Source organism: Canis lupus, chromosome 11, assembly GCF_003254725.2.
Source record: "Canis lupus dingo isolate Sandy chromosome 11, ASM325472v2, whole genome shotgun sequence".
NCBI classification, from domain to species: domain Eukaryota; kingdom Metazoa; phylum Chordata; class Mammalia; order Carnivora; family Canidae; genus Canis; species Canis lupus.
This window is the reverse complement of record NC_064253.1, coordinates 2,844,506-2,976,287: the sequence shown is the minus strand read 5'-3', so window position 1 is coordinate 2,976,287 and position 131,782 is coordinate 2,844,506. Positions and strand designations below refer to the sequence as shown.

Below are 131,782 nucleotides of genomic sequence, written 5' to 3'. Positions count from 1 at the left end.
GAAATAAATTGCACATACATAGTGATTATGCTGTGTGTGTATGTGTGAAATATCCTAAAACTACCTCATGAAGTAAGGAACATCAGTCTCCATTATAATGGGAGGAGCCTGAAGCTCAGAAACAAACAGAAAGTCTGTGATCACACAGCTGGGGAAATGATGAGAGCAGGATCGAGCAGTTCTGAGAGTCCTAGATCCACCTCAGAGTAAAGGAACCTCCATGCTGGAAGCACTTTGGAGAAAACAAAGATGACAAGTCCCAAGTTACTGGGATCCCAAGCTCCCTCCCTGCCCCTTGGCCTCTGTAATTTTAGGCCCCATCCAAGCCCCAAGCACAAGGCAGAAAGGGACAAGGTTCACAGTCATGCATTTGACATTTTGTTTTCATTACATTGGTCTGGGAAAGGAAGGAGTAGAGTTGTGCTACTCCATTGTCTTTCAAATAAAATTGGGATCCAGGTTCTAATTGTCTTTCAATTTTGGATCTGGATCCATGTCAGAGGAGTCCAGCCACTGCTGCTGGGTGCTGAGGGCTGCAGGAAGAAAGGCAGAAAACAGGCAGGGACTTGACCATGAAGGTTCATGTTCCAGGGCTCCTGTCTGGTTACCTGAGGGCCTTCTATGTATCACATGTATAGGAGGGCATTAGGGGGGCATAGCATCCCCTCAGAGGGATCAGGGATGGCACAGGCTTTGAGCTGGTACTCGGAGGTGGGAAGTCCACCACATTAGCACAGAGAGAACCAGAAAGTGAGAAAGGCACATGGAGAACTTATGAGGACATCACCCACCTTCCCCCTGAATCTTTGCCTATGACCTAGGCATGCCCAGGAGCCATGAACATGCTGAACAAGTCCAGGAGAAAAGTCCTTTAGGTCATGGCTTTAGGCATGTTATTGAGGAGCAAACAGGAGAGAGAAGCAGGTGGACGCTCTGAGCATCAAGTCCTCTGTCCTGTGTCTAGAGGGAACCTACAGGCAAGAGCTGGTCCCCTCATTCTCTCCTACTCAGGAGAGTGTGACGGCTGAGCCAGCTGATGCCACTCACTAAAGGACCGTGAAGGGATCCCCAGGTGGCTCAGTGGTTTAGCACCTGCCCTTGGCCCAGGGCGTGATCCTGGAGTCCCAGGATTGAGCCTGGTGTCGGGCTCCTTGCATGGAGCCTGTTTCTCCCTCTGCCTGTGTCTCTGCCTCTCTCTCTCTCTGTAATTAATTAATTAATTAATTAATTAAAAAATAAAGGATCATGAAGATGTGTATAGAGGAGACAAACCTGCTAAGACATGGTCCTCCCTTCGGTGTCCTGGGATCCTGTGGAGGGGCCCTCCATAAGGGCAGGACAAAGATTGGCCCCGTGGACTCTGGTTGGCTCCACGAATGAACCGATACAAACCCTGCATAAATCCTTAGGAACATCTGGAGACATCATCACCAGTTCTTTTCTGAGGCCCTGTGCTTGAGACGCTGGGCAATTGCTTTCCATACAATGGGACTCTTCCTCAACTCTTCACATTCAAGGAATTCCCATTCTTATAGGAAACTCTGAGTCTCATGGTCATCTCCAGGGCCTGGAAAGGAGAGAGGAATACGGATACGCTTTGGCACAACTGGCATGTACTTCGGAGGATTTCTCAGAGACTCTCCCTCTATACTGACGGCCCAAACGTGATTCTATCCAGTTTTGGGGAGACATAAAACCCTAAATGAGAAGTTCAGGGATTCAGTATAGGCCTGCATGCTAATGCCCAAGTCATGCAATCCCGGAGTCAGGGTAGGAAGCTTCTGAGAGTCTGGATGTTGTACCCCTTCCATAAATTATATTTCAGGGACCACTGGCAGGACTTCAATGGTTTATTTACTATTTGGGAGGGCTCTGCTCATGTGAGGTTCATATCTCACCTCTTGTGGGGCCTTGTCATCCCTGGAGCTGCCCTCATCTGGAGCCTGGGGGTGAGCATCATATCAGGCTCAGGAAGATGAAGGAGGTGGGTAGGAAGTTTTCTCTATGGCCGCCTGGGTGGCTCAGTCGGTTGAGCATCTGACTATTGATTTTGACTCAGTTCATGATCTCAGGGTGATGGGATCGAGCCCCGAATTGGGCTCTGTGCTCAGCACAGAGTATGCTTATCCCTCTCCCTTTGCTCCTTCCCCCATTGTCTCTGAAATAATTTTTAAGTTTTTCTCTAAACATGAGTCAGAACATTGTAGCTGAGGGCTTTCCCACTCCCTGAGTTTCTTTTTCCTCCTTTACTTCCTGAGGTTTTCTAATAATTTCAGTCTGAAATAATTTTCTAATGAAAAAAATAAAAGATGAATATTTACATAGATGATCACTTAATGAATCACATGTGATCAATTCAATAATTAGCTGATCACAGAATTAAAAATGAAAAATTGTTCTCAACTCCTAAGAACTGACCTAGAAAAAATATATTCTACAGTACTGGAGTATCAGTTGCTAACCACTCATCAAGAACTTATTTCAAAACAAAGCAGAGTGCTTCTTTTTGTCACCCTTGCATTGAACATGTAAAAAGCCAGAGTACTGAACTGATGTTTTTTTAGACAATGGACAACAGGAGCACAGAACAGTGATCTGGAAGCAGAAAAGGAGTTCTATGACCAATGGGCTCAGAACCTGTGGGGTTTCCAGACCTTAGAGCAGGAGAGGGAATCCCAACAGGCTCTGAGTGTCCTGAGGTGAGAACTTGGCATGAAGATTGCTGGAAATCACAGTGACAAGGAGTCCGTCCAGGCAAGAGTCGGTCCCCTCATAGGGAGGGGAAAAGACAGAGTGACAGAGACCCAGACAGACCGAGAGAGAGAGAGAGAGAGAGAGAGAGAGACCCCCAGACACACAGACTCAGAAAGACAGACCCAGACAGAGACCAACCCAGACAGACACACAGACTCAGAGAGAGACCCAGAGAGAGAGAGAGAGAGAGAGAGAGAAACCGATCCAGACGGAGAGACCCAGAGACGGGGAGAGAGAGAGAGAGAGACCAACAAATTAACTTAGAGAAACAGAGACCCAGAGAGACCGACTGAGAGAGACTGACTCAGAGAGAGAAACAGACCCAGACAGAGAGACCCATCCAGACCCCGAGACACCAACATATAGACCCACAAAGGCCATGTGTGTGAGCTCTGGAGATCTACAGGGAAGCCAAGCCCCCTGCCCCCCATCCAAGTACAGATAAGCCATGTGGGTAGGGAACACCTGGGCTGAATAAGAACCAAGCAAGGGAGCAGGCTGGTAAATCCTAGGGTCGCTCAGGGCTTGGAAGAATCTGCCACCGGCAGCCAGATTGGAAAGACCCCTAGTCCCAGGGATTCAGGGTGCTCAGAAGGGTATTGCCCCAGCTATGGGGCCAAATTATCTACAGACTGAAGCTTGTTCTGGTCCCAACAAAGATTTCAGAACAATCCTTAAATGGACCAGTTTTGAAGTACCTTCACTGCATCTCAGGACAAAGCCCAACATGATGAGTAAGAAACACAGAATATCCAGCACTCAAAAATGCACAGCGCTGATCTCCTGCCTAGAGTTACCGGATGTGTGATAAAACAGAAACATAAATCACCACTGGCAGAAAATAGATCCGTAGACCCAGAAATGAGACAGATGGTTGAATTAGTATAGAAAGAGTATCTGACAGGCATAAGAAATGGAGGCCTTGTGGTTGAACGTGGAGAGGAGACAGCAGCAAAAGTAGATGATAGGAAGCCACAAATGATCTAGGTGGAAATCATAGAGATGAATTACCAAAGCAGATACACGCACGATCCCCTTAAAATCGGGAATTTGAGAGAGAAACCATCAGGCAGGGAGAGGTGGCACCGAACAGCTGTGGAGGTCAGGGACTCCAGGGCCACACTGCAGAGTTCTTACTTCCGGCTCAGAAATTGTGATTGTGGGGTCCTTCCTCAAAGTGGTTACCATGCCAGGTTACTTCTCTGTCCAATGAATAACATCTGCTATCTGGTTTGCAATGAGGATTAGATGAATTAATACTTGTAAACAGGGCACCTGGGTGGCTCAGTTGGTTGGGTGTCTGCCTTGGGTTCGGTCATGATCTCAGGGTCCTGGGATTGAGCCTCGCTTTGGGTTCCCTGCCCAGCGGGGAGCCTGCTGCTCCCCCGGCTTGTGTGCGTGCTCTCTCGCGCGCGCTCTCTCAAATACAGAAAATCTAAAAAAAAAAAAAAAGTACTTGTAGAAAGTGGAGCAGCCTACAGAGCAGGCATCGTAATGCTTGTGAAAGGAAAGGTGGTCCAACAATCCAGCCCTCCTTCCGGAAACACACAGGACCTGTGTTTGCTCCCCACATACCTCCAAGTTGTGTCACTGGAGTTCTGTGAATCGTTTTGCTATAGCCATGAGGCCTCATCCAGGGCTGGCTGACAACCAGCCCTTACTCTGTGCTGCTGGAATTCAGGAGAGCAGGAAGCCCCCAAATAGAGAAATGGGCTTGCTCCTCTAAGCTCCTGGGCAGCCTCTGAACCCCATGGAGGTCCCACCACTACTGAAGGTCCTGGATATGATCGAGTCAGATCCACCTGACACACTTTAAGAGTATCTGAAGACCTGCTTATTTAGTACCTTTATTGCATCTGCAGAAGGTCCTCATCGGATCAGCTAAATTGGAGCTTGATTAATAACTGGCACCAAGTTAACTAGAGACCACAGGGCAGCGATTCCAAGGGTCTCTGGGCACCTAAGTCCCCAAATACATGCTGAGAAGCTGAGACATTCCTACAGATGAGCCACCCTCCCCTCCATGAGTCGGTGTTAGCAGTCAGTGAAGCCCTTTGGGTTTGGCAGGAGGACTCTTGGGTTGGACTTTGGAGGCTGTTTGAAGGGAGGGTTGAAAGGGTGAGCAGGCTTCTGCTGTTTGGGGGCTTGAGATTATGGAGATGGTGTGGGACCCACTTTGCAGGCCTTAGGTTGAAAGAAGAGTTTCTGGAGGCAAGGAGAGAGGGAGGCAGAGTTTTTTGTTTGTTTGTTTGTTTTTTAATAGGGGAGCAGACTTAAGATTTGAGCATGCCGCAGGAGGGACACAGAGTGGGAGAGAAGGCAAAAGGAGCAAACAGGTGCCCAGGGGATGGTGGGGAGGACACAAGGTGATCAAGAACCCTAGCAATAAGATCCTTGGATTGTTTGACTTCAAGAACTCAGCTGCAGGTCAAGATTCTGGACCCCACTGAGAATGAATCTCATGTCTTGGTGACCACCCACCCCAGTGTTTCAGATTTATGGCATCTATCTCCGGGTGGTATCTGAGGAGGCAGGGAAAGGGGCTTTACAGGGAGTGGTAACTTAAGTCAACCCAGGCTTAGTGTCTAACTAGTTCCAGAGGAATCCTTAAAAATATCACAGTCCTGGAGCACCTAGCTGGCTTAGTCAGAAGCATATGATTCTTGATATTGGGGTCATGTGTAGAAAGTACATGAAAATAAATAAAACTTTAAAAAACAGAACTTCACAAGCCCTTCATTTCCATAAACAGATTTTGGGCTTCCATTTCCCAATGCCCATACAACCAGGGACACTGGGCTCTCTGCTCCAGGCCGGTCCTATACACCCCACCCTGAGCACCTAAGGGACTATATTAGACAAAAACTTGACCTTGTTACCCCTGTTCCCTCCCCAAATGTTACTAAAAAAAAAAACCAAGTTTCCCTCTCCAGGTTAGCATCCTCATAGCAAAGCTAAGCTTCAGGACCCTTTCGTCTCCATGCTCAACAGGGTCCCACCCTGGGTATCCTCACCCAGCAGCCCACTCTATCTAACCCCTGTCAGGGCCTCTCCCTTTGGGTAAGTGGGGGCTTCTTCCAGGCTGTTTCCAGAGCAGAAATGCAGAAACAACTCATAGATCCTTTTGATCACCATACTGAACGGTCTTCTCAAGTGGAAATGGACATCCCACCTTCTAAATATATGGGCCGTTAACTGTTTTGTTTTCCAACATGGGAATTAAAATGGTCCAGGCACAGAGATTTCCAGGAACAGCAGGCATGACAGCTCACGGGGGATCCTGTTTATATTTGCCTCTGTGTGCAGTCAGTGTGTTCTGTGACTTTTCAGGACATTCTTCTTGTCCACTGGACAGCCTCAGGTCAAGCTCAATTTCCTCCTATTACTGGGGCTCCAGCCACACTTATCTTCTTTCAATTCCTGAACTTTTTGAGCACCATTTTGTTGCGAGGCCTTTGTTCATCAAGCTGCTTATTCCTATCCTTAGGTTCATCAACTGATGCCTTCTCAGATGGTAACGTCCTCCTCCTCTGCCACAGCTGCCACCGCCTAGACCAGTTCAACTGAACTTCTCAGTCAACTCTGGCTCTGCCCCTGATCTTATAAACTCAGCGAAATCATACATCCTAGCTGTAAGTAAATCCAGCTGTAGAACAGCTTCCCAGGCCTGACTCAACCATGGAATCAACTGGAAGGCATTCAAAGGTCAATCCCTGTGGCTAAGAGTTAATTACCCTGAGCTGGGGCCCAGGCCTTGGGTGTTTGTGGAGAGCTGTCTGGGGGGTGTCTCACCTGCAGCCTGGGTTGAGATCTGCTGCTCCCAGGAGGAACATCGTGCACTCTGCCCTGAGCTGCACCTGACCAGGGCGGTGGCAGGGGGTGGGGGTGTGGGGGTGTGCTGGGCGACCTCCTTGGGAATTGCCACCTGCGGGGGCTCCAGGCAGGGTAGAGATTCTAGAAAGTCTCAGGTGGTTCTAATGTACTCTGGGGTGGAGAAGCTGCTCTTTAAAAAGGTGGGATGGGGGCGGTAGCTCTCAGGCTCTTTGGGGGGCGGGTAGAAGATTCTCATGCCTGATCTAGGAAAGATTTTTCTGAGCTTTCAGACTTTTGAGAGGGGCTTCTGTTTTCTAAGGAACTGATTTCACACAACTTTAGGGCTGCTTCTTTCTAAGGATAGGAAAACGTGGGTGTTGCATCTTAAGCCTTGGGGGAAATCTGCTAACTTAGGGGAAAATGTTTCACTCTTTCATTATGAAATATTGGCTGATGAAGCTCCTCGGATGGATTTCTGAAATGGGAAGAGTAGTGGGGAAAAGAATAGGGAACGTGATTGCGGTTGAGGGAAGGGGGAGGCAATGGTGGGTGTAGATGTGGGGAGAAAGGCCTTCCCCAGGGAGGGCAGATCAGGGGTGGTTGTGTGGGGGGCAGTGGGAGCTTCTCAGCAGAAGGAACCACCTAACATTTTCACTTCAAGGATAAAACGGAGTCTTGTCAGGTTTCCGAGTGACAAGAAAAGTGGGGGGAAAAAAGTCACATAAGGGGCTAAAGATAGCTTCAGTGCCCTGCGGGAAGGAAGATTGAGCAGGTGAGGAAAACGCCGGAAGGAAGCTATGGCAACTTTTAACCTGATCAGTGCCCTGAAAAGGTGAAGCTGGTGAGGGAGAACCCAGAGTAGAGGTGGCGGTGGAGGAAACAATGGTTGTCACTGTGCAAAGACAACCCAGCCCTCTCGGGCTGTGGGGTTTGTGGGGTTGGAGGTCAAGAGCGGGTTCAGACAGGGACCTCGCGGTCAGCCCAGGGCAGAGCCTCCGGCCCAGTCCAAGCCTCACCCTTAGGGTCAACGGGGAGTCCCGGAGAGGGAAGCGGGGCTCCTGCAAGGGTCTGAGCCACCGACGTCAAAGTTCCCTTAATGTCAACGCGAACAACAGTCTGGGAACACTCCCAGCCACAGCCTGGGGGTTCTAGGGAACCTGGGAGGGGAGAGGGACAGGAGTACGCGCGTGGGCGTCCGGCTGCCTCCGTGTGCCTGGGGGGAAACGGGTGTCCCTGAAAGGGAAAAGCCGGAGATCGTGGACCTGCGTGGAACCCACCCCGGGGGTCTGCTGAGGCCTGGGCCCGAATGAGCTGGCCCCTGAGGCCAGCGGGGGGTCGTGGAAGGGTCTTAGCTTGCTCAGGAGGACGTCCGGGTGTCAGGAGCAGGGAATGAGCTGGGAGAGCTTAGGAGCCCGAGAGGAGGGGCGGATGGAGGGGGTGAGACAGGGCTGACGCGGGAGAGGAGGGGCCCCGGGTCCCCTGGTCCCCGGGTCCCCTGGTCCCCGGGTCCCCTGGTGGGAGCTGGCTGCCGCCACGGTGGGCGCCGGGTGCCGAGCCCCGGTCCTCCGCGCAAGCCCGAGTCGGGAGGGAGATCCGGCGCTCCCGCGGGCTGCGGTCCTGGGACGGGGGGAGGGAGGCTCGGGTGGGGGCGGTGAGCCTGGGTGGATCAATGGGTTAAGCATCTGACTCTTGATTTCAGCCCAGATGGCGGGATCAGGGCCCCCAGGTCGGGCTCCCTGTTCAGCAGGCGTCGGCTGGAGATGGTCTCCTCCCTCTGGCCCTCTTTCCATCCACTGCCTCCTAGACTTTCTCTCTAAATCCTAAGTCCCCGCACTCTCCTTTTAAAAAACCTTACCTGTGACTGAGGCCAGCTAATCCAGGTTTTTTCTTGGGAGTCACGTGGGGACTGGGATATGGATTACACCTGTCAGATCCCTTTGGCTGCACTTAAACTAGCATCTGGTTGGGTCACTTGAAGAGTGTGCCTGGGCTCAACTAGGCCGGCGATTCGAAAGGATTATGGGCTGTATACCCTCACCGCAACACATGTTGTCTTTTCTCCACAAATGCTCACCCCTGACCTCTAGTTTACTTCTTAAGGTTTTATTATATGACAGAGCACAATTAGGGGGAGGGGCAGAGGGAGAGGAAGAAGCTGGGAGCCTGACCTGGGGCTCCATCCCAGGTCCCTGGGATCATGACCTGAGCCAAAGGCTGACGCTTAACTGACTGAGCCACCCAGGTGCCCCCCACCCCTGACTTCTGAATTGGTCTCTTTTCAACCTCCCTCAGTGCTTGAGGGCCAAACCCCAACCTCCCTAAAACCATGGAATGACGTAGGTTTTCTTCACTCCAGAATTAAAATAATCTGGCATCAAGTCTTTCCCACGCACCATAGCAAATAGCATTCTCAGGGGCAACCCTACTTTGATGGTGTTCAGATCAAACCTCCTTATAGGGGTTAACTGGACAGAGGAGACTGCCCCCAGGGGATGGGCCTCTGATGCTAGGCTTGGTGGTGCCACAGTCTCCTGGCAAGTGTCATGTGCCTACACTGGTCTGTGACTCATGTGCATTGTCCATGTCAGGTCCTAGCTGTATCCCTCTGCCTGGAGTTTAACACAAATGATTCTGAACCAATCCTGCCCCCAGCTGTGAATGTTCTAGGCTGCCTGGGTGTGAGATGATGGGGCTCCTACTTGACCCATCAGCGGACTGTGTTCTCCCAAAGCTCATATGCTCCACGGGAAAACAATATTGTGCCAAAGCCTGCTGTACAAGTTAACTTGGCTTTATCCTCTTCTTTGGTAGAGAAGTGGAAAACAAACTTGCCTGTATATAAGTGGCCAGAGTTGTTGAAAAGAAAGATTGGTGAGACTTGGGTCTATGCAAAAGAACAGTAGAGATTTTATATGCTGGAACCAGGAAGTATGGAGAAATGGGTTTGAGACCTAAGCCATTTGGTCCTGTCCACAAAAGGAAGCTCTGAAGTAAGGAGCATCAGCCGCAGCCTCACAAGGTGAATGAGGCCCAGGAACACAAAGTAGTAAGATTCAGCTCACACAGCCAGGAATGCTGCTAGCAAGACACCACCCCCGTTGACAACTCCAATCTGCAAACTTCCCCTTTGGGCTAATTATCCTCATGCAGCAAGGATGTTGGAGAGTGTGGGGGGAAGGGGGGCTACTGACCACAAATGACTAGGAAGCCCAGTGCTCTCCCTGCTCCTGGGTGCTCTCAGCACTTTTGAGTCCTTTTCAAGCTCTAGCCACAAGGCGGAGCTAGAGGATCCTCTAGTTCATTTTGCATCTTAGTTTCATTCCATTGGGTTTGGGGAAAAAGGAGTCATGACATTCCATATCTCTCAAGTGGGGGTGGAATCCAGTTTAAGTTCTGGATCTAGATCCACAGATGGTCTGTAGGGGCAGAATCCGTTGGGAGAAAGGCAGGAATTCAGCCTGGAGTTGCCATGGAATTCTCAGGGCTCCCATCTGGGTCTTGAGGATGCTCCATGTGGACATGTGGTAGGGCCAATGGCTCCTCACTCAAGTCTGTTCTCACCCTGTGCACAGAAGCCTGAGAAGGTGGGCACACTCCTCATAGGTGCTACTAGTTACTCAGTCCCTGAAAATAGCCTCCTACTTAATATACTTTATGTAACTCCTTGGTTAAGTGTAGCCCTCCCACTGGTCTGGAAGTGAATTAAGCCTCCTTGGCCCTCACCCACCTCACTGTGACTGATCTGTGTGAGTGCACGGCTCACTCCACTCTTGCATCATTCAGTTCCTCCTTGAGTCTGAGCAGCAATATGTTGAGTCTTAACTCCTTGAGTGAAATCAGAAATCTGAGGGCAAAAAGTTATTTCTGGAGGCCTAGGGTGGATGGATAGACAAGTTAGGGGTATGCAGCTGAGTTTGTACAAGAACCCCCAACCTCCCCGCTCCTTGAGCCAAGGCTGGGGAATGAGCCCTGATGCACCTGAAGCAGCTGTCTTCTGTGCCCTGGAGAGGAGACTCTTCGAAAGGCCCCCCAGGTGAGCACAGAGCATCCAGGTGTAAGGAGGCTCAGGCACCAGTGTTTACCTCCACAGAAATACCCCATGGGGAGGGACTCCAGACAGGGTGACAGCACGAAAACCCAGAGGATGTGCCTGCAGCCACTCCAGTATGGCTAATCTGTGGGCACCTTGCCCACCCTCTGGTCCTAGCACAGTCCCTCTGCCTGGGCTTTGACACCCAAGACCGGGGATCCGGATTCTGTAGAAGGCCCGTTTTTTGGCTCCGTGGCTGCTCACCAGCGCCCTCTAGTGACCACTAAGCTCCGTTCTCTGAGTTCACCTGAGCAAGAAAAGCATTTGTCTAAGGACTGAATCCTAGTGTTCTTGACTAAACTTCCTTGTAATAGGAAAGCGAATTGTTGTAAGGATGGCTTTCAAAATAAATACTAGAGTAGGCTGGGATCTATATCGGGAGAAAAGCTCATTCACATTTCTTGTGAGGTATGTGGAGATACCCGTAAGACCATGTGAGCTTGACATATGTATACAGGACACTCTGAGCTCCAGCTATTTCAACATTCAGCCTTAATGTTATAGGGGGATGAGGCCCAGAACAGCTAAATGAAAGGATGATGCTGGACTGCTGGAAAATGCTGAAGGCACGATTGCAGAGCTGTCTTCTGATGGACAAGTAGTTCCTTGAAGATCAACGAGCTTCTGAGCACTAAGACTGAATGAGAAAGCAGGAGGAGGTAGTGGCTCATTTCAAGGCCCCAGAAAGCTGAGCCCCTCCCAGCTCCTCGGCTGCCCTGTGTCTCTCCTCCAACCCTGGCTACAGGGAGAAAGGGATGAAGACTGTCCATTCCAAAGTTTACTAAATGACCTTGGCTTTGGGGAAGGAAGGGTTCATGGGTACAGGGGACCATTCTAATACCTGGTCCCCTCACTGGAGTCAGCATCAATGTTCCAGAGAATCTCAAAGCCTCCAGATCCGGTTCAGAGTGAGGCAAATTTGGGTTCTGCTCCTGAGGGGAGCTGGGACTATGGGCTGGAAGAAGACTGGGGAAGACTCAGGCCCTGGGTCCCTGGCTTAGGTCCTGGAGGTTCTTATCACCCATCACTTAATGGGCCCCTTGGGCATCACTTAATGGACACCCACAGGGCCTACGGTCCATGAATGTGACCCATTCCACTGGCATTGGGAACTTGGTAAGGCAGCTGGCTCCAAAGCTGGAGTTCCATGTGAATATGTACACCAGGCAATATTGTTTTCTCCACCTGGCTATCAGGTGTGACCTTCCCAACTTTCTCTCAGGCAGTGTTTGTGGAATTGTCTGCTGGTGGCCTTCCTGGTGTGACCAAGGTCTGGGATGGAGTGGCATTTCTGAGAGTGGACACTGAACAAGAGCTAAAAATTCTACCTACCTCTTGCCTTACTGAGGTTCTGGATCCATGTGACTTGTCTGCGGGCCCAGGTCACCCAGTGTCTTTGCAGGCTGCTCCTCCCTTTACACAGGGAGGCTGTTTGTGTGAAGCTGAGCTCTGATGTCCCAGAGGGTAGCTGTAGCCATTAATCTCCCTCCCTCTCTGCTGAGAGCTGTTTCTAGTGCTCCAGGATGTGCCCTAGTGGATTTCCAGGGCTGCCTGTGGTTGACTCAGGCCCAGCTAGGCCATTGTCCCTGTGGCTCACTCTAGGATTGGGGCCTATGTTCTCCTCTGCCAGCCTTTGCACATCTGTATCTGAGCTAGGCTTTGACTAGAATACTGGGTGATATGCTGTGGAGCAAAGGAAAGATGGAAATTGAGCCACATGTTGAAGCATCTTTCAATGAAATCCAGGATTGAATATTCCACATGTATAAACTGGGCTAAACAAGCACTCCCTTTGAAAGTGTTCTCAAAACTGGTTTACATTCTGTTTTTTGTCAGAAGTATCCTGCCTTCTCTGATATGGATAGAAAGCTCACCCAGGGTGAGCATGAGTGATCCCACAGAAGTCCCCCCTGTGGTGGAACAGGCAATGGTAATGACCATGCAGAGTAAGGATCAGGTTTTTCCTGCTGGTACCCAAGAATGATCCACATAGACCACATGAGGGGTGGACCGCAGTGCTCCACAAATGGAAGTGCATGATGGCTCAGGACTGGAGCTATACCCTGAGCTAGGTGGTGGCTGCATCTGCACAGGGAAGGACCTGAGAGAGAAAGGCACACAGAGAGCTTCCGAGGACATTGGCCACCTGCTTTCTCCCTGGACTTTGCCAAAGGCCTAGTGATGCTGGTAGGGGTGAGGTGGGGTGTGGTGGGGTGTGCAAATCTACTGAGTCTAGGGGAAGAGTCCTTCATGATCAATGGTTTGACAGGTGGACACCTTTCATAAAACTACATTAAAAATTAAAACTACTTATACACCTTCACAGCCCCCCCCACCACCACCCAGCAGCCTTCTGGGAGTTGTAGAGGAAGCAGTGGGATCATATTGTGCATGTTAGTTTGAATTTAAAACCGGGGATGAACATTTTGCATTAGTCAGCTTCTACCTTCATCCTCCTTAGTCATCTTCCACAGGTAACCAGCTTGGTCTTATCCCCGATTTCTGTGAAGTGCCTGGTTCTCTGTCCTCCAGATGTCTTGGTGCAATAATGGTATGCAGCCCGGGGCAAAGCTCTGGTCATAGACTGGCTGTATTTTCCTCTAGGTAGCAAAATCCCAGTGACCTAAGGGGCCCTTCCTGTGCCTGGTGTATCTAGTTTATTTCATTCTCTGCATCATTGTTCAAAGCCCTGTCACCCTTCCTGAGTAGCCTGCTGCACAAGTGCTGCTCGTGCCAGAGAAATCTCCCAGCTGGCTTTTGCTCTGGCTTCCAGAGAATCTGCCTTTTGGTGATAGAACCTTCTTAAGAGCTTGCCATCTATAATCTGAAAGGAGCCTTGTATGGAGGGCAGGGAGAGACTGAGAAATTACTCCAGATGGCAGGTGGCAGGCTTAATACGCAATAGAATATCTGTAGGAGGTTTGTTGCAGGTGGCCACAAGATGAGCTCTCTGCCCAGGCCCCCCAAATCTTAGTATACAGAGCTCTTAACTGGGTCCAGACACACACACACACACACACACACACACACACACACACACACACACACACATTCTGATAATCTCAACAAGCCCTTGCTCTCTAGGGTGGGTCCTTGGAACAGCCCCCATAGCAATGACACTTTGCAAGGCATCCATTCCAATGACATGGGTGGGGGGAGGAGACTAACTGCCCAGGTCCTGTTCGGGGGTTGAATAGAGGTCACTCCTCTTACCTTCTCAAAGACCTTCCCAGCCTATAGGCCCAGGGAACTCTTTTTGGATGACGAAACTTTATCCCCCTCCATGGGATCCTTATCCACTTGTGCTTCTCAAAGGAGATGTACCACCTGTCGGGTCAAACCCCTCCTTCCTGAAGTCTGTCCTAGTCCTCATCCTGTGGTGTGCTAGTTGTGGAGGGCACACCATCTTTAATGACTTCTATAACAATCTGCTTCTGGAAGTTTCTTTGCAAGTTCCTTCTTACCTTTCATCTCGATTTTCTTGGAGCTGGGATCCTGCCTCAAGGAAAATATGTGGGTGAGCTGCCCGATGGTGTCGCCTGTGTTCAATGTGGACTAGGCCTCTGTACTGGAGCAATTGGCCTTGCTGTGGATGGGGGCAGCAGAGATGGCTGGGGAAGCACTTTCCTCCTCCTGTTCCACCACGTGGCCCAGGCAGGATCTGCTCATTACTGTCTCCTGTGTGGCTCCTGAAGAGCAAGCACTGGGGCCCAGAAATGTTTTAAATTACACCTTCTATTCAGGATACTTTTTTTTTTTTTTTTCTTTTTGCATCCCTTCCTGTGGATTTTCCATCAGTTTTCCCTTCATTCTATCACTTTACTGGAATTCCTCCCTTAGGCCATCGAAGCAAAGCAAAATACAGTACATCATAAAATACCAGCGAAACCAGTCTCATTCACAGTAATTAACTTCACCACAAAACAACACCAATGTTAAAGGGCCTAATAAAATATCCAAGGCCCAACAAGCAAAATGTCCAATGCTGACTTGTATCTAAAATCAGCAGGCACACAACCCACTAGAAGCAGACAATAGGAAATGACAAGGTATAATCCATAGAGAAGGACTTGAGCACCTCTGCTAAACAGACTCCTGTGGTCAAGCATGTAGAGAGAACATGAACACAACATAATCGGGCCCTAAATGGAACATTAGAGATGCACAATAGTGAGGGAGCCCACAGATTGAGGCAGACACAGTCTCCTTATCAGGAATGTTGCAGGACCAGCCCAGGAAGCCTTTCAGGAGCAGCATGTAGCAGCCTCCTGCACTGGAGCCTGACAGCCGAGCTCTATTTCCAGCTCTGCAAAGAGCAGCTGGATCAAGGAGGCTACCAGTCTGCACTGCCAATGAGGGTAGTAACAGTGCACTCCACCAGGCATGTCTCAAAGATCTAAAATTCTCCATATTTGTAAAACAGAATTGTGAATTGTGTATGACACATATTAGCTGGGAAAATGCTTGTGTAATGAAATACCCTCTACTTTCCATCAACCCTCAAGAAGCTGCCTCCTGGCCATGTGTTCTTTTTCATTCCTGAGTCTTCCTTGTGATCTAGCTGCTCTTAGCAGCAACTAAGCTGCATCCAGGACTCATTCTGGTAGCATTTCTGTCTTGCTAGAGGTCTGGGACTTAGAGGATCCCAAGTGTAGAAATATTTACTGTCCTCCGTGTCTGGCAGTCTCTGATGCAAATGGAGGTCTAGCTACTACAAAAGTGCTTGGATGGGATTTAGACTTGACCCACACAGAGTGGCCAGTCAGCCCTCAGGAGGACCGTTTCCTCCAGAACTAAGGTCTCTTCCTGGGCATCAAGACCTCCGTTCCAGTGCAAGGGTCTGACAGGAGTCTCAGTGCTTATACTTGCCCTGATCTGGGCCCTCCTTAGGTTCCCCTGAGTCCTGGCATCTTGTACTGTTCGGTCTCACCCACCTGATTCAGGCCAAACCATGAATCTTGTGGTTAATTTAAGGACTTGAGACTGGTGTTACATCTGGGGAAGAGACAAGAAATATGGAGGTATCTTGAAAGGCTGGGGGTGCAGGAGTCCCATTGGGGAACTTAGGATGTTTCGTGTAGATCACGTCTGGGGCCTACAGCATCTCCTCCTAGGGAACAATTCCTGAATTCCCTTGATCCTTCACTCAGTTTCAACTTAAGCAGAAATCTTGAATCCTAAATATTTCTACACTAGAACTAAAAATCTGAGTATGGAATCACTTCCACGGAAAACTGCCATAGCATTTTTTTTAATTTTATTTTTTACATTTTATCTAAATTACATTTGTCAATGTATAGTAGAACACCCAGTGCTCATCCCATCAAGTGCTCTCCTCTGGGCCCATCATACAGCCCATCCCCCTTACCCACCTCCCCTTCAGCAGCCCTTTATTTCCCAGAGTTAGGAGTCTCCCATAGTTTGTCTCCCTCTCATTTTTCCCACTCAGTTCCCCTCCTTTCCCTTATAATCCCTTTCACTATTTCTTAAATTCCCTGTATGAGTGGAAACCATATGATGACTGTCCTTCTCTGACTTACTTCACTCAGCATAATACACTCCAGTTCCATCCACGTCAAAGCAAATGGTGGGTATTCGTCCTTTCTGGTGGCTTAGTCCTATTCCATTGTGTATATAGACCACATCTTTATCCATTCATCTGTTGAAGGACATCCTGGCTCTTTCCACAGTTTGGCTATTGTGGCCATTGCTGCTCTGAACATTGGGGAGCAGGTGTCCTGGTGTTTCACTACATCTGTATCTTTGGGGTAAATACCCTGTAGTGCAATTGCTGGGTCGTAGGGTAGCTCTATTTTTAACTCTCTGAGGAACCTCCACACAGTTTTCCACAGTGGCTGCACTCTGTTCATATTCCCACCAGCAGTGCAAGAGGGTTCCCCCTTTCTCCACATCCTCTCCAACATTTGTTGTTTCTTGTCTCAATTTTCACTATTCTCACTGGTATGAGGTGGTATCTCATTGTAGCTTTGATCTGTATTTCCCAGATGGCAAGTGATGTGGAGCATTTTTCTCATGTGCTTTTTGGCCATGTGTATGTTTTCTCTGGAGAAATTTCTGTTCAAGTTGTACCATAAAGCTGTGACCAAGACAGTGTGGTACTGGCACAAAAACACATAGATCAATGGAACAGAATAGAGAACCCAGAAATGGGCCCTCAACTCTATGGTCAACTAATATTCGACAAAGTAGGAAAGAATACCCACTGGAAAAAGGACAGTCCCTTCAATAAATGGTGCTGGAGAAATCGGACAGCCACATGCAGAAGAATGAAACTAGACCATTCTCTTACACCATACACCATCTCAAAGTGGATGAAAGATCTAAATGTGAGACAAGATTCCATCAAAATCCTAGAGAACTTTTTGAACTTGGCCACAGAAACTTCTTGCAAGATACATCCATGAAGGCAAGAGAAACAAAAGCAAAAATGAATTATTGGGACTTCATCAAGATAAAAAGCTTCTTCACAGCAAAAGAAACAGTCAACAAAACTGAAACAACCTACAGAATGGGAGAAGATATTTGCAAATGACGTATCAGATAAACAGCTAGTATCCAAGATCTATAAAGAACTTATTAAACTCCATGCCCAAGAAACAATCCAATCATGAAATGGGCGGACTACTTGCCATAGCGTTCTGATGGGGACCCTGCTTACTGCACTGTCCCTCGTGTACAGACCAAACCTATTTGGTCAGGATAGCAGTTTCTTCATGTGTACTTAATAGAGCAGATCAGGCTTTTGTTTTGTTTTCCTCTCTGCCCAACTCCCTTCCCCCCACCATCCATGCTCCAGCTACATTTTTAAATTTTAATAATTTTTTTTATCGGAGTTCGATTTGCCAACATATAGTATAACACCCAGTACTCATCCCACCCAGAGACCATCCCCCCGCCCGCCTCCCCTTCCACTACCCCTGTTCGTTTCCTAGAGTTCGGAGTCTCTCATGGTTTGTCTCCCTCTCTAAATTTTTCCCACTTATTTCTATCCTTTCCCTCAAAATCCCTTTTACTATTTCTTAAATTCCCCATATGAGTGACATTATGATTGTCCTTCTCCAAATGACTGACTTCACTTAGCATAATATCCTCCAGTTCCATCCACATTGAAGCAAATGGTGGGTATTCATCCTTTCTGATGGCACTCCAGCCACATTTGTCTTCACCATTTCTCTTCTCTGATCTTTCTGGGCTCATCACCCTCCAGTGCTATTCATCCACTGGCTCCTACCTTTGACTGTGGGGTCAGTTTGTGCACTAACACCTTCCAGGTGGTGCCCCTTATAGGTTCTACTCCTTTGGTATGTCCTTGACCTCAGTCAACAGTGAATTCCAGTTTAAGTCCTTGGTCAAGGTCCCCTCTTCTGCCGTTGAAGCTTCAGGAGATCATGGATTGTGTGTGCAAATGATTCAGCTGCAGACAGCTTCCCTGTAGTCCTGACACTACAGTGGACTCCTCTTTTCAAAGGTCATCCCTAGTGTTTGAGACCTCCGTACACTTGGCGGAGGTCTAGGGATTTATATTTTTGAAGTCTCTGGATGATTTCAGCATGCAGCCTAGGTAGAGATCTATTCCCATAGAGGAATAGCATACACTCTGTCACAAGCTGGCCCTGAGAACAGAGGCCTCCTTGGCCTTTCCCACTTCAGTTTGGTCCAGGGGAGCAGGGATTTTAGAAAGTGTCACACTGGGTGGTAGACTAGAACTACCTAGAGATGGTTTCCTAATGCTGATGGGGGTCCGATCTTCAGGAATTCTGATGTGGTGATCTGGTGGGGGGGTGGGAAGTGCTGAATAAAAGCTGTTCTGGAGGGCCCAGGTGGTTCTAATGTACACTCTGTGGAGAATCTCAGCCTCAAGGATGTCTGCAAGCCTTCTCTCAGGCAATACTCCTTCTTTCCTTTGTGTGCTGACAGCTTTCTGGTTTTGACAGAGCTCTGGGATCTAGTGGCATTTCTGGTGACCAATCATGAAGATGGGCTCGAGACATTCCACCCACCTCTTGCCTTACTGAGGTTCTGGATCTACTTAACTCCTCTTCACACAAGTGCCAGCTCATCAGCTCCAGCCATGCTGTGGGAGGGGCAGTATCCAGGCTGCTCCTCACTTTCCACAGGGAGGCTGCTTGTGTGGGGCTGAGCTCTGGGGTCCCAGGATGTAGCTGGGACTTTCAGCCTCCCTGCCTCTCCGTTGAGAGCTGTCTCTGGAGATCACAGAAGTGTCCTGGTGGGCAGAGTCCAAGGGCTGCCCATGGATTGAGTCAGGCCCAACCAGGTTACTGTCCCAGTTTATTCCTTCCATGTTTTGGGCTTTGGATCTCTACTATCATCTTTTCACAGCTGCCTCTGAGCTGGGCTTTGAGTAGAATCCTGGGAGTAGAGTGGTTGTGCTATGGTCTAGAGGGAAGATGGGAGTGTCCAGAGTCACATATTTAAATCTTTCAAGGAACCAATTTGCAACCCACGTTGAAATTCCACATCTGTATATGTGACTGAACAGGCACATATTTTACAAGTCTTCTCAAAGTTTGTTTTTAGCTTTTCCCTTTGGCCAGAATTTTCTCTAACAGGGATAGAAGCCTTACCGTGATGGATCTAGATGGATGAATCCAGATGCATGAATCCAGGGAGATCTATCTCCCTTTGTGGTTTTTCAAACCACCAGAGAACTTCGGTCTCACCCACCTGATTGAGTTAGCCCAATCCTTGAATCCTGCAGTTAAATCAAGAACTTTGGGCTTGGGGTACAGGTCTTTAAGCACAGGTGCCCCTAAAGGAGTGTTGGACTTGGTCCCTGGGAGAGGGTGTGTTTGGTCACCATGTGGGTAGAGATTGCAGAGCATCCTTGGGTTCCATGCCCCCTACTGCAGAAGGAAAGGAGGGGGTGTGATCACAAATGGACACCCCTGATTTTAGAACCCTTTTTCCTTGTTGAAGGTTTCTAGGCAAGTGGGAAGTACAGAAGCAAAAGCGGTCTGTATATAATTGTGAGATCAGCTGATGGTTCTTCACTCTGGAATAAAAATAGTTCTGGCATTCAAGGCTTTTCCCATGGACACCAGCAGTTGCCTCCACAGTGGCAACCCTGTATGTCCTCTCCTTGGTGTTAAGATCAACCCTCCTATGTGGGTAACTGGATGCAGGGGTTTGTCTCTGGTGGTGGAGGGGAGGTCTCTGATCAGGGCAGTGGTGGTCTAGTCCTGGCCAGATGTGCCTGTAGCCAAGGCTGTCAATGACTGAGGTGTGCTGCCTTGCCCAGGGAGCAGATCCCAGTGTGACCATCAGCCTGGGATTTAACACATAGGTCTGAGGTACTTGACCAAACCCTTCCTTGGGTGCAGATGTTCATTCCTGCCAAAGGGGTGAGATAATGGATGCCCTCTGTGACCCATCAGGCAGCTGAGTTCTCACCAAGCTTCTATTCTGCATGGCAAAGGTTTTTTTTTTTTTTTTTTTTTTTTTTTTTTTTTTTTTTTTTTTTTACAAATAGTATAATCTGGGTTTTTAGTCTTAGGCATTGTTAAGAGAAAAGATGATGTATACATTGCTGCATGGGTTTGTCTTTAAACAATAGTTCAGTTATAAAACTTGAGTCTACTCAAGGGGATGTGCTCATCTGAATTTGAGGTAACATGGAGAAGAGGCCTAAAAGACCCAGTACAAATAAACAAATATCAATGTGAAAATTTATAAAGCTCTGCTGTAGGCTTCTATTGTGTCTACTGAAGTGAGAAGCAGCAGTTGCATAGTAAATGGAGGGAATTAGGTCCAGGAATGGGACAGAGCAGCAGTCTGATCCTACAGGCAGGAAAGGCTGAAGGCAGGACTCCAACTACCTCTTCTAGGATCTGATAAACCACCCATAATGGGTAAGGAGTCTCTGTGCAGGAAGAGTAATAGAGGAGAGGAGGAAGAATGATGGGTCCCAAGGCACCAGAAAGCTGGATTTTTCTCCCCGCTTCTTGGTCTCTGTTCTGTCTGGGCCTGAGGCACTAGACAGAAGTAGATGTCCCCTCCTTCAATCATACAACTTATTTTCATTTCATTAGGTTTGGGGTCCAGAAGTAACCATGACCTCCCTTGGTCAGGTGCAGTAGGCTTTGACATTCAATGGCCTTAAAGTTCAGGACTAGTGAGCAGAGGTGGCTAAGTGCCTCCGGCTGGGGTGGGGTTTCTGGGGAAGAGACAGGAAATGGGTGTGGAGGTACCATGGAGGGCTGGCAGTGTAGGGATATCATTGGAACCTCCAGGTGTTCATGAGGGGAAGGGACCGCCCGCCCAGCATCTTTCCTAGGGAACAGTTCCTGAATTCCTTTTATTCAGTATAGCTTCAACTTCAGAAGAAATAATGCAATTTTAGAGGATAAAGAAGTGGCACAGGGATCCCTGGGTGGCGCAGCGGTTTAGCGCCTGCCTTTGGCCCAGGGCGCGATCCTGGAGACCCGGAATCGAATCCCACGTCGGGCTCCCGGTGCATGGAGCCTGCTTCTCCCTCTGCCTGTGTCTCTGCCTCTCTCTCTCTCTCTCTCTCTCTCTCTCTCTCTCTCTCTCTCTCTCTGTGTGTGTGTGTGTGTGTGTGTGTGTGTGTGTGTGTGTGTGACTATCAAAAAAAAAGTAAATGTTAAAAAAAAAATGGCACGAGCCAGATGCTCCTTCCATACTGGGAGTAAACTTACTAGGCATTAATGGAAAACCACAGCATTCTGATGGAGACCCTGCTTCCATGGTCACTGGTATGCAGACCAAACCTTCCTGTTTAACTCTCAGGACAGTAGTTTCTTCTACATCCACTCAACAGATCACACTGATCTTCCTCCACTGTCTGTGCCCAGCCACACTGTTGTCCTACACCATCCTGAGTACATTGAGCACTCTTTTGCCTCAGGAGCTCTGCTTCTGTGGTAGTTGCACATAGCCCTCCAGTGTTACTCACCTAGCTTGCTCCAACCCCTGAGTGAGGTGTTGGTCATCTTGTGCATCAAGACCTTCCAGTTGGTGCCCCATCTGTCCTTGATTTCAGCCAACACGTGGTAAATCCCGGTATAAGTCCTTGGTCAAGACCTTCTCCCACTGCTGTGTAACCTCAGCAACTTCATGGATCACTTGCAAGTGAATTCAGTTGGCAGTACAGCTTCCCTGTCCCGATGCTACAGTGGACTCTTTTCCAAAGATCCATCACCGTGCTTATGACTTAAGCATATTGGACTGAGATTCAGGGATTTGTATTTTTTAAAAGTCTCTGGGTGGTTTCAGCATGCAGCCTGGGTTAGAGACCTCTCTCTAACATCTATTACTAGAACACATCATTCTATCATGAGCTGCACCTGAGAGCTGCACCTCCTTGGTCTTTCCCTACCTTCCACTGTGGCAGGGGGTGGGGATTTTAGTCACAGGTAGTTGCATATTAACTACCTGGAGAGCATTTCCCAATGCTGATAAGGGTCCTCTCTTCAGTGGTTTCTGATGTGCTGATCCAGGTGAATCCCAAATAGCAGTTTTGAAGATCTGGCATGGTTCTAATGTGCACTTTGGTTGGGGAAGAGTTCCAAACAGCCAGGTAGGAGTGTGTGTGTGTGTTTTCCCCTGAGAGACTGAAGAGGGCTTTATACATATCAGAGAAGCTCAGGGAAGAGGATGAAGGCCTGCCCTAGACTTCCTCCCAAGATTCACTCTGGAGGGATATTGCATTTGATGAAGTAACTTTTCAGACGTTCTTAGGGCTGTCTCTGCTTGAAGATGTGAGGAAATGCTCACATTCAGCTTTAAAGCTTATGGAAAATCCTCACTGTAAGGGAAATTGTGTCTCTCCAGTGTTAGAAAAATTTTTTTTTTCAGTAAAGAGATTTAAGGTAAAATATTTCTGTATAAATACACTTAAGCTCTTGGCTAAATACTTGAATACAGGAGCACTGTAAGTATCTTACAGGCAAAGTACTTGATATGAATGAATGTATCAGGTTTTCCTGGAGGAAGGTCTTCATGGATCAGAGCTGTGGGTACCTGAGGGAGCCAAGGACAGTTTCCGAAGTCCCTGGAAATGCCTGGAAGTTTTTGGAGAGGTAGTAACCTCACATTCTTGGAAGGTATAAGGAAAATTACCTTTCAACAGAATAAAGGTTAGGGTAAATGTGATTGAGCAGAGAGCATAAAACTGATTTGGGTTGAAATGACCTCAGACACTGCCCCAGCATGTGATTTAGAGGCTAAATGTAGGTGAGATGGGGCTGGGGACAGGGGGCTCAGACACAGCGACCCGCTCAGGGATGAGTTCTACCCAGATCCTCCTCCTATAGGCCCTCTAGCCCTTTGGTATCTCTGGTGCCTCTTGGTGGTGGCTGGCACCCACTGAAGGTCTCAGGGTAAAGGATGAGGAGGAACAGCCTGACCTCTGGGTCATCCAGGTGTGAACCTTGGTCAGAGCCACATCATGTTCAGTCTTGACTCATTGGTTGCTTCCTGAAATCTAAGGGCAGCCAGTTGTCCCTGGAAGCCTCTGGGTGGATTGTGGGTTGGGGAGGGGTATCAACCTATAGTCAATGTAGGTATAAGATCCACCTCTCGGCCAAGACAAAGGAATCCAGGTATCCATGGTGTATCTGGGGCTGATGCTTCCTTTCTGTTCCTTGGAGGAAAGTTTTTGAACAGCTTGGCAGGGCAAGCACCTGGAGCCCAGGACTAGTTGGGTTCAGCCACCAATACCTCAATCTGCATAAAGATGCTCTATGTATCTGAGCCCATGCTGATTGCTGACTAATCTATGGGTGGACTGCCCACTCCATGGGCCCTAGCAGAGTCTCTCTCTGGCTTTGATGCACAAGAGAGCATCCAAGACCATGAAGATGTTCCTTTTTGGATCCTGGCCATTCACAGGTGCCCTATGGCAACCACAAAGTCAGCTTGTTCTCATAAAGTTTATATTATTCATGGGAAGGCAATACTTGTCAAAGGACTGAATCCTAATGACGAATCTTCTGAGTAGCAGAGTGATGAATTGTTCAATAACAATAACAATATCTTTCTCTTCAAGAGAAAGATAGGGGTATGCTGGGATCTAATTTGGGAGAAAACTCCCTGTTTGCCAGAAATTGGAGAGCAAGACTGAGTGACCCCGAGGTACCCAATACACAGGTACACATACACAACACAAAAATTCTGGTAAGAGGTTATTTAAAAAACTTCAGCTTAATAGTAATGAGCAGGTGAAGTGCAGTACTAGGAAATGAAAGGATGATGCTGCCTTCCTAGAAAATGCTGAAGGCAGGATTGAAGAGCTGCCCTCTCGGGCGCCTGGGTGGCTCACTGGGTCAAGCGTCTGCCTTTGGCTCAGGTCATGATCTCAGGGTCCTGGGATCAAGCCCTGCACTGGGTTCCCTGCTCAGTTGGGAGTCAACTTCTTCCTCTCCTTCTGCTGTTCCCCCTGTCTGTGTTCTCACTTGTTCACTCTGTCTCAGGTAAAAAATCTTTAAAAAAAAAAAAAAAAAAAAAAAAGGCTGTCTTCTCTGATGGACAAGTAGCTCCCTGAAGGTCAATGAGCTTCTGAGCACTAAGATTGAACCAAAAAGCAGGGGGACTGGGTGCCTGATCTCCATGCCCCAGGAAGCTAAACCCTCTCCCTGCTCCTTGGCTTCCCTATCCCTCTCTTCCAATTGTGGCCACCAAGAAGATGAAAGTGGCCTGCTTCCATTCCAAACCATTTCATGACACTGGTTTGGGGAATGAAGAGTTCATGGTTACAGTAGATTGTGCTAATACCTATCTCCAGTGGAATTAGGGTTAGTTCCAAGATTCTCAAAGCTTCTAGATCTGGTTCACAATCAGGAGAACTTGGCTCCTGCTCCTGAGAACTGGGAGCTTCTCTTGGGTGCAAACTCAGGATATGGACATGTTGATGACTGAAGACTGGATCCTGGAGGTCCTTACCACACATCAGTTACTAGGTCCCTGTGAGCCTTTGAGGGGCCCTGTCATGTCTAAAGTTCATAGCCCAGAGCAAAGTATGAACCAGGACCAGAGTGGCCTCAGCCAGAGCAGCCCCTGCATCCAGTAGGGCCTGCAGTCCATGAATGTGACCCATCCCACTCACTTGGGGAACTTGGCAAAAGCAAATTGGAGTCTGAAATCTGAATATACTGCAGGTAACACTCCAGTAATCTTATTTTTCTCCACTTGGTAATCAGCTGTTCCCTGCCCAGCCTCCTTTCAGGCAGTGTTCATGGAGTTGTCTGCTGATGGTCTTCTGGGTATGACAGGACTCTGGGGGAGAAGTGGGACTTCTGAGGATGGACCCTGAACATAGGCCAGAGAGATTCCACTTGCCTCTTCAGACTCCAGTTACTGAGTGCCAGGTCATCACTCCCTAACCGTGTGTGTGGGGAGGTGTTGGTAGTTTCTAGGCTGTTCCTCACTTTCCATAGGGAGGCTGCTCACATGGGGCTGAGCTTAGCGGTCCTGGAATGCAGCCATGGCTTTCAGCCTCATTTCTAATCTGCTGAGAGCTCTCTGGGGCTCAGGGATGTGCCTTGATGAATTTTCAGGGCTGCCTGTGGATTGAGTCCGGCCCAACCAGGCCACTGTCCATCTTGATTCACTCCAGGATGTGGGGCTTTGTTCTGCTCTGCCAGTCCTTGCCCATTTGTACCTGAGCAATGCTTTAGAATACTGGGAGTGGGTGTGCTGTAGACTAAAAAGAAGATGGGGGAGTCCAGATTCACATGTTCAAATAACTCAGTGAGACCATTCATGATCATATTGGATAAAACAAGCACACATCTTGAAAGTGTTCTCAAAGCTTGTTTATAACCTCTTTGGCCAAATGAGTATCTTTTTTTTTTTTTTTTTTTCCTAATATGGATAGAAAACTCACCCATGATAGGTCACTGGAATCACCCATGCTAGACCAATCTGTGGTTGTTTATAGGGACTGATCCTGTGGGCTTCGTGACCTTCTTGGGCATTGCCTGTTCTAGAAGGTTCTCCAGTAGGTGCCACCAGATTGGGGAAGTAGGGTATCACTCTGCCCATATGGTCTGACAGAACCCAGCTGGCATCAACTCCGTCCCAGTCAGGGCTCTGCCCTGGGATATCTCCCACACCCTGGCTGGCTTCTAGAGGAAGGTGGGGTGAGAGGGTAGCACAGACTCTAGGTCATCAAGGAACCCAGCATCATGGTGAGCCTGGGGTACTGTGGGCAGGTTCCATGCTATTACACAGTACAGAACTATCTCTGGGGTCCAGGGTCAGGTGGGGAAAAGTGCTTCAGTGACTGTCTGGATCATAAACCCCACCTCAGTATGCCCCAGATGAACCTTGGGGATGTAGTGCCTGGATCCTCTAGTGGTGCCTGGGGCTGCTGCTTCTCTGTACAGCTTCTGCAGGAGAGTTTCGAACAGATGCCCATGTTTGGATACCTGGAGTCTATGGGCATCTGCTTCAACCCCTAATGCCCCCAAGCAGCCTGAAACCTGGTTCCCCAGAAAGCAGCCATTGAGTCTAGGCCTGGTCTCTCCACTCAGAGGAAGAAATGCTGAGCATGCTTTTTCGTCTGTAGCTAATCAACAGGTCACCTTATCTATATGGTCTCCTATGGTATAACTTATCTTTCAAGGAGCAGAAATGATGGGGAGAGGAATGGGACGAGTATGATAGACCCCAAGTTAGCTAAGCTTTAGTTCCCAGCTGTAACTTGACCTTTGTCTTTTCTGGGATCCCTTCAACTCCAGAGTCTAAGTAGAAAGAGGCAGGTTTATTTTATTCAAGTTCAAATTTTGTTTTCCCTATGCTGGGTTTGGGGATGGGGAGGAGTGGTGAGTACATAACTGTGATACTCTTTTTCTCTCTCAAGCTGAATCAAAGTCTGGTTTCCAATGGTAAATTCTTGATCAAGTTCAGGCAGTAAAGGTTGCTAACGATTGTAAAGGAGACTCCATGCAAGAAGAATGATAATGACAAGGTGACAGGTACCAAGTTCCCTAGGAAACTGAGGTCCTTCCATGTCTCTTGCCTTTCCTATTTTTAGGATTCCATCTCAATCGCTGCTACAATCCAGAACCAGAAGATCTAGTTACATTTCACTTTTCGTCACTTTACTAGTTTTGAGGAAGAAAGCATTCATGGAAATCTTAAATGGAACTGGGATCCAGGTTCTAATTTTAAGTCCAGGATCTAGATGATGGACAGAGGTGAACGATACTGCTGGGGCTTGAGGGCTGCTGGGAGAAAGGCAGGAAACAGACGTGGTGAGAACCATGCAGTGCTCCAGAATTGGGCATTTCCTGAGGGACCTGAGGACTCTGCACTCAGAACACTTTGGAGCTCACCATGTTCTCCAAATGGAAGGTTGTTGGCCTTGTCCTGGAGCTGGTAAGTTGTGAGCTGTTGGTGGCATCTGCATGGGAGGACCAGAGGATAGAAAGGCATGTGAAAAGCTCATGAAGACACCACACGTTCTTGCCGAATTTCTGCCTAAAACCTAAGGGTGTGTCCACGCTGAACAAGTCCAGGGGGAAAGTCCTTCATGCCCAACGCTTTATTTTTTTTTCTTTTTTTTTTTTTTTAATTTTTATTTATTTATGATAGTCACAGAGAGAGAGAGAGAGAAAGGCAGAGACACAGGCAGAGGGAGAAGCAGGCTCCATGCACTGGGAGCCTGACGTGGGATTCGATCCCGGGTCTCCAGGATCGCGCCCTGGGCCAAAGGCAGGCGCTAAACCACTGCGCCACCCAGGGATCCCCATGCCCAACGCTTTAATGGCTGCTTAACCTATTTTAATGAACTAAAATCTTATAAAACAAAATACTTATGCACATTTACAAAACTCTAGCAACCTTCTAAGAATTGCAGAGAAAGTGGGAACATCTCCTCATGTAGACTATTTTTGGAATTGGAACTCAAAATGAGCTTTTTGGGCTCTTCAATTACATCAGTTTCCTTTGTCTTGATTGGATTGCTTTATTAGTCTTCCACAGGTGATCACACATGATCTCTTCTTTGAAGTGCCTGATTCTTAGCCCTCTAGGCATCTGGATGGCATACTGGCATGAGCCTTAGGCAAATCCCCCCCCTGGCTGTTCATATAGGGGCTGTATTCCCTCTAGGTATCCAATTCAGCCTCTGGGTGCTTCCTATCATCTGGTTCACTCCACTCTAATCCTTCTTGTCACTGTCCACCATGTTATCCATGGCGTCTGGTATGATGCTGCACAACCTTGCACAGGCCAAATCTCCCTTTTGGCTTCCTCAGAGAATTAGTGCCTTCTGTTGGTCCCAACCTACTTAGAACTTTTGGGTATAATCTGAAGCAGTTCTATACAGAAGGCGGGGAGAGATCGAAAAAAGGCAGACCACTCGAGAGTAGGTGACAGGTTTAATAAGATAAGCCTCATATATCGGTTTCCTTGTTTAAGTGGCCACAAGACAAATCTCCACACCTACCTAACAAATCTTGAAAATTTATAGATAAGTCTTAACTTGGCTTGAGCACTCATGCCATTTAAGCATTCCCAACACCTTTATACTCTCAAAAGTATGTCCTTAGAACAGCCCCCATGGTGGGGACACTAGAGTATACATTCCAAGGACTGAGGCGGGGAGAGGTTAGGAGGCTTTGACTGAGTGCTGGTGCAGGGTCCTGCTTATCGCCTCTAACCCCTTCCCAGTGAGGAGGCCCAGTGAACTTTTTTTGGGTGGATTTGTTCAACTGCCTTACAAACCATGGATCCTTGTCTGTGAGCAACTTGTCCATGAAATCCCTGTCCATTTTGCTTCTTGAAGGAGCTATACCGCCTATTTCCTCTTTTCTCTCTTGGTCCAGCCCTGGTCTAGGTCTAGCTCCCTTTCCTCACCAATGTCCCATCCATTCCCAAGGCCTATTGGTTATGGAGAGCCCATCATCTTTAAGGATTTTGAAAAATCTGTCAGCCTCTGGAGGTTTCTTCTCTTCCAAATCCCCTTTACCTTTCATCTTGATTTCCACCCCCGCCTCCCACCTTGGTGCTAGGATCCTGTCTCAGATAGTAAGGGATCTCTGTGAGCTTGCTGATGAGTGTCACCCATGTTCAGTGTGGACTGGGCCTCTGAGGTGGGTCAGTCTGCTTTGCTGTGGAGGAGGTGGAGGGGATGTCTGTGTGAGCACTGCCCTCTAGGTCCATCATGTGGCCCAGTGCGACCAGCTCATTCCAGTCTTGAGTGTGGCTCCTAAAGAGTATATAGCAAACCCTGGAAATCCTTAAACTTCCACCTTCTACTCAGGATCTCCTCTCTCTCTCTCTCTATCTCTCTCTCTCTCTCTGCGTGTATATGTTTCCTCCTGTGGATTTTCCATCAGTTCTTCCAGCTTTTTCACTGGAAATTATAGCTCAGGCCATCTGAAGCAAAGCAAAATACAGTGTTCTTTAAAAATTAAAATCCATCTCATTTATAGTACTTCACCACAGAACAAAACCAATATTAAAGAGCACTGAGTAATCCAAGTCCCAACAAGAAAATACCTGATGCTGACTTGTATCTAAAATCGGCAGGCATGAAACCCACTACGAGCAGACAAGGGAAATGACCGAGGGTGAAGTCAGTAGAGAAGGACTTGAGAGCATCTCTGCTAAACAGTGCTGTGGTCAAGCATGTAGGATGAGCATGAGCACAGGAGGTAATACAAGAACAAAGCCAGGACTTAAATGGAATGCTGGATATGCCCACAGATCAGAGCCGACAGTCTCCTTAACATCAGGAACATTGCAGGACCAGCCCAGGAAGCCCTTCCAGGAGCAGCACGTAGCAGCCTCCTGCACTGGAGCCTGAGGGCTGAGCGTCTATGCCCAGCTCTGAGAAGAGCAGCTGGATCAAGGAGGCTACCAGCCTGCACTGCCAATGAGGGTAGTAATAGCGCCATCCATCAGGCCTATCTTGAAGATTGAAAATTTCCATATTTGTAAGACCTATAACTGCATAGCATGTATTTCTTAAACGTAACAATGCTTGTGTAATGAAAGGAGATAATCCAGTTATCTTCTAAGAATCCAAAAAAGCTGCCTCCCTGGCTTCCAGTTTGAGTTTTCCCTATGAGGCATCTCTAGGCAGCAGTAGGGCTGCATTTAGGGCCATTACAGCTGGCACTTATTTTCTGGAATTTGGGTATTCAAGAATTCCCAAGTGTAGAAATGTTTGTGTCCTCAATGTCTGGCTGTCTCTGTTGCAGGGGGGAAGCCCAACAGCTAGTAAAGGATTTGGATGTGATTGAGCTTGATACATCCCACATATAGGCAAAGTGGTTGGCCCACCCACAGTAGGACAACTCCCTTCAGAACCTGTGTCCTGCCTTGGGAGTGAGCTCTGGGCATCAAGACCTCTGTTCCAGCGAGAAGGTCTGAGATGAGTCTCAGCACTTCATTGTGCCCTGATTGGAGCCCATCTTTGTCTCACCAACCTGATTGAGTCAGGCCAATCCATGAATCCTGTGGTTATTCTGAGGATTTGGGACTTGGTTTACATTTCCTAAGTCACTTAAAGGAGCCACAAACTAGCATTTGTTTGAGTAAATAAGAGAGGATGTGCATGACCACAATGAAGGCAGCGATTGCAGAGCATCACTGGGCCCCACGTGCCAACTGGAAAAATTCCTGAGGCAAAAGCATGATCAATGTATTCAGGAAGGCTTTGCCTCAAACATTGTTCCCTTCTATATTAGCTGTTAATCCCTCAGCAATGCCAGTTATTGAGCTGACTGTCCCTCCTGGCTCAGGTCTCAGGCTCCCTGGGCATAGAGGCTTCTCAGATAAGGACATCCTCTTAGGGTACTGTCCCTTAGTCCTTGACTTCAGCTAAACTCTTAGTAAATTCCAGGGTTAGCCCCTTGGTCAAGTCTACTTCTCTCACTGATTTCCAAGATCATTGAGATCATGGATTGTGTACGTAAGTGAAACCAGGTATAGAAAAGCTTCCAAGCCCTGATGCTACAATAGACTCCTCTATTTTAAAAGCTCATTCCAGGGATGCCTGGGTGGCTCAGCAGTTGAGTGTCTGCCTTCGGCTCAGGGCATGATCCTGGGTCCGGGGATCAAGTCCTACATTGGGCTCCCTGTGAGGAGCCTGCTTCTCCCTCTGTTTCTGCTTCTCTGTGTCTCTCATGAATAAATATTTACTTCTAAAAATTTACTTAATTAAAAGCTCATTCCAGTGAGTCTGAATTACTTTAGATCTGAGGCCAAGAGGTTTGTATTTGTAAAAAGTGTCTGGGTGATCCAGCACACAGTCTAGGTAGAAATCTCCTTTAGAGGAATATCGTACATACACCATGTCATAAGCTGTACCTGATGCAGGGGCCTCCTTGGTCCTTGCCGCCTCACTGTGCTGCAGGGGCCAGGGAATTTAGTAATGGAGTCTCGTCCAGGTTGAAGACTAGAACTGCCTGGAGAGGCTTTCACAATGGTGATGGGTATCCCTTTTAAGTGATTCTGATGTAATGATCCAGGTGGGATCTGAAGGCCCAAGGTGATTCTAATCCACAATCAGGTTGGAAAAGCTCAGCTTTAAAAGGGTTTAGATGGTCAGGTTTTTCTGGTTTTCTTTTTGTTTTTGTTTTCCCTTGAGCAATTGAAGAGAGCTTTATGGGAATCTTAACTCGGGGCTGAGGACTAGGGCCTGACCTAGAAACTCGAGATTGAGAATGAAATGCCCTACCAGGACTCAGACAGGTGCCTGCGCTCAAGTCCCAACAGATGTGCCTGCACCCATGCCAGTCACTGACCAACCTGTGGGTGAACTGCCCCCTTCATCAGTTCCTAGCAGAGTCATTCTGCCTGGCCTTAGATACACTAAGCAGAGGGTCCTGTCCCCAAGAATGTTCTTTTGAAATGCTGCCATTCATGGCTACTCTCTAGCAACTCTTTCACAGCTTAAATTCTTCATGGAAAAGTATTTTTCAAAAGGTTGTAATTCTAATTATTCTGGCTTTTTTTTATTGGTAATAGAAGTACAATGGATCATGTATCAATTTTTCAAGAGAAAGACTGAGATTTATGAGGGAGAAAAAGACATTCATTCTGATATGCTTCAAACAAGATAGCAGGGAGGGAAGAATGGTAGACCTCTAGGCACCAGAAATCTGAGTTCCCTCTATGTCCCTTGGCCTCTATCATTTTTGCTTGATATAATTCTGGGTCCCATCCAAGTCACTGTCACCAGGATGAAGGGGATGAGGGCCATCTTATTTAATGTCACATTTTTTTCCATGACATTAGGTCATTGGGAAGGGAAGGAATCCTGGGTATATGGAACTGTGATTAACACCCTCCCCCCCCCTGCCGCCCCCACTGTCTCAAGTGTAGAGAGGAACCACACTTAAATGGTCTCTAAATTCAAGACCTGATTCAGAGTCAGCAGAAGTCCACATCTTCTGCTGGGGCCTGAGGTTTGCCAGCAGAAGTACAAGAAATAAGTGCAGAGATGACCAGGCAGGCCTCAAAGTTCATGAAACCCTTCTTAGGACTTCAATGTCTTCAATATAGTTCACTTGTGGGGAGACCAGAATGTGGCCCTTGGGAAGGCAGATGGGCTAGACTTGGAGCTGGATCTGGGAAGTGGGAGGTACCTGTATGCACAGGAAATTGCTAAGAGAAACAAACCTCTTTAGGCCTGGTATAAGTGGCCCAAACCCTCTCCCTGGATCACTCTCTAGACTTGCCTTCCATGGGTATCATGGCCACTCTGAATAGGCTGCGGTAGCAAAGCCCTTCAGCACCATTGCTTTGGACCTCAGTTGTAGAGGGGCAAGTTCAGCATGTTAAGTCCTGTCCAGCTTTCTGAAGATGGGACCAACAGAGGCTGGTCTCCTAATTCTCTACCCTATTTAGGACACAGTGTGGTGGTTGGGCCAACCTATGTGGGTCACTTAAGGTTGAATATAGAAGAGACCTACCTGAGGCCTGGAGTCTCCTGCAGGGCTTCTCCATAGGCATGGGCTAGGGTTTACTAGCCCTAGTAAAGGCCAACAAGTTACCTTTACAGTCCAAGGTAAAGTTTGTAAACTCATCAGCATCTGGGGACATTATTGTCTTTTCTTTATGGCCCTGGGCTTGGGCACAAAGCCATTGTCCTTGTCAGGATAGGATTCTTCTTCCTTGACTCAAGATGAAACTCCTTCCAAAGATTCCCCATTCTTCTAGGAAACTTTGGATTTCCTGATCTTGCCAAGGACTGGCCTGGAAATGACAGAAATGTGGATGCATCTTGCCATGACTCCCTCTGTATATGAGTGGTTTTCAGAGACTCTCCTACACTGATAAGGCCCACACCTGCCTTTATGTCTGCTGGTGGGAGGTGAGAAATCCTTAAATGGGAAGGTCAGGAACCAGAATCACTGGGAGAAGTATTGTCCAATGACTCTACTCACAGGCATGTGGGGAAGTATCTCTGTGCTCAATAATCAGAAAACCTTCAAAAACAGTTTGAAGGACTTGAAGTTATTATTGGTCTGGAAGGGCTTTTCTGTTTTAGGGAATATTAATTATCCTCATGAGGGGCCTTGTTCACCTTTGGGTAACCAGGACTTTCTGGGCAAAGTCAGCTCCAAATACACAAGGTCACAGACCTGTCATCCACGGAGCTGCCCTATGGGCTGGGAGGGGAACTTGGGGCTGGTGAAAACTCTGAGGCTGGGGCTGGAAACAGAAAAAGTAGCTGTTAGTTTGTTGTAACCAGAAGGATAACCTTGTTTCTTCCCTTCTGTGTTAGGTGACTCTTGACAGAAATATAAAAATTTAAACATATTTATTACACAATCTATAATGCCTTGCCTATGGATCTGTTAAAATATAGTATTGAAAATAATAACCTTATTAATGCTAAGAACTGAGAAATGTCATTTAAAAATAAAAATGAATCAAGAATTTACCTCAAAATTCTTGCAGAGCTTCCCCTTCTGCCTATGATGGAGTAGCAAGATCCGGACTCCCTCCAACATCAAACAGGTAAAAGCCAGATGAATGACCTCATCTGGATGTCTGACACTGGACAAAAGGATGAAGGACAGTATCTAGAGGCAGGAAGCTGGTTGGGGTCCCCACACCTGCCCCGGCTCAGAGCTTGCAGAGCTTCTAGAGCTTCCAGGAATGCAGTAAGGAAGGGATCCAGGCAGAGAGGGGAGATCCCCTCTGAAGTAAGGAAACAGGGATGATAATACAAGGAGGAGAAGGCAGCTGGGCATCCTAAAGCAGACTTCCAGAGAAGAGGAAAGGGTGAGAATTTCGGGGAGAAGGGGTAAAATTGAAGATGAGCTGGCAGATGGGTTACTGAATCATCTTCAGGTATAAGGGGTTAGTGCAAATTAAAGAAATTTTCTGGTAAAGGGAAATAGACACTACCCTTTTTCTTTCAGAGCATTTTTGCATCTTATTCTTTCTCTGTCCTTTAATATATAATCTTTTTAAAAGCTAAATAACCTTCTTGCCAGTTTCTCATAGTCTTTAATGCCTGGGAGCCATCTTTATGAAATTGCATTTCACACAGTGTCTAATTTTGAATATTCCATTGAGAAATTTTACAAATTAGTCACAAAATCTTTTGGATTGTTAATCCAGGAAGGTGAAATGCCTATGTCACTATCACCCTGGGAGGGCAGAACTCCGGTAGATACTTGGTTCTAAGATACAGACCTACCTCTTAAAATATTAGATCATTTTTTTGAAGAGAGGAAGATAATGGAGTAGGAGGATCCTAGGCTTGTCTCATCCCATGAACACAACCAGATAACTATCCAATCATCCTACATACCCCAGAAATTGGCCTGAAAACTGACAGAATTCTACAACCAAATGGGGAGAAGAAACAATGTTGAAGGAGGTAGAGACTTAGACAAAATGCCAAGATGGAGGAATTTATCCCAAATGAGAGTGTAAGATAAGGCCATGGCCAGAGACCTAAGCAAACCAGACAGAAGTATTATGCCTCAGGGAGAATTTATTTTTTAAAAGATCTTATTTATTCACGAGAGACAGAGGCAGAGACACAGGCAGAGGAAGAAACAGGCTCCACACAGGAAGCCTGATGTGGGACTCAATCCTGGGTCTCCAGGATCATGCCTTGGGCTGAAGGTGGTGCTAAACCGGTGGCGCTAAACCACTGAGCCACCTGGGCTGCCCCTGATGGAGAATTTAAAGCAACAATCATAAGGATACTTGCTGGACTTGAGAAAAGATGTCAGTGAGACCCTTGTAGAGGTAAATTCTTTAACTCCTCGATTGTATTTTCCACTCTGATAAGAGATTGGAAACAGGCTTGATGCAATGACAGGATGGAAGAGGCAGAGGAAAAAATTAGTGATATAAAACAAAATAATGGAAAATAAAGCTGAACAAGAGAAGAACTATTGAACATAAGAATAGACCTAGGGAACTCAGGGACACCATCAAATATAGTAACATTCATGTTATAGGAGTCCCAGAAGAGTGAGAAAATTTAGGGAAGTTTTCAGCTATTTCTTAAACTAATCTGGGGAAGGAAACCGATATCCAGATCCAGGAACCACAAAGAACTTTCAACAAAATCAGCAAAAGCAGAATAACACCAAGACCTGTTATAATTAAATTTGAAAAATATAGTGATAAAAAAATCTTAAAGATTTTATTTGTTCATGAGAGAGAGACAGAAAACATTGGCAGGAGAAGCAGACTCCTTATGGGAGCCCAATGTGGGACTCGATCCCAGGAACCTGGGATCATGAACTGAGCCAAAGGCAGACACTCAACCACTGAGCCACCCAGTGGTGTAACAAGATCTCTTGTAACAAGATCCCCCTAAAGAGAAAAATCTTAAAAGCACACAAAAGTCCTCAACTTAAAAGGGTAAACCCACAAGGCTAGCTGCAGATCTCGCCACAGAAGCTTGGTAAGCCAGAAGGGTGTGGCATGATGGATCCAATATACTGAATGGGGAAAAATCTGAAGCTATCTAGCAAGGCTATGCTTTAGGATAGAAGGGGAGATAGAGTGTCTTGAACAAATTCATGACTACTAAACCAGTCCAGCAAGAAATAAAGGGGACCTCTCTCCTTTGCAAAGTGACAGACAACACCTTTTCTCTTTCTGGAGAGAAAATCTCCAGAAGCAACCACAAAACACACATTTATTACTAGCTTATTACTTATCTATCAATTACTTTGAACATAAATGTACTAAATGTTCCAATGAAAAGATACAGGGTGTCAGAATGGATTTTTAAAAAAGAAGCAAAAGACTCCCTTACATGCTGCTCATGAGAGTTTTCATCGCCTGGCTGTATGAGAGCATGAGATTCCTTCTGTCTTTGCAACCTTGTTGTGGATTGTCTGATGGGTATCACAATCTGGTTTAAAACCTATTTAATAAAAAACTTTCAAATGTGTCTTTTTTTTTAAATTTATTTATGATAGTCACAGAGAGAGAGAGAGAGAGAGAGAGAGAGAGAGAGAGAGAGAGAGAGAGAGACATAGGTAGAGGGAGAAGCAGGCTCCATGCACCGGGAGCCCGATGTGGGATTTGATCCCGGGTCTCCAGGATCGCGCCCCGGGCCAAAGGCAGGCGCTAAACCGCTGCACCACAAAAAAAAAAAAAAAAAAAAAAAAAAAAAAAAAGACATTTAATAAAAAACTTTCTACATTCGGGGAGAGATTGGGGGTGGCAGGAGATCTTGTTTTTAACTATTTCTTCCCACAGGAAGTGGATATCCTTGTGCTAGAGGGAACCCAAGACCTTAGTAGCAGAAATCTTCCCCCTCCTTGTACAACAGCCAGGGTCCTGTGCCCAGGAAAGGAAGACCCCACCCCACCCCACCGCCCTGCTCCTGCAGTGGAGGCTCTGCTGGAGCAGGGACCATTGAACTGCAGCCTGGAGGGGCCCCATTCCCCTTCTCCCTTCATAGCTGTTTACTTCTTCCTGTAGCTCCATGGCATGGCTCTGGGATTATTAGTGTGATCTCCTTGATTCTTATAACAAGATCCCCCTGTTTCTGCTGCCTAGAACAACAAAAACCCCACAACTCTCCATTAATGTTTATGAAGGGTATAGAGAAACCAAATGAAGGAAAATGTGTGTGTGTGTGTGTGTGTGTGTGTGTGTGTGTGTGTGTGTGAAGTCTCATGCATATCTTATAATGCATATCAAAATATGAAGTTCATTTTGACCAGCTAACTTCCTGAAAGTATCTTAAGATTCTTTATGGAACTCAAATGCTGACAGAATGTCCTATGCTATGAATGTTTGCTAAGTTTGTGTGAAAATAGGTCAGTTTGACTTAATGGATGTTGGTTTCCTCTTTGTGTGTTTACTTGTGACCTTCTCCAGATCCTTCATCAAGGATTAAGACCTATGAGTATGGTCCTGTCTTGCCTGTGCCGTTGAATGGGGAATGTATCAATTTATTGGTTACACCTCCTGGAGGCTCTAAGCTGCTATCACCCTAGGAACTTGCAGAGCTTAAATAGTGCCCCAATCTGGACAGATAAAGGCAATGTGTTCCTTCCCGTAACAGCTGCTGATTTGGCCTGCCTTTGGCAGCTGTAACTGGGGATGGGTTGGATTCCCCAGGAAGCCACCTAGGGAGTTCTCCAAGGTCTGACCATCACCGTATTAGGCATCATAGATATGGAACTTAAGACAAATGTTGGGCAAAATATCAGTCTCTGTTGGTGTCTTCCACAACAAATTCTAGAACCAGAGCCCTGCTGGTAACATTTGTAAAACTACCTGCAGGAAAAGGAGGGAGTCACCAATTTACTCTGGACTTTCATGGAACTGTTGTTTTTGTTTTAGGCTTTAATACTTTTCAGAGCAGTTTTAGGTTTACAGCAAAATTGAGTGGAAAGTATAGTGTTCCCATATGTCCTCTGCCCTCACACACGCAGAGCCTCCCCCACTCCAACATCCCATACCAAAGTGGAACATTTGTCATAATAAATAAACCAACATTGACCATAACCCAAAGTCCAGAGTTTACATTAGGTGGTCACTCTTGGTGTTAGATATTTGCTGGGTTTTGATAAATATATAATGACCTGTATCCATCATTATAGTATCATATAGTTCCACGGCCTTAAAAATCCTCTATGATGTCTCTCAGTCCCGCACCCAAGATGACCAAGAAAAGAAGGAATAATGGTCGTGCCAAAAAGGCCGCGGCCACGAGCAGCCTATTCACTGCACCAGCTGCGCCCATTGTGTGCCCAAGGCTATTAAGTTCATTATTCGGAACATAGTGGAGGCCACCGCTGTCAGGGACATTTCTGAAGCGAATGTCTTCAATGCCTATGTGCCTCTCAGGCTGTATGTGACACTACATTATTGCATGGATTGTGCCATTCACAGCAAGGTAGTCAGGAATCTCTCTTGTGAAGCATGGAAGGACCAAACACCCCCACCCCGATTTAGACCCACGGGTGCTGGCCCACGACCTCCACTGAAGCCCATGTAAGGAGTTAAGTCCTTAAGGACTGAGAAAGTGTTCTCCAAGGGAAAAAAAAATGGTGATTATACCAAAAAAAATCCACAAAAAAACCCCAAAAAACCTCTATGCACCGCCGATTCATCTCCCCCTACTCCCAAACACTGATCTATTTACTGTCTCCATAGTTTTGCCTTTTTGAGAATGTTCTGTCATTAGAAAAATCGTTTGAGGCCTTTTCAGATTAACTTCTTTCACTTAGTAATATGCATGTAAGCTTCCTGTCTCTATTCATGGCTTGATAGCTCCTTTCTTAGCACTGAAGAATATTTCATTGTCTGGATATACCATTTATCCATTCACTTGCTGAGGGACAACTTTTATGTTTCCAAGTTTTGGCAATTATAGAGCTGCTATAAAGGCCCATGTGCAAGTGTTGATGTGCACATAAGTTTTAAATTCCTTTGGGTAAATACCAAGGTGCCCAATTGCTGGATCATACGGTAGTTATGTTTAGTCTTATAAGAAACTGTCAAACTGTCTTCCAAGGTGGCCGTACCATTTTGCATTCCCACCGACAGTGAATAAAAGTTCCTGTTACAAAATTCTGGCAAAGATATGGAGTGTCAGTGGTCTGGATTTTGGCCATGCCAATAGATATGTAGTGGTATCTCCTTGCTATTTTAACTTGCAATTCCCTAAAGAAACGTGGAGTATCTTTTCTTATGCTCATTTGTCATCTATCTTATTTGATAAGATAGATGTCTGTTCAGATCTTCTGGCAATTTTTGAATTGGGTTATTTTCTTTCTGGGGCTTTATTGAGCTTTATATCCTTCATATATTCTGGATAACTGTCCTTTATCAGGTATATCTTTTGAAAATATTTTGACTTTGTGGCTGTCTTATGCTTGTAAAATACATTGTCAAGATTAAGTTTTTAATGCACCCCAGTGTATCAGTTATTCCCTTAATGGATTGTGCTTTGGTGTTAGATCCTAAAGTTAAGACCAAACCCAAGGTCATCTAGATTTTCTCTTATATTCTAGGAGTGTTACGGTTTTGCATTTTACAATTGGTCTATAGTCCATCTGAGTTAATGTTCATGAAGGATTTGAAGTCTGTATTTAGATTTTTTTTGCATATTAATGTGCAGTTCTAGCATAATTCTTGGACAGATCATCTTTTTTCTTGTTCCATTTTAAAATATTAACTATATCAGTGTAGGCCTATTTCTGGGCTATTCTGTTACATTGATCTATTTGTCTATTCTTTGCTAATACGACCATGTCATGATAACTTTATACTAAATCTTGGAATCTCCGGTAGTGTCAGTCCTTCAACTTTTCCTTTTTTTTAAAACTTATTTTTATTGAAGTTCGATTTGCCAACCTATAACACCCAGTGCTCATCCGTCAAATGCCCTCCTCAGGGCCCATCACCCAGTTACCCCGACCCCCCCCCCCCACCTCCCCTTCTGCAACCCCTTGTTCGTTTCCCAGAGTTAGGAGTCTCTTAATGGTTTTTCTCCCTCCCATTTTCCCCCATTCAGTTCCCCTTCTTTCCCTCATAATCCTTTTCACCATTTTTTATATTCCCCATATGAGTGAAACTAGATGATTGTCCTCTGATTTCTTACACTCCACAGAATACCCTCTGGTTTCATCCACATCAAAGCAGATGGTGGATATTTGTCCTTTCTGATGGTTGAGTAATATTCCATTTTGTGTGTGTGTGTGTGTGTGTGTGTGTGTGTGTGTGTGTGTGTGTGTAGAGAGAGAGCTACCACATCTTTATCCATTCATCTGTCGTAGGACATCATGGCTCCTTCCACAGTTTGGCTATTGTGCACATTGCTGCTCTGAACACTGGGGTGCAGGTTTCCCAGCATTTCACTACATCTGTATCTTTGAGGTAAATACCCAGTAGTGCAATTGCTGGGTCATAGGGTAGCTCTATTTTTAACTTTCTGAGGAACCTCCACACACAGTTTTCCCATCAGTTTGCTGTACCAGTTTGCATTCTCACCAACAGTACAAGAGGGCTCCCCTTTCTTCACATCCTCTCCAACATTTGTTGTTTCCTGTCTTGTTAATTTTCACCATGCTCACTGGTATGAGTTTGTATCTCCTTGTAGTTTTGATTTGTAATTCCCTGATGGCAAGTGATGCGGAGCATTTTCTTCTGTGCTTGTTGGCCGTGTCTATGTCGAATTTGGTGAAATTTCTGTTCAGGTCTTCTGCCCACTGGGTATTGAGTTTAAGAAGTTCTTTATAGATCTTGGATACTAGCCCTTTATCTGATAGGTCATTTGCAAATATCTTCTACCATTCTGTAGGTTGTCTTTGAGTTCTGTTGACTGTTTCTTTTGCTGTGCAGAAGCTTTTTATCTTGATGAAGTCCCAGTAGTTCACTTTTGCTTTTGTTTCCCTTGCCTTCATAGATGTATCTTGCAAGAAGTTGCTGTAGCCAAGTTCAAACAGGGTGTTTCCTGTGATCTCCTCTAGGATTTTGATGGATTCTTGTCTCACATTTTGATCTTTCATCCATTTTGAGTATATCTTTGTGTCTGGTGTAAAAGAATGGTCCAGTTTCATTCTTCGGCACATGGCTGTCCAATTTTCCCAACACAACTTATTGAATAGACTGTCCTTTTTCCAGTGAATATCTTTTTCTTTGTCAAATATTAGTTGACTATAGTGTTGGGTGCCCATTTCTGGGTTCTCTATTCTGTTCCATTGATCTATGTCTGTTTTTGTGCCAGTACCGCACGGTCTTAATGATCACAGCTTTGTAATACAGCTGGAAATCTGGCATTGTGATGCCCCCAACTTTTTCTCTTAATATTGTGTTGGCTATTCTAGGTCTGTTGTCTCTCTGTGTAAACCCTTTAGAATAAGTCTGTTGACACAATTGTTTGCTAGAAATTTTATTGGAATTGTACTTAATCTATAGGCAAGGTTGGGAAGAACTGACATCTTGACATCTTGACACTGAGTCTTCCTTCAAGGGTTATCTTCATTTAATTCATGGATTTCTTTTGTCAGTTTTATAGTTTTCCTCATGTAGATATTAATAAATATTTTGTTTTATACCTAAGTATTTCATTTTGGGAGGTGCTAATGCAAATGGTGTTCCTAATTTCAGAATCTACTTGTTCATTGCTGGTACATAAAAAGTAATTGATTTTTATATATTAACCTTATATCCTGTAACCTTGCCATAATTTAGTTTGGGGGGTGAATTTTCTTCATACAGTCATTTGTGAACAAAGACAGTTTTATTTTCCAATCTGTATGCTTCTCATTTTCTCCTGTTGAATTATCTAGGACTTCAAGGATGATGTGGAGTGATGAGGAGATCTATCCTGTCTTGTTCCTGACCTTAACAGTGATAAACTAGAAGTTTTCTTAAGTATGATGTGAGATGTAGGTTTTCTTTACCCAGTTGAAGTTCCCCTCTATTCCTAGTTTGTTAAGTTTACCATGAATGAATTTCAGGACCTTTTTTTTTTTTTTTTTTTTTTTTAAAGGGCCAATCTTAGGGACAATAGCTTAGATGATTCATTTGAGTGTATAGTTATCAATCCTTCAGGACCTATATAGGGTACTTCCTTATTTCCTTCATCCTTGAGATGTATTGGATATATCCATTTCAATTAATGTATAATTCATCAGTTTTTTTTAATCAATAGGTATTTTTAGTGATATAAATCGACTAAATAAACATATCATCATGGAATCACAGAGATTCTGTGAGATGACCACATAGGGTATTACAGGAGAAGGCAAACAGCAGAATATAATAAGCGTATAGAGTTCAGAGGATGGCATCTGAAAATAGCACCCATGGTCTTTACTTTAGATTCCATCTCTATCAAGTGCTCGATATGTGAATCCTAGCAAGTTACCTAACCTGAGTCTGTTTTCCCATTTGAAAAGATGAAAATACGTATTTTCTATGGGGATGTGAGAATTAACATTTGTAATGTGTTCCTAGTAATATGTAATAACACTATCATTAAACCTGATGCTGGAGAAAAGTACCACATCATGCTACTCGAAACACAGGTACACTAAAGTCTATCTGGTCCTCAAGATGTCTTCTATGTATTCTTATCAGTTCTCTAATTATCCTTATTGGCTTTTCTAAACATTCATCACTCTCCTCACATTCCTGTATCCTTTTCTCCTCTCACTCCCCCATGTCAACAAACCCAATTTCAATGAACAAGTATGAGCCACTGGACAACTACTTCTTCCTTTCTTAGCCAACATCTGTGTTTCTGTATGTGCATCCTTCCTTTCTAAGGAATGGAAGAGCCATTCCATCAACTCAGGTGCAAAGCAGCCCTTCTAGTAGGTCTTGGATGCCATTTCAAAAGTTTCTAGCTTCAGGAAACTGGCTCCATTGATTAATAATTTTCTCTGTCCTTCAATAACTTCTTCCCGCTATTTCCCTTCATCATTATCAACAGCATCCTCTTAGGCACTCAAATTTCTTGAAAGAATGGTTACCCTTACCTGTCACTCTCTCCATTCTTTTTCTCAGCTAATTAACAACATGAGTATTATCCCCTGAGGCCCCCTGGAGATAATATTCCTTTTTTTTTTTTTTTTTTTTTTTTTTTAAGATTTTGAGAAAGAGCACGTAAGCTCACACAAGCAGCTGGGAGGGGCAATGTGGGGCTTGATTCTAGGTCCCTGAGATCCTGACCCAAGCTGAAGGCAGATGCTTAACTGAGCCACAAAGGTGCCCTTAACTTCTATTAAATTTTTAAAATTTAAGTGGACTTACTATCCAATCATTCAACCTGGACTTTATTAATAAATTACATCCACATATGTGCTTTTCCATTACTTGTACCTTCATACTTCTGTAAAAGTAACCACTATCAGTTTTGCATTGACTTTTCTTTTTTCCCTACCTTTTGTTGTCTTAAAGTATACAAATGCATTCTTAGACAAAATATTTCTCCCCTGTATTAAAAGGATATACTCATGTTATATGAATAGGGATTTCCTCATTTAAAATTTTTTTTGAGGGATGCCTGAGTGGCTCAGAGGTTGAGTGTCTGCCTTCAGCTCAGGGTGTGATCCTGGGGTCCTGGGATTGAGTCCCATATCAGGCTCCTTGCAGGGAGCCTGCTTCTCCCTCTGCCTGTGTCTCTGCCTCTCTCTGTGTCTCTCTCATGAATAAATAAATAAAATCTTTAAAATTTTTTTGAGATCTATTGACCTATAACATTTTCAGGTGTACAGCATAATTTAATGTTATAGCAACCATTTCATAATATATACAAATAAGTCTGGTTAGTAGTTATCACCATACATAATTACAAATAGGTTTTTTGGGTATGTTTTGACCCCCTTCATCCATTTCACCCACCTGTAAACATCTGGCAATCACTAATCTGTCCTCTGTATCAGAATTGTTTTTTTCTTTTAAAATCCCACATATAAGTGAGATTATGCAGTGTTTATCACTTTGGAAGTCTAAAACTGGATCACACTCGTATACCATACACAAGTTAACTCAGAATGGATTGAAGAATTGAATGTAATACCTGAAACCATAAACTCCTAGAGGAAAATAGGCAGTAAATTCCTTGACATTAGTCTTGGGGACTTGTTTTGTTTTTGTTTTTTGATCTGATACCAAAGCAAAGGCAATAAAAATAAGCAAGTGGAACTACATCAAACTAAAAGACTTATGCCTAGTAAAGGAAGCCATCAGCAAAATGAAAAGGCAATCTATGGAATAGGAGAATATATTTGAAAATTATTTATTCATACCCTCCATGGGAGCTTTCTGGGTGAAATCCAAAATGGATCCCCATATGCAGAGGGTGGAGAGACTGAAGGAAGAGGCAGGACACTCCACTCCAATTTTATAGGTGGCAGCTTTCATAAGCAAAGGGACTTCCAAATGAGGCTTGTCTTGGGTGACCATAAGACAAGTAGATTTCCACAGTGGCCATTAAATCTCCAAAGTTTGGTGTACCTGGGTGGCTTAGTTGGTTGAGGCTCCAACTCTTGGTTTTTGGCTCAGGTCATGATCTCAGGGACCTGGGATGGAGCCTCACATTGGGCTCTGTGCTGGGCATAAAGTCTGCCTGAAGATTCTCTATTTCCATCTCCCTCTGCCCCTACCCCAACTCATGTACCCTTTCTCTAAAATAAATCTTAAAAAAAAAAAAAAAAGTTTATAGAAAGAGTGCCTGGGTAGCACAGTAGGTTAAGCATCTCTTGGCTTTGGCTTGGGTCAGGATTTCTAAGTCATGGGATCATCTCCACATTGGGTTCCATGCTCAGTCTGGAGTCTGTTTGGGACTCTCTCTCCCTCTGCCCACCCCCCTACCCCAAAGTTTATATAGAAGACTTCACTGAATTCAGTTACTGAGACCATTCAAATAGTCTCAACACCATTATCACACTCCCAAGGCTATGCCATTGCGGTGGATTCTAGGAGCAGGGAGGGTAAGCAGGATACACATTCCAAGGACAGAAAATACAATGAGCCCCCAGTTGCCCAGTTCCAGCTTATAGACCAAAAAGTGGTCACATCATTTTGATTACCTCCTCTAATACTCCAACACTTGTGATTGGTTCTTATAATCTCACAAACATGTCTCTTTGGCAGTGTACCCTGCCCTGAGTGGTCAGCAATGTGCCCTGTTCCCAATATAGGAATGCCCAGCCCAGGTGTTCAAATGTCTGTCTGTAACTGGGGTAACTTAGGAAACCCATTCCAAATCTGGTATAGCTACCATGGCTCTGATGGTAGTATTTCTAGGACCATTCTGGTCAGCATTCTGATGGGATGCCTCTATAGTTCGACAGAAAGGATACCAATGCCCAGTGTTGTTGATAGTTATGCCATAAGCCAAGTTTCTGGATCAGAATTAGTAATAGCAGATGAATTAAGAATGAAAGAGCTGGGACTAGTAACTTTAACGTACTGCTTTAGGGCCTTCCAATTCCCTACCTAGAGTGGTGATACCCATCATAGCAATCTTGGGTGAGCTAGAAAAGGACAGTTGCCCTCATAACAAGCATTTGGGCTGATTTGTCAGGAGTGAGTGGGCCCACTGTAGAAAGAGATTTCTATCAGGTGCCTATCCTGTAACAGGATACAATAGGAGTAACAGAAATCTACAGTTGCAAAGACTAGTACAATTGACTATGGAACAATGAAATGCACAAGCCTGGGCCACCTGGCTTAACTTGGTTAAGTGTCGGCCTTTGGCTCACGTCATGATCCCAGAATCCTGGACTGAGCCTCATGTTGGGTTCCTTGCTCAGTGGGGAGTCTGATTCTCCACTGCCCCTCCCCCTGCTCATGCTCATTCTCACTTGCTCTCTGAAATAAAGAATCTTAAAGTACACAAGCCCACTGATATGCAGATACTTTTTTCAATAAATTGGAAAACTTTTTGGAGATTTATTACAACTTGAAAAAACTCACAGATGAACCACATAGCCTAGAAAAACTGAAAAAACTTAGGTATACCATGAATAAGATAAAATAGACTGTTAACATCTATCACTACTATAAAATAGATTTTAACTTCTTATACATTTTTATATAACAGCACATGGTGCTATGTGCAATTGAAAGCATTAACAAAGATGCAGTGTTAAACTGCATAAAATTTACAGCAGTGCAATATGTACTAAAGTTATTTTGTAATACTTCCTATTGCTATTGCACTTGAGTGAGCTCATGTGTTGTATCTGCTTAAAACCTTGTGGTACAGGGTGAGCAATTTAACTCTCAAATTATGTACCACAATAAAAAGTGATCTCTTGTGGTCTTGGCAAATTTTTCATTGTGTTTAGTGCAATCCACAAACCTTAACACCATGGGACCCACATGAAGCACTACTAGTAATGCTGAAAGTGATCCCAGAAGTGGAGAAAAGTCATGACATCACAAGAAAAAGTTGAAATGCTTGATCAGTACCACAGATTGAGGTCTGCAACTGTGGTTGCCCACTATTTCAAAGTAAATCAATCCAGTATAAGGACCACTGTAATAAAAGGAAATTCATGACGATGCCATTGCAACTATACCAGCAGGCACAAAACCCTTGTATTTTTAAAATAAAATATCTATAGTCTCCTATTGAGGCTGCATTTTTTTTTTTTTATGTGGATGAGAACTGCTATAAGAAAGGCATACCTATAGACTCTGATTACAGAAAAAGCGAAGTTATAACAACTTAAAGCAAAAGGAAGGTGAAGGATCTAAGCTGTAGAATTCAATGCTAACCAAGTGGCCACAGACAAGTTTCCAGATGCCATGAAGAAAATCATTGAGTAGGGGTACATGGCTGGTGCAGTTGGTGGAGCATGTGGTTCTTGATTTCAGGGTTGTAAGTCCAAACCCCATGTTGGGTATAGAGATTACTTAAGAAAAAAATAAGAGGGGATCCCTGGGTGGCGCAGCGGTTTGGCGCCTGTCTTTGGCCCAGGGCGCGATCCTGGAGACCCGGGATCGAATCCCACGTCAGGCTCCCGGTGCATGGAGCCTGCTTCTCCCTCTGCCTGTGTTTCTGCCAATCTCTCTCTCTCTCTCCCTCTCTCTCTCTCTCTCTCTCTCTGTGACTATCATAAATAAAAATTAAAAAAAAATCATTAAGATCTTATTCTGAGTAGAAAGGTTATCTTGCCTGAACAGGTTCTTGAAAGAAAAGTTTTATTCATGAGACACAGAGGTAGAGACCTCAGCAGAAGGAGAAGCAGGCTCCTCTGGGGCAGCCTGATGTGGGACTTGATCCCAGGACTCCAGGATCATTCCTGAGCTAAAGGCAGATGCTCAACCACTGAGCCACCCAAGTGTCCCTGAACAGGTTCTTAATGCAGATTAAGGTGCCCTATACTGGAAAATAAAATGCCCCAGTAGATGTTAGTAAGGAAGAGAAGCAAGCACCAGGACTTAAGGCAGGAAAGGAAAGGCTAACTCTATTATTTGGTGCAAATGCAATTGGATTTATGATCAGGACTAACTTGTATCTATAAAGCTGCTGACCCCCAAGCCTTGAAAGGAAAAGAAAAACACCAGCCTTTTGGTTATACACCAAAAAGGCTTAGATAATGAGAATCCTTTTCCTGGGTTGATTCTATTGCGGTTTTATCCTTGGAATCAAGAAGCACCTTGACAGTAAGGGATGGCCTTTTAAAGTTCCTTTAATTATTAGACAGTGCCCCTGGCCACCCAGAACCCCATAAGTTCAACATCATAGATGTTGGAGTTGTCTCCTTGCCCCCAAATCCACATCCCCAGTTGGGCCTCTAGATCGGGGTTGAAGGGTAGGGGTTCATAGGGACCTTTAAGGCTCTTTACCAGTAGCCTATGGAAAGGATTGTCAATGCTAGGGAATAAAATCCCAATAGAGAGAACATCATGAAAGTCTGGAAGGAGTACACCATTGAAGATGCCCTCATTGTTACAGAAAAGGCTGTGAACTTTCCATCAAGCTAGAAACAATAAATTCCTGCTGGAGAAAACTGTCCAGATGTTGTGCATGACTTCACAAGAGTTACCACAGAGCTGATGTAGGAAATGGTTAAAGAGATGGTTAATATAGCAAATATGAGGAGTGAAGGGTTTCAAGATACGGATGAAATTCAAGAGCTAATAGGCACATTTACTGTGCCTGTCTGTCTGCCCTCTTTCTAACTCTTCTCCCCCTACAATCCAAGGTGGCAAGACAAAGCCCTCCTCTTGCTCTTCCTCTTTAGTTTCCTCAATGTGGAAACAATGGTGACCTTCATGATGATTGATCCACTTCCATGAAAGGACTAGTAAATAATCCTCATTCTACATAGTTAACAAAGTTAGCTCTTGTATAGGTGTGTAAATATCTTCATGTGAAAATCCAACAATTGTTTAGCAAGAATTGTCTTTTTCCTTCATGAATCTGGCTAATACTTATAAACTCTTTAAAAGATTTTTATTTGAGCAGGGGTGGCAGGTGGGCGCTGGGGGGAAAGCATGAATGAAGGAGTGCACAAACAGAGGGGTAGGGGGAGAAGCAGACTCCATGTTGAGCAGGGAGCCAGATGTGGGGCTCAATCCCAAACCCTTGAGATCATGATCCAAGCCAAAGACAGATGCTTAACTGACTGAGCCACCGAGGTCCCCCAAGATTTATCAGTTTTATCTTTTTCAGCTCTTACTTTCATTGATCTTCCTGAGGTGGGTTTTTGTTTTTTGTGTTTTTTAAAATTCTATTCCCTTCTTTCTACTAACCTTGGGCTTTGTTCTTTTCTACTTCCTTTAGATTTAAGGTGACACTGTATATTGGAGATTTTGTTTCTTGTACTGCTATAAACTTCTCTCATAGAACTGCTTTTTTTGTGTCCCAAGATTTTTTCTTTCTTTCTTTCTTTCTTTCTTTCTTTCTTTCTTTCTTTCTTTCTTTCTTTCTTTCTTTCTTTCTTTCTTTCATTTATTTTTTATTGGTGTTCAATTTACTAACATACAGAATAACCTCCAGTGCCCGTCACCCATTCACTCCCACCCCCCGCCCTCCTCCCCTTCCACCACCCCTAGTTCGTTTCCCAGAGTTAGCAGTCTTTACGTTCTGTCTCCCTTTCTGATATTTCCCACACATTTCTTCCCCCTTCCCTTATATTCCCTTTCACTATTATTTATATTCCCCAAATGAATGAGAACATATAAATAATGTTGCCCAAGATTTTGGAACAGTGTTTCCATTTACATTTGTCTCAAGGTTTTTTGGTTTTCTTTACTTTCTCTTTGGTTTCTTCATTGACCCCCTTTGTTTAGTAGCATGCTGTTTAACCTCCTATTTGTATCTTTTCAGGTTTTTATTCCTTCCAATTTCTAGTTTCTTAGGATTGTGGTGGGAAAAGATGCTTATAGGATTTCTATCCTCCTAAATTTAAGACTTGTTTCGTGGCCTAATGTGTTCTACAACAAAAGACTCATGGCAGTCACACTTTGTTTTGAAGGGGGGAAAAACAACACTTTATGGATGTTATAAAAATCTAATAGAAACAAAGAAGAAAAGGGAAATCTGTGTATAGGTGAGGGCAACAGTAAACAGTAAAGAATAAGACAGAATTAAATCAAATCAGGTACTTAAAACATCTAACCTCATCAGCTGGGGAAACCCCGTGGAGACCGCCAAGCTGGAATCCCAATGAGAGGTCTGGGTGGAGCATCCTTCCCTCAGGTGAGACTTCCAACTGACTATCCCTATAAGGACTGTATTTATAGGGAAATGATGGGATCTGAAGGTAAATATTTGCTTGCTTATGTGTAGTACAGAGCTAGCTGCATTCCTGTGTTATCATGTCTTTACATATTCAAGGACCCTGGGCTGGATATGCTGGTCTCCTCTCCTGGATTCCATTCTGGGGGTTGGAGCAGGAGGGAATGTGAGGCAAGATTGACCTCTCTTGGCGTCCAGACCAGAAGGGCCAGTTCTGACCTGGAGGCCAGATAATGTCAACTAACTAGGCTCCCAAGGTCACTTATACAGCACAAGTCTCACAAACCACATGCTTTAGTTCACATGTGTATGTGCAAGTTGGGTGGCTGGTTATAACAGGACAACTCACAGAAACCTCATTCCATACCATATGACCTCTCCTGGAGAATGTCCCACACGCACTTGAAAAGAATGTGTATTCTGGTTTTAGATGGAATGTTCTTTATAGATCAGTTAGGACCATCTAGTCTAATGTGCCATTCAAAGCCATGGTTTCTTGACTTTCCCCCTCAACCTGGATGATCTATCCACTGATATGTGGGGTGTTAAAGTCCCTTATTGTTTTTGTTTTTTCTTCTCCCCCAGTTTGCAGGATGGGTGTAAGGAAAACCCACTGTCTCTGTGCCTGGGAGAACTGTGCCTATTTTCAGTCTTTTAGAGAAAATTTCAACTCCCGATTTACTGGTATGTTTACAGACATCACTTAAACATCAGCGGTGAGACCAAATGATGAAACGTTGCTTTATATGTTAGGGCTTTCCAGTTCACTGTTACCTCTACTTGTGGTGGATGATAGTTTTCCTCTCTTGTCTCTCCTAGCAAAGAGTCAAATTAACATCTGCAGAATAGATGAGAGGACTGAAAAATGTCGTGGGGCACCTGACTATCTCGTACTGTGACTGCAATAAAGCTGCCAAGGGTTATGTTTAATTTGGGGGCCTTTGAAAAGTTAGTTTACCCCATGAGGCCCCTGGAGGAACAACCCCAGTGGCGGGGCCAGCTCTGGAGCCCTGGAGTCAGCCCCCGCAGTAACTCCGGAGCTCTCGGTCTGCAGGGCCTGGAGGCTCTGGGGCGGGGCCGCTGATCTGCTCAGCTGGGGCAGGAGTGTCCTTGCTGTCCTGGGCCCTCCTGGCCTCTGCCTGTCCTGGGGGAGGCCGGATCCTGGGCTGTGTCCCGGCGCCCTGTGCTCCGGAGCCTGCGCTGTTGGATTCGCGCTCCCGCCCCGCAGCCCCCTCCGCGGAGCCGCCCCCGAGCCCCCCCCCCCGAGCTGCTCCCGCCCGGCAGCCCCCTCCGCGGAGCCGCCCCCGAGCCGCCCCCGAGCCCCCCCGAGCTGCTCCCGCCCCGCAGCCCCCTCCGCGGAGCCGCCCCCGAGCCCCTCCGAGCTGCTCCGGGTCCCGCCGTGTGCGCTGCAGCCCTTAGGGAGCTCGGCGCACTCTACTGGGTCCTGCTCCACCTCCCCGCGAGCCCCTTTCCGCCCGGGAAGGTCGGTGCAGCTCCTGCTCCTCCGGGACGGGGCTCTCCTGTCCTGGGGACACTTGCCCCGGCCTCAGCCCGGCTCCTTGCGGGGCCCCTCCCCCTTGGAGGCCTTTTGTTTCTTTATTTTTCCCCGTCTTCCTACCTGATAGAAGCGGGAATTCTTCTCACTGTAGCTGTTCCAGCTGGTCTCTCTTTAAATCTCAGGCCGAATTCGTAGATTTTCAGGAAAATTTGAAGGTTTTCTAGGTAATTTGGTGGGGACAGGTGACTCGGGGACCCCACTTTTCTGCTATCTTGCCCCAGTTTCTCTGATAATTGAATCTAAATTCAAGAGACAACAGCAATGTTAATTGCAAAGGAGTATTTTTATATTTGAAGGTGGAGGTTTGAGGGTGTTTGAATATAATGCCCCTGTTATCAAAGAGTTTATTTGTATGCCACATTGAATAGCAACAGTTCTCAAAGTTGACAACTGGAAAAGTGTTCAAACCTATTTTTCTTCAGTTAAATTGGGTGATTATCATCAATCTAGGATTGCTAAGAAGTGTTTTTGGTTTGTGTAGAATTTGAGCTCTCTTAAGAATTTGTTTTAAAGGTACATATACTTTGTGTAACGATTTCTGGGCATGTTTAACCTGGGTGAGAAAACCATGGTGCTGTTTAATGTAAATAGATGGATATAAGATTGGACCAATACTTGATGTGTACAATTTTAGTATGTAGGGGTTTTGTGCTTTTTTAAAAATGTTCAATTTGAAAATAAGTAAAATAAGTAAATTCCAGTTAACATACACTGTAATATTAGTTTCAGGTATGTTGTCTTGTTTTGTTTACCCATTCAGCTACCCTATGTCTTTTGGACCATTTAGACCATTTACATTTAAAGTAATTATTGATAGGTAGGTACTTATTGCCAATTTGTTTCCTGGTATTTTTATTCTAGATTTTATTGGGGGGGGGGGCGGGGGCGGAGGAAGCACCTGAGCCTGAATTGGCAGGGAGAGGCAGAGGGAGGAAGAAGCAGACTCCTGAGAGCCTGACATGGGGCTTGATCCCAGGCATCATGACTGGAGCCAAAGGCAGATGCTTAACTTACTTGCACCACCCAAGCACCCCTCTGGTTGTCTTATTTAAACCAAGGCAGTTGTTTTTATTTTTAGCTTTTTTTTTTTATGTATATAATTAAAGCGTCTTTGAAATTAAGTGCTCACAAGTAGGCATAAAATGCCACAACTCCCACAACTGTGATAACTAATGCCACTGTTGCTTTGCAGTTCATAAAACTGCTTTCCAGTTGTCTTCACACCTGATAGAGCTGGGGGTTATTCACATCTTACAGATAAGAGAACCAAAAATCTACTAGTAAGTGGCAGCACAGGACCCTACCCTGTTCTTCTCACTTTTTCTATATTGTTTCCATTACACTAAATCACCTCCTAACATTTCTCTTAAGTGCACTCCTTAATCCCCAGCACTTGTTTCACCTATCCTCCCTACCCACCTCTCTGATTACCATCAGTTCTCTATAGCTAGCTAAGAGTCTGTTTCTTGATTCTCTCTTTTCTTTGCTCATTTTTGTTTCTTAAATTCCACATATGAATGAAACCATATAGTCTTTCTGGTGGGGAACCAGCTGCACAGCCCATCTGAGAACTGAATCTCATAGCACTGGGGATATGGGAGGTCTTGAGTCTGCACACTGACTCTTGACCACATTGTTCTCCGGATACAGCTCCTCAGCTCTAGCCTCCTGGAGTCAATAGCCTCCCAGAGTCATATTTACCTTTTGAAGTAAATATGTTTTTCTCTGCTTTGCAAATTAATCATTCCTATAGCCAATCTGCTAACTCTATTAATAAACACTGGAGGAGACAGAGCCTTGGGGTCCAGGTCTCAGTCTCCATCCCCAAGATTAAAATTCAGTGACCCTGCGAGTCTGTTCATATCCTTGTATCCAGCTATCCTGGCTCTGTGGCACTTTCTTTTTTTTTTTTTGGGGGGGGGGGGGAACTGTAAAGTTCATTTATTTATTTATTTTTTTTTTTTATTGGTGTTCAATTTACTAACATACAGAATAACCCCCAGTGCCTGTCACCCATTCACTCCCACCCCCCGCCCTCCTCCCCTTGCAACACCCCTAGTTCGTTTCCCAGAGTTAGCAGTCTTTACGTTCTGTCTCCCTTTCTGGAATTTCCCACACATTTCTTCCCCCTTCCCTTATATTCCCTTTCACTATTATTTATATTCCCCAAATGAATGAGAACATATAATGTTTGTCCTTCTCCGACTGGCTTACTTCACTCAGCATAATACCCTCCAGTTCCATCCACGTTGAAGCAAATGGTGGGTATTTGTCATTTCTAATAGCTGAGTAATATTCCATTGTATACATAGACCACATCTTCTTTATCCATTCATCTTTCGTTGGACACCGAGGCTCCTTCCACAGTTTGGCTATCGTGGCCATTGCTGCTATAAACATCGGGGTGCAGGTGTCCCGGCGTTTCACTGCATCTGTATCTTTGGGGTAAATCCCCAGCAGTGCAATTGCTGGGTCGTAGGGCAGGTATATTTTTAACTCTTTGAGGAACCTCCACACAGTTTTCCAGAGTGGCTGCACCAGTTCACATTCCCACCAACAGTGTAAGAGGGTTCCCTTTTCTCCACATCCTCTCCAACATTTGTTGTTTCCTGCCTTGTTAATTTTCCCCATTCTCACTGGTGTGAGGTGGTATCTCATTGTGGTTTTGATTTGTATTTCCCTGATGGCAAGTGATGCAGAGCATTTCCTCATGTGCATGTTGGCCATGTCTATGTCTTCCTCTGTGAGATTTCTGTTCATGTCTTTTGCCCATTTCATGATTGGATTGTTTGTTTCTTTGGTGTTGAGTTTAATAAGTTCTTTATAGATCTTGGAAACTAGCCCTTTATCTGATACGTCATTTGCAAATATCTTCTCCCATTCTGTAGGTTGTCTTTGAGTTTTGTTGACTGTATCCTTTGCTGTGCAAAAACTTCTTATCTTGATGAAGTCCCAATAGTTCATTTTTGCTTTTGTTTCTTTTGCCTTCGTGGATGTATCTTGCAAGAAGTTACTATGGCCGAGTTCAAAAAGGGTGTTGCCTGTGTTCTTCTCTAGGATTTTGATGGAATCTTGTCTCACATTTAGATCTTTCATCCATTTTGAGTTTATCTTTGTGTATGGTGAAAGAGAGTGGTCTAGTTTCATTCTTCTGCATGTGGATGTCCAATTTTCCCAGCACCATTTATTGAAGAGACTGTCTTTCTTCCAATGGATAGTCTTTCCTCCTTTATCGAATATTAGTTGCCCATAAAGTTCAGGGTCCACTTCTGGATTCTCTATTCTGTTCCACTGATCTATGTGTCTGTTTTTGTGCCAGTACCACACTGTCTTGATGACCACAGCTTTGTAGTACAACCTGAAATCTGGCATTGTGATGCCCCCAGCTGTGGTTTTCTTTTTTAAAATTCCCCTGGCTATTCGGGGTCTTTTCTGATTCCACACAAATCTTAAAATAATTTGTTCTAACTCTCTGAAGAAAGTCCATGGTATTTTGATAGGGATTGCATTAAACGTGTATATTGCCCTGGGTAACATTGACATTTTCACAATATTAATTCTGCCAATCCATGAGCATGGAATATTTTTCCATCTCTTTGTGTCTTCCTCAATTTCTTTCAGAAGTGTTCTATAGTTTTGAGGGTATAGATCCTTTACATCTTTGGTTAGGTTTATTCCTAGGTATCTTATGCTTTTGGGTGCAATTGTAAATGGGATTGACTCCTTAATTTCTCTTTCTTCAGTCTCATTGTTAGTGTATAGAAATGCTACTGACTTCTGGGCATTGATTTTGTATCCTGTGTGGCATTTTCTCTTACTGACTTATGTCACTTAGCATAATATTTTCTTGTTGTGCCCAAGATTGCGAATCCAGGAAACCACCAAGATGCTGACACCGATGCAAGCACACAAGGGTTTATTAGCAAGCTCGGGCTTGGGTCCAAGTATACGTGTCACAGCGGAGCAGGAACTTGGACTCTGAGGTAAGTTACAGCTGGATTTTTATGGGCTGATCTAGGGCACTTCCAGAAAGGGTGGGGGGAGTTTAAGGGCGTGTTCTGCAGTTTTTCCTGTAACTGAGGTAGGGTAAAGTTCAGCCCCTGGTCACAGGGACCTGAGATGGCTGCCAGAGCTAAGATGGCTGTACTTGTGCTAATGCTAAACTTGAGGTGGGATGGCCTTAACTTTCTCAGCCTCCACATTTCCCCCTCTCAGAGGAACCTAAGGAAGGACCCAATCATGGGTCCAGGTTGGTCTCAGCAACAAGATCCAGTGGTTGGTATTGCTGTCTGAGTACCATGAGCTGAACTGTACTGACTCTGTCTTTGACAAAAGTAACTAATCTATTGATAATGCAGGGCCCAAAGGTAAGGAGGAGAAGGATAATGAGGGGCCTGGCTAGGGTGGACAGCGAGGTGGTTAACCATGGGGAATGATTGAACCATGATTCAAACCAACCTTGCTGCTGTTCTTGTTCCCATTTGCGTCTAGCCAAACCTTCTCTGACTTTTGCCATGGATTCTTGGACTATTCCTGAGTGGTCAGGTCAGTGAAGAAACAACATTCCTTGTTTAAGGCAGCACATAACCCCCCCCCTTGTTGTAAGAAGACCTAGTCTAATCCCCTTCTGTTTTGAAGGACAACCTCAGACAAAGATGTTAGGGAGTCTTGGAGGTGGGAAATAGAGGTTTCTATCCATTCTATGTCTAGATCGATTGCTGCTCTGAGACTGTTATAGTGGGAGTTCTGTACAGCTAGTGAAGCAATACCTGTCCCTGCACCTGCTAACCCAATTCCCAACAGGATGGCGATGGTGATAGCTGAGATGGGCTCTCTTCTATCCCATCTGTGGGTACCCACATATCTATCACCTGCTAGGTTAGGTTAAGTGGTTGATGGGGATTGGTTCTGGCATGAAGAGGACATAGCATAAGCAACATTAGTGGGGTAAGTGAGAACAGTGCAGTCTTAGCTTTAGGGGATTGTCCTTGTCTGGTTGGCTTTTCCATTCTGGAAAAAAGTCCTTGAGAACGGTGTGTGGGTCAGCTGGCTGGACGTGGGTGTAGTGGACCCAGGGAGTAATCCCGTCGACCTTGAGAGCGGTGAGAGTGGTCAGGATCACGATGTAGGGTCCCTTCCAGCAAGGTCGAAGTGTCTGGTGTTGGTATCTCCAGACATACACCCAGTCACCTGGCTGATATCGATGGGGGTCCAGGGGTGGCCCAGTCTCATAGAGGGCTCTCAGCTTAGGCCACACCTGTTCATGGGTTCGTTGTAACATTTGGAGGGAGAAAAGGAGTTGGTGATCATCAAACTCAGCAAGTACCTCAGGTTTTAAATTGGGGATAATAGGTGGAGGAGGACCGAACATGATCTCGTAGGGGATAAGTCCCATCTTATATGGGGAGTTTTGTACCTTATATAGGGTGAAGGGGAGAAGAGTCACCCAATCCCCGCCAGTCTCTAGGGCTAATTTAGTTAAGGTCTCCTTTAATGTTCTGTTCATCCTCTCTACCCGTCCTGAGCTTTGCGGCCTATATGCACAATGTAATTTCCAATGTGCGCCAAGTACTAGTGCCACTCCCCGTGTTACCTTAGAGATGAATCCAGGTCCGTTGTCTGATCCGATCCTAACAGGAAAACCATACCCCAGTAAGATGTCTTCCAGCAGTTTCTTGGTCACGGTCTGTGCTGTTTCATGTTTGGTGGGAAATGCCTCTGTCCATCCTGAAAAAGTATCTATGAACACTAGTAAATACCTGTATCCATATTTTCCAGGTTTTACCTCCATGAAGTCCACTTCCCAGTAGGCTCCTGGGCGGTCCCCCTGGAGCTGGGTGCCCGGGTTAGATCCATGGGAGGTGGCATTAGTTAACTGGCATGCCTGGCAGCTTGCCACAATCTGCTCGATCTTTGCTCGAGAGTCTTTAATAGTGATCTTTGCATGTCGTATGAGGTCTTGCATCTTCCTTGTTCCCATAGGAGTACTCCGATGCATTTTTGGATAGGACTTGTCATCCTAGTTTCTCTGGCAGGATGATGCTGGAGTCTGTGGCCCTCCACCAGCCACACAAGCATTGGGTCATAGGCAAGTGTTTGATCCAGTGTTAAGTCAGCATCACTATAGTTGGGGGTGTCCGGCAGGATCGGAGCCCCTGGATCAGGTAGCATGGTTGCTAAGACCTGGGTCACCAAAAGGGCCACCTCCTTTGCTTTTGAATTGGCTAGCTGGTTTCCCCTGGCTACTGGTGTACCTGCCTTTTGGTGTCCTGGACAACGGATGATAGCTAGTGCCTTGGGCAGCCAGAGGGCCCTCAGGAGTTCAAGGATCTCTGTTTTGTTTTTAATAGTCTTTCCTTCCGCTGTCAGAAGCCCCCTCTCTCTGTAAAGGGCTCCGTGGATGTGAGCAGTGGCGAAGGCGTACCTGCTGTAAATGTTTGTTTACCTTCTCCCATGGTTAGCGTCTTGGCCAGTGTGATCAGTTCTGCCCATTGAGCCGATGGTTCTGGCTGCCAATGGCTCTGCCCAGATGGTCTCCATTTCCGTGGTTATGGCTGCCTCCGCGTATCTGATTCCTTCTCAGACAAAACTGCTGCCATCCGTGTACCAGGTGGCGTCTGCGTTCAGCAGTGGCTGGTCCTGGAGATCAGCTTTGATTCTGTGCACCTGTGCCAAAATTTCTTGACAGTCATGCAAAGGGGCGGTGAGGGAGTAGCGTTGCTGGATTCAGGGTTGTTGGTGGCTTGAATAAAATTCTGGTGGGGTTCAGCAGTAGGCTCTGATAATGAGTGAGATGGGCATTGCTGATCCAGAGGTCTGGGGGCTGTTTGAGTACCCCTTCAATAGCATGTGGTGTGGTACCATGCAGGGCATGCCCCATGGCCAGTTTGTCTGCGTCCTTGACCATAGTGGCCACCGCGGCAATAATTTTTAAGCATGGGGGCCATCCAGCGGCCACTGTGTCCAGCTTTTTGGAGAGCTAGGCTATGGGTCTCTTCCAGGAACCTATGTACTGGACAAGGACCCCTTTTGCCACCCTGTCTTTCTTGTCCACATACAGGTAGAAGGGCTTGGTTGGTCGGGCAACCCGAGAGCCAGGGCAGACAGCAAGGCCTGTTTAAGGTCATTAAAGGGTTTGTTCATGGCCTCTGTCCATTCAAAATTTTGTTGGTGCCTGGTGGCCTCATAGAAGGGTCTGGTCATCTCGGCAAAACCCGGAATTCATAATCGACAGAACCCTGCTGACCCCAGGAATTCACGTACCTGGCAGACGGTTTGCGGCTGTGGGATCCTTAGGACAGTTTCCTTCTGTGCGTCCGTCAACCATCTTTTTCCATCCTTTAATATGTACCCAAGGTAGCTCACCTCTGCAGATCTGGGCTTTTTTAGCTGAGGCCTGGTATCCTAGAGCCGCTATTGTCTGGAGCAAGTCCCCGGTGCCTCGCAGGCATGTGTCCTGGTCCTCCACCACCAACAGGATATCCTCTACATATTGCAATAAGGTCAAATGAGGGGGGCCCAGAGTGGAACTCACCCAAGTCTTCGTGTAAGGCCTCATCAAAGATTGTCCGTGAACTTTTGAATCCTCGCGGTAGTTGAGTCCAGGTGAGCTGGCCACTGATGCCTTTCTCAGGGTCCGTCCATTCAAAGGCAAAGAGGTCTTAGCTCTTGGGTGCTAAAGGCAGGCTGAAAAAGGCGTCTTTTAAATCTAATACCATATACCAAGTTTTGTCTGGAGGCAGGGGTGGAGAGGAGGGTGTATGGGTTTGGGGCCGTAGGGTGCATAAGTCCTGGACTGGCCTGTAATCGTTAGAGTGTGGTTTCCACACCAGCAGCGAGGGAGTGTTCCATGCCGATTGGCAAGGCCTTAATATGCCCGAGTCCAGTAGTCGCTGTATGTGGGATATGATTCCCGTATGTGCTACGAGAGGCATGGGGTATTGGCGGACCCTGACAGGGTCTGCCCCCGGCTTTAGTTCTATGTATATGGCCGGTCAGTGCCGGGCCAGCCCAATTCCCCCAGTTTCTGCCCATGCTTGGGGAAATTCCTGCAGCCAACAGTCAATGTCAGTCATTGGGGCTAAGGGTGTTTGGTGGAGATGATATTTGTCCTCTAAACTCAGGACAAGCACCTGAATCAGGTGCCCCTCCTTGTTTAGGATTTTTGCCCCTTCGGGGTGGAAGCGAATTTGTGCCCCCATCTTGGTGAGCAAGTCCCATCCTAACAATGGGTAGGGACACTCAGGGATGACCATAAAGGAGTGGGATACCTGGCCCATGCCAAGATCCACAGTTCTTCAGGTAGTCCATGAGTACTGTTTGGTGCCCGTGGCCCCTTGCACCCATGAAGTCTTGCTTGCCAATTTCCCTTGGGGTTGTAATAAAACTGAGTGTTGTGCCCCAGTGTCCACTAGGAATTCAATGGGTTGCCCCTCCACTCTGAGAGTTACCCTGGGCTCAAGGAGGGATGCCGAACCCCAACTCCTAGTCATCCAGGTCCTCCATCTCCAATATCTTTGCAGGGGCCTTAGATCTTTTGTTAGGGCAGTCTTTCACCCAGTGGCCCTCTTCTTTGCAATAAGCACAGTGGTTTTTGTTCAGTTTAGGGCGCTCCTGACAGGGACCAGGGCTATCCTCCTTACCTGTCCCTGAAGCCAGCTTCTTGAGGTGCGTCCATTTTTCCTGTGGGTCCTCCATTGTCGTGGCCAGCAGGATCTTGGCCAGGTTTCGGGTCTGCCGGTCACTTAGAGAAAGTCCAGAAGAGCAACAAACTAAACTATTTTTTTTTCATTTATTTATGATAGTCACACACACACACAGAGAGAGAGAGAGAGAGAGAGAGAGAGGCAGAGACATAGGCAGAGGGAGAAGCAGGCTCCATGCACCGGGAGCCTGACGTGGGATTCGATCCCGGATCTCCAGGATCGTGCCCTGGGCCAAAGGCAGGCGCTAAACCGCTGCACCACCCAGGGATCCCAACAAACTAAACTATTATAAATTTTCTGCTGCTATCATGAAGTCCTGCAAGCTCTTCTCTCCTAGTCTCTCTACTCTTTGCAATTTTCTTTTGATGTCTGGAGCAGCCTGGTTAACAAAAGCCATGATAATTGTGGCCTTTGTTTCTGGGGCTTCTGGGTTCATATGGGTGTCCTGCTTAAAAGCCTCTATGATTCTAAGAAGGCTGCTAGACTCTCATCCTTACCTTGTCTTACATCATACACCTTGGCCAGATTGGAAGGCTTGCTCATGGCAGCCTGGAGACCTGCCATTAGAGTCTGGCGGTAGACCTGGAGTCTCTCCTTCCCTTCAGCTGAGTTGTAGTCCCAGGTAGGGCGGGATAAGAGGAAGGCAGCATTTATGAGGTCTGGGTTTTGAGTCGGCTGTCTGTCTTCTCCCAGGACAGACTTCCAGGCTTCCACCTGAATCTGTTCTCTCTTAGGTGGTGAAGAGAACCTGCAAGAGCTGTTGGCAGTCCTCCCAAGTAGGCTGGTGGGTAAAGAGAACAGTATCTAAAAGCCCGATTAGATCTCTCGGATTATCAGAACTTTGCATTCTGGGTTTTCCAATTATATAAATCACTGTTGGAGAAAGGCCAATTAACATTGGCTGCCCGCCAGTCTCATCGGGGGGAATCCTATGGTGCCCGGCGAAGGGTGGTGGAGTCGGCCGGCCCGCATTAGGGGGTGGGGCTGCCCGGTGGGTCTGGCTGTGTGTCCCTGCTACTGGCCTGTGTACAGGGACTCCCTCATCAGGGAGGGGTGGGCCCCTTCTGCAGCCCCCCCCGGGCCTCTAATGGGGGGGCAGAAGGGCGAAGGGGCAGTAGGTAGAGCGGTGGGAGAATCAGGGTCTCTAGGGAGGAATCCTGCAAGACCGGATAAAGGGGCGTTTTGGTCTTAGAGTCAGTCTCCTTCTCAGCCTTTTGCAGGGCTAGAAGTTTGGTAGGTCCTGCTTTGGGGGGTAAAAATCATTTTAGTCCAGGAGGGGGATTCTCAACCATGTCCTGCCAGGCCAGGATGTAGGGCACCTGGTCAGGGTGGCCATCTGATTTATCCCTGAAGATCATGGCCTTAACCTGTAAGAGAATAGGTTTGAAATTTCCCTCTCCGTATGTCTGTGCTCAGATTATGAGCTCTTTCCCTAACGTCCCAGAAGTGGGAGAGCATAAGAGACAGGGGGTGGTTTGTGTCTGCCCCATTATGTCTCCAGTCCACACCAAGGCACAAACAGTTATGACGACACAGTAACATAAACGTTCTAGTGTGGCCGTGGAGACAAAAGAGAAAGTCAACTGAAGGGCTGGCTGTTCATAAAGGCAGTCGGCCTGTGGGAGGCCCAGAAAATTAAGGCCATTCCACCTTAAGTTCAGGTTAGCACAGGTACAGCCATCCCAGGCCCCTGTGAATTAGAGCTGAAACTTACATTACTTCAGTTACAGGAAAAAAAGTTACAGCTTAATGCTTTAGAAAGCCCCATATTAGAATGAGAACAGAGCTCAAGCCAGTGGCAGGAAGCCCCTATTAGAATAAGAACAGAGCTCCATGCTCTCGAAAGCCCCATATCAGAATGTAAACAGAACTTGAGAAATTCCTCCAGCCCTTCTGGAGGTCCCCGAGACCAGCCCATAAAACTAAGCTGAAACCCACCTCGGGGTCCCAGTCCCTGCTCCACTGTGTGGGGTACACTTGGACGCAAGCTCGAGCTTGTTAATAAACCGTCATGTGTTTGCATCGGTGTCGGCTCCTTGGTGGTTTCTCAGATTCGCAATCTTGGGCACAACACGGCCCTCCTCACAGATGAGGACTTCGTCCTCCCAGTGGGGGCAAAGGACGTCTCCCAAGACCCCCGGTCAACAGCCTGCCAGCGCATCCGCCTAAGCCAATGTCGACCCAATACAGATTGGAATTCCTACAGGTAAAAATACAGTATTGAGTCCTCAGAGAATATGCGCGCAAAAAGTGGAAAAAGTTGAGTGCACTCACCACGCGTGGGACCCTCCAGATGGGATCCTGGGGATCTCTCGGATCCCGGACGATCCCCCGAATATTGTGCCCAAGATTGTGAATCCGAGAAACCACCACGGAGCTGACACCCATGCAAGCACACGAGGGTTTATTAGCAAGCTCGAGCTTGGGTCCAAGTACACCGGACACAGCGGAGCAGGGACTTGGACCCCGAGGTGGGTTTCAGCTGGATTTTTATGGGCTGGTCTAGGGGATTTCCCAGAAGGGGTGGGGGAGTTTAAGAGTATGTTCTGCAGTTTTTCCTGTAACTGAGGTAGGGTAAAGTTCAGCCCCTGGTTACAGGGGCCTGAGATGGCTGCCGAAGCTAAGATGGCTGTACTTGTGCTAACGCTAAGCTTGAGATGGGATGGCCTTAATATTCTCGGCCTCCATACTCTAGCTTCATATATGTCCTTGCAAATGGCAAGATTTCATTCTATTTTATGGCTGAATAACATTCCATCATAATACATACATACTACATCTTCATCAATTGGTGGACACTTGGGCTGCTTTTATAATTTGGCTATTATAAATAATGCTGCTATAAATATACGTATGTGTGTATCCCTTTGAATTAGTGTTTTGGGGGTACATATCCAGTAGTACAATTGACAGGTTGTGGAGTAGTTCTATTTTCAATTTTTTTGAGGAACCTCTCTACTGTTCTCCAGAGTGGCTGCACCAGTTGGCATTGGTGCATGACTATTCCTTTGTCTACACATCCTCACCCAACACCATTTGGGTTGTTGATTTTAGCCATTCTGACAGGTGTGAGGTGATAGCTCATTATAGTTTTATTTGCATTTCTGTGATGGTAATGATGAACCTCTGTTTATGTGTCGGCCATCCATGTTATTTTTAGAAAAATGTTTGTCTTCATGTCTTCTGCTTTTTAAAAAAAAATATTTTATCTACATATTTAAAGTGAAAGCTGGGAGAGGGGCAGAGGGAGTAGGGGAAAAAGCATCTCAAGAAAACTGCTGAGCTTGCATTAAATGTGTAAATTGCCCTGGGTAACATTGACATTTCCACAATATTAATTCTTCCAATCCATGAGCATGGAATATTTTTCCACCTCTTGTATCTTCCTCAATTACTTTCAGAAGTGTTCTGTAGTTTTGAGGGTATAGATCCTTTACCTCTTTGGTTAAGTTTATTCCTAGGTATCTTATGCCTTTGGGTGCCATTGTATCTGGGATTGACTCCTTAATTTCTCTTTCTTCAGTCTCAGTGTATAGAAATTCCACTGACTTCTGGGCATTTATTTTGTATCCTGCCACACTGCCGAATTGCTGGATGAGTTCTAGCAATCTTGGGGTGGAGGCTTTTGGGTTTTCTATGTACAGTATCATGTCATCTGCAAAGAGGGAGTTTGACTTCTTTGCCAATTTGAATGCCTTTTATCTCTTTTTGTTGCCTGATTGCTGAGGCTAGGACTTCTAGTACTATGTTGAATAGCAGTGGTGAGAGTGGACATCCCTGTCTTGTTCCTGATCTTAGGGGAAAAGCTTCCAGTGCTTCCCCATTGAGAATGATATTTGGTGTGGGCTTTTCGTAGATGGCTTTTAAGATGCTGAGGAATGTTCCCTCTATCCCTACACTATGAAGAGTTCTGATCAGGAATGGATGCTATATTATGTCAAATGCTTTCTCTGCATCTAATGAGAGGATCATATGGTTCTTGTTTTTTCTCTTGCTGATATGATGAATCACATTGATTGTTTTACGAGTGTTGAACCAGCCTTGTGTCCCGGGGATAAATCCTACTTGGCCATGGTGAATAATTTTCTTAATGTACTGTTGGATCCTACTGGCTAGTATCTTGTTGAGAATTTTAGCATCCATGTTCATCAGGGATATAGGTCTATAATTCTCCTTTTTGGTGGGGTCTTTGTCTGGTTTTGGAATTAAGGTGATGCTGGCCTCATGGAATGAGTTTGGAAGTACTCCATCTCTTTCTATCTTGCTGAACAACTTTAGTAGAATAGGTATAGTTTCTTCTTTAAACGTTTGATAGAATTCCCCTGGGAAGCCATCTGGCCCTGGACTTTTGTGTCTTGGGAGGTTTTTGATGACTGCTTCAATTTCCTCCCTGGTTATTGGTCTGTTCAGGTTTTCTATTTCTTCCTGTTCCAGTTTTGGTAGTTTATAGTTTTCCAGAAATGCATCCATTTCTTCTAGATTGCCTAATTTATTGGCGTAAAGCTGCTCATAATAAGTTTTTAAGATCATTTATATTTCCTTGGTATTGGTGGTGATCTCTCCTTTCTCATTCATGATTTTACTAATTTGAGTCTTTTCTTTTTAAGAAGGCAGGTTAATGGTTTATACCATGGACTTTCTTCAGAGAGTTGGAACAAATCATCTTAAGATTTGTGTAGAATCAGAAAAGACCCCGAATAGCCAGGGGAATTTTTAAAAAGAAAACCATAGCTGGGGGCATCACAATGCCAGATTTCAGGTTGTGCTACAAAGCTGTAGTCATCAAGACAGTATGGTACTGGCACAAAAACAGACACATAGATCAATGGAACAGAATAGAGAATCCACAAGTGGGCCCTCATTTTTATGGTCAACTAATATTCGACAAAGGAGGAAAGACTATCCACTGGAAAAAAGACAGGCTCTTCAATAAATGGTGCTGGGAAAATTGGACATCCACATGCAGAAGAATGAAACTGGACCACTCTCTTGTACCAGACACAAAGATAAACTCAAAATGGATGAAAGATCTAAATGTGAGACAAGATTCCATCAAAATCCTAGAGGAGAACACAGGCAACACCCTTTTTGAACTTGGCCACAGTAACTTCTTGCAAGATACATCCATGAAGGCAAGAGAAACAAAAGCAAAAATGAACTATTGGGACTTCATCAAGAAAAGAAGCTTCTGCACAGCAAAAGAAACAGTCAACAAAACTAAAAGACAACCTACAGAATGGGAGAAGAGATAAAGGGCTAGTATCCAAGATCTATAAAGAACTTATGAAACTCAACAGCAAAGAAACAATCCAATCATGAAATAGGCAAAAAGACATGAACAGAAATCTCACAGAGGAAGACACAGACATGGCCAACAAGCACGTGAGAAAATGCTCCACATCATTTGCCATCAGGGAAATACAAATCAAAACCACAATGAGATCCCACCTCACACCAGTGAGAATGGGGAAAATTAACAAGGCAGGAAACCACAAATGTTGGAGAGGATGTGGAGAAAGGGGAACCCTCTTGCACTGTTGGTGGGCATGTGAACTGGTGCAGCCACTCTGGAAAACTGTGTGGAGGTTCCTCAAAGAGTTAAAAATAGAACTGCCCTAGCACCCAGCAATTACACTGCTGGGGATTTACCCCAAAGATACAGATGCAGTGAAACGCCAGGACACCAGCACCCCGATGTTTCTAGCAGCAATGTCCACAATAGCCAAACTGTGGCAGGAGCCTCAGTGTCCATCGAAAGATGAATGGCTAAAGATGTGGTTTATGTATACAATGGAATATTACTCAGCCATTAGAAACGACAAATACCCACCATTTGCTTCGACGTTGATGGAACTGGAGGGTATTATGCTGAGTGAAGTAAGTCAATCAGAGAAGGACAAACATTATATGTTCTCATTCATTTGGGGAATATAAAAAAACAGTGAAAGGGAATAAAGAGGAAAGGAGAGAAAATGAGTGGGAAATATCAGAAAGGGAGACAGAACATGAGAGACTCTTAACTCTGGGAAATGAACAAGGGCAGTGGAAAGCTAGGTGGGTTGGGGGTGGGGGTGAGTGGGTGATGGACACTGAGGGGGGGGCCCTTGATGAGATGAGCACTGGGTGTAATGCTATATGTTGGCAAATTGAACAATAATAATAAAAAGAAAAACTGCTGAGCTGGATGGGAGGTTTGATCCCACAACCCTGAGATCATGACCTGAGCCAAAGTTAAGAGTTGGACACTTGACCAACTGAGCCACCCAGGCAATGTGGGAAACCAAATAACAAGAATTTGTAGATACAACTAAGTGTCTATACCTGCAGCCCACTGACAAATACTTGAGGCAGGCAGAGCATGTTGTTACAGGAAGCTCCCAATTGTCTTAATGTTAATGCCTTGCTAGAGGGAAAAGCAAGCATAGTTTGACAATAGCAAGGACTCCTATATCCTGTGGGTCCTCTTTAGCATATGAAAATCCTTTTGAAACTTCCCTTATCTTTACTTCTCCCAACCCCAGAGTAGTATATAATCAGTTGTTCCTCACAATCCCAAAGCAGCTTCTTCTGTCCAGGAGTCCTGTCCCTGTGGTTTAATAAAACCACCATTTTGCACCAAAGACGTCTCAAGAATTCTTTCTTGGCCATCAGCTCTGGACCCTACCAACCTTACCAAAAACCTTTCAAAAACTACGTTCCAGGGCAGCCCGGGTTGCTCAGTGGTTTAGCACTGCCTTCAGCCCAGGGTGTGATCCTGGAGACCCAGGATCCAGTCCCATGTTGGGCTCCCTGCATGGAGCCTGCTTCTCCCTCTGCCTGTGTCTCTGCCTCTCTCTCTCCTTGTGTCTCTCATGAATAAATAAAATCTTAAACAAACAAACAAAAAAAAAAACAAAAAACCTACGTTCCAGGCACCTCTCTTCTGCCAATTTTTTTGGGGGTGTTGAGTTTGATAAATTCTCATAGATCTTTGGATACTAACCCTTTACCAGAAATGTAATTTGCAAATATTTTCTCCCATTCCGTAGGTTGCCTTTCAGCTTTCTTGTTTCCATTACTATGCCGAAGCTTTTTACTTTGAGGTCCCAATAGTTTATTTTTGCTTTTGTTTCCCTTACCTCAGGGGATCTCTAGAAGGAAGTTGCTATGGCTGATGTCAAAGAAGTTACTGCCTGTGTTTTCTAGGATTTTTGTGGTTTCAGGTCTCACATTAAGGTCCTTAATCCATTTGGAGTTATTTTTGTGTTTGGTATAAGAATATGTTCCAGTTGCATTCTTCTGCAGTTTTCCTAGCACCATTTGTTGAAGAGATTGTCCCTTTCCCATTTGATATTCTTTCCTGCTTTCTCAAAGATTAATTAACTACTACAGCTTTGTAGTATAACCTTGAAGTCTGGAATTGTGAAAGCTCCAACTTTGCTTTTCTTTTTCAAGATTGCCTTGGTTATTTGTGGTTCTATACAAATTTTAGAATTGTTTTAGCTCTGAAAAAAAAATTCTGTGTTGGTATTTTGATAGGGAATGTATTAAATTTGTAGATTGTCTTGGGTAGTATGGAAGAACATTGTTAAATTGTCCAATCCATGAACATGGAATGTTTTTTCATTTCTTTGTCTTCAGTTTCTTTCATCAGTATCTTATAGTTTTCAGAATACAAGTCTCTCCCTTCTTTGGTTAAGTTTATTCCTATTCTTATTTTGGGTACAACTGTAAATGGGACTGTTTTATTAATTTCTGCTCCTTAATTGTTGGTGTATAGAAACACAACAGATTTCTGTAAACTGATTTTTGTATCCTGCAACTTTACTGAATTCATCTATCAGCTGTAGCAGGGTTTTTTTGGTGGTCTTTTGGGTTTTCTATATAGAATGTCATCTGCAAGATGTGAAAGTTTTACTTTTTCCTTACTGATTTGGATACCTTTTATTTCTGCTTGTTTTACTTCTGTGGCTAGGACTTCTAGTATCTTGTTGAATAGAAGTGGTAAAAGTGGATATCTCTGTCCTGTTTGTGACCTTAGGGGGGAAAGCTCTGTCTTTCCCCTTTAAGGATGATGTTCACTGTTGGTTTTTCATAGATGACCTTATTATGTTGAACTATGTTCCTGCTAAACCTATGTTGCAGAAGGTTTCTATCATGAATGGATGTTGTACTTTGTCAAATGCTTTTCCTGCATCTTCTGAAAGAATCGTATGGTTCCTATACTTTTTTTATTAATGTGATATCATGTTGATTGATATCAACATATTGAATGATGCTTGCAGCCCAGGAATGAATCCTACTTGATGGTTTTAAGGTGTTTTTTTGTTTGTTTGTTTGTTTTTTTCCGATTTGCTAGTATTTGTTGAGGATTTTTGCATGTTTATCAGGGATATTGGCCTGTTGTGTTCTTTTAGTGGTGTCTTTATCTGGTTTTTTGGAATCAGGATAATGCTGGCCTCATAGAATGAATTTGAAATTTTTCCTTCCTTTTCTATCTTTTGGAGATAGGTAGAATAGGTATTTGAGAAGAATAGGTATTAACTTTTCTTTGGTAGAATTCCCCTATGAAGCCATCTAGCCCTGGAGTTTTGTTTGTTGGGAGTTTTTGATTATGGATTCAATTTCTTTGCTGGTTCTCAGTCTGTTCAAATTTTCCATTTCTTCCTGTCTTTTTTTTTTTTTTTTTTTTTTTAGATTTGTATTTATTCATGAGAGACACACAGAGAGAGGCAGAAACCTAGGCAGAGGGAGAAGCAGGATCCCTTCAGGGAGCCTGATGGAGGACTCAATCCTAGGACCCCAAGATCTCGACCTGAGCTAAAGGCAGATGCTTAACCACTGAGCCACCCAGGTGTCCCCATCTTGATGTTTTTAAATCAGTTTTGTAAACTTGTTTTCCTGTGAACTACTTCTTAAGTCATTACCTGTTGGGCAGGCTGAGAGACAGGGGCACCCAAAATGGCGGACATCTCAAATTGGGTCAAGATGGCTGATCTTCCCGCCAAAGCAGCCGTGACCACACATCGTCTCCAGTAAATCGAAACCTAGACGGGAAATGAAACTTTCCATTGGACTTCCCAGCCAGGGGCCACCCCCTCAACGTCTGGACTTTCCCCACCCCCAGCCAATCACCTAGGGACACGGTGCTCCCTTGCTAATTTGGCAAGAGACCCACCTGGATCCAGACCTGGAACCAATAAGTCTTTAAAAAAAAAAAAAAAAAAAAAAAAAACCCCGCACTCCGCACCCCGCCGACCTCCCTGACTCTCCTCTGCTGAGTCGCGGAACCTCACCGGAGGGCACTGGTAATAAGGCTCATCCTACGGATCGCTTTGCCTTGGGGTCTCCATTCTCCTAAAAAAAACCCTTACATTACCTATTTTTCGTTACATGTTTTTACTCCAACTTTTAAAAAATATTTTATTTATTCATGAGAGACACATAGAGGGAGGCAGAGACCTAGGGAGAGGGAGAAGCAGGCTCCCTAGGGGGAGCCCCAAGTGGGACTGAATCCCTGGGATCATACCCTGAGCCGCTCAGGTACCTCCTCTTCTTGTTTGTTTTGATAGTTTATATATTTCTAGGAATGTATCCATTTTTCTAGTTTTTCCTTATATTATAATTTCTGTGGTGTTGGTGGAGTTTTTGACTTTCATTTGTGATTTTACTTGAGTCTTTTCCCTTTTTTCTTGAGAAGTCTGGCTAAAAGTTTACCATTTTTTTTTTTTCTTTTTCAAAGAACCAGCTCCTGGTTTCATTGATCTGTTTTGTTGTGTGCAAATTATTATATTATGTATTTCTGGTCTAAACTTTATTTCCTTCCATCTGCTGGTTTTAGGTTTTGTTGTTTTTCTAGTTCCTTTAGGTGTGAGGGTAGGTGGTTTGAGATGTTGTTTTCTTCTTGGGGAAGGCTTGTCTTGCTGCATACTTCCTGTTGGGCTGGTGAGACTGGGGACCCCACAACAGCCGACCCGAGGCCAGCAACCTCCCAATAAGACCACCTTGCCGCCCTACCTTAGCACACAAAGACCGGTAACCCTTGCCCTAACTGGAATGCAGCCCTACCCCCATCTTCCCGCCAACACCACCTTACCTCCCTACCCTAACTTAGCTTACAAAGACCTGGAACCCTTGCCCTAATCAGAATGCCGCAGTGCCCCCATCTGGAAACTCTTTATAGAAACCCTGCAGTTTGCCTGGGTGCGACTTCCCTGACTCAAGCCCCTTTGAGTCCCGAGTTATGGAACCTCACCCAGGTTCCTCACCTTCCCCATTAAAGCACTCTTGAACCTACTGCCTGGCTCTGCCGTTTTTTGTTTTTGTTTTTGTTTTAATTTTAATTTCTCTCCCATTCATTTGGGAAAAACCTAACACTTCCCTCTTAGAACTGCTTTTGCTGCATTCCAAAGGTTTTGGACCACTGTGGTTTTGTTTCCATGGAAACAAATGAAACATTTCATTTGTTCAGCTTGATTTTTCATTTGTTTGGCTTTTTTTTTTTTTTTCTCCCCATATCCATTTGTGTGATAAATGTTTTTCCATCTCTTTACCTTAATTACCTTAATCTGCATGTGTCTTTATGTGTCTAAAATGAGTCTCTTATGGGCATCATATGTATGGGTCTTGCTTTTTTTTTTTTTAATACATTCTGTCACCCTATGTCTGATTGGTGTGTTCAGTCCATTTACATTCAAAGTAATTATTGAAAGATATGTATTGTCATTTTGTTACTTGTTTCTGAAGATTTCCTGATCCTTTTTTGGTTCTCTTTCATGGCTTGCTGATTTTCTTTGGTGAAATATTTGGATTTCTTTCTCTTTGCATATTTTAGTGGTTTTTGACTACCAGGTTTGTATATAACCTCTTCTGCAGATACCAGTCTATATTACATTGATGGTCATTTAAGTTTGTACACATTCTTTGCTCCTTTCCTCTCCATGTTTTTATTTTGTGAGTTTAACTGATTTTCTACAGAAATAAACCATTTTTACTGTTTTTGTTTCCTGTCATTTTACTGTTACTTTTGGTCTCTCCTTTTCACTCAGAGTCCCCTTTACTATTTCTTGCAGGGCTGATTTAGTGGTCACAAACTTTTTTAGTTTTTGTTTGGGAAACTTTCTAGTCCAATGATAGCCTTGTTAGAATATTCTTGACTACAGATTTTTCCCATTCATCACTTTGAATATATCATACCCCTCCCTTCTGGCTGTCCATGTTTCTGCTGAAAAAAAAAAATCTTCTATTAACTTTATGCATCTTCCTTTGTAAATTACTGTTTTTTGTCTTGCTGCTTTTAAAATTCATCACTATATTTTGCCAATTTAATTATAGTATGTCTTGGTATGGGTATGCTTCTATTGATTTTTGATGGGAGTTCTCTGTAGCTCCTGGATCTGGATGTCTGTCTTAGGAAAAATTTCAAATTTTCTGCCCCCCTTTCTCTTTTCCTGAAACTCCTATAATACAAATGTGATTATGTTTGATGGCTGCAGAGTTCCCTGGGACTAGAATGAGTTCCTATTCTCATTTTGTGCAATTCATTCTTTTGTTCAGCTTGATTCTTCCGTTACTCTATATTCTAGATCACTAAGTTATTCCTTTGCTTCTTCCAGCCTGCTGTTCCTTCCATCAAGCATGTTTTCATTTCATTTATTGTTCACTTTATCTGTTATTCTGTAGTTCTATGTTAAGGATCTCACTTGTCTTAAGTGATCATCGCTTTAAATTTACTATCAGTCATATTACTTATGTGTTTCACTTAGATCTCTGGTTGGTGGCCTAATCCTGTTCTTTCACTTGGGATAAATTTGTCTCCTCATTTTGTCTGCCCCTCTGTCTGTTTCCCTCTGTTAATCAGTTATGGGGGCACCTGGGTGGCTCAGTAAATTGAGTTTCTGACTCCTGATTTCAGCTCAGGACATGATCTCAGGGTCCTGGGATCAAGCCCTGCATTGGGCTCCATGCTCAGTGGTGAGTCTGCTTGAGAGTCTCTCTCCCTCTCAGCTATGTCTTCTGCTCATGTAAAGTAATGACTTTATAGAGAGATCCTGGAGTGCAGCATCCCCTGTTTACCAGAACCTGGCACTTTAGAAGAGTATCCTACGTGTGTTGCTTATACCTTGCTGTTGTGTCTGAATCCCTTTTCTTTTCAATGCTGCCATCTGTACTATCTGCCTGTTGTGGGCTGTCTTTGCTCTCTGTTATTGGGATATAGGTAGGCCAGCTCTGAGGGGCTATGCCCACTGGGGAACTTGAGAATGGGGTGGCAGTGTTAGCAAAATTTGTGCTAGGCCACTAGTCCTATGCTAGATACCCTAAGCACTATGGGCACCAGGGACTGTGCATCTGGCAGCTGGGGTACACAGCAATGGCTGAGCACAGGTGGGTCTGGTGTACAACAGGAGCTGGGGGCACGTGGCCCTGCAACAGTGCACAGTACTGGCTGTGCACCTGGTGGCTATGTGGGGTACATGTGTGGTGTTGGCTGGTCATGGCACATTGGCTGGATGCAGTGTGGGACAGCTGTGTACCTCATGGCTATGTAGGGTAGGTCACAAGATTTGCCCCAATCCCAGGACCAAGGCTAGTAGGGTCGGAGTGGGTAAGTCCATCAGAGATCTCATGAGTGTGGCACACTGCTAGGAGATTAAATACCAAGTATCTGCAGCCGTGCTTCCCACAGGTGGCTCTGTGTTTATGCTGGGAGGCAGGAAAGGAAAATGGTGCCTACCAGCTCCCTTGTTTTCCAGGAAGTACCCCGATACCTTTCAAAATCAGTGTGAACAGACAGCTCCCATTTGCCCCTGGTATTGTGTAAGCTGCTGTTTCTTTCTTTCTTTCTTTTTTTTTTTTTTTAAGATTTTATTCATGAAAGACACACACACACACACACACACACACACACACACACACACACACAGAGGCAGAGACACAGACAGAGGTAGAAGCAGGCTCCATGTAGGGAGCCTGATGTGGGATTCAATCCTGGGACTCCAGGATCACGCCCTGAGCTGAAGGCAGGCGCCAAACCACTGAGCCACCCAGGAATCCCCTAAGCTGCTGTTTCTATGCTGCCCCTCCTCACAGACTGCTGACTCTTCAAGGACCCAGCTGTCACTCACCCTCTCAGCTCACCCAGTGCTGAGCCAGCTGACTTTTAAAGCTCCAGGTTCCACATCCCACTTGTTATATAAACTCAGGGATTTCAGTCCCTCTGGTTTTCAAAGCCAAACATCGTGCAGATTGGTCTTTCCTGTGTGAGCTCCCTGGTGTTAGGGCCCATTTCCCTACTCTCTCTGTGGGTATAGCTCCCTCCCTCCACTCTTCTGATCTTCTTAACCATTCAGCTTCAGTTTCTTTAGTTGTGGAGACTGTTCTGCTTTCTTGTCTATTGACTTGGTTGTGGATAATAACTAGTTATGAGAAGCGATAGGGTGAGCTCAGAGTCCTACTCTGCAATCTTCCCAAGCTCCTATCTAATTGTAACTTTTTAAAAGAGCTTGCATGTGTATGTGTGGGCTGGGCAGGGAGAGAGAGAGAATCCCAGGGAGGCTCCTCACTGAGTACAGAACCCAATGCAGGGCTCCATCTCAGGACCCGAAGATCACAACCTGAGCCAAAATCAAGAGTCAGATGTTTAAGAGCCACCCAGGCACCCCCAACAGTAATATGTTTAAAGGTAAATATTTTGACAGTGTTAGGAATAACTCTTTTATTGTAAGAAAAACATTTGATTTATAAAACAAAATGAATAGAATCCTAATGGTAGAACTGACCTTAAAAATCACAATATGAACTCCTGATTCTTTTTTATTTATTTTAAAAAAGACATAACCTACCTCTTCTCTGAAAAGGCATGTAGACAATGATAATCCAGTACTAATGAGGATGCCTAGCACCTTGATTATGTCCTCTAAATATTATTCTCTACTAAAGAGAGCCAAGCGTCTTTGGAGAAAAACAATCTAACTATGGGGCAGAACACATACAAGAAAAGGTCATACTAAAGTTCTTGGGGATAAATTGGCATAATATCAGCAATTTATTTTAAAATATAACAGCAATGGGGCACCTGGGTGGCTCAGTTAAGCATTCAACTCTAGATTTTGGCTTAGGTCATGATCAGGGTTGTGAGATAGAACCCCTCACTTGGTTCCTCACTCAGTTGGGAGTTTGCCTCTCTCCTTCTCCCCCTCTCCCTGCTCTTTCTCAAATTAAAAAAAAAATACATCAGCAAAAAGAAGAGCTAGGCAGAGATAATAGTGGCAAAATGTTAATTGCTAAACTGTGATAGGCCAATGAATTAAGACAGGCCAATGAATTAAGACATAAAATTATTTTTGCTTGATAACTTTTTAGTTTCAGAGGTAGAATTTAGTGACATCAGCTGCATATAACACCCAGTGCTCATTACATCAAGTGCTCTCCTTAATGCTCATCACCCAGTTACCCCATTCTGTACCCACCTCCCCTCCAACAACCATCAGTTTGTTTCCTAGAGTTAAGAGGCTCTTAGTTTGTTTCCCTCTCATTTTTCATCTTATTTTTCCTTCTCTTCACCTACATTCATCTGTTTTGTGTCTTAAATTCCACATATCCATGAAATCATGTATTTGTCTTTTTTTAAAAAAAATGATTTTTATTTATTCATGAGAGACACACGGGGGAGGGTAGAGACACAGGCAGAGGGAGAAGCAGGCTCCACGCAGGGAGCCTGATGCAGGACTGGATCCCAGGTCCCTAGGACCACGCCCAGGCTGAAGGCAGGCATCAAACTGCTGAGCCACCCGGGCTGCCCTGTATTTGTCTTTCTGATTTATTTCACTTAGCATGATACCCTCTAGTTCCATCCACATTATTGCAATAGCAAGATTTCATTCTTTTTGATGACTAATATTCGTGTGTGTGTGTGTGTGTGTGTGTGTGCGCGCGCGTGTGTGTGTACTACATCATCTATCCATTCATCCGTTGATGGATATCTGGGCTTCTTTCATACTTTGGCTATCGTCAACATTGCTGCCATAAACACTGGTGTACAGGTGCCCCTTCAAATCATTTTATTCTTTGGGTAAATACCTAGTAGTGCAATTGCTTGGTCATAGGGTAGCTCTATATTTTAACTTTTTGAGGCATTTCCATACTGTCTTTGAAACTTCTGTAATAAAATTTAAATTGAAAGAAATTTCTCGGGGATCCCTGGGTGGCGCAGCGGTTTGGCGCCTGTCTTTGGCCCAGGGCGCGATCCTGGAGACTCAGGATCGAATCCCACGTCGAGCTGCCGGTGCATGGAGCCTGCTTCTCCCTCTGCCTGTGTCTCTGCCCCCCCCCCCTCTGTGACTATCATAAATAAATAAAAATAAAAATAAAATATTAAAAAAAAGAAATTTCTCTAACTTGACTAGGAGTATCTGCAAAATCCTACTACAAACATCAAATGGTGAAATTTTGGCTCCTTTTGAAGTTCGAAATGAGACTTGGCTATTTGCTATGACAATTTCTGTTAAAAAATTGGGAGTAGGGATTCCACTTCATCAAGCAAGGCACAAACTTTTGGCTTTGTTGATCCTCTATAGTGTTTTTTTTTTTTATCTTTATTTCCTTATTTCTATTTTATTTTGAATTATTGAGTTCTTACTTTGGACACCTGACTTACTAATACTCAACTTTTCAATTATTTAAATATCTTCAAAGTCATTTATTTCTTTTTTTTTAATTTTTATTTATTTATGATAGAGATGAGAGAGAGAGAGAGAGAGAGAGAGAGAGAGAGAGAGAGGCAGAGACACAGGCAGAGGGAGAAGCAGGCTCCATGCACCGGGAGCCCGAAGTGGGACTCGATCCCGGGTCTCCAGGATCGCGCCCTGGGCCAAAGGCAGGGGCCAAACCGCTGCGCCACCCAGGGATCCCCCAAAGTCATTTATTTCTAAATGCTTTTTATTTCCATTGATATCTTATACCCATGTGTTTATATATACATATATATTATATATATGTCGTTTTATTTTACACACATATATTTGCTTACTTTGTTTTTAGGAACTGCAGGACTGTGTATCAAAGCAGCTGTACCATTTCACACTCCTGCTAGAAGTACCTGAGGGTTTGTTTCTTCACATCTTCACCAACAGTCTGTCTGTATGTATTTCATTCATTCATTCATTCATTCATTCATTCACTCAAAATGATTTTTATTAGAACATGTACCAGCTGGGGGAAGGGCTGAGGGAGAAGGAGAAGCAGACTACCCGCCTGCTGAGCAAGGAGCATCATGTGGGGCTCCATCCCAAAATTCTGGGCAGATGCTTAACTGACTGAGCCACCCAGGTGTCCCTATTATCAGTCTTTTAAACGACATCCATCCTAATGGATGTGAAGGGCCTATCATTATGCTTTTTTAATCCTTTAAAACTGCTTATGGTTTATGTCTTTGACTGAGATATTGGTGCTCTGTCTTTTCTCTTGCTTCCAATCTTTCCATAACTTCCCTCTCTGTCTTGGGTGACTCTAAGGGAAATAATTGAGTCTCATTTTTAACTTTAGCTTTTTTCTTTTAATATTCATAGCCTGCCAGTTCCAAAGCTCATTTTATTGGAAGGGCCAGGTACTCTGCAAGTATATTACAGCTAATGTAATGCACTGTTCAGGCCATTTACATCAGTGAATCATACACAAGCATTGCTTCACTAAGTCACATAATATTCCTATGGATAAAATACCCCCCTGCTTCCATTTTTCTGGATGGATAAGCTGAGACCCAGGGAAGATAATTTGCATGTCCAAAGTCTCCAAGCTCAAAATTTTTATAATTGTTTTATTTCTATTCTAAGTATTGTATAGTCAGAGAACACGGCCTGTATGGCTTTGAAATTTGTTGAATTGCCTTTTTTTTTTTTTTTTAGCTAACTTTTACACATGTCTGAAATGGCTTTCTAAAGACTGTATTCTCTAATTGTTTATAGAATTCTGTATGTGTTCATTTGCTCAAATGTATTAACTGTGCTGTTTAAATGTCCCGTATCTTTGGCCAAACACGCAATTATCAGCAATCAGTAGCTGAGAGCAAATGTTTGAAGATGACAGTATGCTAGATGATTTATCATTTTCTTGCCTAAGTTCAACTTTTGCTTTGTAAAGTCCATGAACAGGATGGTTAAAATAATTGAGGCTTTCATATCCTAATATGTAGCCACAAAAATTGAACAAGACAACCTGTCTGAATATCAAAACTTAATACTGAACAAAAGCAGTCAGATTTATTAAATCATACCAAATGCATTTTATAAAGATTGAAGAAATGTTACTAGATGCAAATAGGTATAGAATTTTTATTTCATAGGTTGCACACTTTTATTATACTGTAAGACCCTTAAGTATTTAAGCCTTAAAAGTCTATTTCATCTGACATCAGTATAGGTATACCAGAATTTTTGGTTGGCATCTGCCTGATGCCCTCGACCAAGTGCTCCTTTCAGACATCCCGTGCAGGTGCCAGCTCAGCCTCACCCCACGTGTCTCCAGTGCCTCCTGTGCCCTCTCCCTGTGCTACAGCCTTGGACCACCCATGACGCCTCAAAGAATGCTAAGTATTGCTTCTGGTTGCCTGAAGCCTGCATGCAGAAGGAGAGATTTCACCTCTTCTGGTAGGAGGAAACTCTACTCTTCAATGCACATGTATTGAGTGTGTTTGAAGAAAAGGGGTTTACCTCTCAACAAATAGAAACAAACAATCCAATCATGAAATGGGCAAAAGACATGAAGAGAAATCTCACAGAGGAAGACCTAGACATGGCCAACACGCACATGAGAAAATGATCTGCATCACTTGCCATCAGGGAAATACAAATCAAAACCACAATGAGATACCACCTCACACCAGTGAGAATGGGGAAAATTAACAAGGCAGGAAACCACAAATGTTGGAGGGGATGTGGAGAAAAGGGAACCCTCTTACACTGTTGGTGGGAATGTGAACTGGTGCAGCCACTCTGGAAAACTGTGTGGAGGTTCCTCAAAGAGTTAAAAATAGACCTGCCCGTCGACCCAGCAATTGCACTGTTGGGGATTTACCCCAAAGATACAGATGCAATGAAATGCCGGGACACCTACACCCCGATGTTTCTAGCAGCAATGTCCACAATAGCCAAACTGTGGAAGGAGCCTCAGTGTCCATCGAAAGATGAATGGATAAAGAAGATGTGGTTTATGTATACAATGGAATATTAGCCATTAGAAACGACAAGTACCCACCATTTGCTTCAACGTGGATGGAACTGGAGGGTATTATGCTGAGTGAAATGAGTCAATCGGAGAAGGACAAACATTATATGTTCTCATTCATTTGGGGAATATAAATAATCGTGAAAGGGAATATAAGGGAAGGGAGAAGAAATGTGTGGGAAATATCAGAAAGGGAGACAGAACGTAAAGACTGCTAACTCTGGGAAACGAACTAGGGGTGGTGGAAGGGGAGAAGGGCGGGGGGTGGGAGTGAATGGGTGACGGGCACTGGGGGTTATTCTGTATGTTAGTAAATTGAACACCAATAAAAAATAAATTAAAAATAATCGTGAAAGGGACTATTAAGGGAAGGGAGAAGAAATGTGTAGGAAATATCAGAAAGGGAGACAGAACATAAAGACTCCTAACTCTGGGAAACGAACTAGGGGTGGTGGAAGGGGAGGAGGGCGGGGGTAGGGGTGAATGGGTGATGGGCACTGAGGGGGGCACTTGACGGGATGAGCACTGGGTGTTATTCTGTATGTTGGCAAATTGAACACCAATAAAAAATAAATTTATTATTAAAAAAAAGAAAAGGGGTTTACCTCTCAACAAGCAGAAATCGCTGTAGCTGCATTGGTCAAGATGGTGAAGGCCAGAGAGGGTCACCAAGATGTAGCAGATCATGAGTCTTCAGCAAGTAGTTTCTCAGGTTGCTGATGTGAAATGGGATGGGATTGTTCTGTAGAAAAGTGAATTTTTGGCCTTCAGAGCAGAAAATAAGAAAACTTGAACCACATCAGTTAAAATAACAAAGGATGAAGTAACCAAAATCCAGAGTAAAATATATATTCATTGAGGAAAATGTATCCATTGAAATCAATTGTATTCACAGAAGCTGCTGGAAATGACAGAAAAGCAGGGTTGCCTGCCCGGCAAGATCAGGCCCTTACCCAGAGAGACAAAAAGACAGGCGCTGAGGTTGCCCACCTCTAAACCATGCTCCAGTCTCATAAGCCTTATAATATTATTTAACAGGTCTGTATTTCACATGCCTAACAGTAGTTACAGGGTTTTATCCCTATGGATACAATAAATATTCAAAGAGTGGAGAAAAAAGTTATTAAAAATCAGATATGGAAAAAATCACAAAAAATTCATTACATCCTTGGAATCACAAATCCCAAGTGATTTTTCTTACAGCTCCTTTTGTCACTCTTGAGTCTCCTACATAGGGCCACGTGCTCCAGTTGTGCCATAAATGTAAGATTTAATAAAGCTCTATTCTAAGCCTTCTGTTCTTTACATTTAGCAAACAAATTTAAATGTCCATATAATCTCGTGTTCTCAAAAAATGTCCTGTCCATGACTTTAAATATGGGTTTTTTATTAAAATTCAGAAGTTCATTGCCAGCCTCACTATCTTGAATTCAAGGTCTAAAATTCTATTTGCAACTAGCTATTGGACATATGCATTATGCTATGTTGCTAATACAACAGATTTCCAAATAAAATACTAATTTTAAACCTTTAGAGAAGTCCTAGGGAAGATGAACTGATCTTCCCAGATTGCTTCTCCCCCACCACCTTCCATTTCTACAATACCTACCACCTCTCTGATAACCACTCAAAATCAGAGCCCAGGCTCTAGACCTCATGTAAACTCCTCTAAACCACCCAGGACCCAACTGACAAGTGGCTTTGTACCCTGACCTCTCTCTCTGGTTGCATGGTTATTAGCATCTCAGCTGTGATTCTCTGAAAGTATAGTCAAACTGCATTGTCCTATAGCTTTTGAACAAAAGGCAACAGTCCCCGATTAGCATCTTCATGTGAATAGTGGGAAATCAATATTATTCTTATATCCTTAAAAAACCTGATGAAAATGCCACATTCCAGCCATCTCCCTTTCATTTTTTAAATAATTTATTCATGAAAGACACACAGAGGCAGAGACCTAGGCAGAGAAGCAGGCTCCATGCAGGGAACCTGATGTGGGACTCGATCCCAGGACTTCAGGATCACGCCCTGCACTGAAGGATGGCGCTTAACCACTGAGCCACCCAGGTGTCCCTCCCTTTCATGTTCTTAACCACAGGATGATTTTTTTTTTTTTTTTTTTAAACTACAAGACTGAAAGTCCCGGACTCTTCCACGCTAGAGAATTCAGGACCAAGGACAGCGACCAGATAGGGCATTTTGTGAAAGGGCTCTTCTTCCTACAAGTGGGCTCTGATCCCAGGGCCATCATCCCTGACCCTCCATGGAGAGGATCACTCAGGTCCTGCTTCTGTGCTCAGATCAGGACTGACTTTCAGTGCCCTGAAGTGCAGAGCTCATTGACTCACAGTATCCCTCCCCCAGTCTCTCTGAGAAGGACCAGGAGGAGCTGGGATGGTTTGTGCCTTCAGCTTTGCATTCCAAGGTACTGCAAAGAGAGTTTAAAGATGGCTGTCACAGACCACAGAGAAAATAGTGTCCTCCTGGATGCTCCTCCAGAAGCCCTGGAAAAAGCCATTCCATCCAATAAAAACATGAGACACACACACACACTTATACAAAGTACATACAAAGTGTCTGAACAATCTCCAATCAGTGAAGCTGCTCACCTCAATAAAAGGGGGGAAAAATCCCACAATCATCAGGTTCCCATCCCTGGAGAATCCAGGGCTGAATTGCTGGAAGCAGCGGGGCTTTTCCATTGCACATTCCGTGAGAGGAACCTCCAGGGACCGGAGGAGCAGACAGAGCATCAGGGCAGTTCCTTTCCTTCCCTTCCCAGACTCTGGGCTCTGCAGCTAGAAAAGCAGGAGAGACTGAGAGTAGCTCCAGCTGCTTCCAAGGGAAGAGACTTCAAAGGTGATGGTCTCACTGGGCTGGTTCCACAGCTCTGCAATGTTGAACACAACCAAGGAAACAGGGACTTATATCAGGCCCATGGGCTAGGGCAGTGGTCAAGGGACAGAGGGTGATTATGAGGCTTTGCTTGTGCTTAGAGAACACTTCCAGGGCACTTGCTCACAGTATTTGCTTTTGAGCCCAGCTCCCTCTCCCACCCACCATTTTAGCGTTTCTGCCTGGTATAGGCAGAGTCACTCTTGGCCCTGTGATCAATCCTGCTAGGGCACTGCACCTGCATCCCCAATACATGCAGTTTCTGGGAATTTCCTTTCTCTAGCCTTTCTGCCCTCATTGGTGACCCTGGACACTGGTAGGATGCTCTATGTTCCCTCTGCTCCCCACCCCACCCAAAGGTGGAATTCCCTGACACTGGTCGTCTTCAGCTTCAATGACTTGAGAGGTTACAAGAAATACCTGTGTGGGGTGACAAGGTAAAGATTTTAGGATGGCCTAGTCTGTCCCAATGGGCCCCCAGAACATGATGGACCAAAGTCCTGCCCTTGGAGGCTAAACCTATACAAGGACCCTTCCTCTTCCAAGACTAGTCACCACACAGAAACAAATCTAGGCAGCCTCCAACCTGATGTGACAGAGTCCTTTCTGAAGATTTTTCTCCTAAGAGACCCAGCTGAGTTAGCAAAAGAAAACGCAAGTTGTTTTTCCCAGCTCCATGTGTCTCTCAGATTAGCATTCTCTTTTCTTCCATCATCTGTACAGTTCCCCTAGGTGATCCTGAAGTCCCATCATTAGCCTCAGCCCTTCTGGACCACCATGAAAAGTCTGTCATCCATTTCTGCCTAACCACAGCTCTGCAACTTGGGAGAAATTCAAGAGGACACACCAGAAACAATGAGCCTGTTCTTACAGCAATCTGAGAGGTACACAAAACATCCAAAATGTTTGTCTCATTCTACCAATGGCCTTTGAAAACAGAAAATGTGCGGTCATGTTAAGCATTTTAATATTTATCAAACAAGAGTTCAGTGGAAGGTATGAGAAAAGAGTTCATGAAATGTTTTCCCTGATATCAAGCACTATACTTTAGGTTTTGTGACTGCCTGGGTCCCCCCATCCCCCATATGCAGCCATGCAGGAATCTCAGTCCTTTGTTTAGCATGTAGGCTCATTTTTTTGGAATTTGGGGCCAGTCTTCCAGATGTTTCACAGCAGCCATATCCTAGGGAACTCTGTGAGGATGCGCTCCCTCCCACTTGTCTTCTACTACTTGCTTTTTCCAATCTTTTTAAAAATAATAATACATTTGGATTTATAAATTTGTTCACTAAATAATTCTAATATTTTTTAGAAATGATAAAGTAGAATATAGCCAAATGGTAGAATTAATATCAATGCTAATACAAAACACAGATACCAATTTATAAGAAAAATCTGAAATGTTAACATCATACTTAAGAGGAAAGCATTGAGTCTTTCACCATTAAGAACAGGAACAACAACAAAAAGGATATACCCTCACTGCTTCTCATTAACGTTCTACTTAAGTTTCTGGCCAGCAAAAGAAGGAGAGGGGCAAAGAGAAGGAGGGATAGCATGAGGAGAGAGAGAAAGAAAGAGAAAACAAAAAACACAAGGCATTCAGGTTAGAATGAAGTAAAACCATCTCTATTTGCAGATAGCATAATCTTGTATATAGTAAATCAAAGGAATTTACTAAAAGACCATGGGAACAGATGGTTCAGCAAGATTGGAAAAATACAAGAGTGTGACAGATCACTGAAACAGTATTGAGAGTCTCCAAATAGACTCTTACAGTTATGGTCAGTTACTTTTGGTGCCATAATTCAACAGGGAAAAGAATAGTCTTTTCAACAAATGGTTCTAAAATAATCAGATAGCCACATGCAAAAGAACACAGCTGGACCCCTACCTCATACCACTGGTGAAAATAAACTCAGAATAGGTCGTAGACTGGGGCACCTGGCTGGTTCAGTTGGAAGAGTATGGAACTCTGGATCTTGGGGTTGTGAGTTCAAGCCCCACATTGGGAGTAGAGATTACTTAAATAAATAAACTTAAAATAACTTAAGGTCACTGACTTAAAGGTGAAAGCTAAAGCTCTAAACTTCTTACAAGGAAACCTAGGAGTGAATCTTTGTATCTCTGGGTTAATGGTTAATGATTTCTTAGACATGGCACCAATCAAGTGAAAAGAGAAATGGGGGAGGCAGAGAATGGATAAACAAAGTCTGATATATCCATATAATAGAATACTATTTAGTAATAAAAAGTGAATATATTCCATAACACAGGAAAACTTTGAAAATGTTACACTAAGTAAAAGACCATGTGTTAGAATTTGGGAGATGGTGAAATAGGAGGACCCTAAGTGTACCTCATCCCATAGATACAACTAGGTAACATTATATTAGTGTAAATAACCCAGAAAATGACCCCAAAACTGGAAGAACAAATTCCACTACTAAAGGCAGGAAAGAGGCCACATTGAAAAAGGTAGGAAGGGCAAAGATGCAGTCTGGGAGCTAAATGGACAGTGGCTATTTCAGGTGCAGAGGGAGCCAGTGGCCCAGAGAAAGGCAGCAAACAGACTTACAGGGGAATGCACAAACAAGGAAGACGAATCTCCACAGTATTTGCTTGGAAAGTGAGTTCTTAAAACCAGCAGGACTTAAATGCTGGAATTTTAGAAACCAGCAGGCTCAGCTCTGGGATAGCCCTGACCCTTAAGGAGACAGTACAACACACAGCCCCTGGAAACATAGCTTAGAAATAGCAGTTTGAAAAATGCTAGGGGCAGACAGGAGGGAGAGTGATTTGCTCAATTCAGAGTACAGCCTGGAGAGACAGGGATGCATGGGCAGACCTCTCTAGGAACAAAACAGCTGGCAGGCACCATTTCTCTTCCCCCTTCCCCTTCCCCTCCAGCCACCCACAGAAACCAGGCAGGTGCCAGACACTTGCTACCTAACTGGTTTGCACCAAGCCCTGCACCCCTGATTCAGTGGATCCCCCCTTTTCAGTCACAACTACCTCAGTCCTGGCACTGCAAGCCCCTCCTCCAGAACTGGGCACAAGCCCTGCCAACACATCTCCTGACCTGATTGTTTTTGCAGGACCTCAGTTCTGGCAGGGGCAGAGGCAGGTCTCTCTTTTTTTTTTTTTTTAATTTTTATTTATTTATGATAGTCACACACAGAGAGAGAGAGAGAGAGAGGCAGAGACACAGGCAGAGGGAGAAGCAGGCTCCATGCACCAGGAGCCCGACGTGGGATTCGATCCCGGGTCTCCAGGATCGTGCCCTGGGCCAAAGGCAGGCGCCAAACCGCTGCGCCACCCAGGGATCCCGGCAGGTCTCATTTTATAAGCAGACCACCTCAAACCTTGCTGCAAAAATAGGCAAAAAGAGCCTCTGCATACAACTGGACTGAACAAAAAAGAGGCCAGAACTCAAGAGGAGACCACATAAAACCTAAATAGGAGACATATAGGAGATATTCTCTAAAGCACCAGGCCCTGGGGAACAGCACACTACACTGCAGGGCACTATAGGACCTTTTCACAAAGCTATTATCATTAAGAACAAGAGAAGTAGCTGACTTTTCTAACAGAGAAACAGACACAAAGTCAGACAAAATGAAGGGACAGAGAAACACCTCCCAATTGAAACAACAGGACCAAACTCCAGCAAGAGACCAAAGTGAAACATATGTAAGTAATATGCCTGATAGAGAATTTAAAGTAATGATCATAAACATACTGGACTTGGAAAAAGAGTAGATGACATCAGTGAGACCCTTAGCAGAGACTGAAAAACCAATCTGAGATAACACAATAAATGAAATTTTAAAATACACTGGATGGAATAAATAGCAGGCTAGAAGAAGCAGAGAAATGAATTAGTGATTGGAAGGCAGTGTAATGGAAAGTAATCAAGCTGAGCAAATAAGAAAAATAATTATGCAAATTGAGAATAGTCTTACAGAACTTACTGATTCCATTAAACGGAATAACATTCACATTAGAGGAATCCCTGAAAAAAGAAAAGGGGGCAGAAAATTTGAAGCAACAGTAGCTAAAGGCTTTCCAAATCTAGGGAAGGAAAGAGATAACCGGATCCAGGAGGCAAAGAGATCCACTGTCCCCCACTCCAGTAACTCAACCCAAGGAAGCCTACACCAAGACACACAGTAATTAAAATGGCAAAAGGTAGTGATAAAGAATTTTAAAAGCAGAAAAAGACAGTTACATACAAGATAAACCACCATAAGGCTATCACTGGATTTTTCAGCAGAACTGTGAAAAGCCAGAAGGGAGTGGCATGATATTTTCAGAGTGCTGAAAGGAAAAAATCTGCAGCCAAGAGAACTCTGATAGCTTTGCTGGATATTCAGAATAGGAGGAGAGCTACAGAATTTCTCAAATAAAAGTTAAAGGAATTCATGATCACTAAATCAGCCCTACAAGAAACATTAAAGGGGACAATTGAGTGGAAAGGAAAGACCATAAATGAGAGTATGAAAAGTAAGTACATAAATAAAACCCCAAACCAAACAAACAAAAAAACCCCACCAAAGCAGAATAAATATTCCTACAAAAATCGGTCAAGGGATACATAAAATAAAGTTGTAAAATATGACACCATATATCTAGAATGTAAGGGAGAGAGAATGGATTTAAAGTTAAATGACCATCAACTTAATATAGACTGCTATAAGAAGATGTTACATACAAACTTAATGGTAACCATAAATCAAAAACCAGTAACATATACTTGGATCCTTTTCTCTTTATTATTTGCATATCACTAAAGAAAGCCAATAAACCCTGAAGGAGAGCAAGAGAAGAAAGAATCAGAGAAAACCTATAGAAGCAACCACAAAACAAGTAACAAATGGTAATAAATACATAGCTATCATACATAGTTATTGAATGTAAATGCCCTCAACACTCAAAAGACATAGGGTGATGGAATGCCTTAAAAACAAGACCCATCTATATGTTGCCTACAAGAGATTCATGTCAGACCTAAAGACACCTGCAGGTTGAAAGTGAGGAGATGGAGAAATATTTATCATGCAAATGGATGTCAAAAGAAACCCAGGGAGGGGGCACCTGGGTTGCTCAGTGGTTGAGCATTTATCTGCCTTTTGCTCAGGTTGTGATCCCAGGGTCCTGGAGTTCTGCATCAGGCTTACACAAGGAGCCTGTTTCTCCCTCTACCTATGTCTCTGACTCTTCCTCTGTGTCTTTCATGAATAAATAAATAAAACATCTTTTTAAAAAAATGCAGGTAAGCAATACCAATGCCAGATAAAATACTTTTTTAAAAAAAGACTAGCAAGAGACAAAGAAGTTTATATAATAGTAAAGGGAACAATCCAACAAGAAGATATAACATTTGTAAATACATATGCACCCAACATGGGAGCACCCAAATACATAATAACAAATACAAAGAACCTAATCAATAGTAACACAATAATAAATAGTAGGAGACTTAACACCTTATTTACATCAATGAACAGATCATCTAAACACAAAATCAACAGAAACAGTGGCTTTGAATGACACACTGGAACAGATGGATTTAACAGAAATAAAGCAGTCAGAGAAAGACAAATATATAATCTCACGCGTATGTGAAATTTAAGAAACAAAGCAAATGAGCAAATGAGAGAGAGAGAGAGAGACGAACCAACAGACTCCTAACTCTAGAGAACAAACTGATGGTTACCAGAGGGGAGGTGGGTGGGGGATGAGTGAAATAAGGGATGGGGATTAAAGAATACACTTAGCATGATGAATAAAATAAAATGATAGAAATTAAACAAAACAAAAAAACCCACCAAGAATTGTGAGGACACACTGAGTGTTTGGGCTGGGGAAGGCTACTCTTGGCAGACCTAAATAGCTCTCCAGAGATCTTGAGACACTTGCTCCTGTGCTGGCCAGGCCCTTCCCAGCGGGCAGAAGTGTTAAACTACACAGCAGTCTCAGGAGGAGAAGGGTACCTGTTCCTACAGTGGCAAGGCTCTTCCTTATGGGCAGTGGTGCAAGCCACGTAAGGGTTCCTGGAGCACTAACCTTCAGAGGAGCCCACCTCACCTGTCAATGCTCATGCCATCATCTGCTAGCTATGTTCCCCAGCATCAAGGGACCCAAGCTGGCAGCTGATACCTAGCTTTGACTTGGAAGGACTGACTTCACAGAACCAACTTTTAGAAAGGTATACCTCAACTAAATTTGGACTTTATTCCTTTAATCTACCCTTTGCCTGGACAACAGTATACTAGATTATTTCTTTAATTATTAGGCTGATTAAGAGACATTTTCCTATGTCCTATTGGCTTGTGAGATGTTACTATTATAAATTATCATTCCGCCAATTAACCTGTGTTAAATTATTGGCAAAGACAAAAAGACCATGTATTACATAATTTCATTTATATGAAATGCCAGTAGACAAATGCATAGAAGCAGGAAATAGACTAGTGACTACCTAGGGCTGGTGGGTGGTGGTGGTGAGTAGGATGAGAGTTTCTGTTAATTGATATAGGGTTTCTTTCAGGGGTGTTGAAAATATTTTTAAAGTGGATTGTGGTCATAGTCAAATAACTCTGAATATATGAAATGCCACTGAATTTTGCACTTTAAATTAGTTTATTATATGGTATATGAATTATATTTTAAAGTTTTCGAGAGTGAGAAAGTGTGAACAAGTGGCAGGAAAAGGCATTGATTATAGTAAGTGTTTAATAATTTTCTTTTTTCTAGGTTTACTGAGGTATAATTGACAAATTTTTAAAAAGCTGTATATTTGGGGTGTTGAACATGATGATTTAATATATGTACACACTATGGAAGGATTACTACAATCAAGTTAAATAACACACCCATTACTCACATAATTACCGTGTGTGTGTGTGTGTGTGTGTGTGTGTGTGGTGAGAGCCCTTAGGATCTACTTTCTTAAAAAGTTCCAAGTATACAATACAGTATTAAGTTCATCCTGCAAAATATTAGATCCCCAGAACTTCATCTCATGTACCATGTTTACATAAATGTACATGAATTCAAATCCAACTATAATTAATTAACCATTCTCTTGAAACTTTCAATTTTTAGTGAATTACATTAAGTCTTCATGGGGCCTTTGGGAGGTGATGAAGTCACAAGGGGGAAGTTCTCATGAATGGGAGTAGTGCTTTATAAAAAGAGCACCCAGAGAGGTCATGTGAAGACAGTGAGAAAACAGTCATCTGTGAGGAGGTAGGCCTTCACAGATCAAAATACTCTGGTTCCATGATCTAGGACTTCCCAGCCTTCAAAACTGTGAGAAATAAATGTTTGTAAGCAAACAAGAAAAAAAAGTATTCAATGAACACGCAAATTGATTTTTTTTTTTTTTTGGTGGTTGTTATTTGACTTGCATTCTGCCTTTTATGATTGATTCTTTGAAGTATAATTATTCCATGAAAGAATATGAATATTTGACTATTGGTACATATTGACAAGTGACATTTCAAAAAGATTATATTAATTAACATCACCCATACAGGCAGGAATAGTTTTGCAGCACCACTGTGTATATTGCATATTGTCATTAAAGTCTATTTTGCAAAAAATTAAAATATACTACAAAAAATGACAACAGTATCTCATGGATTCCCTTGAAAATCTTTTGATTATTAGTGAACTTCAACACTTCCCTGCATGTTTTTTTATCATGAATTATTTTTCATTGTGTAGGGCAATCCCATGCATGAAAAGACATTTAGCATTTCTGGCTACTAGGCAAGAGAAAACAATACCATCTCTGTGTTGGTCAATGTGACAACCAAACATCCTCTACATATTTTCACACATACTTTTATGAGATACCAACCACTGCTTGCTGATCTAGTTTAAGACCTAGGCCTATTTTTGGTCCAAGTATCTATCCCAAGCCTTCTTTTTCTTGTCTTTTACTGTGGCTCTGGTATGGCCTTCATGTGAAAGAGGAGGCCTCTTGCCAACAAAGAATTAATAAAGCACTTCCATGAAAAGGTGTTGTCCTTGTAACCTCCCTGACAGGTTTCTCCTCTGATACTCAGATTTTATCCTTGGTCTAGGAGGCAGAGCAAGATGGCAGAGGAGTAGACGTCCTCAATTCACCTGGCCCCACCAACTTACCTAGATAACTTTCAAACCATCCTGAAAACCTATGAATTTGACCTGAGATTTTATCCTTGGTCTTTACCTATGTTAGAACTCCTCCTGTCACAAAAATAAGCACACATCAACGGAACAGAATAGAAAACCCAGAAATAAACCCACAATTATATGATCAACTCATCTTTGACAAAGGAGGAAAGAATATTCAATGGGAAAAAGACATTCTCTCCAATAAATGGTATTGGGAAAACTGGACAGCTACATGCAAAAGGATGAAACTGGACCACTTTCTTACACCATACACAAAAATAAACTCAACATGGATTAAAGCTCTAACTGTGAGATATGAAACCATAAAAATCCTTGAAGAGAGCACGGGCAATAATTTCTCTGACGGTGGTAGCAACACTTTTCTAGATAGGCCTCCAGAGGCAAGGGAAACAAAACCAAAAATAAACTATTAGGACTCCATCAAAATAAAAAGCTTCTGCACAGTGAAGGAAACAGCAAAACTAAAAGGCAATCTATGGAATGGGAGAAGATATTTATAAGTGATGTATCAGATAAAGTGTTCACTATCTAAAATACATAAAGAACTTACACAATGCGATACCAAAAAAATAATTCAAAAGTGGGCAAAAGAATAGACATTTCTCCAAAGAAGACATATAGATGGCCAACAGGCACATGAACTCATCATCACTTACCATCAGGGAAATGCAAGTCAAAACTAAAATGAGGTATTACCTTACACCTATAAGAATGGCTAAAATCAGTGACACAAGAAACTAAATATTGCCTAGGATGTTCAGAAAAAGCAACCCTTTTCCATTGATGATGGGGATGCAAATTCGTGCAAGCATTATGGAAACAGTATGGAGTTCCTCAAAAACTTAAAAGTAGAATTACCCTGTAATCCAGTAATTGTACTACTACTATATGCCCCAAAACTACAGAAACACTAATTCAAAGGGCTATATGCACTATGTTTATTGCAGCCTAATTTACAATAGCCAAATGATAAAAGTATCCATTGATAGATGAGTGGATAAGGAAGATGTGGTGTGTATATATAGTAGAATATTATTCAATATTCTACATAATATTCTATATAACATAGAATGCAATTCTATTTAATATTAAAATGAAATCTTGCCATTTGTAACAACATGGATGAAGCTATAGTATAATGCTAAGCAAAATAACTAGTCAGAAAAAGACAAATATTGTAAGATCTCACTCTTATATGGAATTTAGGACACAAAACAAATGAGCAAAGAAAAATAAAAAGAGGGAGAGACAAAGAGAAAAACCAAGGAAACAGACTCTTAACTCTAGAGAACTGAAGGTTACTGAAGGGAGGGGATTAGAAGGATGGATGAAATAGGTGATGGGAATTAATAGTACACTTAGCACTTAGTGATTCAACAATTCTATACATTACTATCTTGTACACCTGTATGTTAAACTAACACTGTATGTTAACTCTACTGAAATTAAAGTTGAAAACTTAATAAAAAATGAAAAGTTTCAAAAAAGGAACTTTTTTACTTAGAGGAAGTTTTGAGCCCCCAGCGATGACCAGGCTCAGCCAGAACCTGTTTCTCACTGCTGGCCAGAACATGGTATCAGAAAAAGGGATTCTAGGGGAGAAGTCAGGGAAGAAGAATAGGCTGTGAGACAGGTGACAACCCACACTTCTGCCATTAGGCAAAGAATTGCTTACACCACTCTGATCTCCAATATGAATGTAATTCTGCTACTTCCAAACCCCATTAGAGCCTTAATTACAGTCTTTCAACATTGTACAAACCACTGTGATAATAGGCAGTAAAATTCCTCTGTTGGCTTATGCTAACATTACCTGCTGAGTAGGGAGCTCAATGCAGGGCTTGATCCCAGGACCCTGGGATCATGACCTGTGCTGAAGGCAGATGCTTAACAGGCTGAGCCACCCAGGTGCCCCTCTTGGGGACTTCTAAGCTACACCCTTCTTCCCCCAACCCTATCGCTGCTTACCTACACTAGCTGTATTTAGGACTCTTACATTCTTTGGGAATAGGAAAGACAGACGTGAGATTTATGTGCAGATGGATGGTTGGTTGGCTGACAGGCCCAATTACAAATGAAATAAAACATCCACAGCTCCACCAAGAATGTAGAAATAAGAAAACAAACCTTCTACTTCCTATTCAGTAAGATTAAGATCATGTCCTCTCTTTGGAGACACTACCTCCTATAAAATTTTGTCATAATAGTGAAAAAGGTTGATAATGACCATATATATTAAATCAAACAACAAAAACAGATTCATGAAAAGACCCAGAATGTGCAATAAAACAGAATTGATTAGGGACAGCTTGCATTTCCGAGCTAACTGTATTTTACAGTGGCCAACAAAAAACAAGACTTGACAACATAAGATATGAACATCTATAGTTCTAACCTTTACAGTTACATGCAACTTTACTAACCTCCATTATGTCACAAATCAGACTGGAGTCAATCAGGTTGCCAATTACAAGGCAATTTAGAGAATTTATTTTTAAATGAGATGGTTGAAAACCTTATTGCCCCCACTATCTCTCTTGGGGCTCCCCTGACAGCTCTGTCCTACAAGGAGGGGGCTTTAGCCCTGGTGGATACCTTAATAGCTGAAGGGAAGATACAATCTGGAGCCCCATATGGGGGGCCCTCAGCTGACTGCCTTAGAGCAGGAGGAGCCTCTACAGTACCCATCCCCCTCAGCACCTGGAGCCTGAGGTCACTAAGCCTGGTCTACCACAGTTGGAGTAGAGGGGAAGCCTATCCTGCCCAGTCTGCAGGAGGTAGAGATCTAGGACTGAGAGAGAAAGGTGTGGTACCAGGGCTCCACCAGGAGTGGATAGCTGTGGGGAATCTGGCAACCTAGCTACTCCCTGCCTGTTTGGAACTTTATCACACTGTCTCAAGGTCCAGGAAGCAGCTCCATAGAATTCTGGGGAGAGGGATGAGGTAAGGCTACAACCTGTATGCTGGTCCTTACCATGCCCCACTGGGTACTAGACAGCAAAGAACAGCCAGTGGTGTTCAGTGCACCCTCAGGAGAGGTGGCCTGTTGGTGGTGATGAACACTGAGGATGCAAAGCAGTATCCTCCAAGAAGGACAGCCTGTTACAGGTGAGGAGGAAAGGCAACCAAAACTGAGGAAGGTGCCTTAGTCCCTTTCATGTGCCCTGCTCCACCTAGGCAAGTGATAGAGTAGACATACCTTAGGTGGCCTTCAGTTCCTCCCTCCCATCTGCTCCTGCACCTCAGGTCCAGAAGCAAGGAAGGGTTCCTGAGATCTGAGCACAGGAAGTAGACCCCTACCCAAAGCCAGCTGCCTCTATAAATAGGAGGCCAAGTCCCCCATCTGGAGACTAGGGGGGCCATTCCCAGAACAGGACAGACAGGGTGTGAGGGCACTGCCTTCCTCCCACTGCTGCACCAGACACCCCAGGCCCAATCTTCTCCTAAGGATTCTTTTTCTTTCAAGGCATCACTCTCTACTTCCCACTGTAGCCCCAAACATCCTGCACTCAAGGACACATAGCCAACAAGGAAGCAGCAGCCAGGGAGAGGCCAACACAGACCCCCTGCTTGGGATGGGTGAGTGCAGAGGCAGCGGAGATTGCGGGTGCCTGGGGCACCACCCAGGAGGGCAGGCAGAGGAGGTGCTGCTGTGCGGAGCTTCCCTGGAGAGTCTGCTGCTGACAGCCCCTGTCCCCCTCCCTGGGCTGCAACAAGTGGGGGAGCACCTAGCTCAGCCAGGTAGTTGTCTTGGGAAGCAGGGGCCATTAGACCCTCAGGGTCCCTGCTGCAGGAGAAGAGCCAATATACCCAAAGGTTTTGGGTCCAGAGGGGCTGGGTTCCAAGGGCTTCTGTGGGTGCCTGTCTTGAGCTGTTGCTGCCATGACCCCCACATTCCTTCCTCTCCTTCCCCCTTCCACACACACTGGTGGCAGTGCCTGCAGGTGCACTCAGAGTGGGAAGAGGGTCCCAGGAGTATGGAGGGGGAGTCCCCTTTCAGTGCCTTCTTTTTTTTCTCTGCAGAAGCTGGGCTCACATGGTCCTTCCTATCCTGATATGTCCCAGTGTCTGGGAGGTTTTCTTGGATTCAAGAGGAATCTCCCACATCTGACACTCATCTTGGCAGTAAGGTAGGTGCCCAACAAATATTTGCACAGAATTTGTTCTAGCTGCCATATTTGAGAAGTCTAACAAAAAAGTAGAAGTGTTTATAACTGTGGAGGGGGAGGTGGTAGTGGGAGTCATGGCGACTGAGCAGATGGCTCTTCCTCACTGCTGCTACAGTGGTGGCCTGATCAGGGGTCACTTCTGTCTTTGGGAGATGGACAAGAGAACCTCACTTGACCTTGGGTCTCTGTCCCTGTGACTGAAGAGCCTATACAATAGAGAGGCAGCTGTCTACACCCATGTGCCCCCTCTCCTTCACCTTCTTCACCTGGCCAAGATTAGGCCCTAGGCCTGAGTTCTTGAGGGGTCCCTGTTCTCCTTACCATGAGGCACATCGGCCCATCTCATCCTAGAAAATGCCAGAATCTCCCAGATGTGTTCTGGCTACTAGTTGGGATATTCTACACCAGCTTGCCAGGTGCCATTTGCAGGTACAAAGACACCAGGGCGCAGATAAACTCAGGAATCCTGCAAATAAGTTGGTAAGGGCATGATTTGAGTACCCTAACCCCAGAGCCTTCAGTCACATGGCTTCCTGGGGCTATTCAGACAATGTAGCCCCAAACACACACACACACACACACACACACACACACACACTCACTCACTCACACACTCAATGAGTCACCCTGTGGGGCTGACCTCTGCCCTAATTCCACTTTGGGTTTCTTAGTTGGGTGCCAGAAGAGCAGTAAAGGACCCCACAGGTTAAGGGGGTAAATCTCAGGGGCAGGTGGCAGGGGATGGAGAAGAGACCTCAGGGGAGCAGGGGCATATTCTTGGAGCCTCTCTTGTCACTGGCACTTCGGGTTCACATTTTGTACCTAGCTCAGAGAAGAGAGAGTAAGGATTTTCATTCCAGGGGTGTGGGGAAAACCTGGAAAGGAGTGAGAACTCGGATAAGCCCCTGCGGGGGAAACCCATCCAGCACAGTCTTAGGGCACTTGCAGGGCCCTCTCTGGTCATCCTCCACCTGTTGAGAAGTTCTTAGGGTCCCAGCCCCAGCCCCTTTCCCCAATTAGGTCTCATCCCCAGGTCCCTGGTACTGTGATTCCCTGCCTGGATGGCACTAATCCCCATTTATAGGGTTTGCAAGGATCTATCCCCCCCAGTTCTATCTTTCCAAAGGCAGGCTGGGCCTGGGTCTCCAGGGAGCCAAAATGGGGGCACTGGGTGTGTGGGTGGGTGGTACAGTCTGAGTACACCCTCAAAATGGGAGAGGTCTTTCCTGATACAGAAGTGGGTAGGGGCTGGGTAGAGATGCCAGGCAAGCAGTGGGCCACAGTCTTCACTTGTCCTCTCTCCAATCTCGGGAGCCAGGCATCCCCATTCTGAAGGAAAAACTGAAAATGGGCATGGGAATCTTCTCAAGAGTTGATGTCATGGGTGATGGGGTGGCCATGTTTGGGGACTGTGACCTCTGAGCCTGGAAAGCTGCATCCTGCAGGGCAGCCAGGTATGGTTTGCACTGGCTAGACAGCCCACTGGCCAGAGATGAGCCAGAGACTCTGATTGAGAAGTGGCAAAGCATGTGGAAACGCACTGCCCTGGAACTCCTGATAAGGTGAGACTGGTGGAGTGGGAAGGGGCCCCGACCCAGAATCCTGCAGGTTCCAACCATGCCTCAATGGAATGCTCCTGGCAATCGAGGTTTCTCATGGAAGCTGAATGTTTTAAAACCTCTGCTATCTTAGACCTGGTTGTTAAATTGCAATCACCATTGCCTAGGTTGCACAGAAATGTACCTGCTGCCTACAGAGCCCCCCCTTGGATCACAGGCATGCACTCTCAGACTGCACCCCACAAGGGTCTCCAGGACTGTACCTCCCAGTCCTCTCCCAGCACCCGGTGACTGGGAGGTCCAGCCCTAATGCTGTACTTATTGTATATAGCTTCCGCACAGTTAAAACTTGACATAGGGGATCCCTGGGTGGCTCAGCGGTTTAGTGCCTGCTTTTGGCCCAGGGCATGATCCTGGAGTCCCGAGATCGAGTCCCACATTGGGCTTCTTGCATGGAAGCTCCTTGCTTCTCCCTCTGCCTGTGTCTCTGCCTCTCTCTCTCTCTCTCTCTCTCATGAGTAAATAAATAAAATCTTAAAAAAAACTTGCTATAAATGGTATGATATAGTGAAGGTACTTTTCTGGGGAAAAAAAAGTTTTTTTTACTTAACATAAGGTTTTTGTGAATAATCTAGGTTAACATACATAAATATACTGTCATATATGTTACATATGTAATATTTTGAAAAGACTTGTTACAAAGAGTATATATTACTTTTGTAATTTATAAAACTCCTATTAAGATTTGTTTTAGATATATGCATATATATATGCATATAGAAGTTTATATATATATATATATATATATATATATATATATATATATATATATATATATATAAAGAAGTTTCCTGAGGGACATGAGAGAAGTCTGGAAAAAATGACAGGACACATCAGTGTTTAGATAAGATTATTTCACATCTTAAAGATATCGATAATTCTTATATTTTGTGTAATTAAAGCCCTATTGTGGTGGTGCCAGAATAGACAAGTTAATTGAGGGAGAAGAGCCACATGTCTATAACTGTCCTGTGTGTAAAGGAGAACTCAGTGTATAAAAAAGTAGGACTTTACAAATCAATATTAGATGATTAGATAAATTATACTGATAAGAATGGGCTGGCTGGTTGAGAGGAAATTACATGACTATTTTGCATGACTGCACATCCTAAAATAAGTTTCAGATGATTCAAGGCATAATATTTTGATCCAAATAGTGGAGAAAATTGGGGTGGGGGAGCCAGTCTCACCTGGGATTCTTCATCCAAACCACACAACACAGAGAATGAACTGGGTGAATACTCTCTCAGTTCTACTAACTCTACATAACTGGTAGCATTCCAGGTGCTGAAAAACAGAAGTTACATACAATAGATACCTACAGCATTAGGGCTTAATTCTCTCAGGAAAACCTTGTTCAGAAAGGTTAGGAAACAACAAATAGTGAAAAACAGCTGTAACATCTCTGAACAGATATTTATATCCCTATTGCACAAAAGCTCTCAATCACTAATAAAAGATGACTCTACCAATACACAAATACACAAACACACCTCAAAGAAGCAATGCAAGAAAACATATAAATTGCCAATGAACATGAAACTATTTTATATCTCATTAGAAAGTGAGCAAATGAAAACTTACAAATAAGCAAGGAGACATCACTCTCAGTGAACAGAAATGTCAGAATGGTAAAGGTCAACAAGGATGTGCTGAGACCAACACTCGGGTACTTTTGGAGGCTGGTATAATGTTTCCGGAAGGCAGTCTGGCCCAAAGAGGTAATTATATGGGACTGCAAAGGTAGCAGTACAGAGGTTTTGACTTCAGACTTTATATATATATATAAAAGTCTATAAATAACATGAATATCCATCCCTAGGGGCTCATTTACTCATAACTTTTTCTATGGGCCTACCAATAAGTAAGGTAGGCCAATATATAAGTATGCATAAGTAAAATAAGTACATTATAAGCCACATGATGTATAAATGGTGCCATTAACTAGGACTCAGACCAAGGTTCTTTCCTGGGGCTGACCTCTTATGAGCCTTAAGACTTAAGATTGGCATTTGGAAAAGTCACCTCTAAATCAAATAATTTCTTCTCTATCAGAAACCATGTATGTTATGACATGCGTTGATTTAAAAGTCAGGTTAAAGGTAATGTTGAAGACTCAGATGTTATTTATCTGTTTTGTATAAGACTTTGGAGAGCCATCCTGTGATAATCAGATTTGGAAGGTCCTATTGGCAATGGGAAAGGCTGGAGCTAGAAGAACCATTGAGGAGGATGAGTTAGAAGATATGGGGCCAGAAAAGGCCAAGTGTCTGCTGGAATGGAAAAGAGAGGAAGAAATTACAGAGATATTTCTAGAGTATTAATGAACAAAAGTTAATGACTGATTTGCGTGGCAGAGTGGGTGATGGGGAAAGGATGAACAGGTAGACTTTGAATCAAAAGCCTTATTGAAATCCACTAGAAACCACTGGGTAAGGATCTTCAATTGTGATCTTCGTCAGTGAAGCCTGGAAAGTTTTATCATGTTCAATCATTTCCATTCTCCAGCGGCAACAACTGCTTTCATCAATACCACCCTTACACCAGTCACTACCATTGAGGCTTTTTATCTCTATTTTCTAGTAGGTTCACCTCCCTACATTCCCTCAACTAATCACCTCAGGGGGCCTTCTTCAGCATGATTTTCCATTTTTAAATTCCTAATCTCTGAGCTGCTCCTCCACAAATTTCTACTTGACCCTTAGAAATAAGAGATGCCACCCAGATTTCTCTGCATTTCACCAGGGCCACAGGCTCGGAGATTATCTCAGCAGCTCCTGTCCAGACCTTAGTTCCAGGACTTTGGTGGCTCAAGGCTGAGGGGAAGCATGGTTGGGGGTGGGGGACAGGGCAGATGACCAGTGGGGGGTGGGTGCAAGGTGGGGTACCAGTCTTCAGACTGGTGGGGTCGAGCAAAGGAACCACCGGTGGAGGGCTGAGAAGGAAGGGCATGGTTGTAGGGGTGAGGGAAGCAGGTCATGGGTGGAGGTGGTGTTGGGTAGGAGTAGGGGCATGCAGGGGACTCAGGCAAGAAACCAGAGAAGGTGGCAGGAGACAGATGGGCCAGTGGCTGGAGCAGCGACCGTTCTTGCTTCCTCTGCTTAGCTCTGCGGTTCTGGAACCAGACCTGAGGAAGGGGGATAAGAGCCACATCAGAGCCTCTCTCTCCAACAGGTGGCCATGTCACATCAGGGCCCCCTCCCCTCTGATGACAGAAGGTTCAGATGCTGAGCATAAGTCTCTCTTGCACTGCAGAGGAAGGAAAGTTCTTCCCAAAAGTATAGCTGAGCTGGCCTCCTACCCTCACCATCACCCCCAACTTGTGTCAAAATTTACCCTACTACAAATCTCGGGAGTAAGAAATGTCAAATTCCAGTAAGAAAGAGATAATTGTGACAAAATGGCATTTTCCCTCCACAGAGGATATGAAATGTCCCCTAGGGTTATTAGAGATTAAGACTGTAGGGGATTTTAATGGGTATAGATGGAGCTGGATTTAGGGTAGGGTTTATACCTCAGATTAACTACATCTATGGGTCCTGATGGAAGGAGCATCAGGCTAGCTGGGTTTCAAGGCCATGGTTAGGGACAAGGTTACACATGCATGCAAACAATTAAGACTGCATTTCTGTCGGAATTCATATCACCGTTAAGGTTGAGGGCAGGATGCTGAAATTCAAGTTAGATCAGGTTAGAGCTCAGGTTAAATTCAAGTGACATTCCCGATGTTGTGTTGACCGTTGGTGGAGGCTGTGTGCTGGGGAATGTTTAGGTTAGGGTTACGATGTCTATGAGAATTTACACCCCAGTAGTTCCCATGCAGAAAATGGGTATTTCTTCCCAGAAGAAGAGGGGGATCCTGGGGCATCACCTGGATTCTGGCCTCGCTGAGGCCTGTGTCCCGGGCAAGGCCCTCTCGGGCCCAAATGTCGGGGTACTGATTCCTCCCAAAGGCTGTCTCCAGCTGTTCCAACTGCCCTGGGTTGAAGGTGGTGCGGTGGCGGCGCCGGGAGTGCAGGCGACCCCTCTGTCCTCCTTGGGGGGAAAGCCTTGGTCTCCGCACGCCTACACCAGAAAGGTTCTTGCTGGGCTGAGGGCTCACATCTGAGGATGGAGGGGAGGGCAGACATTGCACAAAGTGGATCCAGTTGTCCCTCCTGGACTATGTATGCTGGGACCCCCAACATTCTCCTCGGTGCTCCCCGCCCCAACCCTGCTGCTCATACCCTCTGTCCCGACCAGAAACCCTTCTTCACCTCGAAGCATCCTAACCTGGGCTCTCTGCTCACACATACATTGTACAGACTCACTTCACACTCTGGGCACTTCTGCTGTCCGCCTCGCTTCACTATATGCCCACACCCATGGAACATTCCTGTGCAGTGGGCACCCATTGTGTGCCTTACACCTCTCAGAACCTATGTACTACCCACCTGGGCCTCAACCCATGGGGCTTCTTTTGCTTTGACCCACTAACAGACCAACCAGGTCTCTGAAGATCACCCCCGTCCCCTTACTTCTTCCTGGCTCTTGAGGCTCCCATTCAACTTACACCTTCTCTCTATGGCTGCAATCCTCCCCTGCCCTCCACCTGGGAAGATGAAACATTCCTCCCTCTTCCGCTCAGACATACCCGCCCCTCACATACATTTCATCTTCTCCCCTCTCCCAGCGCTGGCCCGGCCACCAGGCTGCAGGAACCTGAGCTCGTGGGAAAGCCTCGCCTCTGCTCCCCACAGGCTCACTAAGCCCCCACACTAATTAGTCTGAGAGCCAGCAGGGCAGGAGAGAATACGGGCCGAATGGAAACACCTGGAAGGCACTGACTGAGAAAAGGAGATGTCTGGAGTTGAGCACCCATCCCCATGGGGACCAAGGGTGTGGCTCCCACCCAGCGCCCGCAGTCTGCCTTGGGGGCACCTCTGCTCTCCTGGGATCCAAAGCCCTGGCCTCTCCAGCTGCCCACCTCAGAGGAGGTGGTGCACAGGGCCAAATATGAGCTCCGGAATGAGAAGCCAGATTTCAGCTTTACCTCCACCCCACCACAGCCCCCTCGGATGCTGTTGGGCAGCCCGTCCATGCCAAGGCCTCGGGTCCTGGCTGCAAAGCAAGGGAGCTGTCCCTCCCCGTGCTTTGCTTTCTAAGATGCCCAAGGTTTCAGAATTCTCGAATTCTGTTGTTTATTTCCCCTCCTCTCTTTCTTCCTGGGGAACCACTGCCCCACAGGACTTACATGTGCAACTCCAGCCCCCCTCAATACCTGCTGCCTCCTCAGGACCACCCCGGCGATTCACTCACCTACTGTGGAGGTCAGGGTCCCAGCAGCGGGGTAGCTGTCAGGCCAGAGGCTGCCGCAAAGTCGCCCCTTCTTTTGCTTACCCCGCTCACTCCTCCCTTCCGCTTCCATGGCTAACAAACGCCACAGACCAGCCACTCTCTCGTGTCCAAGTCTGGGTCACTATTTCTCTGGTCCTGCAGTTCCCCTTTACACCTGTGGATCTCACTCCTCCCTCTGATTATACCTCTGGCTCTCTGTGTGGACGTAGATATAGATATATATCTTGGTTTTTCTCACTTTGTGTCCTGGTTTCTAATTTTTTTCTAGTCTCTCCTTCCTTCGCTTGAGTATCATTGCATTCTCTCTGCCTCACCTGGACCGTGTTTCCCTCTTTGGGCCTCAAACTTCCCACTGACTGCCCTGTCTCCTGTACCCTGTCTCAGAGATGTAGTCCTCTCCCTTTGCTCTCAGCTACCTACTTTCCCAGCTTGCAATCCCACACCACCTCCTTCTCCCCCAGCCTTGGAGGAGTGACCTGCTCCTCGCCCCTGGGGGCCCATCCAATCATTGCTTGGTCACCAGAGCCCCCTTCGCCAGGGGAGGATCACAAGCCGGATGAGGGAAGGTGCTCAGTTGGAGGGTCCAGGGACTGGGGCCAAGAGCTCGTATTCCCGAGGACCAAGTTCTTTTGTCCTGTTAAATCCCCTCCTGGGAGCAGGCAGGGTAAGAAGCAAATGCATTCCTCCCAAGACCCTTCCTCAGAACCCTACCGTGGGGAGGGGGGTGCAAATGCAGGCCAGGAGCAGGGCCTGGCCTGGCATCTCAGCATGTAGGTGATATCCAAGGACCTGTTTCCAGGAAACTAAAAAACAAAAAGACACCAGTGCATTCTGGCCCCTCCTAGATACAGCTGATTCTCAGAATATACTAGATACACCCCTGTAGGACAACCTGAACCACAGAATGAGTCTCCAGGACACCACACTTCTCAAGTACTGTCTGCTTTCCTCCCCTAAATGTCACCTTTTCATCGACTCAGAACCCCTGGGACTCCATGACCTCCAAAGTCACCCAGACATTCAGAAAAACCCTGATCCTCATGCACCTGGGCTTCCAGGTGCATCCTGACCCCTTGGACTTGCAGACTCTGCAGGAGACTGGGAGCCCCATGACATCCTGACATTCTGATTCTTCAAGGAAACCCCAAGGCATCCAGATCCCTGGGCAGTCAGGACACCCCGACACCCATAGTATTCTGCTTCTTGACATTACTTAGACCCAGGAAGTCCATTGTAACACCCGTAGGACATCCTGACACATTTTTACAATTTATTTATTTATTTTTTCATCCTGACACTTTAAAGACAATCTGAAACCCCAGGATACTCTAGGGTACACTGAAACCCAGAACATTCTCCCTCTAGTAGAAGACCACTCTGATCCTACCATGAGGTCCTAACCTCTCAGGACACACTAACCCAATGAGGACACTCTGCCCCTCTTGGGAGGGACAGTCTGGATCCCCAAGGTCATGCTAGTCTTATGCACACATCCTTTAAAAGCACCCTGACAATTTACGACAAAAAAATCCTCTAGGATATTGAAGTTTAAATATGGCCCACAATCAGCAGCATGAGCAGCACATAAGAGCTTGTTAGAAATGTAGACTCTAGGGCCCCACCTTAGCCCTACTGAACCAGAATCTGCATTGTAACAAGATACCTCAGAGAAATGAATGTACATTTCTCTTCATCAGCTCAGGTTTCCATAACAAAGGACCCAAAGATGGGTGGCTTAAAGAGTACATGTTTATTTCTCACAGTTCTGGAAGCTGGAAAGTCCAAGGTCCAGGCGCCAGCTGACTCAGTTCCTGGTGAAAGTAGACAGCTGCCTGTGCATCTTCACATGGCAGAGAGGAACCACCTTTGGTCTTTTTTCTTCTCCTACAGATACTAATCCCATCATTGGGGCTCTCTGCTCATGATCTCATCTAACCTTAAGCACCTCTCAGAGGCCCCACCCCCAAATGTCATCACACTGGGTTAGGACTTCAACAGAGGAATGAAGGTGGGGGAGGTGTGAACATTCAGTCCACAACACTATCAGCTTTGAGAAATCACTGATCCAAGACACCAAAGTTTCTCCCTCTACCCCAGTATATTCTGTGAACTCCTGGAGCCTAGGACATCCAGACTGCCCAAGACCCAGTAACATGCAGTCAACTTGGACCTATTAGCAAACACTGAATTCCAATACACTCTGTAGCCTCAAGATATCCTAAGCCTATGAAGATATTCTGACCGGCCATCCAGGACAGCCTGATTACCCCTAGGAGGCTCTGATATTACAAAGAAACTCTGACCCACTCCCCCTGCTCCTCAAGAATGCTGAGACACTGCAAGTTTGACTTGCCATTCTAAAACTCAATAATCCCTCAGAGGGAAAGGTATTTGGTCTTCCAGGGCATCCTGATTCCAGTCCCTAACCCCGACCTTCAAGGAAACCTGACACCCAGGATCCTCTCATCCTCCAAGAAAGAGAATGGTATGGAGGGGGAGGAGTGTAAGTTCTGAAGCCAACTGCCCTGGGTTCAAATCCCAGCTATACCACTTGCTAAACCATATAATCCTGGGCTCATCACAAAATCTCTGTGCCTCAGCTTTGTCATCTGGGGCATATTAATATAGTTGATTCTCCTTCTTTTGAGGTAGTTGTGTTCCATAAAGTTCCATAAAGTCACTATAAACACTGAGTTAGTGAATATTGAACTGCTGCTCCAAAAAATAGGTTCCTGTGAGCTCCTGGCCACAACATTTTCTTTTTTCTTTTTAAAAATTGATTTATTTGAGAGAGAGTGTGAGCGAGAGAGAGAGCATGCTTGCACACAGGATGGAGGGGCAGAGGGAAAGGGAGAGAGAGGTATTCAAGCAGACTCCCCACTGAGGGTGGAACCTGACACAGGGCTCCATCTCACAACCCTGAGATCAGACCTGAGCCAAAACCAAGAGTCAGATGCTTAACCTACTGAGCCACCAGGCACCCCTGGCCACAACATTTTCATCAACTGATCAGTATGTAACCTTGTTGCATGTGTTTCTGCTTAAAGATATCTTAATATATATTGATAACTTATCAACATTGAGCTTGGGGCCAATGGCACTGTGGCTCCTGTCTGAACAAGAGTTATCCAACAGACGTATTTTCTTCTCCCTAAAGCACACCACAGCCTTCCTGCACCTAGGACCACCAGATAACCCCTCAGCACTACACTTGGAAACTGCTTTCAACGGTAAAATTGCCCCCCAAAGCAGAAAAATGTGAGAAACGGTGGCACTTAGGAGAATGTAAAAAGACATTTGTTCACAGTTTCTAAGTGAAAACAAGAAGGCAGAGCAGCTGCTTTGTTTGACCTCGGCCAGGAATGTGGCAACTCAAAGTTTTCATCCCACTGCACATGCGCATGGATGCAAAAGGCCACCAGGCTGTCAAAGAACACTGCAATGGAGTACTGACCCTGGGGTTTCAAATAAATTATAGTGAGTAGGTGACTTCCCAAATATGGAATCCACACTTAATGAGGATCACCTGTACCTACCTGGCAAAGATGTGATGTCTGAGAGTTAATAAAAAAGAAGCATTTAGGATGTACCCTGAATGCAGTAAACACAGGCAAAAATGCTACTTTCTTATGATTCTTATTACCATTGTCCCTGGGAGACTCTAGCCCTGAGTCATTCTGACTTTTTCTGATTCCTAAATCCCTAGGGGGCAGGGTTGAATTTAGTTCCTAGGACATATAAGCCCTTGGAGAAGTTTTGACTTCCATACCTTATAGTCAGCATGATAGCCTCAATTGACAGTATTCCTCTACAGCACTTTATGGCACCCAGTACCTGTACTGTGGACATGTCCAGAAAAAGGCATAATGAGATTTGGGAAGCTCTGGCCCTAGAAGGAATTCCCTGACCTGAAAGGATCCAGACACTCATGGGCATCCTGCCCCTCTGGTCCATTCAGAAACCCTGGTTGGCTCTTATCTTGCAAAGGGCATGCTGACACTGAAAAACCACTCAGTCCCAACACAGGAGATATCCCAATCACACAGGTCTGACCCACTGGACATCTGGACCAAGTAAAGACATATCCTGATCTCCTAGGCAGCCTGGCCATCCAACATCCACTGGCACTGTGGGACATCTGATGCCAGGATACTCTAACCTTCCCAGGCACTCTGACTCTCTCAGTCCTGGGCTTCTCAATAGACACCCTGATTACTGCCACTTGCCTCTCTCTCTGATACATAGCCAGCCCACCAGGACCTCTTGAATCCACAGGGTAATAATTCTAATTCCTGTAAAATCCTAGCCTCTCAAGGAAACCAGTCCCTACAAGACACTCTTACTCTACCACATTCTCTGAACTGCCCAAACATACTGATTTCCTGAATACTTTCACCCTCTGATTCCTAAGAATATTGATTGTACAAGGACACTCTCACTCCATGACAGGTCCATTCAAGTCTATCCAAACCCTCAAGGACCACTAGATCTCCAGAAAACCTGGATCACTTCAGAATACCTGATTTTCACACATTCAGATACTGACAGGGTATGCCAACCTACCTGAAAACTGACAACTTTGGACTTCCAGAGTATCCAGGACTCTCTGAATCGCCAGTCAGTCCAACCTCTAAGACACACTGACTCTTATGAAAACTGTTTGATCTTTTCAAGTTTCCTGGACTTTGTGACTTTCACCTTTCAGGCATCTGATCCTATATGACCTCTTAGAATTTTCTAAACACCCTTCTGTTCCCTTAGGGTATTCTGACCATTTAGGAGGTGTTAATCCGGTAAGACACTTAGAATCTACTTGCTTACCATCCTAAGACAAGGTGAACCCACAAGACACTACTTTCACTACACAAGGATCCTCTGAGATCCTAGACAATCAGGTCCTTATAAGGACACATCAGTTCCTCTGCATAATATAAACACCAGTTCACTCTGAGCATATAAACAACCTGCCTTCTAGGTTATTCAGTCCTAGAAGGAGATCTTAATGTCCCCAAAGACATTCTGACTTCCAGGGCATTCTAACCATCTGAAGTTACTCAGATCCTCCAGTTCATCAGATATCTCAGGAAATTCTAACTGTGCATAGATACCCCACCTATCTGTTCCACAATGACCTTGCAGAAAACGTTAATCATCCAAAATATACTGAACATCTCAGAAATTCTGTTCCTTTGGTCTGATCCTAGAGACACCCTGTGAGTTGGCAGAGTTCAAATTCTGAAGCTATCATGTACTTGTGTGTGACTAGGAGCAAGTTGTTTGATCAGTCTGAGCCTCACCTTCCTCACTTGTAAAATGAATACTAAAATATTCCTTCTGTGTTCCAGGCAGGCAAGAACAGCACATGTCCATGCTGCATAAGGGCCTGTTTTCAGGACACAAGATAATATAGAGAAGCAGTCCCAAGGGTGGGGCCAGAAGCCAGCCTAAATTAATGTTGAGGCCTTTGAATTTGGTATCTTCATATTTATTCTTGAACACAAGATGGATTTGGGACTATGTGGGATGGATCAAAGTAGTCATGCTTTAATAAAGCTTCTAAAAAGAATATAGTCCAATATCCTCTTTACCTTGGGTCAGCGGTGAGATAAAAGCGAAGGCTGTTTTTTTCTTCCACATGCATATCCAATTGTCTCAGTGACATTTTTAATCTGTGTCTTTTTTTTTTTTTAAGATTTTTATTTATTTATTCATGGGAGACACAGAGAGAGAAAGAGGCAGAGACACAGAGAGAGAAAGAGGCAGAGACGCAGAGAGAGAGGCAGAGAGACACAGGCAGAGGGAGAAGCAGGCTCCATGCAGGGAGCCTGATGTGGGACTCGATCCCAGGACTCCAGGACCATGCCCTGGGCCGAAGGCAGGCACTAAAATGCTGAGCCATCCAGGGATCCCCTGTCTCAGTGACATTTATTGAAAACATTTTCCTTTCCTTGCTACTGGGAGGTGTCACTTTTGTCCTAAGCTACATATTTGGCACACACATCTGTTCTGAGTTTTCTATTTGGTTTCATCCTTCTTTCTGCCTGTGCTTGCACCAGTACCACCCTGTCTCAGCTACTATGACTTTGTAAGTTTTAATATCTGGTAGAGCAAGTCTTATCACTTTGCTTTTCTTTGTCAAGAGTATCTTGATTAATCCTGGCCCTCTGCATTTCCATCACATTTGTAACCATAAAAGTATGCTGGGATTATACTGAATATACTAAAAGGATAATTTTAAAAATGAAATGCTAGTTTATTGTCAAATAAGATCAGGATGAGTCTAGGGGTGTAAGAGAAAGGCCTTGTCACTAGGCAGGCTTTGACTAGCAGATTGTTCCTGAGCTCAATAGCAAAGAGTGGGATGAAAGGAGAATGTCTTTTGCCTTTATACTGAAAATTTCAATTAAATATAAAATCTGAGCCACACTTTCCTTCAGAACTGTATTTTCTGTTTTGAAATTATCTGTGGCCATCTTGATTTTTGGCCTTATAAATACCTGGCCTTTTCTGCCTCCCTGCAGATTTTTTTTTTCCCGTTTCCAGTAATTAACCAGTCCAAAATTTTGCATGAGTTTTTCAGTGAAATTTGACTTACAATTCCTTACATTACAGTGGGATGAAAATACTGTCCAGATTCAAAGGCCCTTTTCAAATTAGAGTCATGAGAAAGGAAAACAATGGCAGCTGTACAAAGATAATGCATTTCCCTTCCCTCTGTCAGACTCACAAGATGACAGGAAAGAGATGAAGACACTCAGTGGTGCATAGAGTATTTTTTTAAGTTGTTCAAGATGAAGGATTCATACTTCCTGATTTCAAAATTTACTTGAAATATATGGTAATCATAAACAGTATGGCACTGGCATGTAACTCGGTGAAATAGAGTAGAAAGCCCAGAAATAAATCCTTACATATAGGGTTGAATGATTTTCAACAGTCGTGCCAAGATTGTTCAATGGGGAAAAGGATGGTCTTTTCAACAAATATTTCTGGGAAAACTGGATATCCATATGCAAAAGAACAAAGCTGGATCTTTACCTTATACCATATACAGAAGTTAATTGAAAAAATGGATCAAAGTCCTATATTTAAAAGTTAAAATATAAAATTTCTAGTGGAAAGTATGGGAGGAAAGCATCATGATGTGGGATTGGGCAGTGATTTGGATGTGACATCAGAATGAAAAGCTTTTGTGTGCCAAAGGATACTATCAAGAGAGTGAAAAGGCAACACACAGAATGGGAGGAAACATTGTAAATTGTATGTTTGATAAGGGTTTAATACCCATAATATATAAGAACTCCTACAGCTCAACAACCAAAACACAACCCGATTTGAAAAATGAATGAAGGACAAATACCCAAGGAAGATATACAAATGGCCGATAAATATATGAAAAGGTGTTCAACATCACTAGCCACTAGAGAAATGCAAATCAAAACCACAGTGAGATACCACATCATACCTATTAGGATGGCCACCACTAAGCAAACAAACACATAAATGGAAAATAACAAGTATTGGCAAGGATGTGGAGAAATCAGAACCCTTGTTCACTGTGAGTAGGAATGTAAAATGGTACAGTTGTTATGGAAAATAGTATGGCAGTTCTTCAAAAAATTAAACAATTGCTACATGATCTGGCAATTCCATTTCTAGGTATGTATCTCCAAAAATCAGAAAGGGACTTGAACAGATATTTTTATAGCAGTGTTCACAGCACCATCAGTCACAAATAGCCAAAAGCTGGAAATAACTCAAATGTCTGTCAACAGATAAATGGATAAACAAAATGTGCTCTACCTACACAATGGAATATCATTCACCCTTAAAAAGAAATAATATTCTGGCACATGTTACAGTAAGAATGGACCTTAAAAACATTATGTTTAGGGCAATAAGCCAGGCAGAAATGGAAAATACATGATTTTCTTTATATGAGCTACCTAGAATGGCCAAATTCATACAGACAGAATGTACAGCGGTGGTGGTTATCGGGGCCTGGGGAGGCTAGAGAAGGAAGAGTTTACTATTTAATGGATACAGAGTTTCAGTTTGGGAAGCTGGAAAAATTCTGGAGATGGACTATGGTGATAGTTTACAATAACGTGACTCTACTCCACGCCACTGTATTGTATGCTTGAAAATGGATAAGATGGTGAATTTTACGTTACGTATATTTTACAATTTCTAAAAATAATCCAAAGACATTAAATTATTCCTTTCATCCAAGAGAAGTTTTCCTTAGTGCTTTGGTTACATTTTCTATTCTATTTCTTACATTCTCTACTTCAGAGATAAAGATTAGCCTCATGTTGATCTCATTGCCTTTTACCTCTTTAACTTTCCTGTTTTGTTTTTGCCTCTTTCTATTGCATCCACTGCAGTTAACTAGAGTTTTTCTCAGTCACTAATTCTATTTTTAGCCTTGTAGTTCCTTACTATTTTAAGGTATTAATAGTATCTAGTAAAGTTGAGGGAAAAATACATACCTTTATGATGTAATTCCTCTTCTATTAGTTTGAACCATAAGAAACTGACTTGTTACAGTTAAAAAACTGGCAAACACCAAAAATCCAGAAATTTCATATGATTCAACTTGATAGTTATATACCTTAGAGGAGTTCTCCCACCCATGGGAAAGATGTTTTCATTATACTATCACTTCTAATAGAAAAAAAAATCCAAATTCTATCAGTAAGGAAATAAATGAGTATGTTTTGCCATATCCATATAATACAAACAAACAATTATCTGTATGCATTAAGGATAACTCTTGAGAGTCCAGGCCACTCCCTAAACCCTCCTTGTTTGGAGAGATAAGCCAGGTTGCCCATTGACCTCATCTTGGACTCCTAGGGCTGCAGTCCCTTGCTGCAGGAATCCTGGCTTCCTATATATCCTTACTGCCCTTGAATCAGAGAGTTCTGCTTTAAGAGTAGGCAAAACAGCAATTCTTTTAAAATGATAAGGTCCTACGCAGGGCTGCCAACATGAAGTAAGTAGCTCTGCTTTAAAGCAGTGTTTCTGAGTTCCAGTGGCTCAACCCAGCCCCAGGCAGATCACCAGAGCAAAAGAAAAAAACTTTCAATGATACTCTTAAATGTGGTAAGACATTCAGGACCACTGCAATAGGTGCAGGGAGCGCTACAATGGAATTTTACAGCGGGAGAGAGAGAGAGAGAGCGGGATCAATGCCAAATTCGGCATGGGCAAATGGGAAGTGCTAGCCAAGGAGCAGGGTAGAGGGCAGTGGATGGAAGATTGCTAAGAAACCACAGGGGTCATGGGTGGGGGATTCTGGCTCAGCTGACCTAACAGGATCCTTGCTGAAAATGGACCAGGGTGAGTAGACAGTCATCTGAAAAATGATGAAGGATGAAGAATCCTATCAGATATGGAGGGTGCTAAGATATCAAGGGTGGGAAGCTCTGGTTAAACGGACTTTGCAGGTTTCTTGCCGAAACTGAGTTTTCTAAGGAAGTAACAGGTGGGCCTCGAAGAAGGTTTGGGAGCAGCGCTAAAGTATGAGTCTGTGTTACCAGCTGCTAGTTAATGGGCTGGGTATCCAAATATCGAAGTATCTGAAATATAGGTGTGGTCCCCATCAGGACTTTGGTTTTATACTAGAAGACAGCTGGACAAAGATTCAGCAAAGATATTTCTGTGGGCAAGTTGATGGTTCACACAAAATTAAAAAGAATCTTAGAACTTTAGGTCTCAGCTTACAGATATAGAGAGCTTTAAAGACATGCATCCCACTTTTATAACAATAACAACAACAAAAGGTGGACAGGTGGAAATTAATGACGTCTTGAGAACTTGTCAGAAAAACAGGTCACAGCTTGATGGTGCAAATGGCTCTCTTGAAATCTGGAGAGAGACAAGTACCTTGATTCAGTGAGACCCAGAACCCGAGTATTTTCTTTACCTGGGACAGAAGTTGCAGTACTCCATACAAGCCAGTCAAAACAAAGTAGAAATTTAATGAGTTGCTAGAGACCAAGTATAAGCTAGCTTGAGAATCAGAAGCTCCCAGGGGCCATAATCATGAGAGGAATTCCCATTTTCTCATAGGCCTTTCTTATAGGAACTCCATCAGGCTCTCCCAGGGAGGATAGGAAGAGTCTGGAGACAGCTCCCCCATAGTGCTGTCTTGGGAACAAAATTTGCCCAGACCAATTCCCCTATGAAAAAAAGTCTTAATCTACAGAGGAAGGGCACTAGCTGAGGGCATTAGTTAAATCCCCTAGCAGCTAGGGAGAAAGGAACTCCACTCAGACCTAGCCACCCATCTTACCTAAGTTAACAAAGCCTCAAGGCATAAAACTGGTACATTCCTGTTGCAGCTGGGGAAAGGGAATTGGGCTGCAGGAATAGCTCTAACCTTAGAGGAGCAGAAACACTGTGAGCAGATGACCCAAACATTCCAAATACTGAGACTTAATCAGAACATTAGAGAACGCCCCTGATCTTTTCCCCATGATCATGGTAACAGATCTCCAACAATAATAATTGTGGGTTACAGGAGGGAGAATTCAAGAGACTTTCCCTGGGCACCCACACAAAAGGGATCCTAAGAAGGAAGGCAAACACTAGAGGAATTTAAAGTTTCTAATTGCCCTAACAACAACTTTCAGAACTGGTAATCGTTAGATAAACAAGCCTAGTACACAACCCAACTCGTGGCTCGATTAACATAAATCCTCATACAAATGTCCTATTTAACTGAGAATTGACTGCTTTATACAACACATCCAGCTTTCAACAAGAAGTTACGAAGCATCCAAAAAGTAAGAAAAAAAATCATGTGAAGAGACAAAATAATGATCAGAAAGAGACATAACACAGATATTAGAAGTATTAGAAAATTTAAAATAAATGTGATTACTAAATTAAAGGTCTAATGGAAGAGGTAGACAAAATGCAAGAACAGATGGGTAACTTTAGCAGGCAGATGGAAACTCTAAGAGTCAGATGGAAGTGCTAGAAATCAAACACATCCTAAGAGAAATAGAGGATGTCTTTGTCTTATCAGTAGACTTGATACAGCTGAGGAAAGAATCAATGAATTTGAAGATAGGATGATAAAAGACTGGAAAAAGTGAGAGGCACCTGGGTGGCTCAGTGGTTGAGCATCTGCCTTTGGCTCAGGTCATGATCCCGGGGTCCTGGGATCAAGTCCTATATCAGGCTGCCCACAGGGCATGATCCTAGAATCCTGGGACCAGGTCCTGTGTCGGGCTTCCCACGGGGAGTTTGCTTCTCCCTCTGCCTATGTCTCTGCCTCTGTGTGTCTCTCATGAATAAATAAATAAAATCTTTAAAGAAAAGAGAAATGAAAAAAAAAAGAGAAATGAATAAGTGTCCGAGATGAATGTTAAAGCAACATTTCAAAAAAGAAGGAATACATGATATAAGATACTTCGATCTGTAGAAAAACAGAGTGTTGGAAAAGGAGTAACTGAAGGCAAAGTAGGTTTCTTCTTTCTTATTTTTAATTGCTATTAAAGATAGTCAATTGTTTAAAGCAACAATAATAATGGTACTTTTGACTGCACATTTCATAGCATGGAAAATGGTTAAATACATAAAATAGTTTCTTATTATTTAAATCTCTTTAAAATATCATTTTTAAAAATACAACTATTAAAACAAAAATACTAACAATGTAGTGTGGGGCTTATAACCTATGTAAAAGTAAAATGTATGACAACTAGAGTACAAAGATCAGGAGAGGAGAAATGAAAGTATACAGTCACAAGGTTCTTGTACATGAAGTAGTCTTGTATTAATTTCAGGTAGAATGTGGTAAGTGAAAGATATATATTACAAACTGTGAAGCACTAACTGCTTACACTAGAAAAGCAAAACTATACACATATGAAATCATGAATTCTACTTTATCTTAAAACTTTGTCAATTATACCTCAATAAAGTTGGACAAGAAAGAGAGAGAGAGAGGTTCTCTTACATCCACTGCCTAAGAGTCGCGCTGTAAGAAGCAACAACCTCTCCTCTTCTCCGCCATCTATCTGGCCGGCAGCCACCAAGGAGCAACCATGTGTGAATACATCTCCATCCACGTTGGCCAGGCTGGTGTCCAGATCAGCAATGCCTGCTAGGAGCTCTATTGCCTGGAACACAGCATTCAGCCCGATGGCCAGATGCCAAGTGACAAGACCATTGGGGGAGGAGATGACTACTTCAACACCTTCTTCAGTGAGATGGGCACTGGCAAGCATGTGCCCAGGGCAGTGTTTGTAGACCTGGAGCCCACAGTCAGTGATGAAGTTCACACTGGCACCTACCGCCAGCTCTTTCACCCTGAGCAGCTTGTCATAGGCAAGAAAGATGCTGCCAATAACTATCTATGCCCGAGGCACTACATCATTAGCAAGGAGATCATTGACCTTGTCTTGGACCGAATTCGGAAACTGGCTGACCAGTGCACGGGTCTTCAGGGCTTCTTGGTTTTCCACAACTTTGGAGGGAGAACTGGTTCTGGGTTCACCTCCCTGCTGATGGAACATCTCTCTGTCGATTATGGCAAGAAGTCCAAGCTAGAGTTCTCCATTTACTGTGTCCACAGCTGTAGTAGAGCCCTACAACTCCATCCTCACCACCCACACCACCCTGGAGCACTCCGATTGTGCCTTCATGGTAGACAACGAGGCCATCTATGACATCTGTCATTGGAAACCTCAATATTGAACGCCCAACCTACACTAATCTAAATAGGTTGATAGGTCAAATTGTGTCCTCCATCACTGCTTCCCTCAGATTTGACGGAGCCCTGAATGTGGATCTGATGGAGTTCCAGACCAACCTGGTGCCCTATCCTTGCATCCACTTCCCTCTGGCCACATATGCCCCTGTCATCTCTGCTGAGGAAGCCTACCATGAACAGCTTTCTGTAGCAGAGATCACCAATGCATGCTTTGAGCCAGCCAACCAGATGGTGAAATGTCACCCTTCGCCATGATAAATACATGGCTTGCTGCCTGTTGTACAGTGGAGACATGGTTCCCAAAGATGTCAATGTTGCCATTGCCACCATCAAGACCAAGCATACCATCCAGTTTGTGGACTGGTGCCCCACTGGCTTCAAAGTGGGCATTAATTACCAGTCTCCCACTGTGGTACCTGGTGGATACCTGGCCAAAGTACAGCAAGCTGTGTGCATGCTGAGCAACACCATAGCCATTGCTGAGGCCTGGGCTCGCCTGGACCATAAGTTTGACCTGATGTATGTCAACTATGCCTTTGTTCACTGGTATGTTGGTGAGGGCATGGAGGAAGGAGAGTCTTCTGAGGCCTGTGAGGACATGGCTGCCCTGGAGAAGGATTATGAGGAAGTTGGTGGGGATTCTGTTGAAGGAGAGGGTGAAGGAGAAGGAGAGGAATACTAAAGTTAAAAATGTCACAAAGGTGCTTCTTTTACAGGGAACCTTATTCTGTTTGAACATTGAAAAGTTATGCTCTGATCAGTTAATTTGTATGTAGCAGTGTATACTCTCATATACAATTACTGACCTATGCTTTAAAACACAACGCTTTGTTACAGACCCAAGCTGTCCATTTCTCTGATGGGTTTGAATAAAGTATTGCCTGTCTTAAATGAAAAAAAAAAAAAGAAAGAGAGAGAAAGAGAGAGAGATGGCAGGGAAAGGGAAGGAGAGAGGGAGACAGGGAAGAAGAGAAAGGTCTTAATCAGTCCTTAAAACAATTTTTAAATAAATTCAACCTTTATCTTAACAAACTGGACAAATGAATGTCTAATTGCAAATGAAACCAAAGTAAGAAGAAGAAAGAACATAACAGAGATCAGACTGTTGACAAAGATTTTTTCCTTGAACAAAACTTGAGTCAACCTCCTGAACCTTTTCTTAGGCCTACTTGTATATTTCCTTGTAAACCCCAGTTTTAGCAAGAACCCTGCAAAATCAGTTTAACCGGAATCTCCCACCCTTGGTATCTGGTCACCCTCTATACCTGGTAGGGTTCCTTATCATCCACCATCTCCCAAATGAGGGGTGTTCATTCTGGTCCTGTTTGGTCAGTCTAACTAGAATCTGCCACTATACCTGGTGTCCCTCTTAGCAATTTTCCATCCACTGCTCTTCACCTTGCTCCTTGGCTATAAATTCTAACTTGTTCATGCTATATTCTGAATTAAGCCTGGTTCTATACTTAGGACTCTTTCCCCCTACTGCAATAATCCTAAATAAAATCTGTTTTGCCACTTTAACTACTGCCAAATTCCGATTTTTCTTTGATGGTATAAATCAATGAAATAGAAAACAGGTATTAGTGAAAATTAATAAAACTGAAGGCTGGTTCACTAAGACAATGAGAAACATGAGAATCTCTAGTAAAGCTGATCAGGGAAAGGAGAAGACAGAAATGACAACTACAAAGAATGACAGAGGTAAATCAGTACAGATTCTACAGATATTAAAAAGAGAGTAAGAAAATATTATGAACTTCATTCCAGTAAAGTTGATAAATCAATGAAAGGGACAATCTTATCAAAGCTAACTCAGCAATAAATAGATGGCCAAAGTAGCTCTGTATCTAAGTAACAACTGAATTATAGTTTTTTTTTTTTTACATTGAATCTATAGTTGATTTGGGGATAATTTACATCTTTATGAGTCTTCCAACCCATTAATATGATCTTTCTTTCCATGTATCAGTCTTTAATTTTTATTAAAATTATATAATTTTATAGTATAGTTTTATAGTTTCCTATGTTAAGGTCTTGCATATCCTTCAATACCTTAAAATTTAATAAATTTTTACATTATTGTAAATTATATCTTTTTAAACATTCCATTTAATTTTTGTTTTTATATAAAATACAACTGAATTTTATATTAACTTTACATTCAGCAATCTTGATTATCTAATCTATTATTCACGTAATCTATATTATTATGAATGTTCTATATTCACAACCTGGTCATCTGCAAATACCAAGTTTCATTTCTTCTTTTGGAATGGCACTGTTTAGCATTTCTTTTTGTTGTCTTCTTGCAATGGCTAAGAACTCTATTTTGAATAGAAATTGCAATGGCAAGCTTCATTTTCCTGTTACTAATGTCAGAGGAAAAGCTGTCAACACTTTAGTCAGAATTATATTTACTGTTATTCTAGTCTTGAATGTCTTCTATTTATTTTCTAAGAGTTTTTATTATGAATAAATTTGATACTTCTATATCTACTAAGATGATCACATGATTATTCTTTATTCCACTATTATCATGGTGACAGCAATTGAGCCTTTTGAGTGTTAAACTAATCTTGCATTTCTGAAATAAACCAGACTTGGTCATGATAACATATATGTGAAGGGGAGCGTTGGATTTAGTTTACTAATAATGTGTTTAGGATTTTTACATTTTCATGAAAAATATTCACCTTTATCTTTCCTTTTGAAAAATGTCCTTATTCAATTTTGGTATCACAGATACTATGGCTTCATAAAATGGAGGGGGAATTAGTTTTTTTCTATTACATGGAAGAGCTCTATCTCAAACATTTGGTAGATTCACTAATGTCACCATCTGGGTGTGGGGGATTTCTTATGAGATTTTTAATTAGGAGGCAATTACTTTAAATCTTGTAGAATTATTCAAATTTTGTTTTTTTAATAAATTTATTTTTTATTGCTGTTCAATTTACCAACATACAGAATAACACCCAGTGCTCATCCAATCAAGTGCCCCCCTCAGTGCCCGTCACCCATTCACCCCCACCCCCCCCCTCCTCCCCTTCCATCACCCCTAGTTCATTTCCCAGAGTTAGGAGTCTTTATGTTCTGTCTCCCTTTCTGATATTTCCCACACATTTCTTCTCCCTTCCCTTATATTCCCTTTCACTATTATTTATATTCCCCACATGAATGAGAACATATAATGTTTGTCCTTCTCCAACTGACTTACTTCACTCAGCATAATACCCTCCAGTTCCATCCACGTTGAAGCAAATGGTGGGTATTTGTCGTTTCTAATGGCTGAGTAATATTCCATTGTATACATAAACAACATCTTTATCCATTCATCTTTCGATGGACACCGAGGCTCCTTCCACAGTTTAGCTATTGTGGACATTGCTGCTAGAAACATCAGGGTGCAGGTGTCCCGGCGTTTCATTGCATCTGAATCTTTGGGGTAAATCCCCAACAGTGCAATTGCTGGGTCGTAGGGCAGGTCTATTTTTAACTCTTTGAGGAACCTCCACACAGTTTTCCACAGTGGCTGCACCACTTCACATTCCCACCAACAGTGTAAGAGGGTTCCCTTTTCTCTGCACCCTCTACAACATTTGTGGTTTCCTGCCTTGTTAATTTTCCCATTCTCACTGGTGTGAGGTGGTATCTCATTGTGGTTTTGATTTGTATTTCCCTGATGACAAGTGATGCAGAGCATTTTCTCATGTGCGTGTTGGTCATGTCTATGTCTTCCTCTGTGAGATTTCTCTTCATGTCTTTTTGCCTATTTCATGATTGGATTGTTTGTTTCTTTGCTGTTGAGTTTAAGAAGTTCTTTATAGATCTTGGAAACTAGCCCTTTATCTGATAGGTCATTTGCAAATATCTTCTCCCATTCTGTAGGTTGTCTTTTAGTTTTGTTGACTGTATCCTTTGCTGTGCAAAAGCTTCTTATCTTGATGAAGTCCCAATAGTTCATTTTTGCTTTTGTTTCTTTTGCTTTCGTGGATGTATCCTGCAAGAAGTTACTGTGGCTGAGTTCAAAAAGGGGTGTTGCCTGTGTTGTCCTCTAGGATTGTGATGGAATCTTGTCTCACATTTAGATCTTTCATCCATTTTGAGTTTATCTTTGTGTGTATGGTGAAAGAGAGTGGTCTAGTTTCATTCTTCTGCATGTGGATGTCCAATTTTCCCAGCACCATTTATTGAAGAGGCTGTCTTTCTTTCAATGGATAGTCTTTTCTCCTTTATCGAATATTAGTTTATCATAAAGTTCAGGGTCACTTCTGGGTTCTCTATTCTGTTCCATTGATCTATGTGTCTGTTTTTGTGCCAGTACCACACTGTCTTGATGACCACAGCTTTGTAGTACAACCTGACATCTGGCATTGTGGTGCCCCAGATATGGTTTTCTTTTTTAAAATTCCCCTGGCTATTCAGGGTCTTTTCTGATTCCACACAAATCTTAAAATAATTTGTTCTAACTCTCTGAAGAAAGTCCATGGTATTTTGATAGGGATTGCATTAAACGTGTATATTGCCCTGGGTAACGTTGACATTTTCACAATATTAATTCTTCCAATCCATGAGCATGGAATATTTTTCCATCTCTTTGTGTCTTCCTCACTTTCTTTCAGAAGTGTTCTATAGTTTTGAGGGTATAGATCCTTCACCTCTTTGGTGAGGTTTATTCCTAGGTATCTTATGCTTTTGGGTGCAATTGTAAATGGGATTGACTCCTTAATTTCTCTTTCTTCAGTCTCATTGTTAGTGTATAGAAATGCCACTGATTTCTGGGCATTGATTTTGTATCCTGCCACGCTACCGAATTGCTGTATGAGTTCTAGCAATCTTGGGGTGGAGACTTTTGGGTTTTCTGTGTAGAGTATCATGTCATCGGTGAAGAGGGAGAGTTTGACTTCTTCTTTGCCAATTTGAATGCCTTTAATGTGTTTTTGTTGTCTGATTGCTGAGGCTAGGACTTCCAGTACTATGTTGAATAGCAGTGGTGAGAGTGGACATCCCTGTCTTGTTCCTGATCTTAGGGGAAAGGCTCCCAGTGCTTCCCCATTGAGAATGATATTTGCTGTGGTCTTTTCGTAGATGGCTTTTAAGATGTTGAGGAATGTTCCCTCTATCCCTACACTCTGAAGAGTTTTGATCTGAAATGTATGCTGTATTTTGTCAAATGCTTTCTCTGCATCTAATGAGAGGATCATATGGTTCTTGGTTTTTCTCTTGTTGATATGATGAATTACATTGATTGTTTTACGGTGTTGAACTAGCCTTGTGTCCCAGGGATAAATCCTACTTGGTCATGGTGAATAATTTTCTTAACGTATTGTTGGATCCTATTGGCCAATATCTTGTTGAGAATTTTTGCATCCATGTTCATCAGGGATATTGGTCTGTAATTCTCCTTTTTGGTGGGGTCTTTGTCTGGTTTTGGAATTAAGGTGATGCTGGCCTCATAGAACTAATTTGGAAGTACTCCATCTCTTTCTATCTTTCCGAACAGCTGTAGTAGAATAGGTATGGTTTCTTCTGGGAAGCCATCTGGCCCTGGACTTTTGTGTCTTGGGAGGTTTTTGATGACTGCTTCAATTTCCTCCCTGGTTATTGGCCTGTTCAGGTTTTCTATTTCGTCCTGTTCCAGTTTTGGTAGTTTGTGACTTTCCAGGAATGCATCCATTTCTTCTAGATTGCCTAATTTATTGGCGTATAGCTGTTCATAATATGTTTTTAAAATCGTTTGTATTTCCTTGGTGTTGGTAGTGATCTCTCCTTTCTCATTCATGATTTTATTAATTTGAGTCTTCTCTCTCTTCTTTTTAATAAGGCTGGCTAATGGTTTATCTATCTTATTCATTCTTTCAAAGAGCCAACTCCTGGTTCTGTTGATCTGTTCCACAGTTCTTCTGGTCTCAATTTCGTTGAGTTCTGCTCGAATCTTTATTAACTCTATTCTTTTGCTGGGTGTAGGATCTATTTGCTGTTTTTTCTCTAGCTCCTTTATGTGTAAGGTTAGCTTTTGTATTTGAGTTCTTTCCAGTTTTTGAATGGATGCTTGTATTGAGATGTATTTCCCCCTTAGGACTGCTTTTGCTGCATCCCAAAGATTTTGAATGGTTGTATTTTCATTCTCATTAGTTTCCATGAATCTTTTTAATTCTTCCTTAATTTCCTGGTTGACCCTTTCATCTTTTAGCAGGATGGTCCTTAACCTCCACGTGTTTGAGGTCCTTCCAAACTTCTTGTAGTGATTTAGTTCTAATTTCAAGGCATTATGGTCTGAGAATATGCAGGGGACTATCCCAATCTTTGGTATCGGTTCAGACCCGATTTGTGACCCAGTATGTGGTCTATTCTGGAGAAAGTTCCATGTGCACTTGAGAAGAATGTGTATTCAGTTGGGTTTGGATCAAAGTTCTACGATATCTGTGAAATCCATCTGGTCCAGTGTATCATTTAAAGCTCTTGTTTCTTTGGAGATGTTGTGCTTAGAAGACCTATCGAGTATAGAAAGAGCTAGATTGAAGTCACCAAGTGTAAGAGTATTATTATCTAAGTATTTCTTCACTTTGGTTAATAATTGATTTATATATTTGGCAGCTCCCACATTCGGGGCATATATATTGAGGATTGTTAAGTCCTATTGTTGGGTAGATCCTTTAAGTATGATATAGTGTCCCTCTTCATCTCTCACTACAGTCTTCGGGGTAAATTTTAGTTTATCTGATATAAGGATGGCTACCCCTGCTTTCTTTTTAGGACCATTTGAATGGTAAATGGTTCTCCAACCTTTTATTTTCAGGCTGTAGGTGTCCTTCTGTCTAAAATGAGTCTCTTGTAGACAGCAAATAGATGGGTCCTGCTTTTTTATCCAGTCTGAAACCCTGCGCCTTTTGATGGGGTCATTAAGCCCGTTCACGTTCAGAGTTACTATTGAAAGGTATGAGTTTAGTGTCATCATGATATCTATTCAGTCCTTGTTTTTGTGGATTGTTCCACTGAACTTCTTCTTAAAGGGGAATTTTAAGAGTCCCCCTTAAAATTTCTTGCAGAGCTGGTTTGGAGGTCACATATTCTTTCAGTTCCTGCCTGTCTTGGAAGCTCTTTATCTCTCCTTCCATTTTGAATGAGAGCCTTGCTGGATAAAGTATTCTTGGTTGCATGTTCTTCTCATTTAGGACCCTGAATATATCCTGCCAGCCCTTTCTGGCCTGCCAGGTCTCTGTGGAGAGGTCTGCTGTTACCCTAGTACTCCTCCCCATAAAAGTCAGGGATTTCTTGTCTCTTGCTGCTTTAAGGATCTTCTCTTTATCTTTGGAATTTGCAAGCTTCACTATTAAATGTCGAGGTGTTGAACGGTTTTTATTGATTTTAGGGGGGGATCTATCTATTTCCTGGATCTGAATGCCTGGTTCCCTTCCCAGATTAGGAACGTTTCCAGCTATGATTTGTTCAAATACATATTCTGGCCCTCTGGCCCTTTCGGCGCCCTCAGGAACCCCAATTAAACGTAGGTTTTTCTTCCTCAGGCTGTCGTTTATTTCCCTTAATCTATCTTCATGGTCTTTTGTTTGTCTCTTTTTTCCTCAGTTTCCCTCTTTGCCATCAACTTGTCTTCTATGTCACTCACTCGTTCTTCCACCTCGTTAACCCTCGTCGTTAGGACTTCTAGTTTGGATTGCATCTCATTCAATTGAATTTAATTTCTGCCTTATTGGATCTAAATTCTGCAGTCATGAAGTCTCTTGAGTCCCTTATTCTTTTTTCCAGAGCCACCAGTAGCTGTATAATAGTGCTTCTGAATTGGCTTTCTGACATTGAATTGTAATCCAGATTTGTAACTCTGTGGGAGAGAGGACTGTTTCTGATTCTTTCTTTTGAGGTGAGGTTTTCCTTCTAGTCATTTTGCTCAGTGCAGAGTGGCCAAAAACAAGTTGTATTGGGAAAAGGAGAAAAAGAGAGGAGAGAAAGAAGAAAAGAGAAAAAGAAAAAAGAAAAAAGGAAGAAAAAAAGAAAAAAAAGAAGAAAAAGAGAAAGAGAAAGAAAGGAAAAAAAGAGGGGTGGAGGAAGCAAACATTTCAAAAAGCAAAAAAAAAAAAAAAAAACAAAACAAAAAGAAAAACAAAAACAAAAAAACAAAAAAAGAACACGGGGGAGTATCTTCTGATTCTGTATACTTTAAGTCCCTTGACTTCCCCTGGAACAGGTCCGTCCAGCTGGTCTTCTGGGGGAGGAGCCTGTTGTGCTGATTTTCAGGTGTTAGCACTTGGGGGAGCTGCTCTGCCCCTGCCTGGTGCAGGGCTCAGTGGGGGTTGTTTACCCCGTGAGGCCCCAGGAGGAACAACCGCAGTGGCGGGGCCAGCTCTGGAGCCCTGGAGTCAGCCCCCGCAGTAACTCCGGAGCTCTCGGTCTGCAGGGCCTGGAGGCTCCGGGGCGGGGCCGCTGATCTGCTCAGCTCGGGGCAGGAGCGTCTCGATGTCCTGGGCCCTCCCGGCCTCTGCCTGTCCCGGGGGAGGCCGGATCCCGGGCTGTGTGCTCCCGGTCTGCTGTGCTCCCGGTCTGCACTGTTGGATTCGCGCTCCCGCCCCGCAGCCCCCTCCGCGGAGCCGCCCCCGAGCCCCCAGAGCTGCTCCCGCCCCGCAGCCCCCTCCGCAGAACCTCCCCTGAGCCCCTCCCCGCTGCTCCGGGTCCAGCCCTACGCGCTGCAGCCCTTAGGGAGCTCGGCGCACTCTCCCGGGGCGCAGGTGTCTGTTAGTGTCCCAGGGAGCCCGAGGGCATCCCCGCCCTCCTGGGTCCTGCTCCAACCCCCTGCGAGCCCCTTTCCGCCCGGGAAGGTCCGTGCAGCTCCTGCTCCTCCGGGACGGGGCTCTCCTGTCCTGGGGACACTCGCCCCGGCCTCAGCCCGGCTCCTCGCGGGGCCCCTCCCCCTTGGAGGCCTTTTGTTTCTTTTTTTCTCCCGTCTTCCTACCTTGATAGAAGCTGAACTCTTCACATGTAGCATTCCAGCTGTTCTCTCTTTAAATCTCAGGCTGAATTTGTAGATTTTCAGGATCATTTGAAGGTCATCTAGGTAATTTGGTGGGGACAGGTGACTCGGGGACCCCACTCTTCCGCCATCTTGCCCCTCCTCCTGAATTATAGTTTTAAAAAACTTCCCACAAAGACTTCAGGCCCAGATGGATACACTGGTGAATTCTATCAAACTTTTAAGAAATATATAATAAAACTATACACAAGTTCTTTCAGAAAATTGAAAAGGTGTGGGTACCTTCCCAATTAATTTTATAAAACATTATAGTACAGACTAATATTCTTTATGAATTTAGATTCATTGGGGATCCTGGATTAAACTTTAGAAAATCAGTATCTCATCATATCTAAATGTGAACCAAATGGGCTTTCCCCCAGGAATGCAAAGTTGGATTAACATTGAGCATCTACCTTTGGCTCAGGGCATGATCCCAGGGTCCTTGGATTGAGTCCCTTCTCCCTCTGCTTATGTCTCTGCCTCTCTGTGTCTCTCATGAATAAATAAAATCTTTTTAAAAAAATAAGCCCCTTGGACCATACCTAGATGTATGCTAATGAAGTGACTCTTGGTGGGCCCCTAGATAGCTTCAGGATGGGGGCTGGTTGCCAGAGGAACCAGCAAATAAATAAACTTAAAAAAAAAAAAAAACTTGTCTGAACACTTAGCCCTAGCCCCCTGCCTCCAGGGAGGAGGGAGTCACTGGTGATTGAGTTAATCACCAATGGCAGAGGATTTAACTAACATGCCTATATAATGAAGTCTCCATAAAAATTCCTAAACTATAGGATTCAGAGAGCTTCAGAGAGCACCTGCGGGTTGGAAGGGTGCAGGAGCTCCTGCACTCAGGGCCATCCTTGACCTTTTCCTATGCTGCCTCTCCATCTGGTTATTTATTTGTCTTTTATAATATACTTTATAATATACTTTATAACCAGTGATAGTAAGTCAAGTGTTTCCATGTGTTCTGTGAGCCACTATAGCAAAATATCCAACCTGAGGAGGAGGTCATGGAAACCTCAATTTATAGCCAAATTAGACAGATTATGGGGGGGGGGTAACCTGGGAATCCACTACTTTAACTGGAATCTGAGGTTGGGGCAGACTTACAGGGTCTGTGCTACGTCAGGATAGTGTCAGAACTGAATTTAATTATAGGACACCCAAGTGGTATTCTGAGAGAGAACTGGTTGTCAGTGCAGAGGGAAAAGAAAAAACAAAAATCAAGACAAAACCCATACATTTGGTATCAAAAGGGTTGTGAGCAGAAAATATCTTTATTAAAGGGCAACTGGATTAGAAAGAAAGAAGTAAAACTGCCTGTGTGTGTGGACAAAATACTCATCCATGTAGAATTTCTGGTGGAATTACAAGCAGTCTACTAGAGATAATTAATGAGTTTAGCAAGGTTTTAGGATTCAAAAGCAAGACTTTTAAAAAATGATGTAACAACAAACAAAAAAAATTCAAATTAAAACCAGTACCACTTACAATAGCATAAAAATATAAAATATTTAGTATTTAAAGCTGTCAAAAAATGTAAGCAATCTGTATACTGAAAACTAAAAATAACATTCATGAGAAATTAAAGAAAATCTTTTAAAATGAAGAAATATACTATGTTCTTAGGTCAGGGGCTAAATGTTAAGCTGTCAATTCTTTTTTTCTTTTTCTTTTTCTTTTCTTTTCTTTCTTTTCTTTTCTTTTTTTTTTTTTTTTTAAGAGAGAGCACACATGAGGTGAGCAGAGGGGCAGAAGGGAGGGAGAAAGAGGATCCTAAGCAGGCTACACACCACCAGCGGGGAGCCAGGTGAGGGGCTCAATCTCATGAGCCTGACTGAGATCTTGACCTATGAGCCAAAATTAAGAGTCACAACCTCCACCAACTGAGCCAGGCGGTGTCCCAAGCTACCAATTCTTAATTGATAAAATTCCATGAAATCTCATTCAAAATGTCATCAGGCTTTCCCATAGACATTAACAAACTGATATAAGAACTTATGTAAAGTAATAATGCAAAGAACCTATCTGGTTGTGGGAGGGTACTAGCTACAGAGGGAAGCCAGAAAACTTTTAGGATAATGGAAACATTCTGTATCTTGATTGTGGTGATGGTTACATGACTGCATGAGACTATCAAACTCATCAAAGCACCCTTAATTGGGAGATGTTTATTGTCTATCAAATATAACTCAAAACTTGGAAAGATTAATTTTGGAATAGGGGAAGAATAAAAGGCATGAAAATTAAACAAATGCAATGATTAATTTCAGGAACATTCAAAACTTGTACAAGAAAAGAAAACTAAGGGATGCCTGGGTGGCTCAGTGGTTGAATGTCTGCCTTCAGCTCAGTGCGTGATCCTGGAGTCCCAGGATCGAGTTCCGCATTCGGCTCCCTGCGTGGAGCCTGCTTCTCTCTCTGCCTGTGTCTCTGCCTCTCTCTCTCTGTCTCTCATGAATAAATAAATTTAAAAATCTTTTAAAAAAAAGAAAAGTAAGTACACCCACAGTGTATAACAGAATCAAAATGTTGCTAATAAATTGAAAAATTTTGCTTTGGAGTATGATATACAAGTCAAAACTTAGAAATACACACACAAGTTCCAAAAGCCAATAGATACCATTTGAATGGTATACACATCCCATCCCTACCCAGTCGACAGGCAAGTATCTGGGTGGTGACTCTGGTTTCCTCTGCTGGGGACACAGTCACTATTACAGAGATTTAAATACAGATTGGAGGTTCAGTTCTTAATAATTACGTTCTTAAAAAAATAATTACGTTCTTAGTATAAATGAATAAATCAAACTTTGTATTTGAGAGAAGAAAGAGTGTGAGATCCTGAGACCTTCAGGATTATACAAGAGAGTCAGTGCAGGAATGAAGTGTACAGAGCAGAGCTCCTATGAATGTATGTGGGCCAATTTTATGGGCTTCGCGATTTTTCTTCAGGTCCACTTTGGGGTACAGAGCAAAAGATGAGGGATATTCCATGACATGGGCATAAGACGTACTTGAGGCAGTTGGAAGCAACAAGTCTGATGCTAAACTGAGAGCCTCTCACAAGAGACAGCTGTGTCCAGAGAGCACAGAACAAAGAGCAGTTAGTATGTGCATCTCTAGCGGAGCTATGTGGAATCCACCCCAGGGACACCCAACCTTGGCAACTGTTGCTGCCCAAATCCCTGTGAAAGTCCCAATCTCCAGGGAAGGAAGATCTACTGATTTGCTCTCAAGCATCCAAGCTAGATGTGGGAGAGCCACACTGTCTAACCCTAAGTGTTCTCCTCCAGCCCTAGCTGAGTCTTGAATCATCCAGGGTCAGGCAAGCAGCTGGTGGAGATGGGGGTCCCATGACTGCATCTCTGTATCTCACAGCAGCAGACAAGAGCCAGGTAAGAAAGGCTTGGTGAAGCAGGTGAGGACACAGTACCTCCCACAACAGATTCACATGGACACAAGCACACAGATGTACCTCTGGAAAAACAGGCATGAAATCCCTCTGCACCTGGGCAAGTGCGAAGGGAGGACATGGCTTGGTTTGATACCTACAAGCCTTTCTCTCTTCAGGGTTTGCTGCCCACGTGGCAGGATAGAGCAAGTACGTTTCCAAGGTGGAAATAGAAAAACAGCAGTGGGAGACTGAAGGAGATGGCTAAGGTTAGTGGTGCCAGCGTCAGTGATGGCAGGCTCCTCAAAATCCTGCCCAAGAGCCACCCTCTCTCCCCACCACAGAGACTCTTCTGTCAGCCACTCAAGACCCTCTGACGCTGTCCCCCTCCTACTCTCCACCCTCCTGCAGGATGCTTCCCTGGCTTTATTCATCCACTATTGTCCATGACCATGGAATCAAGGTGTCCTGTGAGGAGGCTACTTGGACGCCCAACAGAGCTTCACAGAGGGGACTTGGCTTGGGCTGGGGACCAGGAGCTAAGCAGCTTGGATTCTCAGGTCCAGGCACACAAATCCTCACTGCTGCACCTGTGTCAGATGGCTCAGAGATAGCCACACACTAACAAGACTCACCAGAGGTTAGTGTAGGAAAGCAGCCACCAGCATGGTTAAGTTCTATAAAGTAAGCATCATTCCAAGAGGGCTGGCAGGAGCACTCTCTTCCTACCAGGAAGTTGCATGGAAGACTGAATGAAAATTCAGGGGTGGGAGGTAAGTATGCATTCATAGTTGGAAGAATTTGGCATATCACATATTCACTGTGGGATCTCAACTTGTTGAGGTTTAAACTGTGAAACAATAGATATTTTCTAGTAACTGACCTTCTACGGGTAGGTCTCATAAAAGCATCCTAGCCAGATTCTTTCATTTTAAGCTATTGTATATTATAAAGATCACTCTTGTGTAGTAGTCAACAACACTGCCAATCATCCATCTCTTGTGTTCCACTCTCCCACAATGTGTCCTGGCTCAGGGTACAGCAGGGGGTGGGGAATGGTGATAGACATGGTTTCAGGCAATGCATCCCCTTTACTCTTCTAGAACTAACTCTTCCTCAGTTGGAGGAAGAGAGAGATGGGGGAGAGCCAGTAGGTGTGACTGTCCTTGACCACATAAGGAAGCTGCCAGTCATCTGTTGGTATTTGCACTTTTCTGGCTGGTTTGTCTGTCTGGCTTATGGGCTTATCTCTGTGGGCTGCTCACAGGGGATTTTCCAGGGATTAGCAGAGAGCCTCAGAGGTGGGAGACCCAGCTCTCATTCGACCTCTGTCACCTCCAACATTTCCACCCAAAAAGCGTTTATGCTGCGGTGTCTTACTGAAGAGCTCACCTTTCCTGCCAGGCACAACTTTCATATTGGGTTTTGATTCGATGCCACGTGTCTTCCACAGGGGCTACCAGCACAAGGGGAACTCACCCATCCTTGTCATGGAGAACAGCAAGCACACATCTACCATCTCACTTTCCACTCTTGGTTCTACTGTCTCTAATCATTTTCTCTTCCCTGCTTGGGGGAAGTAAGGGCTAGTCAGCAAGCCCATGTGCCAAGCCAGGAAACCAACTGATGATCTGCCCAGTGTTCAAGCATCTCCAGTTTTTGGTGGGATTTTCTTGGGGCTCTCCCCTCTCAGAGTTGGGGATCAGGAAACCCACTTTCCTCTCTCTCCCAAAGACGTGTAATGAGAGGGCACAGACTTTCTTCAGAATCATTGCCCTTTCTCTTCTTATTTCTCTTACCACAGGGCTTGGGGATTGGGGGCAGTATTAATTGTGTTCCTGTATTATCCCAGCAAACACTGATGGAAGTAGTTATCCCTAATGCTGGCAGATTCCCCAACATAGAGTGTGAGTTATTTAGAGCCTATTGACCTCGAGTTCCCAGACCAGGGGAAAAACCCCACTGCCATCCTGCTATATACCTCTTTCAGCTTTTACTACCATCTCCATTATGGGAACCAGCCTGCAATGAAGACCAGAATATTCACATCTGCTGTTCAGGGAACAATGAGAAAGACTGCATAAATATAGCTTTGGGTTTCTTTGATGCAACCTCTGCCTTCCAACTTCTACATTCTACATTAATCATCCTTTCCCTGGAGCACCTTCTTTAAATACCTCTGGCTACAGCCTCATATTATCTTGCCACACTTTTATCCTGTGGTATGACTTATGAGAAAATGACTTCAGATCTCAGGATTTTACATTGTTTTTACTAATTTAACTCTGAAAATGCTAGGAGATTGCATTGTCATAGTACATACATCCTAAAAACAGTCTCCTTAAAGTTGTACCTGTAACATCCTCTGCTCCAGTGAGTCAAGCCACTTAACCCATGGTCTCCTCCCTTTCCTCCTTCTGTTTACCCTAGGCTAGTGTTCTTAACCAGGAATGCCGTTTCCTCTTCTCTTTACTGCAAATCACTGAATTTTTCCATGCCACATCCACAATGCTTCATCTGACTCCTCCTGCTTATATTGATTTTTTTTAAAGATTTTATTTATTTATTCATGAGAGGCAGAGACACAGGCAGAGGGAGAAGCAGGCTCCCTGTAGGGAGCCCTGTGTGGGACTCAATCCCAGGATCCTAGAATCACGACCTGAGCTGAAGGCAGATGCTCAGCCACTGAGCCACCCAGGTGTCCCTGCCACTCTTGGAACAACCTTTAGGCTGTCTTTTTCATGCGGAGGAACCCCTTTGGTGTGGACATCTGCTGCCGGAAGGGGTCTCGAAGCCCCCTGCAGGAACTCTACAACCCAACTCAAAACCAAGGATCATCACAGTCTGGATCCCAGTAACTGACTGAAGAGAAGCTCCTCTTGCCCTGTGATTTTTATAGTTCCTCGCATTCAGACAACCTGTTACTGCTCTTCAGTGCATAATTCCTCAGTTTGTAGCCGAGGGAGCTGGTGTTGTCGCTTAAGGTCACCTGTGCAGGGGACCTGGGTGGCTCAGTCAGTGAAGTGTCTGCCTTTGGCTTGGGTCGTGATCCCAAGGTCCTGGGATTGAGCTCTGCATCAGACTCCCTGCTCAGTAGGGGAGCCTGCTTCTCCCTCTTCCTGCTGCTCCCCTTGCTTGTGCTTGCTCACTTTCTCTCTCTCTCAAATAAATAAATCTTAAAAAAAATAAAATAAAGTAAAAAAAAATCCTGATCCCCAGGCCACAGGACATTTCTTAATGCTGGGATTATTACTTGGATATATTCCATAATTTCACTCTTTAAATTTCTTGCTCTTCAAAAACACTACTGCATGCCACATATAATGGATTTCATTTTGGCTAGCACAGGAGAGAAAATAGGTCTCTTTGCAAAATCCTGTGCATAGCAACCTCACCAGTATGTTCAGCTTTTCCAAGCCAACAGTTGTGAGCTACAGCAAGGATGTTTTGATGCTATGCAGTCACAAGGTTGAGGACAAACCACCAGCCAGATCCTTCAAAGCCTAAAGGTAGCACAATCCTGGGAAAATGTAAGACACCCAGAATGAATCTGAGGAAGTTGCATAAAGCAGCATTTTATTCAAGTAAAAGAACTTGTGATCTTAAACAAATAGTTAAATCTCCTGGCTTCACTTTTTCCTTCTTCTTGATGAAGGATGTTGTTTCTAAAACTTACAGATTTTATTTTTTTATATTTTATTTATTTACTCATGAGACACACACACACACACACACACACACACACACACACACACAGAGGCAGGACATAGGCAGAAGGAGAAGTAGGCTCCATGCAGGAAACCTGACGTGGGACTCAATCCCAGGACTCTGGGATCATGCCCTGAGCCAAAGGCAGATGCTCAACCTCTGAGCCACCCAGGCGTCCCTAAAGCTTACAGATTTTAATAAGGATAAGGTGAGGAAATGCATATAATGCATGAATTGGTTGTATTCTTGCTTGGTTATATATATATATAAATGGAAACTAATCAAAATTGGGAGGTAAAACTAGGGAGGAATTAAAGAAAAGGGCATTTTACTGTTTAGGCCTATAAATGGTTATGAGTTCTGCCATTCTAACATGCCATCACCTAATCTCTCTGAGTCTCAGGGCTTTTATCTCTGATTCCTTTTCTCAGGGTCTCCATTTATGTGTGACTGAATTCATCAGTCATAAGCTAAAAACAAGCTATCGGTGGGAAAATACTTTTGACCAGATATTCACTAAATGTTAGTGTAGTATCAAGTAAGCTGTATGTAATCAAAGATAATAAACGTAAGTTAAAATTGTGGAAATTAGACAGCTATTTATTTCAGTAAAACTAACTCCATAGAATGTTAATTATCAAACAATGACAAACCAGTATCATAAAAATTTACTCAAATGACATATTATTATCTATCTACTTTTTTTTTCATCTACTTTTATATTTGAAGTGATATTAAGAAATAAATTCTGGATCTGGTACTGCTAAAATAATCTCTAAAAAGTAAATGGAACTCAATTAAACATTTTCTTTTACTTTTGACCACATTTTCTCCCCTGCAGACATGGACAGAGACAACCAGACTACAGTCACAGAATTCCTTCTTCTGGGACTCTCTGGGCAGTCAGAGCAAGAAGACATTCTCTTTGGGCTATTCTTGGGGATGTACCTGGTCACCATCATCGGGAACTTTCTCATTGTCTTGGCCATCAGCAGTGACAGTCATCTCCACACCCCCATGTACTTCTTCTTGGCTAACCTCTCCTGTGTCGACATCTGCTTTTCATCGGTCACAACCCCCAAGATGCTGGTGAATCACATCCTGGGAAGCGAGTCTATCTCGTACATGGAATGCATGATCCAGATCTACTTCTTCATCACTTTCACCAACATGGATGGGTTCTTCTTGAGTGTGATGGCCTATGATCGTTATGTAGCCGTCTGTTGCCCGCTCCACTACACCATGATCATGAAGCCCAAACTCTGTATGCTTCTGGTGGTGGCATCTTGGGTCATTACAAACCTGCATGCTCTCCTCCACACCCTTCTTATGGCCCAACTCGCATATTGTTTCAACAATACTGTGCATCACTTTTTCTGTGACCCCTATGCAATTCTAAAGCTGTCCTGTTCTAGTACCTTTATCAATGACCTGATGGTATTCACTGTGGGTGGACTGGTATTTCTGACACCGTTCACATGTATCATCATTTCATATGCTTATATCCTCTCCAATGTACTGAAGTTGCCATCTGCCCATGGAATAAGGAAAGCATTCTCCACATGTGGGTCTCACCTCACTGTGGTCTCCCTATTCTATGGGGCAATTTTGGGGGTGTATATGCGCCCTTCATCCTCCTACTCAGTCCAAGACACAGTGGCCACTGTCATCTTCACAGTGGTGACTCCCTTGGTCAATCCCTTCATCTACAGCCTGAGAAATCATGACATGCAGAGAGCTTTGAGGAAACTAATCTCAGTTTCTAGAATTAGAAAATTTTAGAGCTTGGAAGATTCTTGGTTATCATATGTTGTTTCATTTTTATAACCAGAGAACCTGAGACCCAGGCAGGTATAAATGCACCCACAACTATTTCTCTAATTAATGATATGTGATCATGCAAATACTTTTAATATGAGGCTGGTAGTTGCTCAAAAGTCATAAAAGCATTAGTTTGTTATCTACAAAGAGGGCTGATTCTAAAACACTCATTTTACACACAACAAAAACTTAGGACAAGACATATTTGGATATTTTTGGATGGTTCCAGCAAGTCCATGAGATGCTCTACTCAGCATCAATGGCTTCTAGGCCTCATATTAGAAGATGTGAAAATTGTTCCCAATTTACTGAGTTACAGAAAAGTTACTATTACCAGGACTGTGAAACCAGTAATTGTTGATTATGATATGGTCCTGTCTACACCGAGGGTCACTGGTCATTACTGACTTAGGTAATTGTCCCTCTAGGCCAGGCTCAAGCCAATGCCTGGACCTCTTATTGATCAGAACCCTTCCCTTACACTACTCCTTCTCCCTCACTAACCAGTCTAAATTTTTGGTGCTTTGTTATTCAGTATGGGTATCAGGAAGCTTCAGATAGTAGCTAGACTTATTCATAGAACTCTTGCTATCTGTTCAACTTTAAATGGGCTAAAAGAAACAGGTTCCCTTGATGCTGCACTGTCCAGAGTTACTATAGCACCTTAGGGACATGAAAATAGGAATTATAGGATTTTGGTGGTGGCCCAGGACTACTGATTTGAAGTCTAGAGTTCTACTCCAGGAGGCCAAGTGTCTAGGAGTCCAAGCTTCTGCTCCTACTCTATACCTGAGGGCTAAGAACCCATAAGTCAGTTCCTACCTCTTCTTTCCTGGTATCCAGAGGGCACTCTCCTAATCTCCAGTAGCCAGTCTTCAATATCTGCCCCCTTCACTGGTCTTCTTGCCTCACTTCTCTCCTTTCTCAATCTCCTCCAATCTTATGGCTAATCAGTATTTCTTATCCTCACCATCAGCTCCTTTCTGTTTTGGTCCCAACACTGACTATCTCTTATCTTGACCACAGCAACATGCTTATGGGGGAATCTGACTGCCTCTCACTTCTCCCTGCACTTAACTATCCTGCATACAGGATCTATTTAATCCTC

General features: G+C 44.1%; 3 protein-coding genes and 2 pseudogenes across 7 annotated transcripts; 3 read left to right on the top strand and 2 right to left on the bottom strand.

Annotated features, from left to right (window-relative positions):
* Positions 1–26,405: 26,405 nt before the first annotated feature.
* LOC118350339 (uncharacterized) lies at positions 26,406–61,089 on the bottom strand. Of its 5 annotated transcripts, XM_049116497.1 has the most exons (7): positions 60,908–61,089; positions 60,086–60,369; positions 59,526–59,626; positions 50,944–51,122; positions 33,562–33,676; positions 26,995–27,062; positions 26,406–26,886 (listed from the first exon to the last, which is right to left on the bottom strand). In XM_049116497.1, the coding sequence occupies exons 1-7, from the start codon at positions 60,922–60,924 to the stop codon at positions 26,739–26,741; spliced, it is 912 nt and encodes a 303-aa protein (XP_048972454.1). In that variant the 5' UTR covers positions 60,925–61,089; the 3' UTR covers positions 26,406–26,738. The 5 variants fall into 5 exon arrangements, with proteins under 5 accessions (XP_048972454.1, XP_048972453.1, XP_048972455.1 ...); XM_049116496.1 differs by lacking the exons at positions 59,526–59,626; positions 60,086–60,369; positions 60,908–61,089 and adding an exon at positions 56,477–58,405; XM_049116498.1 differs by lacking the exons at positions 59,526–59,626; positions 60,086–60,369; positions 60,908–61,089 and adding an exon at positions 56,477–58,405 and having other exon boundaries at positions 26,406–26,883.
* On the top strand, positions 37,774–38,111 carry LOC112659634 (40S ribosomal protein S26-like; annotated as a pseudogene).
* Positions 61,090–61,165: 76 nt separating the features above from the next.
* On the top strand, positions 61,166–130,635 carry LOC112659697 (olfactory receptor 1361-like). The gene is made up of 5 exons (XM_049091884.1): positions 61,166–61,249; positions 75,606–75,704; positions 81,405–81,565; positions 92,895–93,001; positions 129,695–130,635. Exon 5 carries the CDS (start codon positions 129,697–129,699, stop codon positions 130,633–130,635), a length of 939 nt encoding a protein of 312 aa, XP_048947841.1. The 5' UTR covers positions 61,166–61,249; positions 75,606–75,704; positions 81,405–81,565; positions 92,895–93,001; positions 129,695–129,696.
* On the bottom strand, positions 95,567–100,772 carry PROP1 (PROP paired-like homeobox 1). Its single transcript, XM_025446779.3, has 3 exons — positions 99,958–100,772; positions 98,531–98,763; positions 95,567–97,786 (listed from the first exon to the last, which is right to left on the bottom strand). Exons 1-3 carry the CDS (start codon positions 100,064–100,066, stop codon positions 97,448–97,450), a joined length of 681 nt encoding a protein of 226 aa, XP_025302564.1. The 5' UTR covers positions 100,067–100,772; the 3' UTR covers positions 95,567–97,447.
* LOC112659696 (tubulin alpha-1A chain-like) lies at positions 112,059–113,434 on the top strand (annotated as a pseudogene).
* Positions 130,636–131,782: the final 1,147 nt, after the last annotated feature.

Excerpts from the sequence above, each read along its gene's own strand:
- LOC118350339 (XM_049116496.1), bottom strand. The coding sequence starts at position 56,881 with ATGCATCGGAGTACTCCTATGGGAACAAGGAAGATGCAAGACCTCATA. Across the intron at positions 51,123-56,476 it reads GACCTGGATTCATCTCTAAG|ATTCAATTATCAGAGAAACT; the intron begins GTAACACGGGGA and ends TCTTGAATTTAG. Across the intron at positions 26,887-26,994 it reads CCTTCCATTTGGAGAACATG|CAGCCCTCAAGCCCCAGCAG; the intron begins GTGAGCTCCAAA and ends CCTTTCTCCCAG.
- PROP1 (XM_025446779.3), bottom strand. The coding sequence starts at position 100,066 with ATGGAAGCGGAAGGGAGGAGTGAGCGGGGTAAGCAAAAGAAGGGGCGA. Across the intron at positions 98,764-99,957 it reads GACCCTGACCTCCACAGTAG|ATGTGAGCCCTCAGCCCAGC; the intron begins GTGAGTGAATCG and ends CTCCATCCTCAG. Across the intron at positions 97,787-98,530 it reads TCAGCGAGGCCAGAATCCAG|GTCTGGTTCCAGAACCGCAG; the intron begins GTGATGCCCCAG and ends CCCCTTCCTCAG.
- LOC112659697 (XM_049091884.1), top strand. The coding sequence starts at position 129,697 with ATGGACAGAGACAACCAGACTACAGTCACAGAATTCCTTCTTCTGGGA.